Source organism: Rhynchophorus ferrugineus, unplaced genomic scaffold, assembly GCF_030347505.1.
Source record: "Rhynchophorus ferrugineus isolate W39M unplaced genomic scaffold, kcgeb_rfMv2 rfM1, whole genome shotgun sequence".
In the NCBI taxonomy this organism is placed as follows: Eukaryota; Metazoa; Arthropoda; class Insecta; order Coleoptera; family Curculionidae; genus Rhynchophorus; species Rhynchophorus ferrugineus.
In genome coordinates this window covers 52,456,329-52,559,520 of record NW_027472580.1, presented here as the reverse complement: position 1 = coordinate 52,559,520, position 103,192 = coordinate 52,456,329, and the positions used below count along the sequence as shown (strand labels likewise).

Genomic DNA, 103,192 nt, shown 5'->3' with positions numbered 1-103,192 from the left:
AAAATTCCGGTTTGTTACGTTTAAACATGACCAAACACTGATCAGAATCATCAACACGTTTTTCTTTTTGATTAACAGTGAGCAAACGAGGCATCCACCTTGAACAGAGCTTTCTCATAATCAAATGCTCATGCCATATAAAACCAACACATTCTTTTAATTTTCACGATGTTATCTAACTAACACAACTTTTCGATCATTCAAAGCGATTTTGTGGATTTTTTATGTTTTCCGGTGTTATGTACCACTTCATTTGGACGTCCACTGCGTTCTGCATCATCGATATCTCTAGGACCACATTCGAAGTCAGCAAACCAACGTTTTATTGTTGTTTCTGATGGAGTCCTTATAACACTTTTGAAGCCATTGCTTCGCTTAAACGGTATTTTTCCCATCAATGTAAAATTAAAACACGAATGTTTTTGATCCATTGTTTTGAAAATAACAAAAGTATCATAACTCTTAGCACAATAACTCACAAAATTATGAGTAGAATATCATGAAATTTTAACAGCTTTCTTTTGAATGTTAGTACTAACTGAAAAAGAGGCGAATGCAATAAAACTAGCACCTCTTATCTGTTAGGCCCGGGACTTTTCAGTTACCGTGTTATATTAAAACAATAACGAATAGAATTAGATAATTTTTTACAATTTAGCAATATATATTAAGGAAATTTATTTACAATCATTACATCAACTAGTGATTTTCCAAAACTAAATATCAAAATAATTGATACAAGGTTCAGTGAATAAAATGTCATATAGCCACATATCCTATTAATCATTAAACACCTTAATATTTATCAATGCTTTAAAATGTTTACAAATGTACTGTTATTATTTCATAATTTATTTTATTTATCCTACGTGTTCCATCTATGCAGATTATGTAGTTAGTTTTATTTTAAATTCTGCATATTTTATTACTTCATTTATGTATTTATATAGTCCTTATATATATTTTTTTAATTTTTAAATAATATTAGCAATCTATACCTCAATTTTTAATTTTCCCTTATGTCTCTTGTAACCTATATGTCCCAATTATATATAGCTGTTAATATTCTATACAATATTCATTTCAACTGTGGATACACAAATTAACAAATTTTATTACCTGCAATACTCAGTTAGTCCTTATTAGGAACTGCATTTAGTAATGACACCTGAAGTTAATCAGAAGTCAATACCATTAAAATTTACAAAGGAATTTTGGTTGCTACATTTAAAATTAACTTTAGTGCAATATTATACATCATACATACATACATCTCCAGAACCATGTCAATTAATAGCATTCCTTAAGCAAGAATAACTTTTCTTTTTTATTTTTCTTCACCAGGCATCATATTAAATCAATATTGTCATTTCGAAAATCTAAATATCTTGTAAACAAAGGAAACAGACGATTCTTGTTATTCTCGAATTTTGTTAATCTAAGTTGGGATGACATTTTCGCATATGCCGGGTTTTTCTTTCGCAGCTGTATATAATTTCCGATAAAGCGGACACATTAATTTGTTTTCTATGCAAAGAATGTAAAATATAGCTTTACGTTGCCATACTATTCTTAATCGTTTTTAATCCTAACTTGCCATAACTCTTTAATATTTACAATACGGGAATAACCGAAAGTAGCACAAAGCACTGCTTAAAATTATATAACTTCATTTAATAATATTTTAGTTACTCATTATCCATTTTAATACAGTTATAAATGACATTCTCATTCATTCACTTAATATTAATTTTAACACCATCCTTTAGTTTATTTTATGGCCTTAAAAAAACCTTTATCCCCAGCAAGTATGTTGTTGTTGGCGAGCCAAACTCTTGGCCCCCACGGCTAATCGCTGGATTTTTTAGTGTCATGATCTGACGGCTAAATCAGGTTGCTTGATTTGGGCGTTTTTCGTTTTATTAGAATATATTTATTTGTAGCGTATATTACACAAATATTAGACCTTAAAATTCTTCCTCGATATAAGCTTTAACCGTCCCAAATTTCACGCCTTCAGATGACCCAGTTATCTTTAAAGAGGGAGGAGAAATTTTCGCTACGCCGATTAATATATAGATTACGGACTACTTTGTTGTGTACGGTGATGAAAATATACTAGCAAATAATGGAAAATATAGGTATAGTTTACTCACAATAACTATTGCAATTTCTAAATTCGTTTTAAAATCAGACTGTATTTTTCTTATTTTATTCTAGTTAGAAGGGTAATTCGATCTCCATAAGACACGTTCGAACACGTAACCGAATGAGCCTACAAAGGTTATCTTATAAACTTTAAAAAGCGTATAAAATTATTTAAAACATTAGTGATAATATTTACAGGATATAAATCAACAAACGTTTTGCCGCTTGTTTTGTTTTGATAAATTTCAAATCACTGCTATTATTAGTCTAACTGACAATGCCGAAGCCATTAGATAGTTAGGGTCAGAAACAGATTGCGTCTCTAGTTAGTTACTTCGAACTTTCAAATATATTAAAATGGAACATTGGGTTACCTAAGGCAAGATGATAATAAAAATAGCCTAAATACAACAAAAATTGACGGAAAAAGATAAACGTTAGAATAACATTTGATTAGAATTTGTTAATCATAATATTTATTAATAATTCGTTGAAGATGTATTGTTCTTCATGCTGGAAAAAGGAATGGTTTTATTCCTGGCGCAAAGTTAGTGTTTCCCTCCTCCTTTTTAGTACAAAGGCGACTACCATGAAAAAATGAACCATAATATGTTTTGCTCTTAAAGAACTAGGAGGAATCATCATTTTTTACTCTGGACAATGCAGCATACCATACTACACTAGCAGAAAAGATGTGGATCGACAAACACTTTAATTAAGGAATGACTTACAATACATAAATTAAATTTTGGAGAAACGATGCTAAAGAGATGCAAACTATTTCAAATTGTTACTCGATAAATATAAACGAAATGTTTAGTTGTATTTTATGTTATTTACTTTTTTAGCAATAAACCTGAAAAAAGATACATGACAGATAAGATGGCTGAACAATACAGCCACCGAGTATTATGTCCTCCTCCCCATCCCTATCAATCAAATTGAATTGATAACAGATCATTTCAAAAGTCCCAGGCCTACCATAGTAAACACATTTTTTTGGCAAAATAAAAAGTTTTTTTTATTCAACATAATTCCCTTCAAGGGTGATACACTGATTATAGCGACCCCCCAACTTTTCGATGCCATTTTTGTAGTACGATTTGTCCCTTACTTTAAAATAGGCCTCAGTTCATTCATTCGGCGAAAATTTCTTTCCAGCGAGCATTCTTTTGAGATTTGAGAACAGGAAATAGTCGCTGGGGCCCAAATCTGGAGAATACAGTGGATAAGGAAGCAATTCGAAGCCCAATACATAGCCCATAGATAATACATTTTACCCAATTAGAAAAAATTGTAAACATAGAAACCGATATGCAATGAACTTCATCAAACTCACTTTGTCGTCATAAACTTTTTAAAGATAGAAGTTCTAAATTCATTTTCCTATATTTCTAAATAAATTAAAGTATATTGCTTCAATCAACAATAAAAATAAAACATATATAAATAAAACCATATAAATGGATATAACAGAGAATTTTAACAGCTATCTCATGATATTTCATGATTAATTAATCATGCTTTCTAAAAAAAATAAGTTTCGATGATATTCTGTTGTAACTAACATTTCTAATTTTGTTATCATGAATTATTTTTGTTGATAATTTTACTTAATGTTTTTCCAACGATAAATGTATTCCTTTCAAATAAAAAGATATTATTGAAAACATGAAATATATATTTAACTTTACTACTAACATAAAATTGAAAAAATCGGCGCTAGCGTTATGAAACTTCATACAAAAGTTTCACGGGGCACACACCTACTTTCTATTCAAGCGCCTAAGGTGATAACTAAAAATAATTACACTCCCTATTCATTCTCACTTAAACTTGAAGCTTTACCGTTGTTCACTCCTTTTTACCTTTGAAATATATTTTATAAAGTTTAATTGACAGGGGATATAAGGTAGTCATTTCACAGGGTGTCATCAATCACTTTCAGTTTAAGACAAGGAAGTTTTTATTTATAACATTTCTTTATAGCTAATAATCAATAAAACAAAGCTCTTTGGGATAAAAATCTTTGGAAATTAAGACACTAACTAACCAACGTTGGCCAACATTAAGTACTTAGATAACAAAACTGTTATGCAAAACTGAAAGCTCGCCTTATGATTTATAATAAGTATTGTAGAACACAAGCAAGAAAAGTACATTTGTTACATACATACCTATTCCATATTTGTTCTCTTTCTGAATTTTTAATGACGAGAAAGCCCCATTGCACTCTCAGCTACTGTCAAAACCACTGACCTTTGACCTTTGGACTTGACTGACTTCGAAAAATATCGCAGACTAAAAATAGATCTACACCAAACTTAGCCAGATTTTTCCTTTCATACTATACTCATCTCTAATACTTTCAGTGGTCATACCACAAGAAAGTTTATTCTCAAACACTACTATGACTTAACTACAACGATAACTATTCCTAAATACAAGGGTTGTGATGCCTATAAGATAGAACTGAATATCCGAAGAATAAGCACATGAGATCTTTCTGGCCTAGAAGCTAAAAAGAAATACTACACACTTTCGCCCAAAACTAGTTTAAATTACTCAACCTCAACAACCGTAAATCTCCAACGATTTCCCCGGTCTCAAAAGCCGAGGTGGTATAATATAACCTTCATCCACAATCACTTTTCCTCCTCTAATTTTTCTTCCTATTTACCAACTAATTATAACTAATTTTATCCTGAATCCTTCAGTGAATCCAAACTCCATTCCAATAGCCAAAATCGTCCCTTTCTGACACCAAGAAAACGTCTTCAAGCAAAAGTAGCAGTATGTTCACCGATAAATGGATCCATCAGTGAAAAATAATGGTTTTTAGTTGAAATTTGAAGAGTTCATGCATATCAGTACAATTCATCGCCGATAGTTAATTCCCCCACAGGAAAATAATTTAAAGCTTCAGTTTCGCAACATTCAGTCTCACCTACATCATCCTTATAGTCGTTTGTAATATCTACCTGCTATCGCATAGTCAAAGAGTCGCCAGTTTCTTTCTTCTTTCTCTCTTAACTTGAAAGAGACTCCAGACCCTTGTCTTCCTAACCACATAGCTAGTTTAACGTCGGGGAGTACTTGACAGTCTGAAATTCTCTAGATACTAATCACTTTGCTAATATATTCAACGACACATATCAGTACTACATACTAGCCCCATCGTACAATAACATTAGTTAGTCCCCACTGACTATGCTCAGTCTGCTTTTCTTATACTATCTGACTGACTTGACTCTGCTACTAGGCCTGGCGATATTCCTCTTCCCTTGAACGAGCACCTGCCATTTTTTCTTATTCCTGTTTTGTTTTTTTCTTTTTTCCTTTTCCTATTGTAACAATACTTAAGCTATCGGTAGCCATTAACTATAGATAGACCCACGTCTCTCACACGCAGTATCTGTAATATTCTAGAAAGAAAAATATGAAATCGACTTAGCTGGTTTATAGAATCCAACTTTCTCCTATCTCAATCCCAATGTAGATTCCATCCAAGTTATTTCGATTAAAAACCATTTTTTGAATCTGAGCATGATAGTTATTCAAAATGCTTTCGATAGAGCTCACAGAACTATAGGAAATTTATTTTCATATGGCCTCAAAGGGCATATCTTACTTTAAGGACTTTCCAAGTCCATTCAAGCCTTTATTCTCCAATTCTTAATTTCATTCTCCTTAAGATTTAATAATGGTTTACCTGACGGTTGCGTACTTATTCTCCACTTTTCAACATCGCCATATGTAGCTTTATATTTAATACCCTTAGTTTGTCGTACATAATTCCACACCATTAAAAAAAAAGTTATCATCTTTCATTCTGTCTATGAAGTTTAAGACTATAAAATTCAGTTTTTTTTGCGAACCTACCTCATCTTTTTAACTAACACACGTTCCTACAATATAGACAGACCGCTGTTTCATCAGTTAAATGAATGTCCTCCGTAAAACTTAATACTAATAGTGATTACTTGTATACTATTATGCTTTTTGTGCTATACTATTTTTCATTTATTATATTATTAATGTTCGTCTCTTGAATTCTTTCCTTACCCGAAACAACGTTTTCTCAGGACCTTAGACAATTAGTCGGTTATGGGACATAAGGATATAATAATGGTTTAACTGAGATATCTCATTGTATTATATTTGTTTATTTTATATGTTGTAATACAACATAGTGCTCTACTTTACATCTACAGATAGATAGATTAGGTTTTGTACAAATTTGAGGAAAGCTTCACTTCCTTACAGTATCCCAAAAAAATGTAGATGATAAAACAGTATTGACCGTAAAGAAGAAAAAAGCTATAGCCAGAGATCAGAATTTTAACTGGCGCTACTACGTCCGGTACTAGGTGAAATGGCAAATATTTCATATTATCTTAGCATAACTTAATCCAACATAGATGTATTTTTGCTAATTGATTGCTAGTTGATTTATAGATTATGTTAGTAAAGCAACATTTCTCAAAAAATGGATATTATCCCATTGGTTTTTAATTTCCGTTACATTAGTAAAGCTAACGCCCGTAGTTATAAAAACTGTTACTATCAGACCTATAAACCCATAAAATATAAGATGGTGTTACATTGTATTAAATCGTATACGATAAATTTGTAACTAACTTCATGTTGAAGTCTTACTCACAGGCTACACTTTTCAATATATTCGCCAAAGTTTGAACAACAGACATTTTCAGTGTGTTAAAAATATTTGAATTTGCATCAGGTTTTTACCTCAGTTTAAAGAAAAATGCGGTTGAAGGTCGGCGAATGCTACGTAAAGCTTATGGCAGTCATGCTCTATCATTTCCAACTGGTGATAAATAGTGAATTCATTACGATAATCCAAACCGAAAAAATCATGGGAACCACCCAGTCATACTTCTACATCAACGACAAAGCCGAATATCCAAGGCATAATGCTCATAATGCTCCGTATTTAGTAAAATTGGCTTGATATAGTATACTATGAGCTGCTAAAACATACTAAAGAAACATACTAAAACCATCAATGGGCATCGCATTCGGCTACAATTGGTACGTTTGAGCTGAGTAATGCCTTAAAACGGCCGGAATACGAACAAAGACACAACAATGCTATTCTTCGGCATAATAGTGATCGACTACATATTGCAAAACTGGTGAAAACAAAGTTGGAAACATTAAAATGGAAAGTGCTACACCACCCGCCGTATTCCCTAGACTTTACTCTTTCTGATTTCTACTGGTTCCGACATATGAGTCGTAACCTCTCTGAGCAACACGTAAATTGCCTGCAAGATAGGAAAAAGGAGCGAATATCGATGAACAATAATTTAAATAAAATACATTGTAGCGATTTTTCACTTTTAGCTTCAAACTTAAAAAATCCCTCAAAACTAATTTATAGACATACCATTTTTAATGGGTAATGGGTAATATGATTAAATCATATGGGTTTAAATGTTATACATACAGATTTTTTAATGTAAACCTTAACCTATACGAACAATTGAGAACGGTTTCTATCATTTTGAACTCAATAGTATAATATAATAAATTGTAAAAATATAAAAATAAAATATCCTAGAGCATTTCCATCAATATTCATACATTTTATTAGCATTTCATGTGCAAAAAAATCAAAATAAATTAGAAATATTACGGAATCACCTCCTGTCATAAAATTAACATTGTGGGCCGCTCGTGTAACTAATGTGTGAACCCTTCATCTGTTTTACGAGATACTTTTGGTCGGTATTTAATTACGAAAATTTTGCTACTATTTGGTTCATCTGATAATTAAATCTTACCGTAATAAACGTAAGAGATTTCAGGAGAGGGCAAGGCTAACAATGAAATCTTGAAATTACACGGAAAACAGGAATAGTTAATTGATATTTTGACAGCCCAACTTTACACAGACATGCTCACGGATCTTTAAATAATTACAAGCTATAATATTGAAGTTGAACTGACTGCTCAATTAAAAAACTTGACTAAACCATAGGAATTACTGTCATTGAAGTTGACCTTAGATATATATTGATACTGAGTACCAAATTAATATAAACAACTGAGTCTACCTAATAAAATATATGTTGGTAATAAAATAAAGAATGGGTAATATAACAGAGATGGTTGGAATTTAACATGTGGGTCTTTCGTCATAGTTGAAAAGGAGAGTTAAATTATTCATACGACGATTCATTTCACAGTCATCAAGTTCTTGCAAACAAATATCTACCGTTAGGACTTTTCTAGTAATTTTTAAAATATTTCCAAAATCAGAAGGTAGAAGCAGGTCTCATAGAAATGTTAGCCATTGTCAGTGATAACAGGTCAATTGAAAAGTCCCCGGCCTGACACATAGATGGCGCTACTAGAAATAAATCCATATGTTCTATAATTAGCTCTAACCCTCAAAAAATGCATGTATAAATTAAGTAGTAGAATAGCAGTAGAAGCAAAAGCTTGATGCCAAGTCTCCTGATACTGCACCAGGAAAATCAACCATCAAGGATTGGTATGCTAAGTATAGACGTGGTGAAATGAGCACCGAAGACGGTAAACGCAGCGGACGCCCAAAAGAGGTTGTTACCGATGAAAACAATTAAAATATCCACAAAATGATTTTGAATGACCGTAAATTAAAATTGAATGAAATATCAGACACTCTAGAGATATCAACTGAACGTGTACGTTATATCATTCACGAATATTTCGGTTTGAGAAAGCTCTGTGCAAAGTGGGTGCCGCGCGAGTTCACTTTTGACTAAAAACAACGAGTTGATGATTCGGAGCAGTTTTTGAAGATGATCAAGCGTAATAAACTCGAGTTTTGGCATCGATATGTTACAATGGATGAAACATGGGTCCATTATTTCACTCCGAAGTCCAATCGACGGTCATCCGAGTAGACTGCACGCGATGAACCCGCTTCAAAGCATGGGAAAACGCAACAGTCGGTTGGCAAGGTTATGGCGTCTGTATTTTGGGATGCGCATGGAATAATTTTCATTGACTACCTTGAGAAAGGAAGGACCATAAACAGCGAATACTACATAGCGTTCTTGGACTGTTTGAAGGACGAAATCGCCGAAAAACGGCCGCATTTGAAGAAAAGAAAAGTGCTACTTCACCAAGACAATGCAGTGTGTCACAAGTCAGTGAAAACGATGGCAAAAATCCATGAATTAGTCTTCGAATTGCTTCCTCATCCATCGTATTCTCCATATCTGGCCCCCAGCGACTATTTCCTATTCTCAGATCTCAAAAGAATGCTAGCTGGGAAGAAATTTTCGTCGAATGAAGAGGTAATCGCCGAAACTGAGGCCTATTTTGAAGCAAAGGACAAATCGTACTAGAAAAATGATATCGAAAAGTTGGAGGGTGGATGTAATTAGTGTATCACCCTTGAAGGGAATTATGTTGAATAAAAAAACTAATTTTGCCAAGAAATTGTGTTTTGCTGTGGTAGGCCGGGGACTTTTCAATTGACCTGTTAGTTCGAGAACAGTTTTTTTATTTATCAATATATTATTACTAGTCGTTGTTAACTAACTCATAATTTATATCAACAGTGACTTAAACATAAGTAGTTATTTAGGAAGACCTATTGAAATAAATTAATAAACCTCACCACACAAGATCACATGATTTGTTGATCATTGATCTTGATTCCGCGTCCTTGATCAGTATAGTATTCCCATAACTGAATTTCATGTTTTCTTTTATTTTTTGATATGCTCATTCCAACGTTTTATATCCAGATTCATTCCAAGTTAGCATTGTTACTGTATGGGATAATTCATATTAATATATAATTCAATTCATATATATTAGTGAACCGGGTGAAACTGTGTAATACCAACGCTGCCAAAACAAAGTTCTACGAAACAAATAAAACAAAGAACTGCACTATGATTTTATCAACTATGTTACAATCTACCAATATAACCCAATGCATCAGTATAGTACTCTATTAGTCCATCTAGGATAGGTACTAGATAGAATAAAATGTATAAAAATGTGACAAAGTTAAATGTAATCAAAGTGAAACTCTCTTTCGCTGACGGAACTAAGGGAATATCTATACAACTTTCAGAAATTGTAAATTTCTATTCATCTAGAGGACGTGTTTCATGCCTGTCAAGGAAATTAAACTAAAAACTTTTCGAGGGCGTTCATAAATATTTTCAATTTATTCCTCTAAATTAGACGCTCAGAATGCTAATTAGTTCGCCATTCTCTCCGAACAACCTAGAGCTTTTATTGTTGTTCCAACCAATCCTATCCTCAAGCTGCCTTTTACGTTTATTAAGGTAAACTTTCATTGCCAAATGAACCAAAGATATCAAACATTTTTACGAAAGTTTCTGTTCATTTTAAGCACTGAAATTAGAGAATTTCTATCGTCATTACTTATTTGTAATTGTTTATCAACTATGTTGTAAAAACATCTAAATAAAATGTGAAATAATTCTGGAAATGTATATGCGTAATTGCTATATTTTGATGGCATTGAACTCATACGTTTATAACATGAGTTATTTTTACTAACTTCTATTTTAGAAACTCAAAAAATACACATATTATTTTATAATACAGCTAATAACAGTACATTTGAAATAAATTGAAATTAGTCTGGTATCTAACAATTACGATCTAACAATATTAAGAATTTTTGGCCCGTCATTTCAAATTTGATTTTATAGTAAATATACTGACTTTGTTAATAAATATTAATAACATATTTTACATATGAAAATACTAAGCGATTAATTAATTAAATACTTAATACCAATGTTACTGCTGTTGCGTTAGTCTCAAGTTCGATTTTGCTCGCTTTTTGTGCGATATTCACTTGCCAGTCAGTGTAATATCACATTAAGCATGTACAGTGCAGATTAACTCAAGTTGATAAAAAAGATATTTCAACAATTGTTAAAGAATTAGTAATTGCATAATTTATCTGCTATATAAGTTATCTATTTTATGATCTATAACACTATCTACATAAACTCCCTTATACTTCGAGAGCGAAACAATTTCCATTATAAATATATTTCCATTATTAAAATGTATAATAGCTACCGATATTGAACTATGGAATTGTACCGATATAGTTAAAGTATATCTGAAGAAGAAAGTATATATACTATATATAGTAAAGAAGGAAGTATATATACTTCATTTTCCATTAATAAAGTTATAGTGAAACCTTTCTAAAGAAACTAGAACTAGAGAAATACTGTTATTTATTGCAATGCAATTGACCTCCATTTTAGTGCACATATCATTAAAATTAAATATCAAAATCGCACTTTTTTTAAACAATGATCTTCACAGTTACCGTGAAGAGTTTGCTAGACTTTATTCAATAAGAAGAGACTTCAAAAATGTTTCATTATTTTAGTTTTAGCCTGTATTCGCTAAATTCTTTACTAAATAAATTCTATTCGAACCTTAAGATAAAACTAAAAATAAAACACAATTTAAAATACTTTTCAAAATATTTTTCTAAACTACTACCTTTCTAAATTATCAACACAGTCCTAATAATTAATCAGCTTATGTTCTATGCTGTTATCTATATATTCGCGGTTTTAACGAGTGCGGATCTGCATTATGATCATAGAGTAATAGAGATAGAACTCAATAGGGGACTCTGGCTCAAAGAACAACATCCAGAGGGCGCCATAATGTGCCATTCAAGTAATATGATTGGTCAATCTAAATCTCCATTATAGGCACCTGTAAGAAAAAGATTTTACTGTGAAGACATTTGATTGGCTCATTGTAATCAAAGTAATGTTTGCCACGTGACAGCCTTGACGTCATGTTTAATTGACCAATGAAATTTCAAGTAAAATATAATTATAATATTTAAAAATAATTAAATATAAATATATTCTGTAAAAATAAATATAAATATATAATGTAAATTTATCTACAAAATATTAATATAATATAAAAATACATATATCTATAAAATATAAATATTACATACATATATATAAAACCATAAGCAAAAAAATATTGGTGCATTGCAAACCAAAATTATCTCTTCCGTCTTTTTCCTTTTTCATATTTGTTAGTAGTGCCATCCAATTTAATAGGATCTATCAGAGTTCTGTCTTTTTGTTTTCTTATACTGAAAGCAAACTTTGAGTGAGTGTGAATCTTTCCCTCTTAATATTCGGTTCACCTGTTTTATTCAAAAGTACACCTTGTTAGTGCTTTTAATATTTTATCCGAAAAATCATTATGGAATGTACAATTGAAGGGTTTTAAACTTACATTTTTTTTTAACATTTGACAAAAATTTTGTTATATTATCGACGTGGCATAATCGCTAATAAAATAAGACAAAAAGACCTACTGAAAGTATAATAAAACTATTTTGTTGGAGTCTGGGGCAAGAGATATTATCTTACTCCTATAGAATCAGTCTGAATTTGTGGGTTTACTGATTTACTCATAATTGTATGTAAACAAAAATCACGCTTGATTTCTTTTTTCAAAAGTTTTACTAAATAACCTGATGTACAACATGGTGTTGGACATTGTACCGTAGTACAACGTAAAACTTGTTTTAACTTGTTTAAAAGTTTGCTCTTTTAGGAACATCTGGACTGAAGTTATAAGTCAAGTAATTAACAGTAATAATGAGCAGAAATGGGGATACTGAATGAATACAAACTTTACCATTACCGTCTGGAGTTTGTTCAAACAGCGATGACACATGATTCGAATGCCCTGGTTGTTGCACCCACTACAAATATAATAAGAGAGTTTAGAAATTAATGGTAACAATTATGAACAGAAATGTGACTTAGTCCTTCAATTTACCTTCTATATCATTTTGGTTTTGATCCACTTCCGTTTGTACATATTCTGGGCTCGTGGTATTATTTTCACCATCACTGTTGTTCACAAATTGTTCATAAGTACTTAAAGGATAGTTTAAATGTATCACAAAAATGTCTGACATGGTAGCGATCATAAATCTGTTTCATGTTTAACCCAACTAGTTTAGGATTTTTAATGCGTTCTACTCATTTCTTAAAGATCGCTGGGTACTTTTTGGCCAAAAAACGATGATGCATTTCCTCACTATCTGTGCATCCGGGCACACAACACTTCCTAGAACAAGAATGCATTTCAACTACCAACTTGTATATACTAATAAAATAAAATAATAATTTAATGTATAAACGTTATAAAAAGCTAACCATATTACTCTTTATACAAGGCATATTGAAAATGGCGTACAAAATAAACAAACCATAGAACGAAATGAACCATTCAGATCCCGTCGCGGTTCTTAGCATAGCGATTAAAACTAGTAATATGTTAAAGGTAGCGACATCTACATGTTGGACGTCACGAAACATTTCCCCAAATCCCTGTATTTCTTTATGTTTATGATTTCCGAGTACTATACGACAGCCGAAATGAAAATTGGACTTAAATAGATTGTGATTCGTTTAAAGTAGTGAGCATGCTATTGTTGTTAAAATACCTATACAATTGGCCTTTTAATACAACTGTCACATGAATGGAGCAATTACATGATATTATAATCACAATATTTCATTAAATAAAGAGACATAGAATACGGTCTCCCTTATATAAAGTTGTAGCCAAGTTTTCATCATCAGCTGAGGGCGCGCCAAGCGGGAACATTTATTACAGCGGGAAAATTAAATAATAGAATTTTAATAAAGTATTTTAACATAATTATGCACTAGTTAATATTTGTATAAAACATTATCTAATCTGATAACATATTTTCTAATTATTTTATTGCTTTAAATATTATAAACTAAACTTAACTTTTTTAAAGAACTTTACTGAATATAAGAATTACCTATTTGAATTTTGAATACCAAACCTCCTTTTCTTTTTTATATGAATAGAATGGGGCACTGTCCATAATATATGTAGCACAGGATTTTTTTTCATTATTACGTACTATAATAATTCTAACAAAAAGCGCTTTTTAATGCATGAAAATGCATTTAAAAAGGTTCTTGGCACCGACGTATAATGTGAAAGTGTAATTATTGCTATAAATTGAAGTATAAAAGAGGAGTCACCAAAAGAATTTCCAAGTATTAACAATGGGGAAGAATTAAGAATCGTGTAAAGCAGATCACACTTTTGTCAAGTCAACTCATCATAAACCATGATTTTAACACGTATCCAAAAATAGAAAAAACTTTTTGCGCAAAATTATGTCGCAAATCATACAGCTCGCGTAACCTTCGTAAACTTTAGGTGGCTTTTTTTCACAAACGACATTGTCGCCAAACTTAGCCTCACCCAACTACCATTTATTCTAGTCAACATAGCACATATTTGTGCGTTAACAGCACATCTCACTAAATGATGCTGGATTTAATTTCTTTTATCGCAATATTATAATAGAATAAGTGGTTAATAAGAATTAAAAACTGAAATTATCAAATAAAACGAATCAAATTGTACCCAATTGCAATGTTCAAAATGATAATTAAAATAAATCCCAGTTGTTTTTCAACATTTCTATAGCCCTATATAAAATTGTCTTCGTCGTTTATTAAACGAGAAGGTTTAATTACCAGATGACCCATAAACAGCAAAAATTCCATTGTTAGGTACAGCCTTAAACGTAAGTTAATAAAACGATTGACGTTTTAGAATTAAGATATTAATTGAAGTTCTCTTGAACAAAACATCTTTTAATAAATAGGGACAATCTTATTACATATATACTGGGGATAGAAAATATAATATGAACACCTGATATTTACATAATATTTATTTACGGCTATATACTGTTTAACGATTGTGGCCATGACTGAATCTTTTCGGCTCTGTATAGGCGCATTATGATTTTGGGATATTGAAATTTTTGGTATTACTAAACTAGTAGTAGTAAGAATTGAATCATTGAGGATGTCAAGATATTAATTCACAGTCATCCGATCATTGATATGAATGAGAGGAGCAACTGAATACCACGATATTACCGCCCAAATTATAACGGAAATTCCCCATGCTTGACGGCAGTCCGGGTCGTAGGTTTCTCTTGGGGTTTCTTATAGATAAATTCGACAATAAGAAAACAATGTAAACGATGGTTTATCAGACCAAATCACAGTCTTTCAATCATCATATATCCAGATTTTATGATCGTTGCGCCACTTCTTTCGCAGCTTAGCGTTGGCTTGCGCTATAAAGGGTTTCGTAATCGCAGCCCTTCCATAAATATTAGCTTTGGGGAGCTTCCTCCGCACTATTTTTGTCAAAATAATATTACTCAAATGAGTGTTGAGTTCTACTACTACTTCCACCGCGGTAGTTTTATATTGTCTGGCCACAATCCTTTTTAATGTTCATCGGTCTCTGTTAATTAACTTTCACACCGAACACACGAAAGCACTATTGCCAACATGGAACAAGATTAGAGTACATCTATCATTGTGTTAATGTTATTTTGTCTATCCCTGTATACAGTATGTATTTCACAAATAAAAGTGTAGCGATAAGCAATGATATTTAATGAAATAACTTTATTTTGGCCGCGCCGGATTACTAATCGGCCTGATTAATTAGTGCCAACACATAAGTGCAAATATGCTTTATTATGAACTAATAAATTAGTCTATTTTAGCTTAGGTCAAGTTGAGAGTATTTTTAGGCAATATAGTACAGTTTAATTTTGGATCTGCTCAATTATGCTTTATATCTAACATGATCTTGCCAATTTAGTCTACTATCGTAATGAATTCCGAGGTATTTCGTTAATTTTACTTGAGGAGGCATTACGCATCCCTCAAGTAATATAATTAGGTGTCTATTTTGTCACCTGCAATATTTTAGATGTGGGAATTTGGGGAATGTTATCAGAAATTCAATTCCTCAGCAGATCCGTAGAAGTACACCAGTGAGCGTTTGATTGATTTTTTTGGTTGATGCACTGCCTGGACTATATGTTTGCTGGTTGGTGACACTCTCCTGAAGGAAGCGTATTGTAATTGAAAGAAAGTTTTTTGTGATTGAGAGGGACACTCAGTAGAGGGTTTTCGTATTGAAACATTTTCGTGGTTTAGGAATTATAATAGGGCATTTTCATGCTGAGACATTTTGATTGTTTAGGAGGTATATTGGAATATAGCATACATAAAATATAGGAGGTATATAGGCTAGGTCATTATACTGGCTGGTTAGCAGATGAGATTTTTATTTTTTATTTATTTATTAAAGGCCTGTCAGCCTCATGGGCTATTTAGTACCTAGTACAATATAGTGTTACAAGGCAGTATAAATAGTGTAAGAGACACTACAAAATGCTAACATAGAGAAAAGTTTTGTATAAATATAATTCAGGAATACACAGGTATAAAATATAAAACGCAAAATATGAACAGTTTAAAATGCATAAGTTAACACATAACGGTACAAAGAAATTAGCATAAAATGTTAATAGCCTTAATTACATATACTGAAGTAGTTGAATAGCTGCCAGATAATTCATCAGTTGCTCAAGGTTTTTCAACTGGAAAAGCTATTGCATGGATCCCTCTAGGTCAAAGAACCGCCTCTGAAGAGCGTACCCATGGCAATTAACCAGAATGTGTCTGATGCTCAGCGGAGATCTGCAATTATTACAAATGGATGGGTTTTCTCTCTTAAGAAGAAACCCATGACTCAATTTGCAGTGGCCTATTCGAATTCGGGAGAAGATACCGAATTTGCGCCTACAATGTTCCGAATATTAAGGTCCTGGTCTCAATTCCCATGGGATGGAACCCACATGTAAGTGATTCATGCCATTATTGTGAATGATGATGTTTAACTCTAGGATGCACATTATCAGTGGGTGATGTGTCTATACTGATCCAAAACTCGAGGGAGCTCGTGGAGTCAGTGTCAATTACCACCGAGATCACTTTTAGGCTGTTTTGAGTGTATTTTAGAGCTTTGCAGATGGCCAGAAATTCAGCAGTAAAAATGCTTGCCAAAGAGGGCAATATAAAATGTTCTTCCTTTAATGTTGAAGTATATGCAGCTCTCCTGTATTCATTACTCTTAGGTTCATTCTATGTAGATCAAGAAATGATTAAGATATTTTTCAAAAATGATTTGTTTAAAGAGGGTGCGGGCGCTAAGAGAACTGAGACCATCCTTGGGAAAAAACCTCATCGATAGATCAACGGTCATTTTGCCAGGAAGATATTCTACTTATAGGTCTATAGACTGAAGGCATCTCCAATGAAAGTTGATTACAAATTCTCTGAAAGTAATGGCAAGACCCTTTATATATTCTCCCCATCATATATTCATCCCCTGTCAATCGGACTGGTATTAAAAGCTCCCAGTACAATCTTTAGTGCTGTATTTTGGATTGAGTTCTCTGAATCTTTTTATATAAGAGGGCACTACAGAAATGAAGCACTGGCAGCCATAATCAAACTTACTCAACATCAGCGCTTCATAAAAATTCAAGAGGGTGGTTTTATGGGCACCCCAATGAAAGTTGGAAAGGCACCTAACTAGGCTAATGTCAGCCAGCTGAGGCGTGAGTCAAATATAATTGCCAGGAATTTATCAGGCTTATTATTAATGCTATTACCATCGATGTTTAGAACAGTTATTCAGAGGCAATTCCTTATCCTGCAGTAGTGTACGCTGTTAGACTTGTCGGGAGAGAACCTAAGGCAATTTGTTTACGCCGAAGAAGGAAGAGTATCAGGGCATTTCTGAAGTAAATCCCAACTCATCTTGTGGTCCTGATAAGTATGATAGATAACAATCTCATCAGCAAAGAAACGTACTTTAATTTGCCTTAATATAAATTATTTGATGGAGTCGAATGCAATTAAAAACATGATAAATAATAGATATATACTGTTAGATTTACGATCTATCGATAGTCGCAAAATAGTCGAAACCGTCGATAGTCAAAAAACTAGCGACTAAAAATAGTAATTACTATATTCAGTCAAATGCACGGTTCGACAGTTTTGTTCAATTCATGATATCAGATGAAGATGTATGAAACCTTTTCTGTATAAATTGTGAGAGAGGAAAGGACGGAGATAATTGCTTGGAGCAGTTAATATGTTATAATATGTATAATGTGTATAATTAATATGTTATAATAATAATAATGTGTGCTTATATTTTTCAATGGTAGAATAAGCAAGACGGAGATGAACATATTCCTTCACGTATTAATTTTAAAAAAGAAAAGAAAAAGAAAATTACTGAATACTATTATTATAATTATACATAATATACAATTTATAATTTAATTTTTAAGTAGAATAACTTTTATTTTTAAATGTTCTGTGGATCCGTAAAAAAATGGAATTTTTCTATGGAATGGAATAATACCCCACAAATGTTTTATCATACTTTAATATGTTAATTGCTATTTTCAAATAATATACTATAATAAATATAGACAATACAATAAAACTTAAATAATACCTAAAAATTAAAGATGTACAATAACCATAAATACTAAATAAAAATTGAACATATACCTAATCAAAAAAAACTAATTCATGACATAACTAGAAATGATCGCACAATAACTACTAGAGCAGTTCCGTGCTAGCTCCCGAAGAGAACGGTCGTGTCCGGTCCGCCGAACCTACCTGCGCTTCCGAGAATTACCCGAAACTCTCTCTAAGACGGTCGATCCGTTATCACGTTTCCACCAGTGCCTACGTCAAAAAAAAGCGTCTGTAAGCGCCGAAAAGGCGCATTTACAGACAAGGCAATGGCGTCATGTACGTCAGAGCCGACGTCGCCTCCTGGGCATAATCCCAGTTTTCCTAACTCAAATGGACCATCTTCCGAAGATAGCCGAGAAGTGCTCATAATAGATTTAAGAAGATAAAATGAAGACCTGCGAAAGCAGATAGATGAAGTTAAAATATTTGCGAAAGCACAAACAGACGCCCTGAACAAACAAACGGAAAAGCTGAAAAAGAGCGAAAAGGCTTCCGAAGATCTCAAAGAAGAAATCAAAACTCTCACAGCTGCGATGACAGACTTCATGAAGTATTAAAAAGATGCCATGGAAAGAAAGACTCCCGCTGCCACAGAAACCCAGACCCAGACACCAGCTAAACCGGCACAACGGTCAGACCAAACTGAAGACCTAGACGACGGTTTCACCTTGGTGGAAAAAAGGAAGAGAGGGCCCATCACTCCACCTCAGGAAAGCCAGCTGCCGAAGGCCGGCAAGAAGGAAAAACAGGCTCCCAAATCACAACCCAATCCGGTAGCCAAGCCGGCCACTCAATCTACCCAATCGAAAGCCAAGGCTAACGTACAGCCTTCGATTACAAAATTTGCCACCAGACCAGTGCAAAACAAGCCGACCACCAGGACGGCCCCACAGCCACTACCGAAACAAGTTACCACAAGACCAACCCAGCCTGCGCAGGTAAGTAGCCAGGCCACTAAACAAATCCTAACCTCCACAGCAAAAATAGTGCCAACCGTTTCGGCGACTGTTTCTCAAACTCCCCCAAAGGAAAAAATTCCGCCTATAGTGCTCCGTGACAAGAAGAGGTTCATGGAGCTCATTAGAATTACTAAGGCACAATCAATAGATATTATAACCCGAAACAAAAAGGAGGACATTTTCTTATTTGTCGCCACAAGCGACGATTACCGTAAACTCACTACCCTGCTCGAGGAAAGGAATTACCCTTACCATTCCTTCTGTCATCCGGAGGAGAGAGCATTCCGGGTAACAATAAGAAATATCCCAGAATCACTCTGCATTGACGAGGTACGTGAACTTCTCTTTGATCAAGGCTTCCATCCCAAATTCGTGCAAACATGGAAATTAAAATCCGGGATAGAGCTACCAATTGTTCAAGTAGTTGTCCCTCGCGAAGAGCGACAGATCATATATATGACCAAACTCGGCGTCATCATAGTGAAGGTCGAGGTCCAGAGGGGAAACGGCCAGGCAGTGCAGTGGCAGCTTCAACTGGCAGCTTTTCGGGCACTCCAGCTCGTATTGCCGAGCCCCCCCCCCACGGTGCGTCAAATGTGCCGGGCATCACGACACTAGATCCTGTACCAAAATCCCAGAAGCACCTCCAAAGTGCAGCAATTGCGGTGAAATTCATACCGCAAACTTCACCGGTTGCAGCTGCCGTCCTGCTCCAAGAAAACCAAAAATTCCGACAGAATCCAGGCCTCCACAAGGTTCTGCATGGAGTAACCAAGGTGGCAGGAAGTTCGCTCAAAAATTAGCCAGCGCCACCCAGCCTGCTCCAACTCAAACTCCTGCTCCAACCAATACACCACACCTTAACTCCTCAATGCAGGCGTTTACTGACCCACAGGCTTTCCTACCCTGAGTGATCGCCTTGGCTCACCAACTTGCTCGTCTTTTTCCAAATGTCGCCGCCTAAGCAACATTTACCTGTTTCTTTAACTTCCAGTAGCCTTTTAATTCTTCGAAATGGCTGTTCCGAAATCTGTTATACTGATGACATGGAATGCAAACAGCTTACGCGGAAAGCAAGCGGAATTGGAACACGTCATGACATTCTATGACGTCGACATCGTTCTCATCCAGGAAACTTTCCTGAAACCTTCGCGTCGTCTCTCTTTCGAACACTTTTTTGTCTACAGAAACGATAGAACTCCGGGTCGAGGCGGTGGAACCGCTATTCTCGTCAGAAAAGGAGTCAAACACGAGCTCCTTCCATCGTTATCAGTAAACAACTTCGAAACAACCTCCATTATAATCGATATCCAAGAACGTCCCTTCGTGATTACATCCCCGTACAGGAAATCTTCTGCATTCACCTATGCCGAATACCGATCGCTCGTCGAAGGAAAATTTCCAAAATTAATAGGTGGCGACTTCAACGCCCACCACCCCATCTGGGGGTGTTCCATAGCGAAACCCGCAGGTAACGCCATCGTAGATCTAAGTGCAGATCTGGGCTACGGTCTTGCCTTGCCAGATGAACTCACCCATCACCCTAGTACAGTATCTCAAGGCGCAGCAAGAATCCTTGATTTCTTTATTCTTCAAGACGTAAATCGCCGTTCCGAAGTTCGAGTCCTTGACGAACTAGACTCTGATCATCGTCCGGTCCTTCTCAAACTCGGAAACTGCGCCACCACTCAAGTCCCACTAACAAGATTCAGGAAAAAAACCGACTGGAAAACTAGCAATCTCTTCTCCTGAAATCCGATCCAATTCCGAAAATTAACACACCAGAACAGCTCGAGGAAGCCATACTCTAGCTAACTCGCGATATTCAGTCTGCTCACGAATCTGCCACAGTCAAAATTTCATCACAACCCCAGCTGTGGAAAAACAACCTTCCCGCTTCTCTTAAACGTGAAATTCGCATCAAAAACGGTTTATGCAGATTAGCTCAATTCACCCTTGATGCTGCAGACAAGAGGGAGGCGAACAGAGCATGCAAAAGGGTAAGGGCGGCCGTCTCGACTTGGCGAGCAATGAAATGGAACTCATTTCTCGCGGACCAAAGGCTGGATGCCCTCCTTCCTTCTGGCGTGTCTCCAAATGCCTCGTGGGGAAGACGCACAATATCATCCCCCCCTGAAGTCTACGGTTACAGGAAATTTCGCAGTCACTGACCAAGAAAAAGTCGAGCTCCTTGCTGAGACCTACGAAGCTCAAATGAAATGCCTCCCACCCGCACAGAATACTAAAGCTAAAGACATTGACACTGTCATCAGCGAATCCAACTCCGTCAAAAGACCAGTAACCCCAGCCTTTCTTCTCAACCATTTCGTGTCTCCACAGTCTCTACAGACTATGATCGGCAAACTTCAAACAAAAAAATCTCCAGGTTTTGATGGAATATCGATTACCCAGTTAAAAAAGCTCCCGCATAAGCAGCTCGCAGAACTGGCAAACATCGTTAACTCCATCATGAGGCTGCAACACTTCCCGCCGTCTTGGAAACACGCACATATAGCGGTTATACCCAAGAAAGGAGCAAAATCATCTCCATCTGATTACAGGCCTATCAGCCTTCTCAGCGCCATTTCGAAGCTTGCCGAGAGGGCAATACTCTACGCTCTCAACTCTTTCACAAAGGAACAGCATCATTCCAGATGAACAATTCGGCTTTCGCGCTCACCACTCATCCGTCCATCAGGCTACCCGTCTCGCCGCACACATCCATCATGCTCTTGACCAACGCAAAAAGCTTGGAGCAGTTCTTCTGGATCTAACCAAAGCTTTCGACAAGGTCTGGCACAACGGATTGATCGCAAAGTGCGTGCGTTTAGGCCTCCCAGAAGACCTAACCGCTCTAACTAAGTCCTATCTCTCGGACAGATCTTTCCAGGTCAAGATCAGGCTATCACTTTCCAGTCTTAAACAAATCGATGCTGGCGTACCTCAAGGTTCCCCGCTGGCCCCAGCCTTATTTAACCTCTTTATTTCAGATCTGCCGAGAAAAGAGCACATTGACGTCGCGTTTTACGCTGACGACACTGCTTTCTTCACGGCCGCTAGGTTCGAAGTTACAATTCATGAACGTCTACAGAAGCAGCTCGGTCATGCGGTCAAATGGTTCAAATTCTGGAGGTTGCAAATCAACCCCCTGAAAACCCAGGCCATCATTTTCCATAAGAAGCGTTACGCATTGCGCGTCTCACAACTTAAGATCGACACCGCAATAATTCCATGGCTGGATAACGTCACGTACCTAGGTCTTCACTTTGACTGGCGGTTCGGTTGGCATTCCCAACTCCAGAAAGCAATCCAAAAAGGTTCGGGGATAGCAAACCTGCTATCTTCTCTGATCTGCCCTTCTAGCAGACTTCCAATCTCCATCAAATGCTTATTTTACAAGATGTTAATTCGGTCCATACTCCTCTACGGATCTAATGTCTACTTCAAGTTTGGTACACCCAACCAGGTCAAACAGCTTCAAGTTTTCCAAACTAAGCTCCTCAGGATAATATTAAGCGCTCCATGGTTTGTCAGAAATAATCAAATTCATAGGGAAACTGACACTCCAGAAATCAAGCCCTTCATATCTCAATCATTCCACAAACAACAATTCAGCTCAAGTTCTTCTGAAAACGCGATTGTTCGCGAGCTGGTCGACATGCTGGGAGCTTAGCACCGTGTCACCGCTCCCCCCTTTTCCAGGCTGAAACGACCTCATCCGTCGCTTCAGTCATAACTTTTGCCCCCATACAACAGTACCCAGTTGTGTGTTAACTCGGGTTCGCGAATCAATAGAATCGCCGGGCCCTCGTGCCCAATAACGGCTGCCCGATCAGCGGGTGCCATATCCCCAAATTTAATGCAGTAGTAGTAGTGATCCACAGGGGTCAACTGTGAGGCGGTTTCGGTTTAGTGTATTGGTAAGCCCAGAGGCAGTCCCACATAACCCGGTCCAACTTGTCACTCCAGGGCAAGTCTCCGCGACCAGGTATGCATCATGCATTCCACCGCCTGGTTTTTAGGCCAGAACAATAAAAAAATACTAGAGCTTTTTTAAATAAAGTAAATGCTTTATTTATTATTGAACGGAAATATTTAAATCGAGAAAGTAATCGAAGTATTACCTATTATTGCCATAAAAACAGTCAAAAGTATTTTGGTATTTATCATTAACCATTATAATCTTCCTACCCTATTACATTAACAATCTTAAAAACATCGTTCCAAAATGCTGCTATATTAGTAAACAATATATTGTTATTTACAAGCAAACTATTAAAATTCATAAACCGATATATATATATATATATATATATATATATATATATATATATATATATATATATATATATTACATATAAATAAATTGGATACATTTTTGTCAAGGTCGCGGCTAGGACGACAGAGCCAGAATATTGAAAATCAGTCGAATGAAACTAGTATAACCAAAAATAGTAACTAAAAATACACCACTGAAACAGTCGATAGTAAAAAATAGTCAATTTCTAAACAGTCGATAGTCAATTTCAGTCTATAGTTCCCAATACTAGTATAAACGTTTGATTCTTTAGGAGTTGTATAGGGATATTTTGATTAAGATTGTAAGTATGTCTTTGGAGTAGAATATAGGTTATTAGTTTAGGCTATTGTAAATATTGCATTATGTTAAAAACCCAAAAACCACTTGACACCCATTAATAAAGCCGCATCAAGGAAACGTCGCATTGGCTCGACCGACAACCCATAGACTATCTTAGATAGATTTATCTTATTGTTAGGATATCAATAATTTCATTTAGTACATGTAGGAGTGATCCCAAAACAGTACCATGCGGAACTCCAGTCGAAATAAGTTTGAATGCTGAGAATGCGCCTTCATGTTCTAAATTTTCTACCGAGAATGTACGACTCCCACAATTAACTATAGTTCCATGGCAACAATTTGCAAACCTGAACAAACCATTCTTCAAACACATACTTGAAAATTGTAAATATTTATTCAACTTATTGGTTATTTCATTACAATTTAATTTGTTTAAAATACACTTCAATTAAAAAAAATAGATTTTATTTACGCTCTTAAGAGTAAACTATTATCTTTTTAAAGAATGAATTAGCTTTTCTTATAAATATTTTCTCTCAAAAATATATGATACAGTATATATTCGTTTTTGCTCAATTGTACAACTCACCATGGTACTTTGACATCAGTGCCTGAATACTGATACTGATATAATGAATACTGATATGATGAATAACTGTGAACTTTATTATATTAATTCACCTTCTATTCACCTTCGACACCGATGTATTGATAATATACAGGACATGATATTATTGACAATAGCCATTTAAAAAATTCCATATAGGATTTTGTAATAGATAGCAATAAGCCTTGTAATGCAAAAATAAGATCAAAATTACCCCTTTTAAATAATTACAACAAGAATAAGGAACATAATGGAACAGATAAATTATAAAATAATAGATAAATCAAAATAGCCTGAAGCGCCACACTCAGTTAATAACTTTACATAATAAATTCAAACATAACGAAAAAATTATCGCAATTCCTCAAATTTAATGTTTTTATTTTAGTATATTAAAAACGTCGATACAATTAAAACAATTACGTATTTATTAACAAATTAAAAAAACTATAACAGATGGAAATAATGTTTTGAATAATTTTTTCACCATAACATTTATTGTATAATTTTATAACATTGTTTTTGTTTTTCTTGTTATTGAATGGGTCCATAATATCAAATAAAAAGTTATTTTTGAAACTAGGCGGTACATATACAAGTAAAAATATAATGTAAAAATAGTATCAATCTATAAATAAAAAATCATATATCTTGTCGCCAGTTTTTGAACGTATTTTAACATTAATTTATTAGTTAACATTAATCCTATAAATAAATGTATGTACAGTGAATATCTTGGTTTACGATTTTGTTTACTTATGTACATATATATAATATTTTTCACATATCTTACAATAGATGGCGTAACTTATACTATAAAGCGGGTGCATTTCTTTATTTTATTATATTTATATTATTTATACTATTTTACTCAAACATAATCGACATATTTTATATAATCTCCAAAAGATGTCAAATACGCGATCACCAAGGTATTTTTCCGGTATGATTCAAATTAGGCCTCAGTTTCATGTAATTCATGTAATAGTCGCTGTTGATGGTCCTTCCCTTTCAAGGTAGTCAATGAAATATAACCTAATAATAACCTTGCCAGCTGATTGTTGCGTTTTCCCACGCTTTGGAGCGGGTTCATCGTGTGCAGTCCACTCGGATGACTGTCGAATGGACTTCGGAGTGAAATGATGGATCCACGTTTCATCCATTGTCATATGTCGACGCAAAAATTCGGGTTTATTACGCTTGATCATCTTCAAACACTGCTCCGAATCATCAACTCGCCATTGTTTTTGGTCAAAAGTGAGTTCGCACGGCACCTACTTTGCACAGAGCTTTCTCATACCCAAATATTCGTGAATGATATGATGTACACGTTCAGTTGATATCTTTAGAGTATCTGCTATTTCATTTCATTTCAATTTACGGTAATTCAAAATCATTTTGTTGATTTTTTAAATGTTTTCATCGATAACAAGCTCTTTTGGGCGTCCACTGCGTTCACCGTCTTCAGTGCTCATTTCACAACGTCTAAACTTAGCATACCAATCCTTGAGGGTTGATTTTCCTGGGGCAGTTTCCGGAAATTCGGCATCAAGCCAAGTTTTGCTTCAAACTTCCCTTCAAAATGCAATATTTTATCAAAACTCGAAATCCCTTTTTATCCATTTTTTCACAATAACAAAAGTTGCTTCACTCAAAATGCTATAATTCACAAACTAATGATCCGACAGCTGTCAAATTTATAAACGCATCTTTTGAGAGTTAGGGCTAACTAAAAAAATATATGAATTTAATTCTAGTAGCGCAATCAATGTGTCAGGCCGGGAACTTTTGAATTAACTTGTTTCTAGACCTCATGTTTCTAATTTTCTAGGGTTTCATTGATACTCCATACCCTGCAAACTCGGTTCTCAGCATCCTGCTTCTTCCTATTTATATTGAGAGATCTGGGCCCATAACCTGTTACGAAACGCCTTTGATTCGGGATTGGGCGGAATTAATAACATCACTTATGGCTTTGGAACAAGAGAAAAACGATCATTAGTCATACATTTAACACAGCCAAGGGACATTTAATGACCTGAAGATTTCGATGTCCCGCCTACAATTTGGTTGATTTGACAATTCAATCTCCTAAGCCTGTTGCTTGATACCTCTTTATTAATTTTAACTTTGACTGATTTTAATGATTTGTTGAACTTTTATTTAATTTTAATTTAATTTAATTTAATCCAGAAAACGGGACCAGATATCATATATATAAGTGTTATTTTTTCATCCTATTTCACTGAATGTTTCAAACCATGGAAGAAACAATCCAACATTTTACCTCAATAAGAAATATGTGTATGTAAATTCTCAGAAAATTCAGTACGTTTTCTTGAAATGTATCTGTTTAGTATCACAACAGTCTTACATCTAAGTAAATTACAACGTATTGCGCCTGCTCAGTATGTTTATACGTTATCTCACGCGACTGTTACTGCACTATATTCGAAGAAACGGGGTCATGTGTTTTAATGGTGTAACGAATAAAATGTCTAGAAAATGGACTCAGTGTCGTTTATGTTGCCGTTTGACTAACTAGATTAAGATATATTAGGTGCTTACATGTATTTTTTATCAGCTGTATGTATCGGTGAATATACGAAGTATAAATGGAAACAACTGTTAAACAAACTAACCTAACTGTAAAATTCGTTGGTTTTGATATTTCTCTATAAGAAAGAATAAAAAGGAGCGCCATGCAAATTCACTGAAAATGCCTTTTCAAACAATTTCAACATAGAGGTTTCATTGATTGGCACGCAAAAATAGTTTTCTATAACGTATTGTGACTGATTAAAATCTGTTCTGCTACGAGAATTCCAAACGCAAAAAGTCATGAGTTGCTGAAACCGAATTACTGTTACTACAGATGTCTGCCGACGTCAATTGAACAAATTGACCGACGTATTGTTTGCAAAAAAAGCCAGCATGGCGAGTACCAGACCGAAACAGAAATTATCCTCTTCTATAACAACATTTGACCACACATTGGAAAATGTATATATGTTTAGAAATACTGAAAAAGTGCGAAAATGTATCGATGATTGTTCAACCAAAACAACATCATTCTATCGGGACAGTATCGAATGACGAGAAAAAGTTGTATTTTTCTCAATAAATGCCTTTTTAAAGAGAAAAAATAAGTATAGTAAATCTTAGAACTCACGTTACGCAGTTTTAAAGTATAATTTGAGATCTATCATTCTGGCAATCTTACTGGAAAAAGAATACATTCTGAGAGTATCTCTGTATTAGTCATTTGCCAATTCGTAAGCTTCATGAATTACAAACAAATAATAATATGTGGTACTTCTGCTCGGACACGAAATATCAGCGTTAATACTTCACAATATCAGGTTTGCTTCTGTTTCAGCTGTTGCTTCTTAATGAGTGTCAATCAACGAAATTAAAAAATAGAAACAACAACACTATACCCACGATATAGAAAGATGCCTAAATATCCACCGTTCTATTTATATCGTTGTTCTAAATATAAATTAAATACCTAACCGAATAACAGATCCCGTTTCATAAACAACATAGTTTTCAGTTTGTCGAAAAGGTTAAAAGCTGAAAGGTTCTATTAGTCTGACAAAACATTCTCTATTCGGTAACAATATAAAATTATTAATTCACAGTGCACTACGTAGAGTAATTGAAATGAGTCAACAAGTGAGTATTGTCAATAAAAGGTGAAGGGGATGCGATCGAATATGTGTTTTATCAGGATTTATTCAAAATTGAAACCAGCGATACTGTGGGGCGATACTCAGTGGCAAGTCGAGATTTAAAAGCAGGAGAGATTATCTTCGCAGAAACTCCATTTGCGTATGGACCAAAATCAGGTAAGCAAATTACACGAAAACAAAAATCACGCTACACTTAATCTTTATATTTCTCTAACTGGAATTTAATTAAAATAATGTAATTAATAAAATACATAATAAAACAAATCAATTAACCAAACAAAAATAAACCAGAAAATTGTATTAAAACAAAATAATTGGAGCAGTTAACGAAACAATGTATATAAACTGCACATTATTAGTCATCCGATTCATCAACATGTACGTTAATGTCTATTTCTGAAATATTATGAAAACATGTTTATGTGTTTTGAAAAGTTATCATAAATTTAGCAAAGCAAAAATAACTCCTAATAAAATGATTGGTTCCAGATACCCATTGTCTATGCTTAGGTTGTCACAATCCCGTTGATTGTACATACCTATGCTCAAAATGTTCTTGGCCAGTATGCAGTCCAGAATGTGAAGTACTAGCAGTACACAAAGACAATGAATGCGCAGTGTTTTCTTCTTCTAAAGTCAAATTCCAGGCTGTAGAAGATCCTGCTGACGTTTGCCTTCAATATGAGTGTATTACTCCACTAAGGTAAATGTCTCTTTCAAAGTTATCATTTGTTTCTGCAAAAAAGATTTTAGGGTATTGTTACAAAAAGAACGAGATACAAAACGATGGGAAACTGAAATATCGAAAATGGAAGCCCACAATGAGAAAAGGAAATCAAAACCAATTTGGGAATTCAATCAACATAATATAGTCGAATATCTAAGAGGGCCTTGTAAACTAGATAGATTTTCCGAAGAATTAATCCATACCGTAAGACTACTGAATATATTAATTAATTGGTTAACATAATAATAATGAATCTATTTAAGGTATGCGGTATATTAGAAATCAACGCTTTTGAAGCAAGAACGCCGAATTGTTATATGATCAGATGTTTATATCCTAAATTAGCAATTATGTCTCACAATTGTATATCAAATATTCACCATGCAGTTGATTGTCAAGGAAATGGAAATTTGACTGATTGTTTGTAAGTTATTTCTCTGTTATCCTATTCCAATGTAGAACACTAGTGTAGTCTCCACAGGATAACCCTGCAGACTGCGCCAGTATTGATTGATATAAAATGATTAAGAAGATATATTATTACTTATACTTATATAAACAATTATTTTATACTCTTTTCAAATGAATTAATTGTACATGATCTATCTTTCGTTAGAGTTACAGTACGAGCAGCAACCGATATACCTAAGGGAGGTGAATTATATAGTAGCTATACCTATTCCTTCTGGCCTACATTAGTGAGAAGAGAATTTTTGAGAGAAAGCAAATTCTTCGAGTGCACCTGTCCCAGATGTTCTGATAAAACTGAGCTAGACACACATCTAAGCAGTCTGAAATGTCAAAGATGCGATAACGGTGTTATAGTAGCGTCAGATCCTTTAGGTAATTTATTATATTTTTACTTGCTCACAAAAACATGTTTTAATTCTATTAACCGATATTAAACAAAACGTTTAACCATATTATTTTTATAAGCATCATACATTTTAAACATTTTAATAAATGCATGTTCTCTAGAATCATTAATAACACAATTAATGTTAACTAGTTTTGTAATAAGTAACACTCAATAAAGACACAAATACTAAAATTGAAAAGACAAGTCTTTTTTCAAGTCTTCGAAACAGTTTTTGAATCTAGTTTCTAGAATGGGTTTTAAAACTGTTTTTAATTTAGTTCTAATCTCCCCAAAAAATTGAAAACACTGAAATTAAGGAAAAAGCAGATATAGACTGTTCTAAATCAGGGAAATAGAAACTGTTGATGGATCAGTCAGAAGACGCATTATCGCTGTTAAATCATCAAGAGTTACCAACCCGTTATATTAGCACTTTAGCCTGGCGAAAGGAATTGACAAAGAACAACACCACAATTCTTACGCCTACAGTATATTCATTTTTATATTATGCTAATCTAATATAATCTATTATTGATTAATTAATAATATTTAATATAATGTTTCCTTCTAGTTGACTTATGTGAATGGAATTGTACACACTGTGAATATAAGACGCATGGCGGTGCAATAAAGAAAGTATTTGCCGCAATTCAAAATGAAATTGACCAAGTGGAATATATAGGAGGTCATGAAGGTATCCAACAGAGAGAACATATCTTCAGAAAATACAAGTATATGGTTTTCAGATTTGTTTCGTAAACTAGTTCCTTAACGTTTTCTTATAGGTCTGTCCTACATCCAAAACATGCATACATGACAATACTGAGGAGTGCTTTAATACAACTATATGGAAAAGCCGAAGGTTACACTCTGGGGGAATTACCTGACGTAGTGTTAGAACGAAAAATCGAGCTATGTTATCAACTGTTAGAAGTTTTGGATGTCATTGAACCAGGCATGTCCAGAATTAGAGGTATGCATATATTATAGCTTGTAAATTGATGTTTCATTATGTATACTTCAATTGTATATATTAGGAATAACACTCTATGAACTTCATGGGCCAATAATGATGCACGCCAGACACCAATATCAATATGACGCCATCAGTAAAGATGACTTTAAAAGGAGATTAAGAGAATCTATAAATATATTAAAACAAGCTGTGGAAATTCTTAAAAATGAACCAGTGAGCCAACCTGAGGGTCAGCTTGGCCAAATGGCATTAGCTGCTTCTGAGCAACTTGAAGAGAATTTTGATATGCTTGTTGAAACTGCTTATTAAAATACATACACCTACACGAAAAAAAAATGTATATTACTGACTGACTGAATATGTATAGTCATTGTAAATAGACTTTCATATTATAATTTAATAATTGTCTTAAATATTTCACTATGAATCAATATTATAATTGTGTTATTATATATTCATAGAAATGTATGTTCAATATGTACAAGATGTATTTTTTCAATAGGACAATAAAAAAAATTAATCATAAAGAATCTCGATCATGTAATATCCGATCATATAATATTTCCAAACATTTTACTTATTATATATATATATATATATATATATATATATATATATATATATATATATATATATATATATATATATATATATATATATATATATATATATATATATATATATATATATATATATATATATATATATATATATGATCCTTTCATGTATTACGTCAAATATTATATACTTCCAATTCTTATAAGAAACAGTTTTCTATTACATAACAACTGTTTGTAATTTTTGTTACAAAATGTCCTAGTTATATTAGAGCATGCCTTAAACTACATTTTATTGACAAAACGAAAAGTGGCAAGTTAAACATATTCTTTTGAAGTAACATCGATACATGGCAGATGATTCCCCCTCTAACTCTAATTACAACTTCCTTCCTTCCTGATAATGCAAATATCTTGATTTAGTAGTACCATGTAGAATTTTATTTAATTATTCCCGAATAATAATAAAATACATATTTTTGTTCAGGTCATGTTCAGTTCAGTGAGTTTGATACCAAATTTACAAGATCTATTATTATGAAGAGAAAACTCAGAACTGACGCAGAATGTACTAACAATGCCATTTATGAATAGGTACTTATATACATAAAAATATATATAAAAACTTATACCCAAGAAACCACATTAATAACTAACTTAATACTAAAGATGAAACAATGCTAGATTAATAAAAACCAACTGTTTTAACAGATATGTAATATTTTTACCCATCAATGTATATTGTGTAAAACACAAGTAAAATTCGATAATGTTATTTCCGAATTTACTCCGCGAACCCAATTTATATGAAATGCAATATGACACTAATATGAAATATATGAGTAATAAAAAATTAAACCCAGAATTTTTCAAATTAATATTTCCTTTATTAAAAACTAAAATTTTATTAAAAAATAGAAACACTGAATAACTTCATAAAGATATTTATTTGGTAAATAATTCGATATATATATAAATAAACTTAAGACTATGCAACAGATCTAAAGCCTACAGATCAAGTGTTTCGTGAGATGTGAAACAAAGTCACAATCTTAAAAAAAATATTTTGTACGATTATAATCTAACTTCTAAAATCACATTCATATTTGAGAATATACAAAAATAGCGTGCATAAAACTTGATCAAATCTGGTAACATTATGAGAGCGTGAAATTTAAAAAACCAATGGCTTCATCTATTGTCATATGCACATTTAAATTGCAATGCATCTGTTCCATGTTTCTTCTAATCATGTTTAATATTGTCATTCAATAAAAACGTTTATAACTAAAATTATCATCACAATTTTAAATTTACCTAAAAATACTTTTGAAATTCATCACATAATACAATAATATCGGTAAAATCTAACTACATCAGTATCTATCTATTACAAAAAAATGGTAAAACTGAAAAATAAACAGCTGTATATTGATAAAACTGCTATACTGAAAAAATAATCTAATTAATGAATCAGAATAGCTCTTGAAAAAGTGAATGAGGTAATTTAAAAAAACAAGTCAGATCAACAACAAGAAAATGTTCAGATCAAGAATCAAGACTAGTTTGGCACAATCGCCGTTGTATGTTTCCATCTCATTTCATACCGCATATCAATTAACAAAACTTAGAAAACTTAAAAATATCGCCATTATATCACTATCTTGATAGTGGAAAGACACAACCATAGGACTTAAAAATTTTCCTACATCGAATTAAATCTAATCTAACATATAAAAATACTTTTGGATGTTTAAAACTGTTCCTGTCAACTTTAAACGGTTTTTAATTAGCGGCTGGTGGGTCTAAGGGATCCTTCGAAGTAGAATCTTCACTAGTTGACTGTTCATTTTCACCTTCAGTTTCCTCCATCTGTTCCAATCCCTGAGCTATCAGAAAATCGATTATTCGATAATCTTTCCCAGTTTCAGTGTTGGCAATCCACAACGGTAACCATTTATTGGCCAGTAACCACTGTACAGATACTTTGCTTATTCTACCTGAAACACCTGTCAATTTCTTAAAAAAAGATCAAAAAAAGATAAACATCACAATTAAGTACAATATAAGATAAAAAATAAATAGTTCAAAATAAAATTTTTAGTAAAAAATTAAATAAAAATGATTTGATAATACTTGTAATTGAATTACCTGTTCGATCCGATGTTCCATAAAGACTTTCAATGGCATAGTGATTACTGTTAATGCTACCACATGAAGAAGAAAGGTGTCGCTCAATTCTTCCGATACCATGACCGATAATGTCGATACGGCCATAGGCGTTACCAATTCGTCCATAAGTACTCGTACTACAACTAGGCAGATTTGGATCATATATAGGTTCAGACATATCATGTACTGAAGCATTTGAAATATTCGGTGGCTGTAAACGTAAATCTGCAAATGATTAACTTTTAAAGCAATGAACAAATATTTACATACCGAAAAAATAAATGAAATATCTAGATTACAATTTAATATTGAATTGAAATTGAACTATGTTCAAAATAACATGTACTCCACACTCTACATACTATACATTCAACGCAATATAAGTTATGATATGTGAAGGATTTAAAACAACATATACTTTTATTTGACTTTAAAACTGTATTATTTTGCGGAAAATAACGACTTATTAGAAACAATACAACGTTGAGTTCCTTGCACTTGCTCTACAAAAACAGACTCGAAAATTGTATTCGACACTTAGGTAAGGTAACAATCCCTTCACTTGAATCAAAACGTTTAAAGACCCAGCGGACTAAGAATTTGACTCGCCGACAATAACGTACTAGGATAAAATGTCACTAGGGCTAAAGGTCTTTTAAAAAAGGTTTATAATATAAAATACTTAATAAAAAATTAAGTGTTAGAAGTCGCTAAATAACACAACAGTGTTGGGGCCACTTAAAGATTATATATACTATTCTTTATGACTAATTTAATTTTATCTGTACATGTATCAACATCTGTACAAGGACATTAGCACTATCTTGAAAATAACGGAAAACGAAAATACTGGTAAATGGCGTCCAACTTACAAACAACAAAAACTCTATATCTAAACGTATAACAGAAACATCTTTACAAAATTCAATTGATGCGAAAATTGAAGCCCCAAGATGACAATCACGGGGTGATTTTGATTGATTCGACGGCTTGATTTTGTAAACCAAGCAATTGAGCGCCTTTTAACATTTATCATGATCTTTTATTTTCAGATTAAGCTTATTTTCATGTACAAGACACCATTATAATGATGGTGATTATGACCATCATACTAATTTTCAAAAATAAATGAACCTTTTAAAACATTAAGTGTCTCACATTAACTATAAGCTACTAACTGAAGATATGATTGACGCTAGAGTAGAAATAATCGGCTAGTTCCAAAGTAAAGTAACAATATTTGCATACAACTTTATACATGAAAAAAAAGTACAATTAAATTAACAAGATGTATGAACACACAGAATAAAATATATAATATATATGAAATATATATTGTTAAATATATGACTGGTCTCGATACAAGAGCCAGCCAGTATAGAAAGGAGGAAGAAAAGTTAGTAGAGGGCGCTGTGACTTGTATCGAGTGGGTATAAATTACCAGGGATAAAAATAAAGTTTCTTTTGTTCCGAGGCCATAAGTGGTGTATTAATTCCGTCCCGTCCCGAATCATAAGTGATTCGTAAAATATATTAGCATATATAAATAAATTCTAATCAAGATCAATAAAATTAATTCAGTAATAATCAAAAAGCATATATACAAAGCATTAAATACTTACTTTCCTGTTGTTGTCTGATGTCCTCAATAGACTCATATATATTTTCATTGGAATTACTGTTGACGTCAGGTTCATTACAAATGGGTTCATACAGATTTTCTTGGGCAACATCTCTTGATGAAATAGATGGCGCTCGAATATCGTAACCGACGGCGCCTTCAGCACTGCTACTCTCTTCACAGTTTGCATATCTAACATAGTATTCCATAAATTAACATTACTATTCAATAATATGTACTAATTAATTTAACCTGCTATTGCTTAAAATAGATGTCTGAATGCCCATATTCCCGCCGCCAACAGACTCTAATTTTCAAATGGGCTTGTCGATAACAGCTACGCCAGCGTAGCTACGGCCGATACCCATACAACTAGGCAACATAGACCAAGAATCGGTTTTTGGATTGTATACTTCAACTGAAGGTAAATTGCTACAGCCATCATCACCTCCTACCACATATAACAATCCATTTAGTGCCACAACGCCGGCGTTACGACGGCATAATGCCATGTCACTTATTGGTACCCACTAAAAGTCACCATTGAAATGTATTGAGGTGAATTAATTAGAATAGTTCAATAACAGTAATTCAAGTTTCATACCTGCTCTTTGATAGGATCATATGCCTCAACTGATTTTCTAACTAGAGGACCATCATGACCACCAACTGCATACAAAATGCCATCCAAAACTCCAACACCTAAAATATTATATTTAATAACTTATTCATGGATTCAACTTCAGTTATAGAATATACCTGCACCACTTCTTCTAGAGCACATATCTGGAACAGCTTTCCAACTGTCAGTTTCTGGATTATAGCATTCAACAGAGCTTAAACACTGTCTAGATGCACCATCATATCCCCCAACCTAAAATATTATAATATAGCTCACATGGATGGCTTTTTAATATTGCATACAGCATATAACAATCCATTTAATACACCAACACCAACACTGCTTCTCCTAGTTGACATAGGTGAGATAGATCTCCATTTCTGTGTAGCTAAATCAAAAACCTCTGCTGTGTTAAGTCCAGTAGAACCATCAAATCCCCCAACAGCATATATATTATTATTTAGCACTGCTACACCAAGTGTTGATCTTCTAGCTTCCATACACTCAGAACTTGTCCAAAGATCATGAGATGCATCATAAACATCTACTGTTTTAACCCGTAGAGAACCATTAAAACCACCAACCTTTTGATAAATAAATGATGTTTAGAATTTGTCAATGACAAATTTAAAAAACTTACAGCAAATACTTTGCCACTGATAACAGCTAAACCAGCTCTACATCTTCTTGTTGGCATTTCAGCTACCTGATACCATCTTTCCTCCTTAAAGTCATAACATTCCACACTTCTAATGGCCTTTGGTGCTTGTCCTCCCACCACCAAAAGCACTTTTGGTAATCCCACTGGTTGTCTTGGTTTTGTCCTATAAACACCACATTTTATTGTAACATTTTTAAATATAACTCAAAACAGACCTTGGTGTTCTAATACTAATTTTTGTGTCACCTTTTAACAAATGAAATTTCAAGGCTTCAATATAATAATCTTTACATTTCAAATCAACTTTTAAAAGAGGCTCTTCTTCTACTCTCTGTACCAAATAATCTTGAGACATTAAAGGAAGCCTAACATGTTCCATCAATGAGGCAAGATGTTTTTGGCGATTTTCAACATCATGATGTACCCAAGCTATTACACATTCAAAAACCTATTAAAACCATAACAATAATAATATACTAAAAATAAGTATTAAAAATACCTTTTCTTCAGAAGGCACTGTTAGCCTATCACTGCTAATCAACTTGGAAACTTGTTGATGTGATAATGTTAAAAACTCTTCACATTCAACTACCTCCCTAAAATAATATATAATTAATATTTCTTGTAAATATTTGATGTGATATTAATTAAAATAATTATAATTACGGAAAATTCAACTCTATGTAGCTTTCTGCATTAGTTAATAATTCCAAACATCCATGTAAATCAGCAAAAGCTCTTATTCCCAAACAATTTGTTGGGTGTAACTGAGACTGGAGAAAATCACAACAAGCATCTCTAACATCAGTTAACTGAAGTAAATGTGCAGCTGGTAATAAAACTTGAACATTTTCTTCGGTAACCTTCAAAACAAATTACACAATAATATCTGTTTTATAAAGAAATAAAAATATTTATTTACATGTACTTCAGATGTGTAAGAATATTCAACTAATAATTCTAATGCATAATGATCCACCTCCTGTATAACAATACGATCCTGTCTACTCTCTTCAAAACTTGAAAACATTGCAAAAAAATAAGGGGAACACGCTGCCAAAACCATTTTATGTGCTGGAATTTCTACCGAATTAGCAACCAATGTGACATCACATAAAAGTTTTTGTCTGCAAAAAACTGATATAACTAAATGTTCATAATTTTTAATAACCTTTAACCTTCTCATTGAGTTCATAATTTCAAAAGCTTTCTGAGTATGTAAAAGGTTCTTATATGGTCGTCGCTCTCTATATGATATTTGCCTTTGGCAACTTTGTGAGATATGCTTCTGGGAACTTTCATCTAAAGAATTTTGGCTTGCACATCTAGTCAGCATTAAACAACTAAAAGAATTAGACAAATCATCCAAAATGAAAAAGCACACTTAATTAACTACATATTAGAAAACACAATTAAGGTAAAAAAAAAGTAAACAAAAAACTGCGACCTCTACCATCTTTACTCACCTGCCTTGTCTTTCCATAAGACCTTCTTGATTTTGATCCATTATGGCAAATTATGTATTATTTGAAATATCATCTAACTTAAACAATATTTTCCACAATTTACTATAATATGAAGATCGCTAGTACCGATAACACCATGAAAAAGGTCAAAACAAACAAAATTTTAACTTGAACTTCTCGGAAAAACAGTTTTCGATCCAACATATGACTTTCGTGACGCGTTTGCGCATATGACTCAAATAATAAAAAATAAAATCGAAATTATCATAAACTATCCTTAATATTTATAACATTATGATCTTTAAAAATAACTGATTTTTGATAACTTTGAATTCTGTTGATATTTATAAATAAACATAAAAATTTCAAATTCCAAATTCCAAAATTCCAGTGTCAATAGCAGTTACTAAAATTAATTTTAAAGAATTAATATTTTATACATTATAGTTACTTTTTTAAATATATAAAAGTGTATAAAAACAAAACAAAATGAAAATATGTCATCAAATTTGAAAAAAATAAAATAATCTTAAAATCATGTTCCATAGAGTACCGCTGAACTATTAAAATTTAAAATCAAAATAAATTTTGCACTAATATATAATACTTCTTGAATCTTTCACCATAGTAATATATTTACTCTATGATCTTTCATTGATGACATTAAATCAAATTTAGTGTTGTCATTTTGAATTGTTGCCTCTTGACAAATAACCTTATATTATTGTGTTGAATTTTATTTTGGATATTGAGTATTACTAAAAGTTAAGTAAAATTTATAGTCATACATATAATTATACATATTTGTATTTAGTATTAAAGTTACCATGGATATAATATAAACGGTGATTACATATATATATTTGTATAGTTTCATTGCCAGTTAACATATCCGCAATTATTTTAAAAAAATTACAAAATCCGTATTAATTGAAAATTAATTAAAATGCCACTTGTAAATTATGCTTCTTTATTAGAACACGCTATTATTGGCGGCGTTTTAACAACAATATTTTTAATTTCAAACTACTCTCTACATAGAATTGAAGAAGGACATGTTGGTATATATTTTAGAGTGAGTTTAAACTTGTACTTTCATAATACACAATTAATAACAATTATATTTTTATTTAGGGTGGTGCTCTATTGCCTAGCTTAAGTTACCCTGGCTATCATATGATGATTCCACTTATTACATCCTACAAAAGTGTTCAGGTACAACTAAATATTAAATGTTGGAACACATATACAACAAATTGTTTTCAGGTAACTCTACAAACAGATGAAGTAACAAATGTACCTTGTGGAACCAGTGGGGGTGTAATGATATATTTTGATCGAATTGAAGTTGTGAATTATTTAAATGTTAACAGTGGTAGGTCAACAAACATACATATCATATATATACTTTTGTATGAAATTTAATCAATTTTAATACAGTGATGGATATTGTAAGAAATTATACTGCAGATTATGATAAGGCATTGATTTTTAATAAAATACATCATGAATTAAATCAATTCTGCAGTATACATACATTACATGAAGTATATATTGATTTATTTGATCAGATAGATGAAAATTTGAAACAGGTACATAAACAATTATTTTTTATAAAAAATAGAATAACTGAGGTTGTTTTGAGGCATTACAAAGAGATCTGCTAGAAATGGCAGCCGGATTAACAATACAAGCAGTTAGAGTGACAAAACCAAAAATACCTGAACCAATTAGAAAGAATTATGAACTAATGGAAGGTGAAAAAACAAAACTCTTAATTTCAATTGAACATCAAAAGGTAAATTTCATACTTATACTAAAAACTTTCAAGTCTACATAAACTAGTAATATCATATCCTCGTTTAGATTGAAAAATATTTTATTTTAGGTGGTTGAAAAAGATGCAGAAACTGAGAGAAAACGTGCCATAATTGAAGCTGAAAAAGTAGCACAAGTTGCAAAAATTCAATATGAACAAAAAATTATGGAAAAAGAATCGCTTCAACGTATATCTCAAATTGAGGATGAAATGCATTTAGCAAGAGAAAAAGCTCAAGCTGATGCAGAATTTTATAAAATAAAACAGCAAGCAGAAGTAAATAAAGTCTTGTTTACCAAAGAATATATTGAGTTAAAGAAATATGAGTCTTTATCAAAAAATACAAAAGTTTATTTTGGAAAAGATATTCCACAAACATTTATTGGTGAATTATGCGATAATAATGTAAATGGTATATTAGGTAAAGCAATTAAGTCATAATGTAGTTTTATTTTTTTATATGTTGGTTATTATAGTTCCAAAATGTAACCATTGTATTAATAGAAATATAATATATATCCATACAATATTTTACTGTTTAATACAATAAGTAATAAACTATGTAAAAGATGTATATATTACTTTTAATCAAAAGCCCACCATCAAAATGAAAAACTTAACAATTATGCTCTGATGCAAAAATTCCAAGCCTCCATCCACACGCAGTTACTATAGAAATCATAAAAGTTTTACATAGTCTTAAAAATCCAATCAGATAAAAGAGATCTTAAAACCCAACGAACCATTAGGTCGATATAAAACTCTTAGAGTAAACCTGGACGAAAAAATTAAACTTCTAGAAGAAATTAACGTAGTTCAATTTCAAGCACTTATTCGAGAAGTTAATAATTTTAAAGAATCCAAAACTATGAGTATTACCTGGATGTATTTAGCCATCACTGATTTGGTATTATATTATTTATAAAGAAAAAAATGCATTTCCATGTCTACTTATCGTGGTGACAATTGTACCAATGATTTTCTGTGCCTAGTTCAAATCATTTTTACCGGATAGCCTCCCAGTAGTCCCACAGAACCCAGAATATAATTTATCTGCTTATAAAACTGCCCTTTTTTCTAATAGGTCATTTTTAGAGATTGTAAATTAATTTTAAGATATTTGCAATACATTGTTTTTATTAATTACATCTCACATTCGATATGCTTAGTACAATCTTAATTCACAGATTAATTTATTAATACTGTTCTGTTGTACTTGCATTAATATACAAGCAAGGCGTGTACGTGATTACATCAGTATGTATTTCCCAACTTAGAATAAAACTAATCTACTTAAGCTAAACTTAAAAAAAATATACACTAAACAAGTTCGTTTGGTTTGGTTCGCTTCAATCTTCTGTTTCTCGCGTGTGGTCCAGTAGCTATATCGCTTCTACGTTGCTGTGATTTAGCAACCTTGTTTCATGTTTTAGGGCGAAATCTTGGATCACTTCGTGTATCCATTTGATTCCGAAATCATGGTGCAGCTCTTCGTTGGTTACGTAGCGATAAGCATTGGTAATTAATTGTAGAACTTGATCGCTACTTTTAGTTGTTCTATAACCTTAGACAGAGATACATCTTTTGTTGTTGGGATATCAGCAGTATAGAGCAGATATAGAAATGCTCCCAAGACACTACCTTGTGGAACTTCAGTCGAAATAGGTTTAAGAGTTGAGAATGCCCCTTCATGCGAGACTCTAAATTATCTTTCGAAAAGATATGAATCCGGCAGTCGACAGTAATTCCGCGGTAGCAATTTGCTCACTTTGTAGATTAATCACATAAATGTCATACCCGGTCAAAAGCTTGTGAGAGTGAGACATTCAGGAATATTGCAGGGCAGTATTTCTTTTCTTCGAATGCCTTTTCAACAACCGCTATTACTCTCTGCACTTGGTCGATTGTCGAATGGTGATTTCGAAATCCAAAATGGAAATCTGATATTTCTATAAATGGTTTAATGTGTTTTAACAGCAGTTTCTCAAATAATGTTGATATCGCAGGTAGCAGCGAAATAGTCCTGTAAGGTCCTAATTGTTCTGCCGGTTTGTCAGTTTTTTTAAGCATAATTATTCGAGCAACCTTAAGACATTCCGGAACATGGTTCAGTCTCAAACAGGCATTGAATATATATGTCAACATGATTATTGCTTTTCGTGGCAGCTCTTTTAATAACCAAGGTGAAATATTATAACTGATAAACATGATTTATATTTATTGTAGAATCTATATCAATCGGTTGAAATACATGAGCTAAATGTTCTGCAAATACTTCAGATGAAAAACATCGTTGCTTCCGGGCTTAATTCACTTACATATTTCTCGAAGCAACTGTTTATATTCTTTAATCTTTTGATTTGTCTGATTACTGATTCTATTAAATATTGTTTTGTCTACAGTATTTCTGGTTCTCTGCCATACTCTTCTAGCTTTTCGTCTTTCTTTTACTAATTCCCTAATTTCAAGGGGGTAATTTACCTCATATTCTGATATCTCTCTTGATGTTGGGGTAGCTTCTTTTGCAGCAGACCGAATTTGTTCAATTATATTACGGGTATGCTGCTCAAGATCGTCTAAAGTGTTGAGTCTTACGTTTAAACTGATTTGTTCCTGCATTATAAGTCTAAACTGTCGCGTCTAGTGTTCACAATACTGTAGTGTCATCAGATGATAGTTCGCACAAACTCTCGACTTGTATTTGATTTGATGAGATGCCTTTTGAAATGTAGAAGTCCAGTTGGTCTGGTACTTTATTACTGTTGGTAAGCTATAGCTATATCTATGTCATTTGTTCTCATAAATAGTTCTAGTTCTCGAACTCAGTGATTTAGCCCATTTGCGTTCCATGTTATCATTCTTAAGAAAGAATTACACATTTTTGTTTTTCTTTAACTTGTTTTGGGACTTTTTTGTTTTTTCTACCTTGTTTGTTAACTGACTGAAATTTTGTCGCATTTCAGTCTGAAATTCACTGAGCAATTTCATTATATCGACGATGGTTGGTTCGTTGGTTACAGTTTCCTGCTATTTTACGTTAATTTGTTTGTTATTCGATTTTTTGTCGAATATATTTTTTGCAGTTGGAATTGCTGTTTCTTCAAATGTTCTATTTTCAATGGCAGTTGGCTTTGCAGATTATTGATTGCAATTTATTTTGCAATCTATTAGGTATTTTATGTCATAGATAATTTTGTTGTTTTCATTTTGTACCAAATCGTCATAAAACAGCCGAAAGACCTTAATAATTTTTTCGCCATTTGAGTTTATTGTTTCTTTCTCTCTAGGCGTAACGGTCGCGATTTCATGTCCGTGAGCCTCTAATTCGCTTTTAATATCATCTTGACTTGTTGACGGTAGTCTCCTAATAACCACTATGTACCACTTATCGCTTTTTAATTGGTATGTATGGTACTCTAGTTTACTAAATGGATTATCTGTCGTCTCTTTATTTTGTTTCATTTCATTCAGATGTTTCTTTATAGCTCTATAATCGTTCGTTTGTACAAGTAACATTAATGTAGTTATTTGACAGACCTTGAACTATACTTAGTGGCTATTCCTTTAATTTATATACTGAATAGATTAAAATTATCAGCATTGTTTACATTAATCGGGGGAGGCAGAGGATATTTTCTTGGTGTTTTCTTACTAGCGGGGAAGGGGTCATCTCGGACTTCTTCCTCTTTTTATTCTTCACTTTTATTCATTCGGATTAGTCGCATACCTCTAGTACTAGTTCGTCCTCGCCGGTGAAATACTCTTCTCTTAATTTTCTTGGTGTCTCTTCGATATTTTGCAAGATCATTACATTATTCTAACCGTTTTTGGTTTTACTGCTGATTAATTGCTTTCAACTAATTGTTTTCATTTATAAGTTTAGTTGGATCCATTTTGTTTTTGTTTGTATGTAATTTTACACGAATTTTTGACAGAAGGGCGAGATTTGGAACGTTCTTTGTTTCGCGGCACGTATTTGGTTGACTGTGTCGCCGTAACGTGTACCTGGGAACTTTTTGAGACCTTTCTCTAAAAGTTAACCGTAATGAAATACATATGTATTTTTTGTTATATTTCTTGAGAGTTGTTTTGGAGAAGAAAAAACACGTCTTGACTCTACAAAGGTTGAGACCGAACTATATACAATATATGACGAAAATATTTGCAAAAAATATTTTAAGAACTTTATTATGAAAAAATTGCATACATTTAACAGTTTTTTGTGCAAATTAATTTACGCAATTTTAAGTACAAATTAATATGTCCAACCAAGTATCAATTAATTTTTCAAGATACATAACAGTTTTACTTCATCTATCGAAAGTGCTAATATTCCGGTAGAGCCTTCCATATAAGCGTTGTCATGAAGATTTTGCCGAATGCAGCTCTGCCACGAAACGGAAAGAATATTTCTCTAGTCTCTTTCAGTAGTTCTCTCTATTTTCGTTTTTTCTTGGTAGTTTTTAATCTTGTCGAGATATAAAACTACTTCAATGCGCTTCTTTTTAAAATCCCCTATATTAAATTTTCTCATCTTTCTAAGTAAGGCTATGACAATCAAAATGATAACTTTTAAAACATTGAAATCGATACCAACAAACCACTAGCGGAAGCGGATTCGAGTGCCGCCTGGACATACATAAACAGGACTGATATTTGTCCGCATAAGAGTGTAAAACCTGACAAAGAATCACAAGTATCAAATTAGCCATCTCCATAAAATAATAACTAAATAAATAATAAAATTATGAGTTTTTTTTTTAAATATTACTTAAACCAGACTTACTGCTTAATATAAACTTCGAAGTACAGTCCTGAGCATTAACCTTACTGACTGGTGGTGAACTTCCCAGAGAACATCCGCTCTTACCCAGCCTGGTTACTGGCGTCACTAAGATGATTCTTTTGGGTTCGATTTTTCGCATAAATATAAAATAGTTACGCATAAATTACAGTTAGTAATCATAAACATAAATTATTATTACATCCGTGGCTACGGTGTTCGAACTTGTGACTTGATTCAACCACTGCTGATACCAAGTCGGCTTATACACCATAATTAGTTAAATTTACTCTTACACTTTTATTTTTAATGGTAATGTTATATAGCTGAACAAAAATTTTAAATCTTCCCATTTTTTCCCGAGACGAAGTGCCCAAATTACAAAAAATACAACCATTTAAAAGACAAATATAATCTAAAATACAATGTTAAAATAAAAAAAAATAGATATGTGTATGTTAGGCCAACTAAATACTTTTATATATTTCCATACAATTCTATTTCTCTCAATCGGCAAAATAATACATTTTTATGTTACAATTTTTATTTTATATTGTATTATTTTCTTTTAATATATTTCTGATAATTCATTCTATACTATACAAGAATTTATTCTTCCCTCATGACAAATTTCGTATATGACCCATAGAAAAATAGGACCATAATCGAAAGAATATTACTTGGTCATATAACATTGAGTTTCTATGGTTTATTTTAGCGTTGGGAACTATCGACTGAAAAGTTAAAACAGTCGATAGTCAAAAAAATAGCGACTGAAAATAGTAATTACCATTTTCAGTCAAATATATGGTTCGACTGTTTTAATTCATTCGTGATGTCAGACGAAGATGTACGAAGTCTTCTCTGTATAAAATGTGAGATATGAAAAGACGGAGACAAATGCTTGGTAAATTTAAATGTCTTTATATTCTCCAATGGAAGTATAAGCGAGACAGAGATGTGTATATATTCATTAGCCTGATAACTTTAAAAAAGAAAAGGAATAAAAAATTACTAAATTCTATTATCAAGTAATAAATAATATAATTTTAAAGGAAGTAGGATTACTTTTATACTAAATATTCTGTCGATGTGCAAAAAGGAATGGAATAATAACACCACAAATGTTTAACCCTGTTTTAATATATTAATTTATTATTGCTATTTTTAAATAACATGGCATAATAAATATAAATAATACAATACAACTTAAATCAAACCTAAAAACTAAAGATTTTCAATAACCATAACTACTAAATAAAATGTAAACATATACCTAATCATTGAAAAATCTAATCCATGATGAATCTAAAAATGATAGTACAATAACCACCAGACCCTTTTTAAATAAAAGTTTTATTTATTTTTGAACGGAAATATTTTTAAATCACTGTGAATATTATCATGTTCAACTTTTTTCCAGTTATTTATTATTATTTATTAATTATTTGCCCAGATTTTGAAAAAAACTCGTTCCCAGGGGTCAAATGTTTCATTTTATGAATTTGCCAAAAATCCAATGGGTTTTCTAAACGCCCAATAAATGGAATTTCCAAATACTGCTAAATCTGTAAAGTTACTGCAGTACTTCGAGTAATTACTTCTTTCATTCTAGCAATTTTTTTTTTATCAAAATATCTCCAGATGTCAATACATTCTTAATCAGTAGTTTTGTCTTGAATTTCGAGTTGTGGAACCATATTTGTATTTTTTGAAGTTAGAATAGAAGATACCTCTGATGTGATGACTTTTTGTATCGCCACAGCATTATTGGAAATACCAAATCCTGCTTTTTAAAATCTAGGATCTAAAAATGTGGATTTCCCGCATATCGTATTCATTTCTAAAATTGCCAGTCTTTTATTGATGACATCTAATAGACAATTTTGTCATTTTTTCTCCATCCACTTGTTAGAATCCTAGATTTGATGGAATGTTGCAGTCCTCTTACTAACCACATAATTAAAGACATCATTGGGATATCTTTCTCCATATAACTCGGTGGTCATTATTTGAATGGCCTTTAAAAGTTGAAAACATTATGTTAAGATAGTCCATTCGTTAACAAATAAAAACTGTGGTGCTCTTCTTAATAGCCAACAAAATAAATTGTTAAATATTAAAGTAGAATTTTCCTATCAGAAAATGTATTTATTACAAATATTTAATATCTTTTATTCACCTCTTTACGGTAAATATTTTTAAGAAATTTAACAAATGCTAGTGTAAAAAATTTTTCAAATTTTTTGGGTCTATGCAATTTCTGAAACCTTTGGAACCTAATTTTGGTTTTCCAGATTTTAGGAAAAAAGTTTCGACAAACAGGAGGCTTGGACAAAAATCGTGAAAGTTTATCAAAAAAGTATTACCTATTATACCAGTCTAAAGTATTACCTACTATGCCAGTCAAAAGTATCCTGCTATTATCTATCATTTACAATTTAATTTTTTTGCCCTCGAAAACTAGCGTTCCAAAATGCTGCTATATTAATTTACAATCTATAGTTATTCACAAGCAAACTACAAAAAAAACATAAAACCACATATATTACATATAAATCTATATAAGCATAAACTCGGTGCAAAACTTTCAAGGTCGCGACTAGAACGGAAGGCCAGAACGTTAAAACTCAGTGGAATGAACTAGTAGAACCGAAATTAGTAACTAAAAGTAAACGACTGAAAACAGTTACTAGTAAAAACAGTCGAACCAAAAATAGCGACTGAAATAGTCGATAGTAAAAGGTAGTCAATTACTGAACAGTCGATAGTCGATTTCAGTCGATTGTTCCTAACACTAGTCTATTTCTATTTCTATAGTTCTTTATCGTCATGTAATAAATATATCTTAGGGATGTTAACCGCAGAACAAAATATCGATATTTCAAAAAATATAAATATACTTTTGTTATAAAAATATTTATATTATTATAAAAATATTATATACATATAGCTTTTATATTATTTTATATAGTTCTTAATATTTGAAAAATATCTTTTTATAAATTTCTTCTTTGTAATATCAGCCAATATATATATATATATATATATATATATATATATATATATATATATATATATATATATATATATATATATATATATATCGATATTTATTATCATTCCTAGAATGGAATGACAGAATTTGATGTCATGTCATTACGATTTCAAATTCTTGGTAATGTATTTCCTAGTCACTGTATTTCTGTCTAGAACAATCAAGAAGCAGTTTTAAGATATATATAAGCATAAAGTACACTTCTAATTTAGTATTGCTTCTAAAGCTAAAGTCTACATTTACGATAAATCGACTAATTCTTAAAATGGAATTACCCCATTTAGGAAAACATTGTTCAAAATCGGATTGTAATAAACTAGATTTTCTACCAATAAAGTGCGACGCTTGTAAGTTGTTGTTTTGTGACGAGCATTTTAGATATAATAGTCACAACTGCAGCAATGCCTATCAAAAAGACAATCAAGTTCCAGTTTGCCCATTATGCAGCACACCTATATCAGTACAGAAAGGTTTACATCCAGATTATGTAGTTAGTAATCATATTGACTCGGATTGTCAAAGTGATCCTGCCAAATCAAGAAGAAAAGTATTTACAAACAAATGCTCTTTTAAAAAGTGTAAAAATAAGGAAGTAATTCCAGTTATATGTAGTGAATGTGGCCAAAACTTTTGTTTAAAACATCGACATCCAAGCGATCATATTTGTGAAAGAAAACGTGGAAATAGACAATGGATTTTTGATGCTCAATCTACTGTTTCCGAAACTATTCAAGGCTCAATAAGTGAAGATGAAGCTTTAGCGAGGGCTATTGCACTGTCAATGCAGGATTCCCAACCATGTAGTAAAAGGGACCAAGAAGAATTAGATTTAGCCTTAGCTAGGCAACTTCAAGCATCAGAGTCACAAGCTACCACAGCATCTAGGAGTGCTTCAAGAGGAGATAGATGTAATGTTTCTTAGTTTTTAAGTTATTTTTAATAACTTATGTTCTAAATAATATACATTCGCAAAGAAATCTCAGAAGTAAAATATTCAATAAAGAAGTGCTTTAATAGTGACCTAATTTTAGTATTGCAAGCTATTTGCAGATTTCTATTTTCCACATTTAGTCGAAATATGTAGGATTTTATTTTTTAATTATAGTAAATTTACAATTATATATATTTGGTATTGATGATAATTTATATGTAGATTAATTTATATAATCCACTGTTGGTGCTAAGCACATATTTAAATCATATTTTTTTATTGTTAATAGAACTTTTACTATATTCTTTTGCTGTGACTTTTGGTGAAATTCCAAGTATACAATATACATTTGTTTAAATTAGTTCCTGTAACATTTATAATATATTCTTAAATAAATCAATAAAAGGCATTTGTATTTATAATAAATATTATATTAGCAATACTATACAAATGTTTTATTATCAGTTAAACAAAACTGATATGGCAAAATTGTTTCTAAGTCAGATACAAATATATTATCCTCTCCTGGTTTTGATACGTAGATATCCAAATTGCCAAATTCACTCATAAACTGTCGACAGGCTCCACATGGCAATGTGAAATATTTTTCCTGATAGGCTACTACAGATACAGCCTTAAATTTGTTTTTTCCTTGACTGATTGCTTTACCATATGCACACCTATCAAAATTATTATTATTTTTATAGTGGCAACAAATAATATATACCTTTCTGCACAAATGCCAACTGTAAATGAACAGTTCTCAATATTACATCCAGTTACAACTGTGCCATCAGTGCACAACAGAGCCGCACCTACTTTGAATTTACTATACGGACAATATGCGTATTCTCTAGCTTCTGTAGCTTCTCTAATTAAATTTTGAATGATTTGATCTACAAAAATATATACAAGAAAATTAATTTTCTAATTCGTTAAAACAGTAAGATCGTTTGATGAATAATTTTTTATTTAATATTTAAATTTTCTTGATAGTTTAATATTACATAACCTTTTGGGAGTATCTTAATATGACATATGCATAATGAGATATAAAAATTTTCTAATTTCAATATTTTTTATAATAGACAAAAAAATTAACACAAAGCTTACCAAGATTTTTCAATTTCTGGACATTTTTAACTATATTTTCATGGCTAGCTTTGGACATCTTATTCTATGTTCTTCCTTATAACTTGCAAAAATTAGGAATCAAGATTACAAAATCCAGACGATAAATCAATAAAACTCAAGTAAATAATAAGAATATAATGCCGTCATTTGTACTTAATATATCAAACAATACCTGTTATTGTTATTACTTATTAAATTGTGGTTTATTGTGGAATTGCTTATTTCTATATTAAATAAGATCATACAAAAATAAGGTTTTAAATTATTTAAATGGTCAATAATTTAACGGCTAAAAAAATATATTTAAAATATTAAAATTAAAAATGATTATTTACATTACTTTAAGGAAACAATATTCTTGAATATATAATTATCCAATTGAAAATAAGTAGGTGTATATACCACTAAATATACATCATAATTTCGTTTCTCATTATATATATATATATCAAGGACATTGCCGTCACTGTCATTCTTAATATTGCTTTCAATTTTCAGTTCATTTTAGTTTGTCTGGATAACTAAACAAGTGTATTTAGATAAAATTAATTTGGAAAATACGCCACGAATTACGAACACCCACATATTCGATATTTATTATAATCGTCATGTTTGTAGAACTTATGTGATTAAAATTGAATACGTAAGTAATTAATTTATTACTCTTGATATATTTACTGTATTTTATTTTAGATAATAAGAAGAAAATGTTTGTGTATAATTTATTCTTGCTGTTATCCATTTTAAATGAAGTTTTTTCATATCCTTCAACGTCCCTAAAATCAGACTGCCCCAAGTTATATCCTAAAGTCTTTAAAGGTTATGTACCAAGAGGAAATATTTCTGCAGGTAATAAAACTTTACTACTTTTTTATAACATTGTTGTGCCAGTATATTTAAATATATGAGAATGTATGGTATAATCTTTAATTTTATTTATATTTAGCTTTAAAGTAATATTTACTTCCCTATAGGTTATTATGAAGAAATAAAAGATATTAATAGCATAAAACCTTGTGTTTTAAAGTGCTGCATAAAAACATCCTGTCATGTAGCATTTATGACTGATGATAAATGCTATCATGTTAATTGCAATAGTAATGAGCTTTGTATACCTACCCTGAATTTAAATCCAGAGACAATAGACCATGTTCAGATGGTTTTAGTAAAACCTACAGATGATGATAGTTGGAAATATGTCTTAGCAGCCCAAGGTAGATATAGATTTTAAATAAAATTATTTTAATGATGTTCAGCATATTGCAGACTCCCAATTAAGCAGGGAAATGTATAGCATTTTAAATGATAGGACAAGATTTGAGAATGCCTATAAGAACCTAGAAAGTGATACTGTATTTGATAATATTTTGCTTGACATGAGTTGTGAAATGGGAGCTCAGGATTCTTGCACATTGCCTAATGAAATTTGTGTCCAAAAAAGAGAGAGGTCAAGAAATGGTATATTGATAATTATTCCCTTTAACTTAAAATAATATGATTTTTTATATAAAGGTATATGTGAATGCAAGCCAGGTTATATTCGTCAAGAGTCTGGCTTATGCATGTCAGAAGACTTAAAGGATATAACATTACCGGATATAATAACTGAGAGAATATTAGATTTAACTATTAATAAATCAGCCCCAGTTACCAAAAAACATTTAACTGTACTAGCAGAGTCAAAGGAGGTATATATTATTTTATTTTTGATAATACTTTGTATCTGTTATTCATTATGTTAGGTGAAGTTGCCAGATAATGAAGTTACTTTAATTGCTACTACACTTGAAAAAGAAGATCCTGATAATAAATATCAATATGAATGGACCTCCCTTCACCAGCCTGATGGTAGTACCGCTGTAAAACATCAGAATGAAGCTCAGTTACATTTAGAAAAACTTTCTGAGGGGACATATGAATTTAGGGTAATAAACACTATACAAGCAGTGTGTTTACAAAACAAAAAATTTAATATTTTATAGGTCAGTGCTTCTACTCCAACATCTTATGGAGAAACTTTTGTTAATGTTACTGTATTACCAGAAGCTCGTATCAATCAACCTCCACAAATTGTTATTACACCAGCAAATCAAACTATAAAACAACCTAATGCTGCAGCAGTATTAGATGCTTCGTCTAGTACAGATGATGATGGAATAGTTTCTTGGCATTGGGAACTACAGCAAGGTCCTTTAGGTATGTTTTTACTATTTTTATAATATTAATATATAAAATTACTGGTCAAATAATTAAATTATATAAAATAAACATTTAAAATAAGGAATACATTGTAATTTAATCATATACATTAATGATAATGCACAATATTTAATTTCAATTATAGTGCCTTTGTATATTTAACATATCTATTACCCCTATTAAGATAATTTGTATATAAACATTAAACAAAATACATGGAAGAAAATAAGTTTGCTTTATTTATGTTTATCTTAATTGGTGTATTCTTGAACAGATTGTACCGGACCCGCTTCATGATAACTATATATAATCATGCTTTTTGCACTTTTTATACCAATATTAGCTAACCTTGTATTCGTCAGTTATTTTTTAGATTTGAAACTGTGTCGGAAATTTTGGAATATTTAGTTATATGTATTATTTTGCGTCGTACACGATCTATCGAATGTTGTCATAATTTTAGAATAACTTATATTATGAAATACATTGTAAATATTTTACGCAAAAGAGAACATCAGCATCCTGAATATTAAGAATTATAATTTTTTAATCAAAATTTGAAAAATAGACTTAATATTGTTTTACTATATAAATATATATTTTAAGAAGAGTATCCTAAAATCCAAATAAGTGATTAGAATACCTGATATACTTTTTAAGAACTTTTATCATCATTGCAATAATTGTTTTAGGTTATCAGCCTCAGTTGAAAGATAGTCCTACTTTACAATTAAATGATTTAACTAGACCTGGTAATTACACTTTTAAATTAACAGTTACGGACACTGACAAAGCATCTAGTACTGGAATTGCTAATATTACAGTCCTTGCAGGAACTGATTATCCCCCAGAAGCAAATGCAGGTTTGACTATACCTTTTTATGAAATTTTAACTATAAGTAAATACTGTTTCACTACTAAGTCATTAATATTTAGGTGAAGATAAGATTATCTACTTACCTCACAATAATATTACATTAAATGGTAGTTTAAGTACCGATGATCATGCTATTAAAACATGGGAATGGACAAAATCAGCCGATGATGCCCAAAAGACAGTGGATATGCAAAATACCAGAACTCCATATTTGCAATTGTCTAATTTACAAGAAGGTACGGTACAAAATGGAAAATTGGTAATGTTACTTATCTTTATCCTTATTTTAACAAAATTTTTAAAATGATATCTGGATTTTGTTTATTATATACTTTTATAATATACCTACTAATTAAAATCTGTAAGATATATTGAACTTGTTTCTCATGGTGTCCACTGTATAGTCTATTCAAAGTTTTTTTAGTAATGCGTCAGATATTTGTGACGTCGAAACATAGCAGTGTTGTATATATATAACATAGGACGCTACTATTGCAATAAAATGTCCACGGCTGTATATTCTGTATGTAGCCTATTATTATACAAAAATTTTCACCCCTAAACATTATTTTTCGGACAATTTTGACAGCCGTAGTAATTAAGCTCATTTCGCGGTGAAAATCGGAAATTTGAATCCCGCAGGCACAAGCATGTTATTGTTGAAAGAGCTAATAATAACATAAAAATAGCAATGTTAATACGGCAAAAAAAATATACAATTTATTTTTTTATTATAATAATACAATTATTATAGTAATTTATTTATTTTTTAGTATATTTTTTGTTTAATTTGAATTTTGCTTTTTAGGCATGTACACATTCACTTTGAAAGTTACTGATAGTGCAAATCAGTCAAGTACTGCACAAGTTCATGTATTTGTGAAACCGCCCACTAATAAACCACCGATTGCCGAAGCTGGTGAAAACGTGACTATAAGGTGATTTATTTAAAACTTAATGCTCTAAATTAACGCTAGTTTCTTTAACAGTTTACCTCAGACTTGGGCATTGGTGGATGCGTCAAATAGCACAGATGATAACAAAATTATTTCATTCAAGTGGGAACAAGTTGAGGGTCCTTCCACAGTTACTTTTATTAATGCTAATATGAGTAAAACCAACGTGACAGGCCTAACAAAAGGAACTTACACTTTAAAAGTTAGTGTTACAGATGATAATAAGAATGTCGCTAGTGATATAGTTTATGTTATAGTAAATCAAAGTGAGTATGGAAAGTTTTTACTTTACGTCAGTATAGGTCAATTGCGTCAACTTCTATTTTTCAGATAAAAATCAGAAGCCTACAGCAAATGCTGGTGAAGATTTCACAGTTGAACTCCCTATAAATGGACTTAGCATTAATGGCTCCAATTCCAAAGATGATTGGGAAATTGTTAAATGGCAGTGGGTTAGAGATGATAAATCATTAGCTGTTGGCAATATTGTAGAAAAAACTGATGAGTCACCAATATTGATAGTAACAGATGTGTCTGTGGGAACATATATTTTTAATTTAACTGTCTATGACCATCAAGGTTTAAGCGACACTGACAGCATCAAAGTTATTGTAAAAAATGACCCGAAATTGTTTTATTTAATTCAATTAACAGTAGATGTTGATGCAAAGTTTTTGACCCAAATACAGTATAACACTTTGAAAGCTAAATTAGCATTACTGGTAACAGATGGGTGCAAATTACAAGTGAGTAGCATGTATAAGATAAATTATATTGATATAGAACTTTTTATTTATTTACTTATTTTACTGATCAAATGTTACAATTTATTATTAATTTCTTGTTCAAGATATTCTGTTAATCTGATTCCATAACCCTGAGATAGAGCCCTCTATATGAATAAAACTTGGAAAACTAAATTAAAATTGACTCTTAGCAATTTTTCATCGAATTCATGTTTCGTTTTCATGGAAGTCTCACTTCATGATCCCAATCATTTTGTATGGGATTTACATTCAACGGCGGCAATGGAGAATCTAATGTTTCCATACATTACAAAAATTACATTTATTTTAACTCACTATAAGTTTGTTGTAAAAGTGCATCTTTACAGTATGTTTACGGCGATATTGTAGAAAAAAGTGATGGGTCACCAATATTGATAATAACAGATGTGTCTGTGAAAATCTATATTTTTAATTTAACTGTCTATGATCATCAAGGTGTAAGCGACACTGACTCCACATGAACTCTATACATTCTGATACTTTTAAATGCGAAGACGAAAACATGGCTTTATAACGTAATATGTGTGTGATGCCTATGGCGAAATGCGTCTTTCTGACAAATATCGAACAACAAAGACTCGATATATAAAGCATCTCAGAGAATTGGACTTTCATATTTTTCAATTGTTAACTGGCTATAAGAACAAAATTTGTCGTACATGTTCTTGTCAAATGTGTATTATATAATTAGATGATGAGATATGTGTATAATATATATGAGTTTTAACAGGTAAGAAACGTACAAGCAGAACCAAGTAGTGGAAAAGTCAAACTAACGTTCTACCTCGAAGATGCAAATGGAGTAGCAATACCAGCTAATAATGTTGTGAAGCATCTTCGACAAAAACTTCAAGTAGACGCCAGTCTGCTTGGATTCTCCGTGGCTAAACTTCAGACTGCAATTTGTCAAAATAATTGTTCAGGTCATGGCGTGTGTAATGAAATAACTAGAGAATGTGAATGTGAAGTTTTCTGGATGCATGTAAGTCATTCCTTTTCAATAATTTAATATTGTTAATTATTTATGTTGATTTTAGGATTTGTTTAAAGTATACTTTTCCAAAGGATCAGATTCAGATTGTAGTTGGAGCATCCTTTATGTTGTTTTGGGAGTTATATGTGGCCTATTAGTATTTTTAGGATGTACTTGGGCCCTTGTATACTTATGTTATCGTTTGTGTCATAGTAGAAATGATAAAACTAAACCAACCAATTACAAGCTACTTGAAGACACAGATGATATTCCTCCATGTAATTTGGATGTATACTGATTGACATAGAATCTAGTTTGGTTTTTTTCAGTTTCTAGAAAAGGAAATCTCTCCGATAGCGATACTGACTCAGATGTTGTATTCGAGACTCGATCAAAGCCGCCCCGTTATTCCGATTCTAGGAATGGCCACAAACCATCTCGAAATGGATTTAACAAAATGGGTAGAAGAGTTAAAACATAAATATGACTTATTGATCTAAATATGCACAAACATTGTGATACCACAATCCCAAAAACGAAATAAGTGTTATTCTATGCTTGAATATAATCTACCTTTAGTTGAAAGAAATTTTAAGTACTTAGTTATTTTTTATCATCTTAATTTGGATGGAATCTAAAGCTTTTCAATAGCATTATATAAAGTATTTATTTTATGTCCCCGCATTTGCTAATATTTTCTTTAAAAAGTACTAAATTACAATTTAGTATGTTACTCTCATCGCCACTCAGTGTCCAAAAAATGATATATTTCATATTTCAATGTACAGGGTTTTTTTCTTATACCATATGTCTAGTCATGTTACCCTATTGGAATTTTAAAATTTTTGAAGTTTTTAATATGAGATTATTTTATAAAATTAGAATCTTAAGGAAAATGGGCCAGAATTCAATTTTTTTATGATTTTATGCATTATAATTTTATATTGTGATATTCTTCAGTATTGATTTTGTTAAAAATAAAATAATGTAAAAGTATGAAAGAAAATTCATATTATAGGATATATCTACTTATGTAGAACAAAAAAGATCATCATTATCTCAATTATACATTAAATGCCACACATACATTAAAATATATTAATATTAGAAAATCAATGGTTAAAGTTGATAACGATCATTTTTGTGATGCTCTTAAACCCTTAGCATTGTTTATATTTGTGTCTGTATTCATAATTTTAGATGTATTGAGTATTATTTATAGGTAATTATGCCCAATATATATTTATCAGTCTGCAAATGTCTTATTTAAGATTTGGTTAACTGCTAATTTGTAAGGGCTGATATATCCCTGATTAAATTAGCTAAGAAAAAACAAATAGTTTCCTTAAAAAAACATGCGTGCCAATCCAGTTAGGCTTCAGCTCAAGAGGCGATGCATTGTAGTCCTTCCTTGTATATAGAGTAGATATTTTACTAGGATTTGGTAAAAATAAAAACAAGAGTGTATATAATACTATGTTTTTATGAAAAATATATTTGAATACCTTAAAATAAATATGGTTAAAATTTAAAAAAAATATATGGTTAGTAACCCCACAAACACCCATAATGAGCAGCGCTTTCGCGAATACTGGGTTATTTAATATAAGTTCAAGCAAATGAAGTAAACTTTTCTGGACTACATTATAGTAAGGAAAGCCTGCAAGCTACTCATATACTGCGTTAGCTGTTACTCTCCACTCAAATCAAAACAAAATTTTACATGCCCTTTTTCCAAAAAAAAAATACATAAATGTATATTTATAATTATCAAACACAATCGTTATTAAACAAAAAATATGTTTGTTTTAGTTAATATGTCCGTAATCAACATTCTTCATTTATTTAATGATTTATATTTGTTTGAAATTCAATTTAATACTAGATGGCGTTTTAACACAAAACTTTTTCTTGTGCAACTTAGAGGAAAGGAACAAAATCCCGTATGACTCATTTACGCACTGTCAAGGAAGTACGTCATCGCCATTTTTAGATTTCTCAGTAGAGATTTCATTGTGCCAGTGGAAGGAGTTTTTGAATCGATTTCATTAAAAGCGCATCTTTACTACATATTTACATTAGTTCCTTCCGCAAAGTAGTAAAAAGTTTTAGTAATACGAATAAAAGTGTTTGTTTTCTTCCATAAGTACGTATATGACGAGGTCAAGTTGTTACGTTCGTTAATATAATAACAATTTGTTTTGAAGAATTGTATTCTTTATTATTTTGTTTTTTAGGTTTTATGGAAATAGCCGATAATATCTACTACTTCCTATTAGTAATTATAATTTTACCAGTTTATTTGTTTTTCAAACTTTGGAGTTGGTTAGGCTTTGAATTGTATAAAAACAACTAACATGAGTCATTTCAATGACAACAAACCTAATGTTTCAACAATGAAAAAAAATCTTACACTTGATTTTAAACAGGCTAAGAAGAATATTACATTTCCTTTATCTACAGGAGAGGCTATGTTAGGTGATGTTTTATCATCTCCAGATTTAATGAAGCTTAAAGTTGATACCCCTGAACTGGAGAACATGATACTTGGTAAGAGTAACAATGACCCTAATTCTCTAATTATTAGATTGTTGATTAATTCATTTCAGATAACCCATTACCTACTACACCAACACCATCATTTCCATTTCCAAAAAGTGTTACTGCAGAACAAGAAAGATTTGTTGGAGGTTTTGTAGAAGCACTAAGTAATCTTCATAATAACAACTCACAACATGGATCAGACAGTAATGCTAGCACAATTTATAACGAACCATTTATTCCACAAATAAAAGAAGAACCACAAATAGTTCCAAATATTAATAACAGCCCACCAATGTCACCAGTTGATATGGAATATCAGGAAAGAATTAAATTGGAAAGGAAACGCCAAAGAAATAGGTATTGTCATTAATAGCATAAATTATCACTAATTATTTTTTACTTATGTTAACATTGGTTTTTAGATTGGCTGCCTCCAAGTGTAGATCTCGCAAATTGGAAAGAATATCAAAACTGGAAGATAAAGTTAAACAGCTAAAAAGTGAAAATGCAGAATTGGGCTCTATGGTGAATCAGTTAAAGGAAACAGTAGGATTATTAAAATTGGAAGTGATGGAACATAATAAATCTGGCTGCCAGATAGTTTTGTACTAAGTGATGTTGAAAGTGAAAGAAGATTGTGAACTTTGTGATAAGGAAATTTTTATTGTAAATATTTGCATCCTCTTTTTTACTTTTATTACTGAAGCTGAATAATAAGATGTATATTTATAGTCTTAAGACTTATTTTTATATTATTATATAAATATGTGTATATTTAACACTTAACATGTTATTTATATTCAAGTTACCCACTTTGAACTTTTATAAAAAAAAAAACAAATTTAGAAATACTATATATTCATATAGTATTTCTAAAATTTCTTTTTATTATTTATTAGAAAGTCTTTTATGTATATTTTAAATATTTACTGAAGTTATTACTTTGTAATCAAATTACACATAATAACAATTATACTAATATTTAAGTAAATGATAAATTGTATTTATTTTTTATTCTGTGAGACAGAATAATTAAATATGTTTTATTAAATTTTTATCTTACAAATTAAGATTAAAATGATAATGACAAAAACAAGTTTATTTCTACAAAAAGTGTAACAATTATATTTAACAAATACTACATATTATTTTAATATTTTTCATCTATTTGGCCTTTTTTCTTCTAAAATGTCATAAATGTTATTTTTGGCAAAATCATAGCTACCAAAGAAAATATAGCCTCCCAAGAATATCCATAATGTTCTAGGAAGTATTCCGGCAAAGAGTCTATAACAAATCATATATTTTTAATGTGAAATTAAAAAATGAAAGTAGATAGACAAGTTTTTCAATTAGAATATTTACCCCTTTATTCCTTCCTTTTTTAAAATTCTTTTAAATGTTCTCATAAATGTTAATGATTCGCTCTTTAAACTTTTTCTATCAGCCAACATTATTCTGGTTTTTACAACATCTAGAGGAGTAGTGATTGCAGCAGAAATACCTCCTAACATAACAATGACAATAAGAAACATGGATTTGAAAAAAATAGATTTATATGTGATTAACCTGCTATTGATCCACAAACTGCAACTTCAAAAGACTCGAGGGGTATGTTATTTTTAAATTTATTTTGATAGGTACTTTTACAATATTCTAATATTGGAAACTGTATAATAGAAAAAGGAACCTCGCGCATTATTGTAGACCCAAAGCCTCTATAAACTCCCTAAAAAATATTATGTTTATTCAAAACTAATATTCAAAAATAGTTATATTTTACCTTAAAAAAGCCTTCATATTTGTAAGCTGCTAAAAGTATTTTTATAGAAGATTTGTCTCCAATGGAAGTTTGTTTTCTTTGCTTAATAACTTCCATTGGTACTCTAACTAGGCATGCCATCTATAAGTAATAACAATAATACTAAGAATATCTAAAGAATGCCTGATTCTTACAACTTCTGCGACAGATGCTCCAAACATGTAAACAAAAGGCATGGAGCCTTTTGGGACAAGTTGTTCTGAATAATACTTGATAGATTCATATGTTATGAAAAATAAAGCAGCTGAAAGTTAAAATTTGAATAGTTATGAATATTAAATAGTGTTTATTTAGTTGCCTATGAAGTGAAATATAAATAATAAGCAAGTGCACTTATAATAAAGGTTCAAAGTTCCATGATAAAACTATAAATAACTATAATGTTCAAATACCTATAAATTGCATATTATATTATCAAGAAATTGTATGTAGACCAAAGATGTCGACTTCTTTCATACAAATAATACCTTGAGGAGCACTGCCTATAACTTGAACACCTAAGCCTTTATATATTCCTTTAAATCCACCAGCATTTTTAAAGCCCTGTTCAGCTTGTAATCTAGTTTTTAAAGTATCCAAAGGGAATAAAACCACATCAACAAATAACCCAGCTGCACCACCTCCCTTAAATATGTCACTAATTAAAATGCATTATATAATAATATATTCTTACAAAAAAAGATGACCAGAGCAAATTATTCTTATGTCGACTATCGATTTCTAATGCCATGCTTGTAATTATGTTATTTTAAAAATACATAATCCGTTATTGGTTTCATTACACTTTTATTACTAAAATAAACTTATTTGTAAAAAACCCGCACTGCTTTACTATTAATTTGATCATTTTTAAAACATTTTAATAGAAAAATATCTGTATATATAATTTTTTGGTTATATAAATAAGTTCTTAACCTAAAATTTTGACATTTTATAACAAGATAAAATACATAATATAATTAATGTTAAGGATGTTTATATAAATTAATTATCAAGTAGAAATGACACGTAATATATTAAAAAGCAGCGTCCAGAAAGCTTCTTTTAGTATCATTTTTCAGGTAACAATACCTCGACGACCTCTTTTACAATTTTAATTATATGTGTCATAGATTCTCTTTAGATGTATTACCTTTGTTTTGAATGCCTTCATAATAAGAACGGTAGGCCAGGATGTTTTAGGCATTATGAACGTCCGTCTTTTATTACTTGAATCAACAATATTATTTTTATCCCAAGAACCTTTATTAAAGGCATGTCTTACCGATACAAAATCACATAATTGGGCACAGGTTATTAATATGATTTGGTTATCGTAAGTTTAATTCCCAGAAATAAAATTACTTATTGCTATATAAATTATTTATTTTTTAGAGTTCCTATTTCAGCATGTTTAGGGATAGCCCTAGTATATATTTGGATAAATGTACTAAATCCAACAGATGAAATTTATAAAACTCAGTATAATTTGGGGTGTTTTGCCATAGCTTTATCTTGTATTATAGATCAATGCACCCAAAGTGTAGTATTAATAGTGCAAAGTTTCTGCTTTGTAAAATTAAAAGTATAATTTATAATACTAAAAAAGATTCAAAATATAACCAACTAACTTTTTCAGATAGCCTTTGAAACAATTTATATTCTAAGCAGAACATTTATTTTTGTGTACTTTGTGGTCAATTTTCCAAATAATGCAATAACAGCTTTTTCCTTAGCACAAGTATTTTCTGCAATTATATTATGTTCACTCTATTATGGTTTTTTTATCTGGTATATATACAAATTAAACCAGATTAGAGCTATGGAGGATAACACAGAATATATTAAAGCACATCCTATATTTTCTGATATGAATGATTTTCCTTTTAGAAGTATCATAAATTTTTTCCCAGGATTTATGTTTAATGAGGTACAATGATACACTTATACATAATGTATATTATATGATATTATCATTAGGATGAGTCCATAAACAAGAACTTATTCACATTAACAATTAGTTTTGTTAAACAATCTGTTATAAAGCAAATTCTAACTGAAGGTGAAAGATATGTTATGACTTTATCACCAGTTTTGACTTTTAGTCAACAATCTGTTTATGATATTGTAAACAATTTAGGAAGTTTAGCGGCAAGGTACTTATTACATTCTATTTTCAATATAATAGATGATATTGGTTATACAATTTTAGGTTTATATTTCGCCCTATTGAAGAATCAGCATATTTTTATTTTACCCAAATGATTTTAAGAGATGAAACACTAACTAAACAAGACCAGGTAATTTGAAAAACTCTTTAAATATTTTGATTTGTAAATAGTTTTTCATAGACAAAAGTAGCAGAAGCAGCTAATGTTCTAAGTCAACTGTGTAAAATTGTAACCAGTATTGGGTTATTTGTGGTAACATTTGGTCAGTCATATAGTTACACTTTACTATTTCTTTATGGAGGAACGAAATTAGTTGAAAGTACTTTGCCTGTAACTCTGCTACAGTTTCACTGTTTTGCTATAGTCTTACTAGCTACAAATGGAGTTACTGAAGCATATGTGTTTGCTACAATGAATAACAAACAATTAGATAGGTATAATTTGATTTATAGTAATTTATAATACTTAATTAATATTTTTTTTTGTACTTTGTTGTAGATATAATTATGTAATGGTACTATTTTCCATCAGCTTTCTTATACTTTCATACATTTTAACAAACATACTTGGGCCAGTGGGATTTATTATAGCTAACTGTATTAATATGAGTGCTAGAATAATTCATAGCTTATATTATATTCATAACAAATATCTTTCAACGAAATATAGGCCTCTTGTAGGCTTATTACCTGAAAAGAAATTTATAGGAATTCTTATATTATCTGGTATAGTAACCAAGATATCTGAAGTATGTAGTATTATTAATACTAATACCTTTTCATCAGTACCTATTTTTAGGTATGCCTTCAACCAAAATCTGTTTTACTTCATATTACAATAGGTGCAGTGTTTGTTATAGGGACTTTAATTATTTGGGCTTTAGAAAACAAGGATTTATTAAAACTAGGTTACAATAAGTACAAAAGAAAATTATCTTTAAAAATAGACTGAGTTTGTATGTGATAAAATGAAAACACAATAAATTAATATTAGAAATATGTTTGTATTATATCTTAAAAATTTTTAACAGTTATATATCTATTATTAAGAGGTAAGATCAATTTAGCATCAATTCATTTGATATGACTGACATTGTAAAAATAACATATACTTAGGTTAATCATTCACAAGTTCCTATTCCTATTCACAAATAAATACCTATATATTTTTATATATAGCACCAGTAATAGGACCAATGTTTTGTATTATACACTTTTGATTATCATTTTCTAAAGTTATAATGGGAGTTTCTTTATTTGGTTCCAATTTAGCAACTTGGTTCGCGATTGCAGCAATGTATCCAGCACTTTCAGGGGTTGCTCTACCTTTAGCTGCAGAAAGAACGATTTGTAAAATGTTTATGTTATATTTAAAATATTTCCTAAACCAAACCTCCTATGCATAACCCTTGTTTATCTGTAAATATACATCCCAGAATGTCTGTATTACTTAGGCTAAAAAAGATATGATACACAAAATACATATTATTATTAATATTCTTACATTTGTTCCATAATGCGATCCAAATTTTTCTCCATTGTTTATTTATACTTTAACAGGTGACTTCAAACTGTCATTTTTGGTTTTTTATTTATAGTTTTCATGTATATTTCTATTGTCGTGTCAGTGTTGCCAAATATTTCATATGATAGAAATTTTGATATTGGACGTAACTTTTAATAATTTTGGAGTTAGTCTAATTCTTCTAATGTTGATACATTTTATTAGTTACTAATTTAATTTACTGGATGTATATAGTTAAAGAAAATCTAAGCATTTTCAGTTGCCTTATTAATTTGGCAACACATGAAAGCTCTATAACGTCAATAGTCAAAATAGCCGTCTTTTGAACCTCTTTCGTAACAATTTTATTAAATTAATAAAAAAAAATTGTAACATATAGATCATTATATACATATAGATAATATAAACAGTTTAAGATGTTTGGCATTCGTCAATTTGTTACCACTGCTATGAGGTATGTTGATATTAGAAATCAGGTTTTTTTTATTGCTAAAGCCTTTTTAGGGGTGTAAGGTCCAAGCATAATTTGCCTGATTTGCCATATGACTATGCAGCATTGGAACCAGTCGTATCTCGTGAAATTATGAGCCTTCATCACACGAAACATCATCAAACTTATGTCAATAATTTAAATGCTGCTGAGGAAAAATTGAGAGCTGCTGTTGAGAAAGGAGATGTGAGGTCTCATTTGCCAAGTATTTTACAATATTATATTACATGTGTTTGGTATTTTGTTTTAGTACTCAAATTAGTTTAGCACCAGCAATTAAATTTAATGGAGGAGGTCATTTAAATCATTCTATTTTCTGGCTTAACTTAAGCCCAGCATCAACTAAACCTAGCCCAGAATTATGTTCTGCAATAAATAACTCATTTGGTAGTTTAGAGAATTTAAAAAAACAATTAGCTGCTGCCACTGTAGCAGTACAGGGTTCTGGTTGGGGTTGGTTAGGATATGAAAAATCAACAGGTATAAGTTACTGTTCATTTAGAATATTTTTATAAATATTTTGTTTTATTTAAGGACTACTACGTGTTGCAACCTGTTCTAACCAGGATCCATTGGAAGCCACTACAGGCCTCATACCTTTATTTGGAATTGATGTTTGGGAACATGCTTATTACTTACAGTATAAAAATGTAAGAGCTGATTATGTAAATGCTATTTTTGATATTGTTAATTGGGATGATGTTAGCCAAAGGTATAAGAATGCTTCTTAATCGTTTTTCCTTTATTAGGGTTTAAATCTTAATAATACTATGAAATATTTTTTAGTATCTAGCAAATTTGTCTCAGAGGCAGATTTAAAAAATATACTATGTTTATATTTGTTAATTTTTGCATATAAATGTTTTGAACTTGATATTGTCTATTATCTTTTTGTGTATTTATACCCTCTTAATCACTAATGTTTTAATTATTGCTACAAGACCAGGATATTCAAATTCTTTACTTTATGTAAATGTTAATAGTAAAAATAGAAGAATTATACACATTACACTTATATAATCATATAGAGAAATAATCAATGGTGATATTATCCATTGCTGTATTTATACAATATAGCTACAATGTATCAGAGAAACAATCAACTGTATTTATAAGGGTGATATTCTTGATTATTCCTTATGATGGGAATGCTTTCTTATATTTATCCATCACTGATTAGATTTATCTTCACATTGAAATCATATCCAACTTTTACCAATTGATTGTATTTTGCATGATGAAAGATAATATCTCACACATCGTTTATGTCACATTTACATGGGTATCAAAGATGAACAGTTAAATTATGTATATGTTAAAATATAAAGTAAATTTCTAAATTAAACAATGGGTAAAATTATAGCATATTTATTTGTCATGTACAATAGTTACAATAAATAGTTATTAAAACATAACTTGTTAATTACAAAATTTATTGTGTATAAAAATAGTTATAGCCTAGTATCACATTTTTTTCTTTTTAAAATAAATAAAGATATCTTACACTATTAACAATAATAATTCAATTAAATTATTTGTTACTATTTCTTATATACAAACAATATATAAGGCGGCTTTTAAAAGGTTACATTTAGGGCAATGAGAAAAACTAAATATTTTCACACTCTACTTACAGGCACATTGTGAGAAGTACTAGCTAAGAATATGTCAAAAATTGTGGTTTTGTCTTCAATAACGCTAAATAATTTATTATTGTTTATAAGAACATTATTTGATTTAGAAGTTTCATCTCTATTTTTAAATATTTTAGGCAATAATGTAGCTAAAATACTTTTGTTCTTGCTAGAGTTATCTGTATTCGATTTTTTAATTATGCAAAGCAAATCTCTCCACATATCAAACGTTTTTGGGCTGTAGACCCAAAGAGTAGCAAATATAATACTTGTTTTTCTTAATACTAATTTAGTTAAAGCTATTGTGAAGGTATTGTAAAATTGGCACATCAGATACATAAAAAAAGGCACACTAATACCAACACTAATCACCAGAAGACGATAGAATAACCTTTCTAATTTTAGTGGTGATCTTCCAGCAATTAACAATGTTTTTCTAACGTTTTTTAAAGCAACTGAGGTAAGGACAGCTAAAATGCTGCTAATTATCATAAAGAATAACTGAAAAAAGACTAGAACCTTATTAGTAACTTCACAAAACCCTGACAAATGGTTTATGCTAATATGATTTGACATAAGCACATAAAACATGGGTATAGCTGAAAATATCCAAACAACTGCATGAAGTCGAGTTGCAATTCTTTCAATGGCTTCCGTAGACCACTCCTTCATGGCGCTAAGGAACCATACGAAACAAAAAACTGTCCACCATAGTGTATAAGCAATATCGCAGAATAACAATATTAATGAGATACCGACACAGGACAAACTTTCTGCTGGCTTTTCATAAGCTAAATTACCTAAAATAAAATTATTACAGATAAAATTAATATTTCATAATTTATATCAATTTTTCTTACCAGCACAAGTATATGGGCCTTCAATCCAACGAATCAGATATATCATACATGTTACAAATCCGCAAGCTGTTAAGTATAAAATTGGCCTAGCCGGCCATCTGAATCTTTTGGGTTGAATAATAAAAGTTATAAGTCCGAATACAGTGAACACCAGGCAAATAATAGACCATACCGCCACCCAGATCTGCAATTAATATAAAAACATGTAATATATCACGTTGTATGTATATATATCACAAGTGAAGTGTTCTTAAGGATATTATTACTTTTTAATCAACTAAATACTCTGAAGTGTTTTTATATACTTGAGAATGTAGTTTATATTTTCTGGTGCAATGGAATTATTTTTGAATGAAGCGTATATATACCTCAAAAGTTGCCACATCTTGAGGGTCCAGGTGCTGTTTACTACTGCAGAGGGGAATACATTTTCCATTATTTGGAATACTATTGCTGGGGCAATTTATTGTGAATGGGATATCGTCTGGATTAAAAAAATGAGTGGGGGTTTGTTCCGATTCTTCCGGTGGTTGTTGCATACATAGTGCTGGAGGTTCTGGAAGGCTGTAATATGATATACTTAATAATATTAATCTCTATACAATCGATATGCTAATATATACCCTAAGCAATCCAACTCTTGTGGCCATTGAATCCCTAACAAAGTTAAACTTTCCTTACAGTCGTCTTTGGCTTTCTCACATAGACCCTTACATGGGCGGATAGGTCCAGGTACATGTTCGGAACACATAGGAACAAACACCGAACATATAAATAGACGAATGTATTTTGAACATTTGTTGTTTAGGAGCAGTTCATATTTTCTAAGCTGAAATGAAACAAACTTGTTTTAGTAAATTTTTATTAATTATGAGTGTTTGTTTTATTTTTATGAAGGTGGTAATATGGTGGTGGTATATGATAATGGTGGTTATGGCCATGTTTTTATTTTATACCAGTTAAAAGTATTTATATATGTTATAGATAAAGGAAATGTGTTTAATTTCTGAGCGTCAAAGCTAGAGAGCATTTTCTTATTTATTTTCCTATGCATGATTGGAGAATATTAGAAATGTTGGGGTATTTGAAATTTTGTTCAGTACCATTAGGTTATCCATATTTTACGTATGACAAAAAATAGGTATATTTATCACGTTATGAATCAATGAGATTCGCCTACCTATTACCAAATGTGTAAATTGACTATAATTTATTTAAGTTATCATATTGGACGTGTAAAATAACCAGGAATTATATCGAAGTTTTCCGCTCGCCGACAAAGCCGACACATTACGACAAATTGACTGATAAAACGGCGATAAGGAATTGATGCGATATTTAATAATATACCTTTCAAATTGCCGCACAGAAAAACTTCTATAAGCACAGCAATAAAACTTTTGTGGTTGTTTACTTATCATAAATGTATCATTTTTTTAGTGTCGCGGATTTGTAGATACCAATAAAAACACCAACGACATTTATATAATTGATATAACATCCCTTAGTATACTTAAAAATAATTCTGGACGTTAAACTTAATTTATATTTCACCCTAAGGTACGTATATACAGTAATTTATCTAGGAAATTAACTATTCATTCATTCATTATTAGGCTTAATTACAAAAATTGTCATAAATGCCAGTGCAGCGACCTTGAGGCATGTCGAATTTTACATCGTGGAATAACGTTCAACAAAGTACCTAGAAATATAATGCCAGATGTTGAACACGGGCGCGGTGCCAGCAGCGACAACTAGAACACGATAACGAATAGCTGGCAACCCCGAGACGTTTATCTGGGATGTTATTGAGGGATATTTCCATGATTCAGTAACCGACCATCGTTTGGTTTAGGTGTGCCACCATCGACTGCCCAAGCCTCGTCTCCAGGTAACACCGCTGCCATCCGTTTTATCTATTTTGTATTTTCCACATTTTTATATTGCCAATAAATAACAGTCACATAATGTAAATACCACTGTTTCATTTCGTTTTACCTCCATTCACCGAGCCATATCAATTTACCCTAAAGCCAGAAATACATGGACTTTTTAGACTAGATAATCATGTTGTCAATAAACAATATTAGTTGGTTTTATGAAGCCCCCACATAGAGTTTAGCAATATACTTTTAATTCGACTAATATCTTGTACCACTCCAGTTTGGCGCTGTGGGAAATATAGCATAGATCTTGAATCTGAGTACTGAGACTACTTTTGTTGCTTTAAATTATCAGATTAGACTATGTAACTAATTCGTATTTGAAAAAAAAATGTATAGTATAAAGAGGATCACTATCGACTACAATTGATGCGTTTGAGCTGAGAACTGCTAAATAAAAAAATGGGTGGAATGCGAGCCAAAGACACAACAATGCCATTCTTCAGCATGTCAGCATTCATGAATATCCTCAAGAGATACATCGTTCTTTAGAAAGAGACTGAATTTTGATTTGATTCAAATACATTGTATCAATTTTTCACAGTAAAGTTAGGAATCAAAAATTTTTTTTAAAACTAATATGTAAGCCTAATACTATCAGTAATGTTTTAAAGAATTTTTCGAATATTTGGCAACATAATCCACTGGTACCACCATCAGTTTCAGTTACATGTTTCGACGAATTAGACAGTATTCTCTCTCTTCTTAACTAGGATAAAATGATAAGGAAAAATCTGTTGCGTTTTAAAAACGAATTTTACATTTTTACAACCTGCCATTGGCAATTTATTCGACATCATCTGAGACGTGAGATGTGCATCGTGTTGGCTCTTTATTGGACTGGCTATATTCTCTCGCTCAGAACCACTTCTTCCTGCACTCTGCTTCAGAATTAAACGAGGATGAATATTAAATGAACAAATAACACTTTTATTGCTTTTTAACTATTTTTATGGATGTATTAAATAATCGATTTAAAATCCAAGAACCATGTCGTCACGGTGATATTCAAAATTAACTCATAAATACGGCTATAATTTCCAATTATGGCCGTTTCGAATATAAATTTGCATTTATTTTTCGTTTTAATTTTAGTTAAATTAATGAGTGGATGTAACTGTTATCGGGCCGAAATTAAACTTCCATTAACCGTGATATATAAACTCCGTCCGACTATTAACCGCTCAACGGGATGTATATCGGCGAGATTTAAAAAGCCTCTCGAAATGGTTTTTTCGTTCGGAAAGAATAAAATATTTACATAAATTACGGCGTACGGCATAGAGAGATGCGAGTCGGATTCGTATTCCGACTGAAAAATGCTAGAAGGCGTCCCTTTTATTTTTACGCCGCCGACCGCGGCTTACTAGATTTGTCTGGACCGGCTGATATCGACGTTCGTATGTTTATCCGTTGCTTTTTTTACTTATATCGGGAAAAATTAATGAAAAACAAATAAATTTACAGTTTGGTTAATTTATCAAAGGAAGATGTAATACGTAGTTGTTTGTACGTAAATTTTCTGGAATTCTGTACGATTGAAGGAGGGATATTCAAAAAAAATTTATAACAGATGGTGTTATTGTGTATTAATCGCTGTAACCAACTTCATATCGAAGCCTCAGTGGCAGACTTCACTTTTCAGTATCAGTAATTTTGTTGAAGTGTGACAAGAAAAAGGCTGTAGGTCTTGGGGTGTCGTGGGAAACTTATGGTAACGATGCTCCATCGCTTTCAACATATAAATACTGGTTTCGACGTTTTAAAAGTAGTGATTTTAATACTAAATACAAAGAGCGTTCTGTACTGCAAAATTGAAGACTGAGCTTTGAAGGCGTTACTCGATGAAACCTTCAATGGACATCACTATCAACCACAATCGATACGTTTATGAGCCCGAATATGAGCAAAGGCCAACAATGTTATTCTTCAGCATAACAACATTCCAACCACATTTTGCAAAACCGCTGAAAACATACATAGCAATATTAAAATGATTCTGAAAATGTACTTCTGATTACTACTTGTTCCGACAAATAAGTCGTGATCAAAAGGTACATTTTTTCGAGAGCGGATTCGTAAATTACGAAAGATGAGAGAAAATGACTTGAGAGATGGGAAATATATTTCAATAAAATACATTGTACCGATTTTTCACAATAAAGCTTTGAATTAAAATCCTTTAAAATTTATAGGCCTATTACTATTGGACATAATTGATGTTTAAACAATGGAATGATATTGAACTTATTGTTGCATCAACGTCCAACAAAAAAATTCTGATGCATGTATTCTGATATAATATTAATCAATTTTTTCGCATTTGTTTGACAACATCCGTGTTCGCGACTTGCTACATCGATTGGAACAAGTGGTAATTAGAAAGCCCAATGTATGGTGAGTATGCTAGATGCGACAGAACTTCCCATTCGATCTGCAATAGTGTATCTTTCACAACTTTTACAATGTGTTGCAGGCGTTGTCATTCAAGCGTGTGTTTCTTGTTTTTGCTGATGTTACAACAATATGTCGTTCAATTTGTTCAATTGAGTTGGTATACATTTGCAGTTAACAATTTCAGTCAGTTTTAGCAGTTCGTAATATACTAGACCTTGCTAATCTCACCATATACGTAGACATGACTACTCCGCTTCGGTGTCGATGTGGATGCCTATCCTAGACTAACCCTTTACTTCTTGAACTTAGGATTGACATTTTATGCTAAGCTGGCTGAGATTTCTTGGAGAGTTTGGGCTGGATTTTCGTACAATAAGCCTTGCGATTCATTGCCTTCCAAGTTTTTTTGGCTACCAAACCATTTTTTCTCATCGACGCCAAAGTTATCACTTTAAAATCATTGACATCTAACGGGACAATTGGGGCATAACGGGGCAGCATCACCAGAAGTTTCTACAAGTGTTTGATAGGTTTCAACATCAGATTTCTTCAAATCAAACAACACATGTAATAAGGGACCAAGATGCAAACTTGAGGTTACTTGAGGTGCCTCTGTGTACACTAAATAACGCAATACCAAATGCAAAAGCTATTATATTATGTAGAGAAATATCAAAACCATCGAATTTTGACCAATAGTTCTTTCATCAAAATACATGCAAGCATCTAATAGTAAAGAGTAAAGAGTAAGCAAGCCCACGTGGTAAAGAAGACTGGAAGGTTCGAATCCCGCCATGGTATATTATATATTATATAAATTTGTTTGTGATGTTTCTTGTGTGTATGTTGTGAAGTTAGTTAGTCGCTAGTCGCTAAGTCTAATGAGTTAAACTACTAATGGAGACGACGTTATACGATATAACACATGTAAATACGATATAATTAACATATTGATATATATATTACTCAAATGACAATATGAAATGATTTAAGTTGGCTTGGTTGGCGGAGTGGTAAAGGCGACAGGACGGCTTACCTACTGTTGCAATAGTCGCGGGTTCGAATCCTGTTAGAGCATGGTCATAAATTTATTTTTGTGATTGTCATAGGCAAGGTGTAAAATCCGACAAAGAATAATCATCCTAGTCACGCCAGGAATCAGGCTGGTTAAGACCGGATGTCTTCTGGAATGATTTTTAAGTGGGTCATTCGCCAGTCGATAGGCTTAATGCCGAGGACTGTGGTTTGGAGCCCATGTTAAACAGTAGATCCGGTCCAGATAAACCCTCGTTGGTAAAAAGGAAAATATATTTAAAAAAAAATGTTTTAAATTCCTATTACTACAAAATATTTTTTTGGGTTTTACATTTCTAGGGTTAGAAATTTTAAATTGAAATATTATACAGTGTCGCTCACACTTTCATAAACAAAGGATACTCATTACTAGTAATGCGGTGACTGAGATATCAGAAAAAGATTGATAAAAATTTGACTTCGATTTCAGGTTTTTCTCTCGAGATTTAGAAGAGAGATATTTTGCGGACCTTTCCAAAACCAGTGCCAGATTAGCCTATGCGAAAATTAAGCAATCTCTTAAGGCATCGCAGCTTAGTGACCACCAAATATAGCACGTAAAAAAAGTAATTTTCTTTTAAAGACCAATACTGATTTATTATGAATGGGGGTTGCTTAGGACATCAAGTAGTTTTAATCTGACACTGCTCAAAACAGTTGTAGTAATAGAATCCATAAGTTAGAGCACCATTACATATGCTTAAGAATAGAACTATAATTTTGTTTTTATATTCGGAAGTTTTGTTTATTGAGCAACCTAATTATATATATATATATATATATATATATATATATATATATATAACATCTTTACATAACATAATACATATACACAATAACATTGTTTCATATTCAAGTTGTTTAGCAATGCACTAATGTTTTGATGATGATGATGTAATGTTATAGTTATCGAAGGAAATTTGTTCATTCAGATACAATATCAACATTGATGTTAAACCGATTTTTATATCACACACTCTTAAATATTTAAACAAATATTATCAGTTTGAATAGGAATATCAAACCAAATTATCATGCGAAAATAATCAGAATTATGTTTTTTACGAAATAAGTTATTGATTTATTTCTATATCTTACTGATATTTCCGCCAAGTCAACTTATCCTGCTGGAACATTAGTAAAATTTTAAAACAATTTTAAAAGCACGGATGTTTATACATCTCGTAATTGGTTGGGTTCAGGGAACGCTCAAAATTAATAGGTGACACAGAATATCTCCTTTAATGGATCGTAAATGTGTTTGTTTATATATTTGAGTTATTACAAAATTCTTTCCAAATACGATTATTTGGATACGGCTAGTAATTAGATTCATGTAATTCGTTCAATGTAATTCAATTCACAAATCATGAACAAAGAGGCAGTATTAACAAAATTCATGATGACGGTTGATATACAGGCCATCAATAGTTTATAAATTCCCAGAATTATGGATTTTAAGGATGAATTGAAATTTGTTAGACGAGGTATACAATCAATTCACCAAAATAGCAAATATTAATTATTTGGTTTACTAATGTAAAAGCTGAATTATTAAAACAAAGAATTAATTTAGGTGGATTTACAAAGATAGCGTAACTTATTCTATGTTGCATCACCTAGTTATTGTTTTCCAATTTAAATAACTAGCTAACAAAAAACTATTCATAAAGGATTCCAAAGTTACCTTACTTCTGTTATAATTGTACCATAAATATGCTCAATGCTTAAAAACACGTAAATACTGGCCTCGTTATTTTAGTGGTTACTACTTTTTTTATAGATTTAACGAAAAACATCTTGGTTGATGAAAAAATGCTCTGGGATGATAATTTAGGAGTACAAACCGAACGAAACTGTCAATCTTCTTATAATTTCAGGACAATTTTTGATGAAAACTTCGAATTTGTAAAAAAGTCGTTCGAAATTAATTCACACTCCTTTCAAAAGTCATTTCAAATAAAAATAAACTTCAAAGATAAATGTTATAACGTGTATAATTTTGATTGTCATTCGATTTTTTAAAATGATTCAATGTTTTAAAAATTAAATCCAATTTGCCTAATACTATTTAAAATTACCACTAAACAAACAAACAGTGTTAGCTTCATCTTCATCAAATGTTGCGAAATAGGCCCTTATGCTAAATGGATTTGTCATGTTGGTTTCCGATGTCGAGTAGTGTATGCCTGGGGACTGGAATTTATTTTTCTTCTTACTAGACAAACAGACAGGATAGACGTAGAACTCTGCTACCAAAAGCATTTCAAATATTTACAAGGCACAAATATATATCTTAATTTTATTTCATCATGTACTTCTTTAGGTCTTTTGAAAAATATTATTGTCTTCCTATAACCAGAAATAAACATCATTTATATAATATGTTTAATTATGAAACATATAATTCAAATTTTGAATTTAAATATATTTTATGCTTATATTTTATTTTGGGGTAGTTTTTTTTATTTTCTCATTTGACCCAGCAATGTTACATCCGCTAATTTATTATAAGGTCTTAATCTAATCTCAAATGCAGTTTCCTCAAATATGCAACGAAGCATTTCGTCTAGCAATTAGGTAACATATTAGGTCATATTCATTGTATTATTCGTGTTAATATACAGGAGATGGATAAAATAATCGGATAAACTGACACAATATTTTTATTTATTACATTAATAAGGCGTTGAATTACAATTTGTTTTTAAAAAAGCTGTAATTCGTCGCGGAATGATGTCTAAATAGTTTCCAACGAAATGTTGTCTCATTCTTGTACCAAAATATCCTCCAAATGCTTCAATGACGTTGAAGATGGAAATCTACTCACTCTCTACTCTAGAAGTCTCCATAACGGTTCAGTTACATCGCCATCTGGCGATTGTATTCGTCGGGGACATTTTTGGTTGTGACAGCTATGTTCTGGTGAAGAACTTCTTTATTGAGGATGTCGAACTAACTGTTCATAGTAATACGGGCAGTAACGTAAATGAGAGGACTAACCGAATATTATAATATATACGAAGCAGACAATCCGGATTGTTGGCTTTTTCAGGGGTTCTCTACACATAAACCCGGTGGTTTGTAGGAAATAATGTAAAAGATGATTCATCGGACCATACCACCATTCTTTCAATCATCAAATATCCAAGTTTTATAATCGTTGCTTCACTTCTTTCGCATCTTGGCGTTGCTTACGTTATAAAGGGTTTCGTAATTATAACCCTCCTATGAATGTTAGCTTTGTGAAGCTCTCGCCGTACTGTTTTTATCGAAATAGTATTACAGTGATTGTTGCGACGTACTGTCACTTTTGCCGCAGTAGTTTTATTGTGTGTCGTCTGACCACAATCCATTTTAATGTTCGTCGGTTTCTTTCAGTTAACTTTGGGTTTCTCCCACTATTCCCTTCGCCAATTATTTCTATTATTCGAGCACAAACGATTTGCTGTCTGAGAGATTACTTTTCACCGATGGTTTGTCTTAATCGTCACAGAACAAAGCGTGTGCAACAAAACTGAGCAATACATGCGCGTCGCATTATTTACACGAAAGTAATATGACCAATTATCCCCTGTATATATTTTTTTGCAGTTAGAACATACATTTATTATTTTAAAATATAATGTTTAGCGTTTTATATGGCAAAGAGAAAAAATATTACTTTTGTATGACATAAAAAGGAAGAAACTAATATTTATTATATTCATTGATTTCGCTGAAAAAACTTTTTTTTTAATATACTATTGGAAACTAACAAATATACTGTAAAATATAGGGTGAACATGATATTTTATTGGACCGCGTTGTATCGTTAAAAACACTGCTGTTTCTCACACCTCTTTTGTAAGCAATTAGTATTGTATACTATAGAATCCTAAGAGATGGTGATACTACAATTGATTTCTGTAGTTTAGATTAACTTTTGTTAAAATAGAATGACGCTATTTGTTGATATCAAGTGGAATGTGCGTCTTAATATTGGGTCAATAGCTACTGTCGACTATATAGCCAGGAGAGCTGATTATACACCAAAACAATTAAACCTTCTAAACCATTACTGCATATAAATAAAGCAGAAAAAGGTTAACAGGGATGAAAAAGAAATATTGTAGTATACAATGTGAAATAACTTACTGGTTTCAATTAAATTCGTTGTAAATAAAATTTTATTGTAATAGAACCAAGAAATAAACAACACAAGGGCTTTAATGAGTTGGTAAAATTTACTTATATGTAAAAGGTTACTATAAAATTGATATTTTGTAGCTTTATTCAATGTCGTTCACTATTAAAACCTAGAATTAAACCAAGATTAATGAAACCGCTTCATTAATACCAAATAGTAATTTAACAATAGAATGTACCTGAATTTGTTAGTAACTATATATTTATGGGTTCGAAACTCGTACCCAAGTGTTGGGTTAAAAATTGAATTAGAATACATTCTTTAAGGGATGTCTCAAATGCCTTCCTATCAATAAATTGAATATTTCGGTTATTAAAGCACTAAAGAGCACTCTCAGCTTGATATCCGAGCCGACGTAATCTCATCAGGCTAGAGAGAGAAAAAAAAGAGAATGAAACGGAGAGGAGAAACGCCACGTTGTCAGAATGACTATTTTTAAGTGGAAACCTGATACGGTTTGATAGGTCAGTGTTATATAATAAGATCATTGTGTATTAAACAGATATGGTCTGATACTGTAACCAGAACCGAAAATGTGGGTATATGGTCTTGAAATATAAGCCGAGAATATAATAAGTTTTAATCCATGATCTTTTTGGACAAATTTAAGAAACATTAATAAATATATCATTTGTCATAAACTAAAAGAATTACAAAATAAAAAAGCACTGTCACCGATACATTAACGTGTTCAGGCTACCCAGACACTGCATTGTTATTCTGGCCTGCTAACTTATGCTGATACGGTGTCTGGTTTGGTATATACTGCATCTATACTAATATATTTATAGATATATACACAGTTCAATTAAAAACAATTTTACCGGAGTAGTTTTAACAAGGGTAGTTATTTTCTTAATAATTAATGTAAGAAATACTTTTATTTCTTGGTAAATAAAATACAAATATTCAACAAATATTATAATGGTCACTATCTTGATAACATACAAGGTGTTACAACGGTGATTACAATAAGAATCGTCTATCAACTACGTCAGCAAGATACTCTTCGAGAGACTCTAAGGACCTATATCCATTCTAGTCAAGGAGCCGGCCTTTATATCCAAAAGTGTACATCTCAGCATTCCCATCGCCCGGTCCCGATACCACGCCCGCCTCCCACGATTAGCGAATGAGTATCAGGTGCCCTTTACGTAATTCCTCAACAATGTCGTTCTATATTTTCTAACATTAAGTTAATTTATTACTGTTGTTCTGTTGTACTTGCATCAATACACAAACAAGACGGAGTGCGGGATAAATACATCAATATGTATTTATCAAATTCGATTGACAAATGATTTGACTACTCCAACAGCAACATTATACAAATTGGCGTGGTATGGTTTACATCATTCTGTGGTGTAAACCACACAATCAGTGGTTTCGTGCAAGATGTCTAGTAGTTGTATTGCTTCTACGTTGCTATGATTTAGTAAACTTATATTTAACTTCCTAGATCTGTTTGATTTCGTGGTCACTATGCAGTTGCTGGTTGCGTCATTAGTTTGCTACGTAGCGATAAGCATTGGCGATTAATCGAAGAATTTGGTTATGCCAGAATTAGATTACTACTAGTAGGTATTATTTTGATTGGATTCTATTTTTATTTGATTTGGTGAAACCCCCTATTTACACCCCAAAGTCCAAATATTATTATATAGTTCAAATTGGAAATATCTTCCGACTAACCAATGTACTTCTTTGACTTTGAAGTTGATTTGCTCTACTTTTTGTCTAACGTGATGTTATATAAAGTTACTACATTTAAATGCCGCTACAACTACACTAAAATATAATAAGAAATAGAAATTAATAACGGGAAAGAAATATCAATCTCATGTGTTTTCTACTGCATACAAAATTATAGTATCTGAAAATCTAATTTTAGTCAAATTAATACAAAACAATATATAACTTAAAGGTATATAATTAAATTGATCGTTTTGAATAATTATAAAATGATTTAGATATTAAAAAAAAGCTATTAGCTTATTATCAAAAACCTTGATTCTCTACACTCTCACTGAAGCTGCGAAAGTGATGGTGATAGAAGACGAGCACTTTGGATTTCAAGTCAAACACTTGACAATCAAGCTGCAAGACTAGCAGGCGAAGTAAACCGCACTTTTTATGACAAGAACCTCATGGGAGCATTCTTCTTGGATTTGACTAGGGCCTTTGACAAAGTGTTGCATCATAGTTTAATATTCAATGCATTAAAGCTACAATAATATTTTCAAAACAGGTCATTCCAAGTCAAAATCTCCACACTTACTCATCCCAGATCCATCTAGACTGGTGTTCCATACGGTCCCCCACTCTCTCTGGTGCTATTCAATATCTACATGGCTGATCTGCATTCTATGCAGATGTCATTGCCTTCTCTTTAAGCTCTCGTTCGTCCACACACATACACCTCAAACTCTAACAGCAGCTGAACATAACAAATAGTTCAAATTTTGGAAATTGCAAGTGAATCCACAAAAAACCTAAGCGATAATTTTCTACCGTAGCATTCCCTTACTGTCACCAATTTACTTATCGAAAACGTTGCCATCCCGTAACTACGAAAAGTCACATATCTCGCGCTTCATTTTGACCGCCCTTTAACTTGGTTAGATCACTTCCAAAGGTTGCAGTGTATTCAGAGCACGGTTTCCTCTCCCGCGTAGAACAAGAAATATGTGAAACTTAATTAAAATCCTTTTATATCAGGCTAAGATCACTTCCAAATGGTTCAGTGTATCGAGAATATGGTTTCTTCTCCTGTGTAGAACAAAGAAATTACTTGGGACGTTGGGAACTATCAACTGAAAACGACTATCGACTGTTTCAGTCGTGTACTTTTAGTTGCGATTTTGGTTCTATTAGTTTCATTCGACTGATTTTTAATGTTCTGGCTCTGTTGTCCTGGCCGCAACCTTGACAAAAATGTTCCCAATTTATACATACATATATAACAATATATTGTATGTTAATATAGGAGCGTTTTGGAACGATATTTTTTAAGATTGTTAATGTAATAAGGTAAAAAGATTAATCAAGTTTAATAATAAGTAAAGCATTTACTTTAAAAAAGCTGTAGTGGTTATTGTGCGATCATTTTTAATTATGTCATGGATTAGTTTTTTTTGATGTTTAATTTTTATTTTGTAATTATGGTTATTGTACATCTTTAGTTTTTAGGTTTTGTTTAAGTTCTACTGTATCGTCTATATTTATTATAATATATTATTTAAAAATAGCAGTGAACATATTAAAATACGATAAAACATTTGTGGGGTATTATTCCATTCCATAGAAAAAATTCCATTCATTTTTACAGTTCCACAGAACATTCAAATATAAAAGTAATTCTACTTCCGTTAAATTATTAATTGCATGTTAATGGTATTCAATAATTTTTTTCATTTTCTTTTTTAAAGTTAGTACGTGAAGGAATATGTATATCTCCATCTCGCGTATATTAATGTTGGAAAATATAAGCACAAATAAAATTAACTGCTCCAAGCAATTATCTCCGTCCTTTCCTCTCTCATCATTTATACAGGAAAGGGTTCGTACATCTTCGTCTGACATCACGAATTGAAAACAAAAAACAGTCGAAACGTGCATTTGACTAAAAAAATAGTAATTACTATTTTCCTATAGTAATAATTTCCTAAGTATATTCCTATAGTAATTACTATTTTCTGTCGCTAGTTTTTTGACTAAAGATTGTTTTGCGATTCTCGACTGTTTTCAGTCGATAAAATCAAAAAATTTCCTCAAATCTACTACAATGAAACAAAAACTGCAAGTGTTCTAAGGATGTTCTGAATGTTCCATGGTATGTCAGAAAAATCAAATACATCAAGAAATTGGGGTGCCATTAGCCTCTGAATGAACTCAATAATAATAATCAAATTGTGGTTTATTCTTGGTTTAACAAACATTGATTTTAAAATATGGAAGAACATAGGTAAGTGCAGAATGTAAGATTACATTTTGTAAAGTTATAAAACCCAAACAGCGTCAATTTTATTTATAGTAGGAATGTTAGCTGCCAATTTTATAACAAATAATTTTCAACGACATCAAATAGGAATCAATATATGCCAAAATTTCACCCCGAAATAGCAGCAAATTTCCAAACAATAAAAAGACACAGAAGAAAAGTATTCTTGCTATGTAAGTAGTCAATTCATTAATGAGATTTGTCCATCAAGGATCCCAGCAAAAACTGTAGTAACTGGTAATAATTAGACATTTATTTTAATCATTTTAGTAAGGAATTTAATTAATTTTATAGGTGAGGTGTAGCGAGAATTTGTTGAGAGTGAAAGTCGAAAAAAGTGAAATTAGAATAAGAGAAGAAGAAATTAGATAGGATTTTGCAGGATGCAAAAATAGTTCATGAAATTTGCTAAAGAGTTGACCTGGATTATTTGATCCATATCAACAAACCACAAAACTTAAAACCGATAACACCCTAATGATCTAATGGCTACTTCTTTCAAGGTGGAAAGGTGGAACAAACAAGTAAAAGTGTAAAGTAAATAAAGTATTGTTTTGTAAAAATAATAATGTACTGACCGGAGACTTCTTTCAGGACTGGATATTTTCTTCAGCTGAAATATGTGTGTAGTCAATTCATTAATGGCATTAGTTAGTAGTTGTTGTAGCATAGCATAGTTTATCATATTTGGAGATTTTCACTGCTTTGATATAAAATGATGCTGGTGGCTTTTTTGTATTGTTTTAACTATGTTGGCTGGATTTGATCTATTAATTATATTTTTATTCTTTCATTTCACTTTAAAAATTACCTCCTTATATTTAGTTTCAAAATTAAATAAAATATAAATCAAACTTTATATATATATATATATAAATAGTTATATTATATTATCACTTTTCGCCAAAACTCAAAATTATTTGCCCAGTAATGTTATGCACAAAAAAGGCTTCAAAGCTTTATTGTGTTTCATTAAGGAGTAGAGTACTTATACATAATAATGTTACTATTACATCTCACAGAAAATTAAAACAAGAGGTTGTCATTTAACACGCTATGGTTGAAGTGTAAAACATAATCGGACAATGTACTGTTAAATAATTAAAAACGACAACGCATGAAAAATTTCCCGGTTGCATTAGATACGGCTGTCAATCCGACAACGCTGCCAAAATCCATTCGACCAGAACTAAAGCAGTAATGACCGTCTATCTAGGGTCCGTGACGGACTGTAGTCGACGTCATACCCATCACCCTGGCGATGATATTTTCTAAGAACTTTCCACGGCGAATCGAATGCGGCAACAGAAAGAGAGAGGGCGAACCAGCCCATTATTAGAGGGGCCTTGGGCCCCCAAAGCCCGGACGGCACCTGTGCACGGCTAATTACAAGGCGGCGGGCATCACAAAGGCGCCTCGGCATGCTTGATTATGTCCAGTTTTACCTACCTACTCGATGGACCCAGTGGCGGTACTTAAATGGGGTCGTTCAAGCATGTGTACCACATTTTCGAGAGAATGACGGTGATTATCCATTGGGGCGAGTCGAAATGTATTCTAAGAATTCCACTGAAAGATGCTCGTTCAATCAGAAAATTCTTTCATATAAAATCTCGGGATACGATAATGTTTGGAATCTATTAAAAATTCAGAGTGGGAAACCATCCTAGGTAGTCCGAAACTTTATAATGTCATATATTACAAATAAAATTGTATTTTAACATGCATCTGGTGATATCATCGAGTCGGCTTTTTATATTCACTGTTAAAGCAAAAATGATGATGATGATGATGATTTTTTTAGGTTTTTAATTGAAAACATTTTTGTGAGTATTGTTATTCGGGCTTGCAGTGTGCAATTTGCCCTTTTTTGGCATTTGGATTGCAGTAGCAAACCCAAAAGATGGACCAAGGGCGTTTTTTAATTTCTGGACACGATGACTCCGGACTAGTGTAAAGATTTTTTTAATTACAAATCGGTATAGGTAGCAAAGTCGAAATGGGGCAAATTCACGCATTATTGATGCTAGAAGTTATGAATTTTTCATTGATTGAGTTTGTGAATTTAACTCAACACCTTATTATCGAACATTTGCAGTTTATTTGTTGAAGATTTTTAGAATTAAGTTCTAATGCTTATTAATTGTAATATTGTAAGCCGTTTTATTTTCCAAAAAAGCCATCGAATTTTATAGGAAACCTCCTATATAATACATATATAAACAAATGTGTTATATACAATTAAGTCTTTCTGATATTTATTGTAAAATTTATAATATGTCTAGATTAACTAAATTTTACTTGACAAATATTTTAGTTGTCATTTTGTGAAAATAAGTTATAAGTGAAAATAATATGAAAAGTTATATCAAAATGTTAAAGATTCTAGTAGTGTATTTGTTATAAATTGATTGATATATGAATACATTTGAATATTGGTCGTTTTAGTGTCAAAACATCATGACAATTTGCCACTTACCACACGTGAACATTACAGTCGTTTTAGTGAAAGTTTTATTATTTTCAAAACAATGCACAGTGCTAACAAGTACAGCCAGTCTAGTCCAGTCCACCGACCGTATAGTTTAGATCTAGCACCTAATGACATCTGACTATTTGCAGACCTCAAAGGAACACAGATTTGGCTCAACTGAAGAAGTGATTGCTGAAGATGAGCATCTTGATGAATAAAGTTGAATTTTGACTAAACGTTGCTGTATTAATTAGGTTTTTTTTTCTTGATCTTCGAGTGAAGCGTTGAAATATAAATAGAAGTGATACGAAGTAAAGTGATAGATTTCTTTGTAATTTTTTAATATTATAAGTTTTAGTTTCACAAACAAGACAAACAAAAAATAAACTGGCTCGATATATAATGGCATAGGTAACGAACAATATTATAAAAATAAAAGACGCATAGAGAAAAGACGATATAAAATTAGATATGAAGTTTTGTACAATATGGTTGAAGATATGGCGCATTAAAGCCAATGAATCAAAATCCACGCATATAACGTTTACCCTGCGTAAAAGAACATGTCCACCAGTAAATATCAATCATCGTCAACTCCCCCAAGCAGAGCATGTTAAATATCTTGGTATGCATTTAGATCGACGCCTAACCTGGAAGAAGCACATACTCTCTAAACGGAAACAACTAGGACTAAAATTATATCAGATGTATTGGCTCATTGGGCGCAAATCCAAGTTATCATTAGATAACAAGGTATTGCTGTATGAGTCTATACTCAAGCCCATTTGGACATATGGAATTCAACTATGGGGTACCGCTAGCAAATCTAATATATCCATCATTCAACGGTTCCAAAATAAGGTGTTGCGTGCCATTGTTGATGCTCCGTACTATATTTCAAATAAAGTGATACAACGCGATATTCCTCTAGAACCTATAACGAGTGTAATCCAACGTGCTTGTGTGAAGTACTTCGAAAGAGTGTCAGTGCATCCCAATGTACTCGCTAATCAGCTAAATATGCGACGTGATAGTGAAGTGCGTAGACTAAAACGTTTAACACCACCTGATCTGATTACTGGACATATGTAGAGTTTAGAATAAGCATTAGAATAAGACTAATTAATTAAGATAATATTTTATACAGAAGATTGCTTAATGAAGTGATTTTCTACATGCCATGTATATATAATATAAACAGAAGAAATACTTATTGCCAATAGGGCAGATTGTGGACTCACGAAGAGTAATAAAAAAAAAAAGTTTTGTACAAAATAAAATAAAAAAAAGGTTAATACTTGACGATATTAAATATTTAAATAGGGTAGAAGTTATTTTCTAATATTTCAAGTAAGTCATAGATTCCCTGAATGAATAAAAAATTGCTAGAAGTGCAAGGCAACATTTGGAAGAGACAAAAGTTCCTCATATGAAGATGAATGACTGAAATGAATTGTCTAGAATGTCTTATTTAACTGATTTATCTAGACAATTAGCATGGGAGAAGTTTTTCGATGAACCAAAGTTTGGTGCTCGATTAGGTCCTATAGGCCATTTTATTTATGACTAAATGTAGGGAGAAGATCGCTGTCAATTACAATAGTACATATTAGAACCGTAACAGCTTTCTAGATATACCTTCATTGGCTGGATATGTAAATGAAGATGATGATTTAAGAGTGATACGATTACTCTTGTGAGTTTAAGTGAAAAATGAAATACTAAAGCAATAATGTGTAGTTCTCTACGGTCAGACTCCGATAACTTCTAGATAGTTGTAATCCTAACTCTATATGTACGCGTCAATTAACCCCTGATCTGGGATTTGAACCGTAAATAAGTGAGTTCATGGCGAAACGCATTACATATTGTAATATAACAGCTGTCCCAATTTCATAAACCATAATTCGTGATCGATAGAATTTGCTTCGGACTTTCACTTCAAATATATTTCGCACTATAAAAGCGCACGTGCATTTAGTTACTATAGAAACCCATTTTGATTCCATCAGTACCGATGGCTAGCGGCGTCAAAGGCAACATTCGCCGAACAAACAGTTTTATAACTGTCCGACATCATATCAACTGTGGCGATCGAAACTAAAACCGCCAAGACAATTGGCGGTTCTTATCTGTAAAAACATTGTTTTTAATCATAGCCTACTTTATATACGCCATACGTTTCTGTTTTATGTTTTGTTATTCAAAAAAGGCTCTTTATTACGCGTTCCGTGACATTAACTTTTAATTTCTGGCCATATATATATATATATATATATATATATATATATATATATATATATATATATATAATCTATCTGATATCATGTCCGTTCTTAAAATACGCATATTTCATATACATTAAGTTTCATTTTCAGTTTTTGTAATAAACAGAAGTCCCGGCCTAACGCTCTGCCATAAAGTGTTTTGTTTATGTTATCTAATGAGTTCTACTGAAAATGTCGGTGAAGTGTCAAACTGTTTTATAATGACATATGGTGACAGATGCGACAGAGAGTATCCTCTATCTATAAACCAAGATTAAATGGTAAATATAACTTTTATTCAGTTGATGGACATTATTAATAGTAGACCGTTGGAATTAGTTCATAGCGTTTTACAAAATATTACGTTTATAATGCAGTTAATTTAATCTCAACGAATTTTGTTCAGTTAAACGTAAAAAAAACAATAGTTAACACTTTGTTAAATATGCTGCATTTTAGCTCAATAGACTGTTTATGTACAGTGTTACAAAAACGTTTCGAAAATGATTTGCAAGGCAAGAAATTATTAGCTTAGCTGTAAAAATGCGCTGATGAAAGATTGGAAAAATTGCTCTGTAAAGTCCCGTGCTAAATACTTACAGTTAGTAATCTATAGATATGAAATTGTATAATTCACAATGAAGTCTGAAAACACTTCAAGCACTAGAATAAGAGTAATCAAACGTAAAAAGCAACAAAAATGTCATGAAATTAATTTTGCACTACAAAACATTTTTTTATATTTTCGATATAATAATGGTTAAATATAACAATTTCATCATTTATTCGAAGTTGGCAAAAAGTCTGACGTTAAGATCGAAATTATAACTTCTTGGTTCTCCTATATTTATAATTCTATATTACAATGTATATAATTGCTATATTTTCTATCTTTTGAAAGCTCCAATCCATAGTTCTCAGCTTTTAGCCGATTGGTGAATGGCCAACTTAGAAAACAACATAAGAGGACATCTAGTTTAACCAAATTGATTATATTATTCTTGGTTAGAGATAATTATATACATGAATCATATGCAACTAATTACTTGGCAAAATATTTGCAGAAATAATCTTGGTTCATATAGCAAGTTTTAAATCGAATTAAACTAAAATTGCTTGATGGTTTATTTGCATAAATGTTGTATAACATAATCAACTTAATACATATACAGTGAGGTAAGTGAGGTAATTCAAGACTGTATCCTTCTGGAACTCACGAGAAAATGTCTATATTTGTGTTAAGTACTCTAAAGAATATTATGAGTAATTTTTAACTTTTCATACCATTAATAACCGGATACAATTTACGATCGTTAATTGAGATTTAACATAAGTTCGCAAAAAAAGAGAGGTAATTTTCTACGAAGTATCTCATCTGAAGTAATTTCGGTATTTTGGTATAAAGCAAAATTTTATGGTTTGATCAATCCTATATTAACATAATAATTTGATTAATCTTTGAATGCCTTTTACATCTTAAACACTACAGTGGCTCGCTAGATGTACACTAAGGTCATGATATTATGACATAAAATTCGAGTTGTAAATTTTCAAAAATCAAAGTGAACCCGACTGTAATCGGTTTTCGGTCTACGTCGATAGCGAGATGAGAGAGCGAAAGCAAATATATATAGGAAAGGTTTTATTTTTGGATCCACAGTTTAGACGGTCCCACGAATTAAAAATAAATATTAAATTTCGCACCTCCGTCTGAAAGTAAACAGAGGGCCGCGCTAAAAGTGACGGATCTTCTATAAAACAGCGCCAGGCATTTGTTTTTACGAGTTTTTCGGTTTTTTTAGCGGCAAACTTTCGACACTCTTGCACACTAACACTTCAGGCCCGTTTCTGTTTATTTTCAAATGTTGACACTGAATAGTTCTGGCAAAGAAAACTATTATAAAAGGGCACATTGTATTTTATCTCTTTTTTTTCTAGATGAGTTAAACAGTGATTTCGAATTGAATTTCAAAATTAACAATGTTTCTAATTTATCTCTCTGACATCCTGAACATGTATTGCATTTCATTTCTTAAAAATTTATATAATATTTATACATTTATAGAGGTTTAATCTTCTTTATAATATGGACTGAAAAGTCCCCGGCGTAACAAAGGAAACGCGTTTTTTGTTAAAAATTGGTTATATTCATCAACGTATCTTCGTCAAGATCACGAGATGACGATCGTTTTGATTCTCAAGTGATGGATCCATGTTTTATCCATTGTCACATATCGACGCAAAACTTACTGTTTGTTACGTTTGGGTAAACACTGCTCAGCATCAACACGATCTGGTTTGTGGTCAAGGGTGGGCAAACGTGGCACCCACTTTGAACAGAGCTTTCTCATAATCAAATGTTCATGCAATATAAAACCAACACGTTCTTTTGATATCTTTACGATGTTAGCTAAGTCAGGCAACTTTTTTTAATGTTTTTTAGTGTTACCACCTCATTTAAACCACTGCGTTTCGCATCATTAGTGTCTCCACGACCACGTTTGAAGTCATCAAACCAATGTTTTATTGTTGTTTCTGATAAGAATCCGTCCTTATAAAACTTTTCAAGCCATTGCTTCGTTTGAATGATATTTTTTTCACATAGAAGTAGTGCAAAATAAAACACGAAATTGTTTTTGATCGATTGTTTTGGACATAAAATAACAAAAATAGTTTACCTCACTCTTCTTGGTCACTCTTAGCACAATAACTCACTTATGAGTAGAATATCATGAAATTTTAACAGCTTTCTTTTGAATATATGTTAAGGGAAGGTCCATATAATGAGAAAATGTGGAATAATTGCAAGGAAAATAGTAAAACCAGCAATTTTGTGTATTTTCAAACCATACTCGACCCATACAAAGTGTTACTGTCACCAATCATTTTACTGTCACAGAGGATCGACATTGTTGTTGAATATCAAATATTTAAGAATACATTCTCAAAAATTTTTAGTACTGACTATAATACATAATGTATTAAACGTTAAACACAATTTATTGACACTGACCGTTTAATACTTTATCATGATTTATGTTTCATATAAATGTAGGTTTTTGATAAGTACATCGATTCGATAACGTGAAAATCAATGTTAAATATGATGGACCAAAATTACCTTTAGAATGTCGAATCGTATTCCAATTGGGCTCGAGTAAAAATTTACCAAGAATAGAGTTGAAATTGTTGTGATTGAATTGTTTATAGTAAAGCATACTTTGTAAATGTATTTTCCATTTGTTATTACTTAGTCACAAATTTAGAGTAAGAGAACTTTCTTTACTTTTAATCCTTTTTTACAATGCAACAAAATTCCACCCAAAAAAAAGTTAAAAAAGCAGCATTCCACTTCGATTCGGAAATAGATTATGGTACCAACAAGTCAGTTACCGTTGAGGAAATGGTAATTGTTTGTCAATACAGTGGTAAATTTACTGGGTTATGTTGTGTCGTTGGAAAAGTAAAATTGTCACAATTGGTCACAGCACACAATTGAACACCACCAAAGATTTGTTACGTTCATTAGTTTCTAGGGTGAGACATGATCCAACTGTTACATTAAAAAATAAAAAATTAAAAAAAAGTTGCTTCTAAAAGACGTTTGGCCCAACGCATATTGTAAAGGACAATTTCATGTACACTATCAAGTGTATTATAATTAGATTTTTGGTGACAATGAAATTTATATCAGACATAAATTAATAAAATTTGAAACAATTGCAGGTACAAGATTAAATGTATCACTTATTAGAAGCGCTGTTACCATTGCCAGATAGAATCATTAATTCTTAAAAAAATATTTTATGGGCAATTCGGTTGCGGAAATTTGTAGACGTTGTAATCACAAATAAAGGAACAGTGAAGTGAACTATTGTCCAATAAATAAAAACCTTTCTTCATCAGAAGAACTGATTTTTAATTGTGAAGTCATGTTGACTGTTCATTTATTACGCCAGACAATTTTTACCCTAATATAAATAAAAATATTAGTCAATGCCTTTTAATCTTACGTAGGGAACTCCGCTAAAAATTATTAATAAAAAGACGGAAAATTTAAAACAGGTCTATTTGCGATGATAAATAGTAATGTTTTAAATAATAAATGTTAAAGTAACAACAACCAACCAAGTTGATCACTTACTGGAACCTCACTACTAAAGATTAGCTTCAATAAGCGGGGATGTTGTCATGGTTACTACAAATATCTTAATGCGTGCTTTTTAAACTCTTAACTCAGTTTTATGATCTTACGCGTTCAATCTGTGTCTTACTTACATCGTCAAGTCCTTAAATTCCAAAATCCTCTTACGAATTAGATGAACAGTCCAATCCTTAGTAGTAGACAGTTAGGTTTATAGAGATGAGACAACTGAATTGATGCATTCATTTGCAGAAAAGAAGGGGAAGAAATACATTATTACACAAAATGGATAACAAAGATTTATGATGATTTAATGTAATCCAGACTGAGAAAGACTTAAATGGCATTAGTTATTTCTGGATTTGTGCAATGGCCCTTGAAGCTTGAAAATGTATGATGGCGAAACGTTTTTTATAAGTTTTGGGAATAAGGATTATCGCTATGGAAAAACAATTCCAACTCTTTGAACCAATAGCTTTAAGTAAATGATGAAACGAAAATTGATGTGACAAAAAACAGTTAGTTATTATGAAAGTTATTAAAATCAAACATTTTCCTGTGTATCAACAAAACATTGATTACAGAATGATCTACTTTGTTGACTATTTACGATATCTAGGCAAATTTATATATAGCAGAAATGTAATAAAATAAATATATAGCAACTGTATCGCAAACGTGAACTATTGAATAACGATGTTTCCAAGAATCTAACAATCATTGTAAATAATTTCAAAGATTGCAAATAAATTCTGAAAATTTAATGGTTTGTATATTCCTCAGTCAGTCAGTTTAAAATAGATTTTCCAAGATACATCAAGATCACTTGTTGAAAGACATCCTCGTATTTATTAAACTTTACAACGTTCACTGAACGTATAAAGTAAATTCTGGGAAGCGCACGCCACTGAAGCATCAAACAAAAACCCGAACGAGAGGATTCTCGATTTGATGGGGCCGACAAGCGAGCAGGCCGTGGCGGCGACGGAAAACGAAGGAAAAAGAGCGAGGTCGACGAAGACAGACGGGCCGAGAGAGAGAGAACAAAAACGCTGCAACGAAAAACTATAATTCGAAATTTGTCCCGGTACCATTGCGACGAATCTCGAAGAATGCCGGGGCAAAAAAAGCGACTAAAACTCCAAAATCGAGCGGCAGCAGCTTGAATGATCCGAGAATGAAGGGGACGAGAGACCGCCGAAATATTGAAAGGCATTGACAAGTAGAGAACCCAGTCCCATTTTTTGTCCAGAAGCCGCAATTAGCCCGGGCGTGACGCAAAACAAAAGTGAAATAATGAAGAGAGAAAAAAACTTAAGCTCGGCGGTCCAGACAACACCAAATCGCAGCCAACTGAAGATCTTTTTTTGTGAGGGTAAAATTTAATTTTAAATATTTCACATTAATAAATCACATTTCTTATTCCAACAGTTCCCATTAAACCATTGCAATGCTCTTTTGTTTTATTTACGTATCACTTTTATATATTTATTTTTTGGCAACCAGAATAAAACGCCTGATTTTGAAAGTAAAAGCAGGCTGGGTAGGACTGTATGACTGTATGGTAGGACTACCTTGACTAATGACTTGGTGCGTAGTTATCGAGTAGGCAGATTGTCCGCTCTCTGACAAAATAATAATCCCATAGAATTACCCTGGGATATATGGGAAGTACTTTTGGTTAATAGAGGCCACTTTTTATAACAAAATTTTTACGATTTAATTTTAAAATATTTGCATAACGGGACGTTTGATATTCGTGTTCAACAATAGAACAACAATCTAACAATAAAATGTCGATGTAGTGCTTCCAATAAAACATGTTCCAATTCCAATAAACTAATGCACGTCACAGATGACGTCGAATATACTACACCAAATACAGTTTGCGAAAATTCGCTGTTTTGTTGGATAGATTATATTTGTTTTAGGACGTAAAACAATAGTTTGTGGATTAGCAGCATAGAATTACGCCGGGATATACGGGAAATACTTATCGTCAACTGAAGAATAAAACAAGTCGACGCCATTTTTCGTAAGAAGATAATTAACATTTTTAACTTCCAACAATAGAACAAAAATCTGGTAAGAAAATATCAATATTAGTTTTGCAGGATGTTAAAAAAATGTTCGTGGAATAGCTCTAAACTGATAAATCAATTTACCTCTTGGGCTAATTGAAAACAAATATTCGTGAAATAGAATCGGTTTATCCCAAAATCCATAGCTAATATCAAAGTTGTAAAAAGTAAATGAAAGTAGGAATTGCTTGAACATCCAACTTATTCATCAGATTTAGCTCTCCTCTATGGAAAACGATTTTATATTTTATAGTGTTTCCAGAAATTTCAATTCCATTTTCGCGAATTCAAATTCAAATTATTGAATACATTATCAACAATAGCGCATGTATTATAATTGCGTCAATCATTTGGATTTTTAGTGATTAACGTGGGCTTCACAGACCTTGGCTGTTGATTAACTCCGTGCTACTTTTAAAAAAATGTTTAATGAGATCATAAAACGTGTCATCCAATATTTTGGATTTAATAATTAATAAAGGGGTATTTTAGACTGTATTAAAGAACATTATTAAAGTGAATGTATCATAACTTCAAAACTAAACATTTTTTAAGAATATGCTTTAAAAGGATTTCTCAAAATTTAAATTATTTTTGCAGATATAGCTGTTTTAGTGACTTTTCGAGATAGTTCAGGTGATATCTCGGGTTTAACTAAACCGATTTACTTAAAAATTGGTGTGAACCGTCTCTATACATTCTTCTATCGTGTCAAAATAAATCTATAACAATATTTTGGATTAATTACAATTTTTACTATTTTTAAAAAAATTCGGAAATGTTAAAAATGGTAAAAAATAGTCGTAATTTGGCGTAAAATGGTCGTATTTACTGACTGGCTGGTAATCTAAGAGATCCTGGCTAATTGGCATGACAATGGGACCCAACGACTTGCCACTCTACCCATGTCATCAAAATGCTGAGAACATTAAAATGCGCTATATTGAACTGAATCAACATTCTTTGCTTTGAAAAATAGGCCATTGGCAATGTTCTGTTAAAAAAAGGGTTCTGTATATTTGTGTTGAATTTTCATGATTAAAAAGAAACAAAAAAAATTAAAATGGAAGGAAACCTAAAGACCATCCTGTCTAAAAGTTATTTATCGGAAATCCTAATCGTCTCGCTTTGATGAAGGCATTAATATTTAGTTTTAGGATGAATGCAAAAACTGCGCATAACCTTACATAAATAATTATGAAGTTTTTCGAAAAGCCCAGTCGCCGCCTTCGGTTCTAAACAAACCGCTTCAAATTGTTTTCGATTAATAAACATTCTCAGACATCAAAGCCCCCTTACTCGCTTTAATGTATATATCGGAGTTGGCTTTGATTTTTCCCATGTTTACGTTCGTGCCATCTGCGATAAAAATCACCGACGGATTTTATGTCTTTTTGAGTTACGTGACGGCTAAAGCTCCAGTATTTTCCACCTTGTGGTTTATATGGCTACCGACGAACATAATTTACGAACCAAAATATTTTTTCTTTTGTTTTCATATTCAAAAATGAAGTCGAGATAAGCTTACAAATATGACTAATGTGAAAAAACTGTTAGTTTTGCAACATCCTTTCGTTGAAATAAATTATCATTTTATATAAACTATCTATTTATATTTAACTGAATGAGATGGTAAAAGTTAAGATTATAAATTTAAATATTTCCGAATGTATATTATCTATATAAAAAATAATAAGCACATGGTTGAAAAAAGTATCACTATCTCATATATCTAATAAATGATATAAAACTAGATCGATGTTTTTTTTTATCGCAGATGGTATAAATGTAAATAAAGGAAAAATCAAAGCTTATTGCTATATTTCTGCATGGAGTAAGTACTTCCCTGCTTATTTTCGGCAATGATAATTAAATATGGTTTATAAATCAGAAATAATTTATTGGAATAATGGTAATTAAGTGAATTCATATACTTACATAAACTATGCAAATTGATTGAAAAATATTTGGTATAACGATTCTTTGTCTTATTTTTAGTGCTGTTTTTGATTTATTTAAGCACTAAGAAAATTAATTAATTTTTAGGATTTATCTGGACTGGACCCAACTGGTAACGAAGGATTCGAACCCATAATGAATTTTAAACTATTGCATCCCAGACAATCACAAAAATGGGTTGGGAGAAAAGCAATTGCAAGGTTTTTCATGCTTTTTAAAGATATCATATAAATTTCAAATACTAATCAATTATATATGTGCTATTTTAATCGACGACTTTTCTGGCAAACCGCATTCTGAATTTCTGAACTAAATCAAGTGATTATCACAAGTCTTTTTTGCCTTTCTTGATAATGTCAACTTTATATAATTAAGCAAGCTGCAGAGACCGGAACAAATGACAATAGGATGAGGCAATGGATACATGAAAACATCCAAGTCAACCTCCCTCAGTTTTTGCGGAAGTATTAAGGATATATGAGGCCTAGCATACCTAGAGCGTGTTTTAATCGTATTAGTTGTTAGCAGTAGAGAGTCGATTTAATGGTTTGGTTAGGTTGGACACTTCATGATGAGCAATTTCTCTCTCACTACACACTTAACATCAGTTCCTTGGCGTTTCTGTGGTGTTCGATTACAATCTTTATCGAACGTTATTGTCGTTTCTAATACACTTTTTATCACCCATAATCATTCGCTTCAAAAATAGCTCGATTTAATTTTGCTTCAGCAGCAATTCCTAATAGAAACCAGGTCCATTAAATTTTCATTCATTGAGCTTGTCTTAGCCTTATGTAACCTTAGTAATAAGCAGATGTAAATGGTCCGAAACTCTTTTACGATCGATGTTTAGTTCAGTAGAGATGTCGCGAGATGAAATTTGTTGACCTACCTTGATATTTTTAAAAATTTCATCGACAATGGCATTCTACCTTAACGATTGGCCAACCACGGCATCATTCATCTTTAATCGATTTAAATCTCCGAATCGAATACGAGTTGCCTTCAAAAGCTCTACAGTATGGCTTCATTGAAACATAATTAAGTATCAAACGCATATTCCTAATGTGACTTAGACATTTATTTGAAGAAAACCGAAAATATTTTTCCCCAACATAATATAAACTAATAACACTTGTACCCTGAGGGTGAATTCATAACTATTTTATCTCTAAAAGGACCGGAACATATTCACAAATTGGTTTATGCATTATGGTGACTCTCGCAAGCAAACTAACCATCACTAATTAATAATATTGACATTTGTAAAAGGATACTGATCCAGCAGAATGTTTACTTCTACGAGTACAAAAAGTTCTATTAAATAACCGAACGAAATTACATATTTATTTATATTTGCTGAAAAACTGTGCTTATTATCACATAAGAAATAAAGAACATCAAAGAAACAATGCAAACGTAAAAGACAATAATATAATGATGCCTTTATATGGTAATTATAGTGAGATATACCGATCATTATATGCCAATAGACCGAATGGTGTAATAAATTGCGAAAATGAAGATAATCCATTATACGCATTCATGGTCATGCTCCACCAGCAAAATCTAACAATAAAAGTAGCTTCTAGTCATTTACAGCAGTAAAATAATGATTATGTCTCTGAGAATTATATTACATGGTATTAATTATCCTAAAAAATATAGGCGTTCACATAAGGAATAATGCTAACGTAAGAATAAGTAAGTTTTTATTATTCCATCAACGGCGATCTAGTTGCCATAGTTCTTGAAATTTCAGATTAAGATCATATTGCCACCAATTTTGCAACGTTTCGCTTGCGACGCCGTCAAACAGTAGGCCGTGTCGGACAACAAACAAAAGTACCGCGGCGATACATGGTGTTCGTCGCTCGAAAAAAATTGATACGTACACAGGCCAACTGCGTCTGAAAACTCGATTTTTTTATGCCAGACAGTCAAGAACAAACTATGGCGATCAATGAACCTTATTTTCTAATATTAATGCTCACGTTTTGAAATTGTACAGGAAATAATGTTCCAGAATTGATTTGAATTAAACTGTTTAATAATAAATATTTTAATTATATTGGGCGTGTTAGTATTTCCTGAATTTTTTTTGTTTTCATGATGATATGTTTAACATGATTAGAGTATTATGTAAGGCTATTTTTATTTCTTTGTAACAATTAAACCTGTTGTAAATGCGTCTTCACAGTTATCATATCACAGTTTAGTATATCCTTAAAAAATATATTTATAATAACTATAACTATATATTTGATTTTACATAGAATTTAATTAATTAAAGTAAAGGCTATATCCAATAAGAATTACAATAAGAACTATAAAAACATTTTTTGTTATAGATGTAACATTACTTATAATAACAATAAAGCATTACTTTAATTATTATATGAAGTAACCCGCGTTATATTTACGTCAACTTGGACAAAACTGTCTCTATATAATAGACTGGTGCCTGTATTTGCTATGGATTATACTGAAACGTATAACTGATGCATAGGTATATATTTCTAGCTATATAATTTATTAACGATAAAGTATAATCAGAAACACGGGATTCAATTGGCATTTAATTACAGATGAGTAATTTAAACAAGTGCTATAAAATGTTTTTAACGTGTTAGACTGAGAAAAGTTATCTATTTGTCACGAAGTACTTGTAATTGTATTGATATCGCAAATTAGCATGTCAAAAAGTTAATTATAACAAATATAAAATTTTAATTGTTGGCTAGCTAATCAAATATCTCATTATATAATAAAATGGTACGTATATTTACAGTGGATTATTCGGAATTAGGATGAGTTGTTGAATCGCGTAATATTTGATCAGCTTTTCCGAAAACAGTTGATGTTATTACGAAAATCAATCGTTATTACATGAAAACCATAAAATATATATACAACCTCGAATGTATGTAAGACGACATACGAAAAAAAAGACGATAACAGAGGACCATAAAGATAAAAGATTGTGGGAGATAATAATAAATGTGTTATTACCATTATGTCAGCGTTGATCTGGTTGTTGGGGTACATGGAATTCCTCATTAGGGTCGAATTATAGCCGAGGTTTCTGCACAAACTTGATGATACCACTTCGCAACGTTCCGCTTTCGACCCCGTCAAACAGTAGGCCATGACGAGCAACAAAACAAAAGCACCGCCGCCGCGATTCATGGCGATGAACCGTTGAGAGGAAAAAGACGCGCACACACTCGATCTATGACTGAAATTTTCGACTATTTCTACGCGAGATTATATCGAAAGGAACGGCTGCCACCAATGGACTGTATTTTCCGATCGCAATCCATTTTCCCCGTACCTTTCAGGCACTGAATTCTTCCAGTTTTCTCCTGCGAAAAAAGTACGCTCGTACACCGAACCGAATGGATAACGTACGACTTTTTCAAAGCGCTCTTGATACGAGGCAGGCAATAAACGGACTAACGGAGGGAAGAGAAATAAATGAATGCCGCTCGCTCTGCCTGATACAAAACAACCGCTTTACAAAAGATAAACTTTTTAGTGTGCCGTGATAATTTCGTCATGTCGTTGCGTCGACGGAGTCGTAGTCTGTAGATTATTCCATGCTGTTATCTTTTTTTCATCATTTAGGATAATGTGTTGTTAATTACTTTTTTTTTATAATTTTTTGATTTTTTATTAATAGTCTGGATTTCCTAATCCTGATTACTTGTAATTAGTGTTAAATGTTTTCCCTCTAACAGTCTAGAGCTTTTAAAAAGGATTGTTGGTTTTATTCTCCTTTTGTTTCATCATATATTATTCCTCTGATTATGGCAATTCAATCTGTTTTCTTCATTTGTACCATTCTGTATATTTACTTTAACATTTGTTCAACGACTTGTTTATATCTTAATTCTTTGTTTAAAGATTTGTTATTTTTATGCTTCTTTTGTATTACGTCAAGTCAATATCATTTCAGTCAATAAGTCGTTAAAATTACACTGAATTTTAGGATTGAAGTTCTCACATAAACTCATCCATTATTATTATGAAGAGTAATGAATAAACTAGGAGGAAAGTAATGCTGAATTAAAATCAATAATAAATTTTAACCGGGTTTATTGTTTATCTTGTAAATATTTCTGCATTTTATTATCCATTTCAACACTGTCGCTTGCAGTTGTATCGGCGCAGTAGGGCTAGCCGTCATTGAAGGTTCAGGAGGAATGTTTCATGGAGATCAAAGCTCGATGCCGACAGAGTGGGTTAATATAACTATATACGTCGGGTTGATGTTATAAAAATTACAGTGGTCCATTTTTATATTTGTCCGTAAGATAATAATGACATTGGAAAAATATAAAAATAGGTGTATTACTATAACTATAATTTATTACGGAAACAGGCGCAACATCCTGACAGTATGAGTATTTAAAAAATATCGATTAATTGTGGATTGTTATATTTTAGAGTCTCTTTCTTTCCAACTGAGTTTTATCTGGACTAGACCTACTGCTTGACGGGAGCTCTGAATCACGGTCCTTGGCATTAAGCCTATTGACTGGCCAGTGAGCAATTTAGAGAACATCCTAGAAGACATTCGGAAGTGATCCAACCTGATTAGTGTACTATTGCGGATTTTACACAATTGCTCTAAAAACAATCACAACCTTAAAGCAGGTAGCCCCAGCAGGATTAAAACCCGTGACTATCGCAATGTATAGACCGTCCTGTCACCTTGATCACTGCGCCAACCAACTGGGCATACAATTTTAATATATTTCTTGTAACTTTTTCCAAAAAAAAAATTATTTAAATGTTCACAATTTAGAATTTTTTAATTTTTTTAGCATATTGTAGTTTTTTAATAAACAATATAACAATGATGCTTGCCACGCTAGGGATTTTTTGTAAAATATACGTAATATAAGTACTTTAAATATTAATAAAAACAAACAATAACAAAATTACACATTTGTTTTCAACAAGATAATAGTGAAAACTATATGATTGAAATTGTTTAAACAATATGCGTTTTAATGTGACTGATTATGACTATTATAACTAATAAACATTGATGTAAATTGAATGGGGTGTTAATCTTAATACATTTATTTAGTATTTTATCTCATGTTTTTGTATGAGTTATTAAACTGTGGGTTTGGTTATCAATTTATATCAACAATCTGTTGTTAAAATTCTAAGAAATTTCTCGTAGTGGAGTTGTTTATATAAGTAATTTTGTTTTTACTGTAAATATATTCATATTTAATATCCTTATATTCCTTAGCAATATTTGTTAAAATCATTAAGATGATTAGAGATATAAGAATCTTAAAGAATTATTTATTAAAGAAGACAATAATAAATAGATCGGTTACTACGGTTAAATTATTTGGTATGATTTATATATGACTTTTATATGATATTTATTATTTATTTATCATTTTATACAATATTCGTAACATATTTAATATGACTGATATATCTGATAAATTTATTAAAATTTTATGCCATTTTGAATATTAAACATTATATATTAGTAAAATTTTACATTGGTTTAAGCGGATTTTTTGATATTTTTATAATACTAAAAACATGATTTTATGTTGCTCTCTAGTCTATGTTATTTATTCACAGGTTTCAGAAGATTTGGCTGAAGGTATATTCGAAGAAGTGAAGGGAAAACATGTTTATTTCGTACCCAATTTTATATTTCCATATATACCCGCAATGATTTACCGTCTGATCTATTTTTAATATAGTGGTCCAATTGTCTCTTAAACACACCTATATTTTTAGTTTTTTCACTTTAAGCATTTCAAGTTTAATGTCTGCAGTACATTTCCTGTTTACACCAAGTTTATGTATATAGCTTTCATGTCTCAGATTTGCACATCTTGCATTTTACCTATTTCTGTTTCTACTATACTAATTATCACAATAGCATAATATTCGAAATAAGGTTATGATGGTTTTATCATTATTGTCAATCCATAGCCAGAAGTTGGAGAAAGGGAATCTACCAATATTCTGTTGATGGTGACGTAGAACACTTCAAAGCTCGCTACTGTTATTACAATTGTCCTGACTTAGGATAATGTTAGTCTCTTCAAACTGCCCTCTATGATCGTCTCTGGACCTGTTTTCTACGACTTTCTGCGGTCCATCTAAAATCGATTTTGCCAGAAAAGCTTGTGTGCGATTCGTTCAGGTTTCATTCTACATGCTTGTCCAAACTATTGCAATTTGCGTCTTTGAATTTGTTCTTCAAATCTGCACTGATTGTAACCTATTAATCGTAAACATGTGTAAATATGCAGAACTTGCCTTAAGCGTCTAATTTGTTATACTATAAGTTGGATGTCAGAGTGTAACAGGGTCTACGGTTAAGATCCATGCAGAAGAGTTTAGTCTTGTCTTCAATTTTAATTTTGTGCTGGTCTTGCAATATATAAAAATTAGTGTTAAACTTTAAATCACTATAAAAGTAATATAATTACAGTAGTTTTAACCAAAAAAATATGCTATATCATATTCATGAACGACAAGACGGAGATTATCAGTATTATTACGCATTATTCTCATTTTCAGTATGATTGTGACGGATTGCCTTATTTTGTCATATTTTTCGAATAGTATATATTTTTAATCATTCTAAAATATAATTAAATATTACTGAAAGGTAATTAAACCACATCAGTGGAATATAGTAAAGAATCATAAAGTTAATGGTATTTAGGAAGAGTATAAATACTGCGATTTTAAACATTATGAAAAGAATTGTCCTTCAAACGATAAACCATATCTGTCTAAATAATTTTAACACTATTTAATTTTATGTAAAAAGTAATATTAACTATTAACAAACGGTTTTGCTAATAACCGCTTTTCTGGACAAAAAAAACATTAATTCTTCATATCAATTGTCCATTTACGGTAATCCCCATATCTATATCCTACTGATTATTATTTTGTAGTAGACCTCAAAAACTCATTTAACTAATAAAATATGACTAAAATGAACGAAAAGGTACATATATTATCGTAAACATGTGTAAATATGCAGAACTTGCCTTAAGCGTCTAATTTGTTATACTATAAGTTGGATGTCAGAGTGTAACAGGGTCTACGGTTAAGATCCATGCAGAAGAGTTTAGTCTTGTCTTCAATTTTAATTTTGTGCTGGTCTTGCAATATATAAAAATTAGTGTTAAACTTTAAATCACTATAAAAGTAATATAATTACAGTAGTTTTAACCAAAAAAATATGCTATATCATATTCATGAACGACAAGACGGAGATTATCAGTATTATTACGCATTATTCTCATTTTCAGTATGATTGTGACGGATTGCCTTATTTTGTCATATTTTTCGAATAGTATATATTTTTAATCATTCTAAAATATAATTAAATATTACTGAAAGGTAATTAAACCACATCAGTGGAATATAGTAAAGAATCATAAAGTTGTAAAGAAATGTCTCGTCGTATAAAAAAATTAATATTAATTAAACCATTGAATTTACTGTGTTTCGTTTTAACGGTTGTATTCGTTATTATACCGGAGATGGACGACTTGGGTAAGTTTGTAGTTCAGTTAAATGCAGAAAAAAGTGATCTTATACCAGTTTTTGATGTTTCAAATCGCTAACAATCCTGAATATAGATACATACACGATGGTGAAGAAACACTGAGCCATAAATAACTTATACACCATAAAACTCAATTAAATTTTAAAAAGAGGGAAACATTGTTAAATAATATATTGAATATTGTTTTTGATAAGAATTTAAATTAATAACTGAAAAGTAAAAAGTTAATGAACAATAAATGTTGCACAATTATAACGCATCGTATCATACAGCGCTCACTTTTATATTTAGTATTTAACAAGTAATTACAAAATTATTATTATAAGATATTACACCTTATTCATTTAATTTGTATGTGTGATCTTTGGAGTTTAAAAAATATCTTTAAAGGAAAAGATTCGGTTCAGAATGTCAATACATCTTATTTTAATAGTATACCTAGAAGAATTGGCTGAATAATATGAAACTGTAGAAAAAGAGAATACTTTTTACTGAGAAAGCATATTACTGTGAAAGGCAATTACGTATTAAATTTAACATGTAAAATAAAAAAAATTAAAGCACCCATCAATGTTTTCTGTCAATGTTTATTATTTGCAGTTGGACCCTCGTATATCATTCGGTGTTTTTTAATTAATTATATAATAACGTTTCGGACTATTCATGTGATATCAAGGTAATTTATTATTCATGTGATGTCAAGGTAATTTAAATGCTTTTAACAAAAGAAATCCTAATTTTTAGAGAGTATTATATCAAGGTGTCATGTAATGTTAAATGTGTTTTTATCCATTGATTTTCATTTATATATTTAATATAAACATAATCTCTATTAAAAAAATTTCTAAAAAAGCATTAAAAACAAAAAGTTTTGATTCTCTTCTCTGGAGATACAGAGAGGTAGGAACTAGTCAAATTATAGGCTATTAATTTTTTTATCCATTACTAGGAAAAAAGAGAACGAAAGACGTACCGTTGTCATCGAAAACTGCAAGGAGTCCAAAATTGAACAATTGAAAAACATTCTCGCAGTTTGGACGACACTTTAATAAATAATTTTAAAAACAATAATTATAAGGTATTAATTAATAACGTATTTTAAATAATAACGGTGCTACGGTATTTGTTAAGTATTTTGTTGTATTATATATCACGTTGGTTAAAAAACAAAATAAACTTATTTTCTTGTCAACTTAATTGCTTCTTGGGTGGTATTCTTCTATTATTCCATTAATTAAGATGAATAAATTACAGGACGCTCTACAATGTATACATTTAACATTTTTGTGATGTTTTTCTTTACTTTTAATTAATACTTCAGTGCCTGCATCTGTATAATCATTTTGACTGAGATTTGTTTTATTATTTTAAACAGCTTTGATTCATTTGTTACTTTCCTTTTAAATATTTGTCAATACCAAAATATTTATATTATAACGCGTTTATGATACATTATCGATTGTATTATTGTTGTAAAAATCTATTTCTTTTTGTTTTGTATAATTATTGTACAAGTTTGTTCCATATGTAATTTATGGAGAATTTTTGAGGTGTATTCTTCATGTATAATTTATGAAAATGTTGTTAAAAAACGTGAAAAATGATGTAAGAGTATTACTTTCGGCGTTTTTTAGGTGGAAGATGAACTTCCATGGATATGAACACTTCAGATGAGAATTGAAAGAAAAAAGGAATTAAAACATAGCACATTTAGTGATCTTGCAAATCTGAGACATTCATATTTGGGAGATTAGCCATTCCATTTTAGAGTCGGTGCTTCTTTTTTGATTAGATCTATCCAATCTGTTGTTCTACAAGGTTCTCCACTAGCTTCGGTGCTATTCAATTGAAACAGTAAATAAGCGTACAAATACATACACTTGGAAGTCCAAGAGGAGCTAAACTTAACAAATGGCTTAAATTCTGGAAACCGCAAATTACGTTCCTTCACTTACATTCCCCCACTGAAACCGATTTGCTTATCGAAATAGTTCCCATTGCTCAGACTTCATTTCGATCGCAGATTTAATTCGTCAGATCAAATCCAACACTCACGTCAAAACGTTATCGAGAGCATTGTTCCCTTTCCAGTGTAGATCAAGTGAACTACCTATCCTAATTAAAATTCTTATATATCGGACTATGGTATGGTCTCGAATATTCAAACTTACTAAGATCAAAAAACAAAGTAAACTGTTGAGGGCGATTTTGAATTCCCCATGGTATGCCACAAACAACCAACTACATCTATCTGAATTCTGAAGAGTCTGAATTCACAAACTTAATCACCGATAATTTTGTTCCATTCCAACTCTGCTGCCGTAGTCACGTTTCACATTGTGTAACAGTATGCAATT

At 31.6% G+C, this 103,192-nt stretch overlaps 12 protein-coding genes and 2 long non-coding RNA genes across 16 annotated transcripts; 8 read left to right on the top strand and 6 right to left on the bottom strand.

Moving 5' to 3' along the window:
* Positions 1-12,235: 12,235 nt before the first annotated feature.
* On the bottom strand, positions 12,236-13,259 carry LOC143193993 (uncharacterized). The gene is made up of 3 exons (XR_013005158.1): positions 13,000-13,259; positions 12,862-12,922; positions 12,236-12,301 (listed from the first exon to the last, which is right to left on the bottom strand). It is a non-coding gene; the product is annotated as an uncharacterized LOC143193993 (long non-coding RNA).
* A 14,923-nt stretch (positions 13,260-28,182) lies between these two features.
* On the top strand, positions 28,183-31,612 carry LOC143189109 (SET domain-containing protein SmydA-8). Its single transcript, XM_076393783.1, has 9 exons — positions 28,183-28,506; positions 28,562-28,679; positions 29,013-29,226; positions 29,277-29,454; positions 29,514-29,674; positions 29,867-30,093; positions 30,681-30,840; positions 30,895-31,082; positions 31,147-31,612. The coding sequence occupies exons 1-9, from the start codon at positions 28,495-28,497 to the stop codon at positions 31,392-31,394; spliced, it is 1,506 nt and encodes a 501-aa protein (XP_076249898.1). The 5' UTR covers positions 28,183-28,494; the 3' UTR covers positions 31,395-31,612.
* Positions 31,613-32,577: 965 nt separating this feature from the next.
* kel (kelch protein) lies at positions 32,578-38,421 on the bottom strand. The gene is made up of 15 exons (XM_076416438.1): positions 38,185-38,421; positions 37,897-38,061; positions 37,641-37,845; positions 37,385-37,581; positions 37,218-37,314; positions 36,934-37,166; positions 36,698-36,881; positions 36,360-36,641; positions 36,195-36,309; positions 36,040-36,137; positions 35,753-35,965; positions 35,688-35,719; positions 35,437-35,627; positions 33,794-34,039; positions 32,578-33,651 (listed from the first exon to the last, which is right to left on the bottom strand). Exons 1-15 carry the CDS (start codon positions 38,223-38,225, stop codon positions 33,428-33,430), a joined length of 2,523 nt encoding a protein of 840 aa, XP_076272553.1. The 5' UTR covers positions 38,226-38,421; the 3' UTR covers positions 32,578-33,427.
* Positions 38,422-38,585: 164 nt separating this feature from the next.
* LOC143198313 (erlin-1) lies at positions 38,586-40,577 on the top strand. Its single transcript, XM_076407455.1, has 6 exons — positions 38,586-39,259; positions 39,319-39,399; positions 39,451-39,559; positions 39,625-39,776; positions 39,830-39,982; positions 40,073-40,577. Exons 1-6 carry the CDS (start codon positions 39,131-39,133, stop codon positions 40,442-40,444), a joined length of 996 nt encoding a protein of 331 aa, XP_076263570.1. The 5' UTR covers positions 38,586-39,130; the 3' UTR covers positions 40,445-40,577.
* Positions 40,578-47,950: 7,373 nt separating this feature from the next.
* Positions 47,951-49,219, top strand: LOC143189120 (AN1-type zinc finger protein 2A). Its single transcript, XM_076393807.1, has one exon. The coding sequence runs from the start codon at positions 48,110-48,112 to the stop codon at positions 48,764-48,766; it is 657 nt and encodes a 218-aa protein (XP_076249922.1). The 5' UTR covers positions 47,951-48,109; the 3' UTR covers positions 48,767-49,219.
* Positions 49,185-50,083, bottom strand: LOC143189123 (cytidine deaminase). Its single transcript, XM_076393810.1, has 3 exons — positions 49,889-50,083; positions 49,503-49,671; positions 49,185-49,455 (listed from the first exon to the last, which is right to left on the bottom strand). Exons 1-3 carry the CDS (start codon positions 49,944-49,946, stop codon positions 49,218-49,220), a joined length of 465 nt encoding a protein of 154 aa, XP_076249925.1. The 5' UTR covers positions 49,947-50,083; the 3' UTR covers positions 49,185-49,217.
* A 291-nt stretch (positions 50,084-50,374) lies between these two features.
* Positions 50,375-56,954, top strand: LOC143189101 (dyslexia-associated protein KIAA0319-like protein). The gene is made up of 15 exons (XM_076393763.1): positions 50,375-50,552; positions 50,603-50,758; positions 50,884-51,123; positions 51,176-51,367; positions 51,422-51,597; positions 51,652-51,834; positions 51,892-52,105; positions 52,801-52,971; positions 53,045-53,221; positions 53,794-53,923; positions 53,975-54,207; positions 54,272-54,687; positions 55,460-55,711; positions 55,767-55,980; positions 56,032-56,954. Exons 2-15 carry the CDS (start codon positions 50,617-50,619, stop codon positions 56,181-56,183), a joined length of 2,892 nt encoding a protein of 963 aa, XP_076249878.1. The 5' UTR covers positions 50,375-50,552; positions 50,603-50,616; the 3' UTR covers positions 56,184-56,954.
* Positions 56,955-57,701: 747 nt separating this feature from the next.
* Jra (Jun-related antigen) lies at positions 57,702-59,237 on the top strand. Its single transcript, XM_076393804.1, has 4 exons — positions 57,702-57,848; positions 57,940-58,252; positions 58,312-58,603; positions 58,669-59,237. The coding sequence occupies exons 2-4, from the start codon at positions 58,060-58,062 to the stop codon at positions 58,856-58,858; spliced, it is 675 nt and encodes a 224-aa protein (XP_076249919.1). The 5' UTR covers positions 57,702-57,848; positions 57,940-58,059; the 3' UTR covers positions 58,859-59,237.
* A 90-nt stretch (positions 59,238-59,327) lies between these two features.
* LOC143189114 (S-adenosylmethionine mitochondrial carrier protein homolog) lies at positions 59,328-60,950 on the bottom strand. Its single transcript, XM_076393791.1, has 7 exons — positions 60,742-60,950; positions 60,536-60,692; positions 60,203-60,312; positions 60,030-60,149; positions 59,816-59,975; positions 59,612-59,753; positions 59,328-59,533 (listed from the first exon to the last, which is right to left on the bottom strand). Exons 1-7 carry the CDS (start codon positions 60,796-60,798, stop codon positions 59,407-59,409), a joined length of 873 nt encoding a protein of 290 aa, XP_076249906.1. The 5' UTR covers positions 60,799-60,950; the 3' UTR covers positions 59,328-59,406.
* Positions 60,951-60,973: 23 nt separating this feature from the next.
* LOC143189106 (man(5)GlcNAc(2)-PP-dolichol translocation protein RFT1) lies at positions 60,974-63,214 on the top strand. 3 transcript variants are annotated; one of them, XM_076393778.1, is made up of 9 exons: positions 60,974-61,129; positions 61,181-61,383; positions 61,443-61,632; positions 61,687-61,977; positions 62,028-62,203; positions 62,260-62,347; positions 62,399-62,652; positions 62,717-62,943; positions 63,004-63,214. In XM_076393778.1, the coding sequence occupies exons 1-9, from the start codon at positions 61,070-61,072 to the stop codon at positions 63,057-63,059; spliced, it is 1,545 nt and encodes a 514-aa protein (XP_076249893.1). In that variant the 5' UTR covers positions 60,974-61,069; the 3' UTR covers positions 63,060-63,214. The 3 variants fall into 3 exon arrangements, with proteins under 3 accessions (XP_076249893.1, XP_076249892.1, XP_076249895.1); XM_076393777.1 differs by having other exon boundaries at positions 62,717-62,966; positions 63,017-63,214; XM_076393780.1 differs by having other exon boundaries at positions 60,981-61,076; positions 61,130-61,383; positions 62,717-62,966; positions 63,017-63,214.
* Positions 63,202-63,877, bottom strand: LOC143189125 (ragulator complex protein LAMTOR5 homolog). The gene is made up of 3 exons (XM_076393812.1): positions 63,722-63,877; positions 63,611-63,672; positions 63,202-63,549 (listed from the first exon to the last, which is right to left on the bottom strand). Exons 1-3 carry the CDS (start codon positions 63,754-63,756, stop codon positions 63,377-63,379), a joined length of 270 nt encoding a protein of 89 aa, XP_076249927.1. The 5' UTR covers positions 63,757-63,877; the 3' UTR covers positions 63,202-63,376.
* Positions 63,878-64,030: 153 nt separating this feature from the next.
* Sod2 (superoxide dismutase 2) lies at positions 64,031-65,106 on the top strand. The gene is made up of 4 exons (XM_076393808.1): positions 64,031-64,196; positions 64,247-64,423; positions 64,483-64,712; positions 64,767-65,106. Exons 1-4 carry the CDS (start codon positions 64,159-64,161, stop codon positions 64,961-64,963), a joined length of 642 nt encoding a protein of 213 aa, XP_076249923.1. The 5' UTR covers positions 64,031-64,158; the 3' UTR covers positions 64,964-65,106.
* Positions 65,107-65,586: 480 nt separating this feature from the next.
* LOC143189107 (frizzled-10-A) lies at positions 65,587-96,738 on the bottom strand. Its single transcript, XM_076393781.1, has 5 exons — positions 96,269-96,738; positions 67,350-67,555; positions 67,095-67,290; positions 66,727-66,910; positions 65,587-66,666 (listed from the first exon to the last, which is right to left on the bottom strand). Exons 1-5 carry the CDS (start codon positions 96,443-96,445, stop codon positions 65,852-65,854), a joined length of 1,578 nt encoding a protein of 525 aa, XP_076249896.1. The 5' UTR covers positions 96,446-96,738; the 3' UTR covers positions 65,587-65,851.
* Positions 84,964-95,510, top strand: LOC143189130 (uncharacterized). Its single transcript, XR_013003617.1, has 3 exons — positions 84,964-85,353; positions 91,148-91,301; positions 93,344-95,510. It is a non-coding gene; the product is annotated as an uncharacterized LOC143189130 (long non-coding RNA).
* Positions 96,739-103,192: the final 6,454 nt, after the last annotated feature.

Bases quoted from the DNA above. Each gene is read 5' to 3' on its own strand.
- LOC143189114 (XM_076393791.1), bottom strand. From the start codon at position 60,798: ATGGCATTAGAAATCGATAGTCGACATAAGAATAATTTGCTCTGGTCA. The intron at 60,313-60,535 runs GTATTATTTGTA...TTTAACTTTCAG, and splicing joins TATAGGCAGTGCTCCTCAAG to CTGCTTTATTTTTCATAACA. The intron at 59,534-59,611 runs GTAAATATTCTA...GATTTGTTATAG, and splicing joins AAAAAGGAAGGAATAAAGGG to ACTCTTTGCCGGAATACTTC.
- LOC143189109 (XM_076393783.1), top strand. The intron at 30,094-30,680 runs GTAATTTATTAT...GTTTCCTTCTAG, and splicing joins AGTAGCGTCAGATCCTTTAG to TTGACTTATGTGAATGGAAT. The intron at 30,841-30,894 runs GTATATGGTTTT...GTTTTCTTATAG, and splicing joins CATATCTTCAGAAAATACAA to GTCTGTCCTACATCCAAAAC.
- LOC143189125 (XM_076393812.1), bottom strand. From the start codon at position 63,756: ATGGAGAAAAATTTGGATCGCATTATGGAACAAAT. The intron at 63,673-63,721 runs GTAAGAATATTA...TATCTTTTTTAG, and splicing joins GATCGCATTATGGAACAAAT to CCTAAGTAATACAGACATTC. The intron at 63,550-63,610 runs GTTTGGTTTAGG...TTCTTTCTGCAG, and splicing joins ACAAGGGTTATGCATAGGAG to CTAAAGGTAGAGCAACCCCT.
- kel (XM_076416438.1), bottom strand. From the start codon at position 38,225: ATGGATCAAAATCAAGAAGGTCTTATGGAAAGACAAGGCAG. The intron at 37,315-37,384 runs GTAATTATAATT...ATATTATTTTAG, and splicing joins TACATAGAGTTGAATTTTCC to GGAGGTAGTTGAATGTGAAG. The intron at 34,040-35,436 runs GTAAGTATTTAA...AATCATTTGCAG, and splicing joins CATCAGACAACAACAGGAAA to ATTTACGTTTACAGCCACCG.
- LOC143189107 (XM_076393781.1), bottom strand. From the start codon at position 96,445: ATGAATCGCGGCGGCGGTGCTTTTGTTTTGTTGCTCGTCATGGCCTAC. The intron at 67,556-96,268 runs GTAATAACACAT...GTTTCATTTCAG, and splicing joins AGATCAACGCTGACATAATG to CTTAGAAAATATGAACTGCT. The intron at 67,291-67,349 runs GTATATATTAGC...ATCATATTACAG, and splicing joins CAAGAGTTGGATTGCTTAGG to CCTTCCAGAACCTCCAGCAC.
- Sod2 (XM_076393808.1), top strand. From the start codon at position 64,159: ATGTTTGGCATTCGTCAATTTGTTACCACTGCTATGAG. The intron at 64,197-64,246 runs GTATGTTGATAT...AAGCCTTTTTAG, and splicing joins TTTGTTACCACTGCTATGAG to GGGTGTAAGGTCCAAGCATA. The intron at 64,713-64,766 runs GTATAAGTTACT...GTTTTATTTAAG, and splicing joins AGGATATGAAAAATCAACAG to GACTACTACGTGTTGCAACC.
- LOC143189101 (XM_076393763.1), top strand. From the start codon at position 50,617: ATGTTTGTGTATAATTTATTCTTGCTGTTATCCATTTTAAATGAAGTT. The intron at 50,759-50,883 runs GTAATAAAACTT...ACTTCCCTATAG, and splicing joins AAGAGGAAATATTTCTGCAG to GTTATTATGAAGAAATAAAA. The intron at 51,124-51,175 runs GTAGATATAGAT...AGCATATTGCAG, and splicing joins ATATGTCTTAGCAGCCCAAG to ACTCCCAATTAAGCAGGGAA.
- LOC143189120 (XM_076393807.1), top strand. From the start codon at position 48,110: ATGGAATTACCCCATTTAGGAAAACATTGTTCAAAATCGGATTGTAAT.
- LOC143198313 (XM_076407455.1), top strand. From the start codon at position 39,131: ATGCCACTTGTAAATTATGCTTCTTTATTAGAACACGCTATTATTGGC. The intron at 39,260-39,318 runs GTGAGTTTAAAC...ATTTTTATTTAG, and splicing joins ATGTTGGTATATATTTTAGA to GGTGGTGCTCTATTGCCTAG. The intron at 39,560-39,624 runs GTAGGTCAACAA...ATTTTAATACAG, and splicing joins TTATTTAAATGTTAACAGTG to TGATGGATATTGTAAGAAAT.
- Jra (XM_076393804.1), top strand. From the start codon at position 58,060: ATGAGTCATTTCAATGACAACAAACCTAATGTTTCAACAATGAAAAAA. The intron at 58,253-58,311 runs GTAAGAGTAACA...AATTCATTTCAG, and splicing joins ACTGGAGAACATGATACTTG to ATAACCCATTACCTACTACA. The intron at 58,604-58,668 runs GTATTGTCATTA...ATTGGTTTTTAG, and splicing joins AGGAAACGCCAAAGAAATAG to ATTGGCTGCCTCCAAGTGTA.
- LOC143189106 (XM_076393777.1), top strand. From the start codon at position 61,070: ATGACACGTAATATATTAAAAAGCAGCGTCCAGAAAGCTTCTTTTAGT. The intron at 61,384-61,442 runs GTAAGTTTAATT...TTTATTTTTTAG, and splicing joins ATTAATATGATTTGGTTATC to AGTTCCTATTTCAGCATGTT. The intron at 61,978-62,027 runs GTACAATGATAC...TATTATCATTAG, and splicing joins CAGGATTTATGTTTAATGAG to GATGAGTCCATAAACAAGAA.
- LOC143189123 (XM_076393810.1), bottom strand. From the start codon at position 49,946: ATGTCCAAAGCTAGCCATGAAAATATAGTTAAAAATGTCCAGAAATTG. The intron at 49,672-49,888 runs GTAAGCTTTGTG...ATATTTTTGTAG, and splicing joins CCAGAAATTGAAAAATCTTG to ATCAAATCATTCAAAATTTA. The intron at 49,456-49,502 runs GTATATATTATT...TAATTTTGATAG, and splicing joins GTTGGCATTTGTGCAGAAAG to GTGTGCATATGGTAAAGCAA.